A 121896-nucleotide genomic window follows, 5' to 3' on the forward strand; every position below is an offset into this window, starting at 1 on the left:
CTCAAAATTTATTCAAGCAACAACATGTTTCTTAAAACAAAGGTTGACATAATGCCAAAAATACCCAAAAGTAAAAGATCAGAGTTACTACTTGGTTCTGATATATAGGAATCAAAAGTTCTGTCTCTGGAGGCTGAGAAGGAAAGTCCACACGTGCAAATTTTTATGTAGGTGTTTGGTGGGAATTTTTTTAAGGGATGAATGTAGAAGACTAAATGTTGAATAGATTGGGGGATGTATTAATGCTAAAATAATAGATAATTGCAGCAAAAATACTCCCCCTAGCTATGAAAAGTGAAATCAAACCGAATTTGACTTGTTAGCCAGATTATGACTGAGCAAGGTCAGGTAAAAACAAGCTGTGTTGAATGGAATGGTAGATTCACACAGCTCAAGCACAGGTCAGGCAGTTAAACAACTGGAAATTACCAGTGAAATTTTCAAGAGCACTTTTGAAGCAGACACAGGTTCTTCAGTCGTTTGCATGCTCTCATGGTCTGAATATGGTGCAGCAGCTTTAGCTAGAGACAGGAGAAGCACAAGCCAAAGATTATTTGGTCCAATAAAGACAATACAGAAGCCAGCCCACTGGTTCTTTAGAGCAGGCAGGTTTTTGTGAGGTGTGCTTAAGGAATTACTGCGAACCTGAATTAACCTAGTATGGGAGAGTTTTCTATGTACCCTCTCCAAGTATTCCAATGCAAACTGCAGGGACTTTTTTTGATGTGTTCTTCTGACATGGCAAAGGAAAGAAAAACCCCAGAGAACTGAAACTGAGTAAGTTTGAAGCTGCAGAAAATAACAGAATAAATCACAGAATCTCCTCCTACAACCTGGAAAATCTCTATGAAACCAAACTGCCAATGACTGGAAATAAGAGCAGTATATTTATTGTGAGTCTGTAGTGCTGCATTGTTTAGCAAAGACACAGAACCACTGGAAGATGAAGGGAATCCTGACAGCCAGAGGAACACTGCAGCATTGATAGTGTTGGAGCAGCAAGGCCTGCCTTTGGAGCTCAGAGGCAGAGTAACATCTCTGATCAAATTTACCCTTGACTAGCCATAATTAGATTCTCAGTCAGAGAGCTGGCTGAGGACAGAAGATGCTGACAAGGAGAAAAACATTTTGGAAACTTAGACAGAACAGCTATGCACATCCATAATCTGAAGGCTGGATCTGATAAAGGCTTTGAGTGAGCGTGGACTAGAGGTTGCAATCTGCTAGTTCCTGGCTCCCAAGGGGGGAATGACAGCAGGATGCAGTCTGACAATGGGATTTTACGATCTAAAATCACAATTCTACACGTCCTACCCAGTCTCACAAAATAATTAGTGAACCTGTGACTGCAGTCACACAAAAATTAATTCCCACCACCATTTCGTTTGATTTCCAAACAAAACAGGAAGGCAATGCTACTACCCACACATCATTATCACTAATTGCACAGACAGAAAGGAGAAAGCAAAAACCTATCAGGACAGAAGGTCAGGAAGCAGAAAACTTGACCACTCTCTAAGCCAAGGGTGACTCCAGCACAGGAAGAATCATCACCATCCAGGGCCACAGTCCTGTACCACCTGAGGGCAGCAGGCAGCTCCAGTTGTTGAACAGGCTCCACTGGCAGCCCGACATGGTGAGGGAGCAAACCAGATGTGAGGTTCTGTCCAGGGGTACAGCCAGAGGCAAAGGATGAAGCAGAGGCAAATACCCCTCAAGGCAAGAGCAGAAGCCTCAAAGGCAGCTGCCTCCATCCCATGTCTCCTCCTCCTCCTCTTTCTTTGCTGTGTGTGGGCCAAGGGCAGGAACATGCAGCTCCTCAGGACAGCCAGGGCCAGGTCTCAGCACCCCATGGCACAGGCTGCCACCACTCCTCTGCCCACAGAGCTCCCAGGATGCTGGGAATCCCATCATGTCCAGCAAGATGAAGGATCCACAGGGGCTGGAGAAGGGTGGCCAGGCAACCCCAGGTGCAGGGCTCCATGGAGAAAATCTACTCTGCCAAAGCAGCTGGACAGCCTGGAGGGGAAGGAGCCCCAACAGCAGGAGGCAGAGGAGCAGCTTTCCTCCCTGGCATGGTCTTGGTGGCTCAGTGACCCACTCAGGCAGCTGAGTGCCAGGGACAGGATGGCATGGCATGGGACAGGACAGGTTACAGAAGAAAGCATCCAGGTGGATTTGGAATGTCTGCAGAGAGGGAGACTTTACGACCCCCTGAGGCAGTCCTTTCCAGAGCTCTGCCACCCTCAGTGAAAGAAGTTTTTCCTCAAGACCTGAGGAAGAACTCCTACAGAACACCCTCCCTCTCTTTTCTCATCTGCCAGGTGAACTAATTTCTCAGCCTTGGGCAGCCAGAGCTGGCAGGCCTGGAGGGGCTGGAGGCCATCCTGAGCATGCAGAAGGCACTGGAGTGGCTTTAAGCCCACATCCCAGTGAGCCAGGGACCTTGGCCAAGGAGGAGGACTGGAAACACAATATTGACAAAGGCCTGTCCCAAAGCGCTGTCCCAAGGGATGTGGAAAGACAACCTAAAATCTCCAGTGCCCTTGGGGATGTGAGAAGAAAGGCTGGTTTGGATAGAGCTCTAAACAACCTGGTCTGGTGAAAGGTGTCCCTACCCATGCAAGAGGGCTCAGAATTAGATCATCTTTAAAGTCCCTTCCAACCCAATCTCTTCTATGGTTCTATGATCTACAATTACATTTCCATTCCTTTAGTATTTTTCTATTTCAAGGAGATGTCCAGGTTTTATAAAATTACTTATTTTCTAGAAAAAACTAAAGCTTGGGTTGGTTTTATAATGTTTTTATTTTTTATATTTTTCTCCTTGTCTTTTTTCCTTTTGGAATTTTTTTTAGTTTTTTGTTTTGTTTTGGGTTTTTTTTTGTTTGTTGTATTTTTATTTAGTTTTTTGGTTGTTTTCTTAAAAAAAAATCATGCATGTATCAAGGAATCTATTCTTTTCTTTATGTATATGATATATGCAGCTGATTTTTGGAAAGAAAAGTAGCATCCCAAAAGAAAACTGAAGACAAAGGAATTTGATGCCTGGCCTGTATACACATGCTCCAAAACAGAAACACAAAAATTGTAATCAATAAAACATCATCTCTCAAAAACACATCATTTAACTCCTAAGAAAATTCTACTGAGTAAAAAATGGAAAAAAAGTTTTCTTAATGGGCTTTAGTGGAGGGAGATTCATTTAGAAATCACTTTCTGGTTTGTGGATTAAGGTTGGAGCTGTCACATTTCAAAGAGGTTTTATATTTTATCCTTAAAACTTTTCAGCAGTATGACATTTTATGTCAAGTTTCTCCAGGTCTCCTTCCCTCCTTTCTTTTAATGCATTTTAGTGCTTTTCTCTGTTGGTTCTGTTCTCCCGACCTTTCCCATAGCAGCAGTGGTGAGGTTACTTGCTTCCACAACTAATTCCTATATATGAAGAGTATTCAGAGTCACCCTTTCTCTAAACCACACAAGCAGACATTTTTTTGCACAGCTACAAAAAAACCTAGTTAGAGAGTTTAAAAATCAAATTTAAATCCACTGATGTAAATTCCAACATGTTTATTCTTTTAGTGGGGTCTGAAACTATAAAGAAGTCCCTCCTGAAAAACAGTATGTCAGCAAAATGCATGTACATTTTTTCTCTGTTTAATGATCAAAAACTTGACTGAAGGATGGACTTCACAGTATTATTTACTGATGCACTTCAATAAAATAAATTAATCAAGACTGGTTTTCAAGCAGCCAGATGGCATAAATATTGAACATGGGTGTTTAAATCTGGAGAGCAACACCTAGGCCTGGTCAGCAGCATCACACACAAGCATTGGCCATTTCTCCTGAAGAGTTGCAGCCCATGGAAAGACCAGTGTTGGAGCCAGGGACCAGGATGAGGAGGGAGCATCAGACAAAGTGTTATGCATTGGACACAATGCCCTGCCTCTCATGCCCCCTGCACTGTTCAGGGTTGAGTGAGAGGAGTCAGAAATGCATTGTTGAGATTGAGCCTGTGAAAAAAAAGGGAGAAGGTGGGGGTTTTTTGTTTTGGTTTGGTTTTTTTTGTTGTTGTTTGTTTACATTGAGCACAACGTCCTGCCTCTCATGCCCCCTGCACTGTTCAGGGTTGAGTGAGAGGAGTCAGAAATGCATTGTTGAGATTGAGCCTGTGAAAAAAAAAGGGAGAAGGTGGGGGGTTTTTGTTTTTTGTTTTTGTGGGGGGTTTTTTTTGTTTGGTTGGGTTTTATTTTGTTTTTGGGTTTGTTTTTTTGTTGTTGTTGTTGTTTTTCTTTTTTTGTTGTTGCTGTTTTTCATTACTCAATTCTGTTTTAATGGGAATTAATTAAAGTATTTTTCCCCAGCTTGAGTCTGTTTTGCCTCCAACTGTAATTGGTGGGCAGTCTTCCTGTCTTTGGATTGACACATTTACTTTCTCAACCTATTTTTTTCCCCATCCTCACCTGCTGAGATGGGCCAGTGAAAGAGCAGATGGAAGAACATGTGGCTGCCAGCCAATGCTAGCTCACCATAACACCAACATTCAACTGCCTCCTTTTCTCCTAATCCTTTCTGAATTTACCAGACCTCTTCCCCACACACTACAGTTTGTGCAAAGAGCTGAAAGGAGCTATCTTACACAAGTGATGAGCAAAATGATGACTCCCTTGGGAAATGGAAAACTAAGTAAAATAAATTTCAGTTAATTGGAATAAATATATAAAAACATCTAAAGTATTAATTAGAATGAAATTAGGCAACAGGATTAAGAGTTATGAGCAAGCTCTCCTCAATCTCAAGTCCCAAATCCTCTCCTGCAAATGAGGTATAGCTACATGTTGAGAAAAAAAGAAAAGAACATTGAGCAAGGACCTTCTTTAGAGAAGTGAGAAAAAGGTGTCACAGTGGGTTATCTTTAATGATTTCTTTCTTAAAACAGTAAGCCAACAAACAGGAGACCCAAGGTCAATGCTTAACTGAGCCTGATGGGATTCAAATTTATATTTTCTGCCTCCTTAAGACCCACCTTACATGCTTGGCTAAATGGGGGAACCTTTCTGGGTACTCTGGGCCAGAGTGCAGAGGAGAGGGGGTCTTGCTGGTGGTCATGAGTTCTGCTTCCTCCTTTGTAAAGTCACTGAAGCAAACAAAAGCATAACCCAAAGCACAGAGAAGGCCTTAATCACTGCAGTAATGACTTTCCTTGTGCTCTTTCTCTTTTGATCAAAGAAATGTTCAATTTTTATACTAGCCCTGTTTACTGGAAGGCAGCCTGATTCAGGCTAGGAAAACAGTTGCCACTCAGCACTTCCTCTGCTCTTGGAGGTGAGTAACAAAAGATAAAACTCCTTCAGGCTGAGAAATGAATTTATCCTGGTCACACATTCTCTCAGCGTGTGTTCTAGCCAATTAGGCTGTAATACAAAAGATGTGTATCTGGACCATCACATCCCTTTTGCAGCTTTGGAAAGGATCTGTTTCTCATGAAAGATTCTCTCTAAGCAAGCATTAACTGAAATCTATTTGATCTGATTAAACTCCTGAAAGATGAAAGAATGACTGCCTCCTTTCTGAGCCTTTATCAGAGTCAGGGGACTTTGGTGCTAACAGAACTAACTTGGGGAGAGCAAAATTCAAAACCAAATCTTGGTCCCTAAAACTGCCACACCAATAGGGAGCTACGTGTAGGGAAATATCCTTAAACTTCTATCTCTGATGGGATATATTTTGGAAAGTAATTTGCCCTTATGATCTGTGCTTCTCCAGCACTGAGCTGGATGATCCTGCTCAGTTTTCAAGCTGAAAAAGCCCACGGCTTCACCTCCTTGCCTAGTTTTTCAACCGATTTTCTTGCCGTTTTATCCAAGCATAGTGACTACTTATCAGTTTTCTTTTCTGTCATGGACTAACCTTTCTGCCAGGCAGTTTGACTTCCAAAGTTCTTTTAAAAAATGCATAGTTCTCATTCTGAAATTAAATTACACCACAGGAGCATTGATGATAAGCAGTATGCACACCTGCATGCAAAACATCCCAGGGTTAAATGAACAGCTCTTTTATGCAAAGGAAAGAGTGAGCAGTGGAAACTTGGAAGGGCCAAATAATGAATCAGATACTTCACTGGCAGGCCAGGTCCCAGCCTTTCCCTCAACATATGGAAGTTGCTGCTAAGGCCAGAAGGAACAGTTTCTTAAAAGATTTCTCTCCTAATTCTATCCTATTGACCAGGTTTGAAAGAGTCAAACTGCAGGTGGACCTGTCTCTTGACACTGAAAAAGACCAAACTTTTAAAGTATTCTACTACCTATTCCACAGAAGCAATCACAGCTCTGACTCTGAACAAGACCCTTGTCTGCAGGATGTTCTTAATGATGCAGCAGGATCAAGGACTTCACAGTAACACCAGTCTCCACATGTCAGCCTCCACTTCAATTAAAACCCTCTCACTTCAGCTTATCAACCACTGAAATATATTTTTTAGGGACCCAGGCTTTTAGGAATGCAAAATTACTAGGGACTTTAAATGATTGTCTCAAAATTGTAGGAAAGGAGCATTCCTTATGTATTTCCAGCAGGTTTTGGTTTTCAAAGCGGCATTCTCTGCCCATAGGACATCAGGATGAGACCAGGATGCACGTCCTTTCCTCCCACTCCCTGCTATCCCTTGAAAGACCTTGGTGGCATAAGCAAAGGATGTGCCTCCTATACTCCAAGATTTCTCCCTGATCCCACAAAGGATGTCTGGGGATCTGTGTTCAACAGTACTCGTACAGTAGCAGAAAGTCCAGGACAGTACATCTAACATGACTACTGACTTTCAAAGCAACTTCATCCCGCCTCTTTGGCCCCTGGGAGAACAGAGAGCTCTCTACTTAGGTTAGTAATCAAATCCCAGACTTCTACAAACTTCACTTCCTAAATCAAATAAAGTTTTAACAAGAGTTCTCCAAATATTTTGAACTACCAGAATCCTAAGGGACACCTGGCCCGCTCCCACTGCTCCACAAGCTGCTCCTTCACTTAGTTTCATCTGGAAATCACATTTATTCTTGTCCATATTCACCATCAGATCTCAATGCTGAGTTCCTCATCTTTTCCACTTATATTTTGAAGAAATATCACAGCCAAGCCAATGTATGCTGAGGCTCTTTTTGTCAATGTATTTGTCATGATATCACTGTGAATGGCTGCTGTTTTCTGCATAAGAATTTAGTTTCATCTACCCAGCAGGTTCACACGTGTCCATGGTCTAGCAAACTGAGGCCAAGTTGTCTGTGAACTAAACTGCTAATTAATGATCAGAGCTGGGGTGAATGATGATGTTTCCGTTTTACCTCACTTCAATACAGCAAAAATACCTGGAGAGCCTGGGTAATGTGAAACACCAAGAAAAACGTGGCAGGGACACTTACAGCACTGTACACAAAGCCACCTTATGCTCAAGCCAGTTTGAGCTGGGCATTAACCCTCTTAGACCTGGACTAACTCCACAAGCCACAGGGCTGTCTCTGCCCCAGGCTGCTTAGCTTCTCCACATTCTAGCAAGATCCATTAGTCTGTAAATGGCAGTGGATGAGGCCCTTAGCTAACAGGCAAAACAGACAGCCCAGCAGGAAGAAAGATGAGCTCTCTTTTCTGCTACTCTTCAAGTAATTGTGGTAAATAAACAGTTAACCTGGACAGTAACTCACAAAAATTTGGGGTGGCTTCTGACAGCTGAAAAAAATTGCTTTTTCTTTTTTCCACAAGGCTTCCTTTTTTCAATAAATAATTCACTGCTTGGACAGTGTTCAGCTGAAATTAGTCTTTAATTAGTATTTAACAAAATACATTCCTTAAGCTGGCTGGCTGGACTTCCCTCAACAGTCTCATTATCCTTCCTTAATGGAGTAAACAGCACATCTACAATCTTCAGGAGCAATTTAATATTTTTGCTTTTACCACTAAAGGTGCCTTTATGTTCATTTCCTAGCACGGAATCAATGCTTGCACCATGAAGAAAATGCAACTCTCCTGTAATAAGGTTAGCTGTGCCTGTGATTAATTACTTTTGGGTTTTAATGATTCTCAGCATGTGTGTGTGTCTTTTCCTCCTGCTTCACTTCTTGGAACATTTGAGTAATTTTTTTCCCCTTTCAGCTGTTGTCAAATATCACTGGTTTGGATCCTAATTAAAGCACTTAATTGTTGAGCTGACTTTGTTTTGTGCTAAGGTGGGACAAGAGACTGTTTGCCTATATTATCCCTCTATTTCTGTCTTACATATTTAAGGAAGAACTTTCTCATTGCATTCATTTAACAAGGGCTTTTTCCTAGTAGAGGTGAGTTTCTCTTTCTATCACATGCTTTTTTCAGTCATTCCAAATATAATGCCTCTAATCTACTATCTGGCACGTCTCAATGCTCTGCTCAAATCACTTCAAAAAGGATTCCAAGCAGAATATTCAATTAGGAAGACATGACTGAAAAAAACAAAAATGAAAGTTCAATGATTTAGTTAAAGTCCATGGCTACTTCAGCTAGGCTATTTTCAGTTCTGTTTTTATGAGCCCAAACTGTATCCAACCAAAGCTGTTCTGGCTGTCATCTATTCATTAGCAAACACCCCCGCCTCTCCCCACAAAAAAATCCCACAAACAAACAAAACCCAACCAACCAAAACAAAACCAAAAAAAAAAAAAAAAACAAAAAAAAAAACCCACCAAAAATTAAAACAAGAAAGGGGAAAAAAAAACAGAAAAAAAATCCACACAAAAATTAAACAAGAGAAGGGGAAATAAAAAAAATGATGTTTGATCATTTATCTAGAAGAATATCTCCTATAGAAGCAGCAGATCCAGACATAAGAAATGACAATGACGTGGGGAAGGAGACTTCACATTGATTAGTGCTTATGGGACAAATGAGAGTTAATTTCTGACTTTTCACCATAGTGGCTCTTCTAAATCAGCACAAATGAATTGCTCAATAGTCCCTGTCCTAGAACATGAGTCACAGCATGGATTCCAGCTATGCTTAAGAATACAGGGGACAGAAACAGATAACCAAAATTCAAACAGATGGACCCCATCTCACAAATTGTTTATATTTTGTAGAAATACACCCTCAGAAGATGTAGCACACAGATAACCTAACTGGCTCATCATCCAGACTTTCACCTAGCAAGGTGGTTATGATTATCTACTAGATTATACCCTAGCAAGAAATTGGAATGCAGAACCGTACACCTACAGGGCTTCTGGCAACAGTTCTCAATGGGATCATTAGGGAGAATAAAAGCACAAAAAACTGGAAAAAGAGAACTTTCTCTAATGACTAAGTACATATTTTATAAATGCCCCGCTATCATTAGTAGCTATAAATATTACTATCCTAAAAAAAAAGCAGAAAGGTTCAATTCAAATAAGAAAAAAATCTTTTCAATATGTTGGCAATTAGAGGACTGACCGAGTCACAAAAATTTAATATGGGGGTAAGGGAAAATTCATTAAATGCCTGACACAGAAAAAACATCAAGGCTGTGCTATGCTTCTGAGGTTTCAGGAACAAGGTGGAAAAAATCTTAGCTAAAATAAAGTATCACCAGGGCCTCCCGCCAAATATAACAAACAGGGGGAAAATCACTCCTCAACAACAGGATACATGCAAAATGTCCAGGGCATGATACCAAGAAGGCTGCAGGCGATCAGGAAAACCACAGGAAGTAAGACAATCTACCTTGCTAGAAGATGTTAAAATATCAGCCTTGACAGAAACTGAAGGACAACAATTATCATTAAGGCCATGAGAAATTGCCTGACACCGGCTTTCCCACAGTACAAGGAAATTACCTAGCTTACCTTGCTTCTGCATTTTAATCACACTGGTTGTTAAAATGTTATTTAAGGCATTGAAAGGATAAGGATTAGAGGGCACAACATGGGTACATATGCCAAGTCCAAAAAATCCAGTGCATTGCCAGAAGGGTTGTGGGGGCACAGTGGGGAATTATGAAGGTGTAACAGACAGTGAGAAAGCACAAGTGTATGCCATAGGCATCACCAGTCCTCACTGCAGCTCTGGATGATGCAAGTTCACATGAGCTCACAAAGAGGAGATGAACTCAGCACTGAAGGAGGAATTAGACAATTAAGCTACAGCAAGCAAGGATTTCCTGGAAATTTTAGCACTATACTAGCAGATCATAATATATGTGTTATGGCAGGAGCAGTTAATAAGCTTAGGAACTTATGGATATGATGAAAGCAAAAAGAATCTGTGACAATACAAAACAAAAAACCACCTAAACAGACAACAACAAGAAGATAAAACCCCAAAAAAATTAACCAAACCAAACCTATTTAAATGCTGTATGACTTTTCCAGGGGTTTGTGTACATGGATGCAAGACAGCTACATCACTAAATTGTAAGAGAGAAAATAAAAAAGAACTTGAAGGCTCTGGCACTCATCAAAAAATCATTTGGGATCATAAATATTTCTACCGGCATATTACCCATGTTGCAGATAATTTAGTAATTTCTACCCTAAAGTGCAACAGCCAGTCACTGAGTGGGACTATTCCACAGCAGCTTCATGCTGCAGCGTGCAACAGTGTTTAGTATGCATTTGTAATCTTTTGCTATACAGATTTTGCCCACTTGGGCTTTTTAACCCAAAAAGTGTTATTTAGAACAGGAGAGAAAATGGTTTTAAAGTATTCCTTCTGAATGTGGGATACAGGTTTGGCTGGGAGAGGGGAAGAAGTACAGTCTGAGCTCAGTTTCCATAGTGACTTTAAGAAATCACAGCACAGACAAAAACTTGTTCAGAATTATTCTAGCTTTGCCTCCCAGCAAGGTTTTGTGCTTTCCACATTAGTGACACTCTGAAATCAGTCATGCCTGCAGAGATAAGCCTTTATCGTATTAAGATCTAGGGTATTTCTACTTCCATTAAAATGCATAATTTTAAATATTAAGTTGATTTTGCTGGTTGTAAATTCTGGTTTTGGCTTCTTTTTCCATTTTTCTGCAGACCAAGGAAAGAAAAGTCTGAGCTTGGGTGGCAAAATTCTTCTGAACTCTCTACTCCTTGTATTCAGAGGGGAGAGGTCACACTGTAATGATAAAAATGTAGGAAGCCAGCTATACTAGAATTAAATTAGAATTCATGCTCATCCTCTCTGGAACAACCTGACAGCTTCTCTTCTCCTTCATTAGCAGAAGGAGGCTGAGAGGGGAATGCAATGCAATAGTATGACTTAAACAGCAAATCTGAAGAGCAGGGAATGCGATAACCAAAAGTAATCATTACCAAATGTGACTATATGGAAAATACCAGCATACAGTCATTTTGCATTCATGCATTTCCCTTAAGGAAAACAGTATAAAAATTAGATGTTCAAAGATTTTGCAGTCACAGGAAACAAAATGCCTCTTGGAGTAGTCACTCTGAACCAGTATCACATGACAGCAAAAGTATTCCTGCATTAGCTTTCAACCTTTAGTCTGTCTACACCTAAGGAAAACCTGGAAAAATAACAGCAGATTTTCTTCTGTCTAACTCACCTACTTAAGAAACCAAGACATACAGCACCAGATACCTAAGGAACAGAACCACACATCTATCGAATGAAAGCTTATCCAGAAGGAAAACGGCACATTTCTAGATTATATTTTATGGTGAATGTTGGGAATCTCTGATCCATTTCAGTGTATGATACATTGTTTTCTGGGAATACACAAGGTTGCTTTCAAATGGAGAACAATTAGTTTGGGCACAGCTCTTGGCATAAAATGGTGAAGCCCAACGAAGAACATATCTTGAAGAAATACTTGGGAGTCTATTAAGAAGGCAACACACTTAGGCTCTTCTCTTTGTTTTCTGTAGGGAACTCAGATGAGTTGGCAAATGCCTCTGAAGGCCATACAACCTTGTCCTTGTAGGACGTTTCCTACAAGGCCACTGGAATTTGACCCTAAACTTGCTAAGTGCTGCACAAAAGGCCCAGCATACATGCCACAGGGGCTTCTCATTTTGAGAAGAGAAGAATAAAATTGAATTTTAAAATGTGATCTGCCACAAGGCTTTTGAGGAAACAGCTTATCTGATGTGAAAATCAGATCTAAAAGGGCAGCCCTTGTATGTCCTCCTGTTGCATATGTTCGCTGAGAGGGCAGACCTGTAACTTGTGAAAGAAAGAAGAAGAGCTTTCTAAGGTATTATCAGTGTAGTCCCATATGTCATTAGTTTTCAGCTCCAGTGATCTAAGGCTAACCAAAGGGATAAGCCACTTCACCAGGGATATTTTCTTCAGGAGCAATGCCTGTATTTTACAGGCAAGCTAATCATCTGTCCAGTCTGTGACAGGGCTGAGAACTGAACTCTGCAAATAAAAATATCTTTTTTTCCTGTTGAGGAAAAACCCAGAACACTCATTTTTCTAACTCTTAGTGAAGAACAAGTTTCACTGATGTAGTTTTGACGGATCAATCTATGCCATGAATCACATTGAGATTCAGTTCCAGGCCAGGACAAATCATGTCCCCTCTACAACTGCTAGGGTGACAGGAGTCTTAGGCACTTTAGGAGTAGAGGACCTTTGGTAACTCCAAATTCTTCCCTTCACACTGTGATACACTCACTGATCCAGCTCTGAAGACAGTAAGCATGTTCAAATAATGGCAGCACTGTTGGAAAACAATTCACAGACCAAACAGCATAGCTCAAACATCCTGCAAACATCTTGACTGAATCTAAAAGTTATACATGTATATTTGGGCAGAAACACGTGGGAGTGCCTTTCTTGCTAGGAAAGCCTCTGGTCCTTTCCTGTGTATGAAATTACAAGGAAGAATAAGGAAGTTGACAGACAAGTTACAGGACTAGTACCTTCTGCAGTCAAATAAGAGAGCTTTGTTTTGAATGTCATTTGGGGGTGAAGGCAGACACTGATGAAATGGAAAAATTGAAAAAAGGGTCACAGCACCAGGACATCAAGAGTAGCCATCCCTCACAGTAACAAAATCTAGTACCATTACCAAATCTCTCAGCTCTTTGGATGGAAAAACTACAGTCTTGATGTTTTTCAAAGCTTTATTCACCTAAAAGACGTGGGACAATTTACTAGGAAAACAGACACTCGGGTACATGTGAGGACATAATATGGTAGCAGGGACACTTTACTAAGTGGTGACTAAGGGATACACTGTATCCTCAAAGGACCTCCTTGGCCCTGGATCTGGAGTGCAGATACCTAATCCAGGAACTGCCCTGTGGTCCATTTCTCCTCCCATGGGCAGTCACAGCTGCTCAGCAGAATGCAGACCCAAGAGCAACAAGCACAGGGCTGATCTACAGCCTGCTGTTGACCTTGCATCAAGGATGAAACAAGATCAGGGCTGACTGTGGGATGCTGATGCTTGTGCACAGCACCTGGCTAATCCAAACCACAGGGCATGTGAGAGGCCTACACCACAGATAGGACACTTCAGGAAACAGATTTTTATGAATAAGCTGCTGTATCTGATATTCTCTGACATCCATACAGAGTGGCAGGACTGTGAAACGACTGCAGAGTAACAGTGATGTTCAAGGCCTGGTATTCACCAAAAGGAAGTAGTCTCTCTTTTCTTTTTATTTTTAATTAACTGCATTTCTTTCAGCACAGACACAAAATTCATTTCACTTCTATTTGACACTTACTGTCAACATAGGGTCAGTCCTTTGTGTGTTGGGTTTTCACACAGTTCAGGGAAATGCCTGCATTTGTTTATTTTAAAAAGAGAAGATTTTTTTCCCCTATCAGGCATAGTATTTTTAACAGCTTATTTATACAAGATGTTAACGATGGGTGAGATTTAAGCTGACAATGTCTCCTTAAGTTAAGGCTAGTTAATCCTACAGTCTAATAAATTTCAACATTCCTATAAATATATGAACTTCTCCTTCACGCCGGGCCTAGCTTGACTTTGACAGTCTTTGTGAGAAGGTTATCAGGTCCCTTTATAAAGCTGGTAGAAGAATGGAGAGCAACCCTAAAGTTGGAGCACACTTTGAAGGGCATCTTACTGGTATGATGAAAAGGAGGTGCTTTCCACCTAGCATCGGTATGACTGTTTCCTTCTCTCTTGCCAATACATTGGCAGCAATACTAGTAAAATATCATTCTTTAAATGAAGATAGTTCAGGTGGTACACAGGAAAATAATGCTAAAAGAGTAAATTACAAAGTGGCCTAAGAGCAAGTCAAAATATGACTGATCAGGCACACCAAATTACAGAGATAATTATTGTTTAAGTGTGCCTGAAGAAGAGAGAATACCTTTTTGTTGCTTTAATGTTAACAGGCTTTCTTAGTTTTTTGCCATCATCACTAGGAGCTATTGCATTCATCCTTCATCCATGATCCCTCACAGAGGGAGAATCTTGCACAGATAGGTCATGCAAGGCCAGCATCAGCAGCATAAACATCCCAACTCTGTCTCCCTACTCTGTTCTCCATATGCCTGGTACGCTCCATGCCTCAGGTAAGAGCAAAGAGGGGCCTGAATTGGTTACAGGGCAGACTGCCTTTCTTAGCATCCAGTCACGCACAGCAAAAAACTACTACTGCCTGTTATTTCTTGCCAGGTAGATATTGAGATGCTATCCGTGGTTATTTAGGCATAAATTGTTCAGGTGACAGTGCCCTTTGGCTGTGTCCTAATGTTTTTGCATTCAAACCTGTCATTTCAGTCTAAATCTTATGTGCAGCTGCCTACATCATAATGAATGAATTATTTTAACTTTCCAAAAATAAGTATTCACATCCTTTAAAAACATCTAAGCTATTTGCACTGCCAAGGTCTTTCCCTGTCTCCTTGACATCTCTTCCTGCATTGGGATGTAAAATGAAATTCTCTGCTCCTTAGAAAAAACTGGAAAGAGCTAAAATGCAAGAAGAGGAAGGAGAGTTGCTTCTTGCCACTTTAAAGGAGTGTCCCTCAAGTGTCCCTCACGTCTGTCCTTGCCCTCTGCTTCCAGTCCCCTCTGGCTTTAGCCAAGCTCAGCTGGACAGCTTCCAGTCATTTACAGGAATGAAAAGTTTAAAAATAAAATAGGAGCTTTGATCAAGGAAGAATTTCAGTGAGGAAGGAAAAAGGGAAACACAAACACTGACAACTCAGGCGAAAACCAAGGCGAAAGCAGGTTCATTATGAGCTGACAGACATTTCTATGTCTGCTTGCAAAGCCAAAACCTTCCCTGCTGCTCTTTCTTCTTCGAAACAGTCTGCATTAACAATGAAAATAATGTTCTGTTTTCACCTCTGCTTTCCCCCATGTGCCAGCATTCTTTGCTTTTTCAATTGCACAAAGTTATTTTGCAGAAGACATCAACTGTACTGACCTCTGTGCTTGTGCATGCGCACGTACGTGTATCCACAAATGCACCCACAATCATCTGTTCTTGGATTCCTGTTTATTCATAGCCAATTCCCCCTCCCCCGCCTTTATTTATTTATGTCTTAACTTGAAATGCCCATGTCAGCTGCTGTTAACGGAGACATCTCTTCACTACTCTTCTGTTATATAGAAGGCAATAAAGCTGACATGGAAAGTACCAGGCTTCTTCCAGATTTTTCATTGTAGACATAACCTAGCACATTTTATATTATATCATATAGTCCTCCACCCAAATTCTAAATATCCAAAGCAACATCCACACAAACACCTTGCTTGCTTTATTGAAAAAGATTGAAAAAACCTGCTCCATACGTGCAGTCTGCATTGTTTGGGACCTCCAAAAAATGCCACTGCTTGGGGTGTGCCCTAAAATGCATTCAGGATGAAGAACAGAGCAGTTCTGGAGAGTACATTTCCAGTAGTTGGGGTAGTTATACTGCATTCATGACAGTGGGGAGCCAACTGGCTGCTGCCAGAAAAGTGGTAAATGTCTGCAGCACAGGCCCAATGGAGAAACCTCTGGGCAACAGGTGACAGCCCTCTGGTCAGTATATATTGGTAACAACAAAAGCAGAACCAGGTTATTGCAATCCTAATATTCCTAGTTTCTTAGCTCAAACCAAATATCTGCAAATAAACTCTGGGTGCCCCATCTTGATCCTTTACTTTGTTGGTTTTCATAAGATGACAAAATAAAGTAACTGTCACACTAATTAAAAGCACAAGTGAACCAGAGGAAGATTATCCTCAAAGTCATAAAACTACAGGGCTTATTTGACTAATTCTTTTGTTTATTACACTTTCAGATTGTGTTTTGATATTGAAAGGAAAAAAAGCACACATAATCCAAAATGAATACACTCTCTGCCCTTCAGAGTTCATGTTGAGACACTGGAAAAATGTCCTTTCTTCAAACTCAAATACATGTTTTGACTTGTGACTAATTTTTTGCTTGGCTTTGTTTTTTACTTTATCATGAGAAGCCTAATTTATGATAAAGAAAAATTACAGCAAAAACATCAATTAAAGTAACTTCAGGTACTGGAAACCTAGGTATTTTTTTGAGTAATATCACATTTATATTTTGACAATTACCTTTATACCCAAAAGTGATTTTAAAAAATATTATATATGTAAATTAAATCAATAAAAATTGCATGTGTCTGCTCAGTACTATGGAAAAGATGTTAAATATTGTAGAGGTATAATCTACGCATATAGTTCAATATTTATTATTTTAAAATTACTGCATGCATACATATGGATGAAGAACCATGTTATGTGCACAGAATTCTGTGTTTTAAAATCAGAAATGACTACTAGATAATTTCCTTCAATACAATAAAAGCCTGTGAAGCCTGCTGCAACCCAGACATTTATATTTTGCTACAGTATATCTTGCAGCAAGGCATCACATTTTTTGTTGAAAATTTCTCGGGCTTGTTGGTTTATCCCAACAGTTAACCACTCTCCCTGTTAAAATCACGTCTACTGTCTCCCAAACTCAACCGTTTCTCTTTCAAATAGATTTTGTCTGGTTTTATCTCCCAGCCATTGCTTCTTGTTATGCTTCTGTCCACAAGACAAAAGGGTTTTTTAAGAACCCAGCATTTTCTTCTCATAAAAGTACTTGCGAAATTCACTCATCAAGTCACCTTTCTGTGCAACGAAGCTAAACAAATGGAGTTCTGTAAGTCCTTCACTAGAAGATGCATCTTACAGTTTCCCAGTCATGCTTTGCAACCCTATCTCCACTTTTTCAATGTCATTCTCAAAGTGTATGCAGGAGATCCAAGCATGACATAACAATCTTCCGAGTATGAAGCCATTATAATCCTCAACAAGTCAATAAACTCCCACCTATTTTAAAATTAACAAAACCAAGGCAGTGAAAAGGGTTGGCTCAGCTCTTTGAAGAGCAAGTATTAGAATCAGGATAAAAATACAAGAATAATTTGCTCACAGACCTAATTTCTCATGCCTTATATATGACTAAATCTCTTGCCTCTACTACAGCGGCTCCTAGGCAATGTGCTACAGTGACTCTTTCCAGTATGTTTAAAAAGGGTCTGTGTCAGATTCTGGGGAACAAGATGTTGGAAAGAAGCACCACAGAAAGGGACCTGGAGTTCCTGGTCAATGACAAGTTGAACAAGATTCAGCAGTACCCTTGCAGCTAGGAGAGCCAGCCCTGTCCATCAGGGGTGCATCAGACCAGCCGGGCAAGGGAGGGGATTGTCCTGCTCTGCTCTGGGCTGGGGCAGCTTCACCCCAAGTGCTGGGGGCAGTTTTGGGTGCCACAATATAAAAAATATATTAAATTACTAGAGAGCATCCAAAAGAGTGCACAAGGATGATGAAGGGAAGCCTTATGAGGAGTGACTGAGGTAATTTGGCCTGTTTAGTCTGGAGAAGAGGAGATTGAGGGGAGACATCATTGTGGTCTTCACATCCTCATGATGGGGAGTGGAGGGGCAGGACCCAGTCTCTTCACTCTTGTGATCAGGGACAGGACTCCAGGAAATGAAGCTGAGGAAAGGGAGGTTTTGGTTGGATATCAGGAAAAGGTTTTTCACCCAGAGGGTGATTCTTGGGGGATGGCCACGTGCAGGTCTAAGAGTTGCACTTCATCTTTGTGGGTCCCTTCCAGCTCAGGATATTCTATGATTTCATGGTCTGCATCATGGAAATTTTTAGAGAAATAACAAAACTGAAAAGTGAGTTAATTTCTCTCCTCCTTGCTAAGTTGGCCAACAGAAAAGTGAGAAACAAGGTAAAATAGGCTGGAGCTCAGGAACATCTAAGACAGGTGGTTAATAACAGGAGCTCATTCCAGCCTCCAGCATGTGCCAGCCCCCAGCTTTCTTCTTTATGTGCACTGCTGAGATCCTCAGCATCTTCATGCTCCCCAAAGCAGCCCAAGACACACCTATCTGTCCCATTCATCTTCATGCCTAGACCCCACCAGTTTCAGTTATCTTTATCTCATCAAGATACAACCTCAAAATACAGTAAGAACAAGTCATTTTCAAGGAGATATAAATGGAAATTATTCAAATTTCACCCTTGTCTAGATTTACACAGAGTATAGAGGAAGCTTTCCTAATTAAAAAAAAAAAAAGGAAAAAAAAGAAAAAAACCCAAAACCACAGAACTTCTTAAAATTCAAATATCAGAAAAATACCAATTGGAGGGATTAAATTATGAATGGGAAAACTCCAGCTTAACTAATTATCCATTGTGAATAAAAGTGAAGGAGTCGTAAAATGCCTCACAGACTGTCATTAGATACAACTTGGCTGTGTCTAATTAAGGCTAAGGTTTTGAGGAAACTGCACACAAATAAACAACTGCTTGTAATGCTGTTTACTACCTGCAGGTGACTATCCAAGGCCTGGGGACATGCATATTCTTTTTTATATTCAGACTGGACAGATTCCACAGGAGACTGAAGAGCTGCTAGCTAGAGGAAGCTCTCCCACAGCCGAGGGACAGCATCCAACACCTGCACAGAGCTATGGAGAATGGCAGGAGTGCCCTGCACCAGGAATAGCCAGTATCCACACAGAGCACTGCTGCTCTCCAGCTGTCAAAGGGAAATGCTCACACTGAGCAGAAATTAGTTGGCAGCTATGTATGTGTGTGCCAGTTACAATCTATTAATTCCTCAAGATGAACAGTCCGAATACTGTTTGTTCAGTGTTTAGTTAGTTTTTAAAAGAAAACCAAGGCTTAGCCAAGTTTTCATCCCATAAAAAAAAAAAACAAAACAAGAATGTACATTATATTCTCGTTACCTTTCTGTAACAGGCACTCACAGCCTGCATTGGTAGTTGTGGCTGTAGTCCAGAAATTGCTCCTACAGTTTAACAACCACCCAGCTCCATGGAGAACTGATATTCAATTTTGTTTTAGCCCACTCTGTCAGATTCTGAACTTATAGCTAGAGTAATTGCTGTTCCAAATTGAGAATTAATCTTATTTTCCCAAGATATCGACTCTACTCTTTTCTCCCCAGTTCCCACATCTCTCTGGCACACAAGAACTCTGCAATTCAAAAAATTTTATTAAATGGGCTCTAGGGTTTGTTTTGTGGAAGTGGATCTAAAGGGTGGAGTAAAAGATATTTAGAAAATTGTTAGCCTCCACTTCCTTTTAGAAGTCACAGGGCCATAACAAATAATCTTGAGACCTCACTACATAAAACCCAGTGACAGGACCAGTGCTCCAGGACAATGATACACATCTTTGTAAGGCAGGACAAGCCACAGGAAATCAACCTTCTGCCAAAGGATATGTAATAAATATATTTTTACAGGGTTTCAGAGAAGCAAGTAAAGCACAAAGAAAGTGTCAATGCAACATTCTGTTCAGCTCTGGAAAGCAAAAGTTGACCAGTTAAAAATATAATGTTTCCAGAATAATGATGTGTACTGGAGTGCCCCACTTTCAGCTGGAAGAATACCCATTTAAGAGCTCACCCTGGGTGTTGTGCCCTCATCAGTGCTTGTTTACAGAGTTCAGTAGTCATAATAGTTAATGGAAGAAAACAACATTTTTCAGAAATGTTTGAGATTATTTCCCCAAATAACTGCCTCCACTCTGGGGAGGATGCCATGTATTGCTGCCCACTAGAAAGGCCTCTGGCACCTCTGCTCATGGCACCTACAGCAATGGGGTAGTGGGGCTTGCATCTCCCTCTGCAATGGTATCCCACATTTTCCCACTCAGAGAAATGACATGTTGCCAAAGATGCTTCCGGCATATTGGAGACTGAAACAAGACACCAATCTAAAGACTTTTGCCAGGTTATTTTCAGAACAAACAGGCCACACCTACAGACCTGTATATGCTGCAAGTCTGTGTGTAAGCACTGCTCCAGCCACCACTCTACACCTTGCCACAAAGTGAAGCTACTGTTCAAGGCACAGTGCTGGAAAACCTGCTGGCTACCAGAATCCCTAACCTTGGAACCAAACTTTAGTGATTGATATTCTCTACAGGCCCTCACACATGAGAGTGTGAAACCCCAGCCTGTTACCTTAGTTATGTCAGCTTGAGTGATGGAAGCCTGGGACAGCTAGACATGGAACACATCCTGCTTTCTCCTAAAACTGCAGCCTGTGAGTATGAAAGTTGATCCATGTTTGAATAAGGATGACAGAAGTAACCTTTCCTCTTACTTTCCACATTCAAGTATACAACTTCAACATTCTTTGAGAAGTTACTGGCGCTGTCCCAAGAGCACAGCTCATCACCTCAGAGCCAATGGTGTGTGTTTTACCTGCCAGTGAGGGTTAAATTCTATTTCCATTTAGGCCAAGTGGTGGCATGTGGATGCAATATGTTTCTCTGTCTCAAAACTAACTCATCATTGCACTTTGCAGTAGTTAGCACACTGGGTGGAGACCAGACCTACATGGACCATGAAGATTAAACTCATTTCTGTTTCTAAGAAAATTCTTTAAACTTCCACCTCTCACGTATGGGGGCATGCTTGCACATTTATGTATGACAGTCACTTTTTCTAGTTAATATTCTTCTACAGCACTACCAAAAGGACATCTCTCACCAGCACTACATCCACAATGTTAAATAAAAAGGGACAAGTGGTGTGCGAGAGAATTATCATTAGTGCAAGAAGGATATCAGCTTCTGATTTTTAGACCATTTCAGGCACTGAGCTGCACAATAGCTGGCAGCCAAATCAGGAGTGCTACTTGAGGGCTTTCACTTAAATAAAAAGGTCCTCAAGAATTTTGAAGGTCGCCCCCAACAGCATCAGAGAAGTACAGATGAGATCTGAGCAGCCAGAACCAAAAAAGAAAGGCCGTAAGAGGATAAAACAGTACGAAAATACATCCAATAAAGAAATACACTGCAGGTTGCAGGATCACCTTACCTGCAAAATCACTGCAGGCAGTTTTTTTAAAAATCATAGAGCCACCAAACCCATGTCAAGTGCTGTTTCCTCCATAAGATCAATAAAAGACAGGTCACAGCATCGCACATACACTCACTTCCCTTTCCAGAAAGTTAGATTTAATAGAAGAAAACAACAAACAAACAAACAAACAAAACAAAAAAAAAACCCACCTGTAGATTGCAAAGAAAATTTCTAAGAGCTGCCACATTTTATCTGAATTTATTTCTAATTTTTGGTCCTTAACCATGAGTTAGACTATCAGCCAACCCGGCAATGATCTTTATTTAGCCTAAAATATTCCTGGAAGAATGGAATATATGGTGGTGGCTTTGCTTTTAGTTTTTAATCTATCAGTTAAGCTGCAAGATGGCTGTGAAAACTGAGAAGTTACATTTCAGCTTACAGGTACTAATTGCTTAAACATGTCACAACACTTTCAGTACATTCGTAAGGGCTCTCAGGTAGGCATCATTTAGAGATGAAGTTATTCTCTAAATTCCCTTCAACCAAAAGCAAGAATGTGGGGAAAAGTCACATGGCTTCAGGGGTGATTGGTGAGTGGTTATCTAAGGGTTGTTTCAGTTGAATTGCAAAAGCTTAGGCTTGAATTTACACATGATAATTGAGAAAGTAAACAATATTGATTGCAGCTCAGTATCTTCTTTCCATCAAAGGCCAGAGAGAAGCAAGACTTGAAACATTCTAACCAAGTCAATTTCATGTAATCACCCTTAAAATATGACTTTACTATCATGCTTCTGTCACGATAGTGGGAAAATAAGACTGTCAACCAAAGGCATAGTTTAGAAAAGGTAGTCATGCAATACAGATATTTCTATCACCTCTAGTTACAGCACTCATGCACGCAATTTTTAACAGCCACATTATCTCATCAGCCCCCTAATCCTCCCCAGAAATGTCACAAATAATTTTAGAAACAGTAGAAAAATATCCACAGAGATAATTTTCAAAAATTGATGCCTCACTGTCAAATTTGCCAAGCCTCAGAAATATATACTCTTTCATACACCTTAAAATATGTATAATAAGTCAGTAATCTGTGTCCCTCATTCTGACCTTGGGAGGAAGCCAGTAGTGTCACAGAGCATTATTTTTAGGACAATTAAGCCTTACATAAATGTATGTAAGCAACTTTCTTATGGAGCAAGTATTTTTGTCTTTTCTGTTTTTTTCTAAGGAAAAGGAAGCAGAAAATTTAAGCCAAACTTCTCAGAGAAAGTTGAAACAAAGTCTTCCCTGATCATGGCAAATTTCTTGTCTAAATAAAGTACCCTAATCTAAATCCAGCATGAAGAAATAAATAACCAGCTTTTGAGTTATCCACCATGTAAGGAGATATACAAGAGTGAAGGTGAAATTGATACCAATTTATTTAGTGTTCCTGAAACCTTTTGATAATGATCCTCACAGAAGCTTTATTTGGAAAGCTCAGTCCATCAAACCTCCTCTCATTAGCTCACAGTATGGCAAAAAAAGCAGGAGACTAACAGAAACCAAGGAAATAAAACTGAACTTGAGCCAAGTCACAGTAAATCACAACAGGGTGGTTGCAGGCACAAGAAGTAGTTAATATACTTATTAGTGACTCACAAAGAACACCAAAATACATTTTTTGGTGACATTAATGTGTTCTAGTTGTTAAACACTATAAGAAGCTTTGGGGAAAAAAACCTGCAAGTTAAATTAAAGAACTGAGCCCAGAAAAACTTGCTTTTTAATACATTTATAGTAAATAAAGCACTAACAAAGAACATGCATTCTTTCCACATGTGTTAGTACCTACAGTTGGAATCAAATGGCAATATTCAAGAGTTGACTGAGATAGCAGTCGTAGGTCAAGAAGGACATTTCAGTAGGAACCGTGGAAAAATTTGCAGCAGTTGAGCACAAGCTCAGCCTGAAAGCCACTGGGATGCTTGGGTTGGATAAATGCAGCATCAGAAACAGTGATGTGAGCAAGGAAAGGGTTGTCACAAAACATGTTTGGAGGGTTTGTCATAGTGAGCTAATCCTCACTAGGAGGATGAGGTAAAACATGGGAGTAAATGGCAAAGGTGAACAAGTGCTGATTTCAACATTTACGGGCTCACTGAATTAGAACGGGTCCATACCTACCTGGTACACACAGGGGAAGGGGCAATGAACAGTCTGAGGAAGTATGTCAGGGGAAAATGAAGCCTCTGACTGAGCACTGTAAGGTCTGAGCTTCAGGAATGATGCTTGCATTGGGATCTGCTGGTGTGTTCAACACGAGATAAGTATGTGTTGTGAGAAACACATTAGGGCTTTACAAACATTCAAGACAAAACAAGCAAGAGAAAAGCAAGTCACTCACTGTAATCTGGAGTCCCAAGAGCTGCCACAAAGTCAGGTAAATTATAGATTATACTATGTGCAACTTGCAGAGGAAACAGCAGTTATTAAAAAAAAACAAAAAAACAACAAAACAAAAAAAACCCAAACCCAAATAAGAAAACACCCAGACAACTAGAGTGTCCTCTAAAGTTCCCATCAAAAGGGACATGTCCCATCTAAAGGGACATGTGATAACCCAAGATGGAAAATAGAGCACCCTAAGATTCTAATAGGTAAAAAAAAAAAACCAAAAAAAACCCCAAAAAAGTGCAGTATATTAATCTTTTAACTTTGTTATCAAAGAGAAGAAAGGAAAGCCTAAATGTTTCATGAAAAAGCATACAAGCCATGTACAGACTGTCTGTAAGATGACAATTAATTTAATAACTTCTCCCTATAACACTTGACTTTATTAATTTCAATGTTATTAATAATTTCTCATTTTTATCACTTGTAAGCATACTTTCAAGACTTTTTTCTTTTGTTTTCAGTTGATGTTAAAAAAAAAACCAAACAACCACTGTGACATAATAATCACAAGAATGGGTAACAATGCCTGCCATAGGAATGGAAGAACAGTAATTGCTTGAGCTATATTTTCCCTTATTGACTTTTTACTTTTACCTTCTATCTGTTACATTCTACTTCCATGACTGTCTCTATTTCTGTCAACTCTATTACAGGGCTTTTGTACATACCAGGTATTTTTTATTATAAGGTCACAAAATCAATCAGCTTGTGTGACCTCAGAGAACAGATTCACAAACCCTCAAAGGTTTCACTCATCCCAACCAACTGCTGCCTTTGAAAAGGTGTATAAAATGTCATCTCAAAGCATTCCTCAAGGCATCCAAGTCCTGTGTAAAAATGAAAAATGGAGGCACTGACCACTCATGACTGAGGAGACAATCCTGCAGGCAAGGACTAACCCAAACTCATACACAACCTTTCCTTCTCCCTCTTCTGTCAGCATGTTTTGTATATTCCAAGCTGGATTGACTGCTTGCTAATGAATTCACAATACCTTCTCTCCCCTCTTTTTCCCAGCATCAACATAGCTGCATCCAGTCCTCTGTGCCTACTGAAATGCACTTAAGTAGAAGAATTGCAAAAGGCAAGTTCTTTTTATAAATATATTTTCTAGTAATGGTCAGTTATGTTGTTGACAAAGATATGAGGCAGCTGCCTCCCTAATAAGATTGGCATATACCTCTACCCAGACTATTCATGCTTAACTCCTGTTTGAAGGTTGACATTTATTCTTTCCCTCCTTCTTCAAAATATATCAAAGGTAGCTGATTTGAAACACATGATCAGTCTTCCTCTTTTCTCTACCTTCCTCCAGAAATATTCAGGAACCTAAAAGTTGAGAGATTCACCATACTGAAACTTGCTGTATACAAAATCCGGTTTTCACTTTACTCAAAAAACATCTGCATGTCACTTATATATCCTGTAAAAATTATACATTCTGTTCTGAAGGATATAAACTATCCCACAAACTTTGCCTCTGTTTTTCAATTCTAAAGGTAAGTCAAAACTTGTCTGGAATTACAAAATCCATCTCTTTTCCATTTTTCCACCTCTACATTCTTTATTTGTGTCTTGCCCTGTATCTGTTCCCACCTTTCCAGTCTCCACACCTGTTCCATTTCTCCTCATCTGGCTGACATGCTGAAAATAATCACAAAGGGTCCTCTGTGACTGCTGCTACACCACTTAATTCCTTAACTCCATTATCAGAGCTCCTTTACAATATGCTGGGCCTTAGCTAGTCACTCAAAGCTCTCCAGTTACACCAGCAGTGTACCAAAAACCATCTTTCAAAAATCTTTTTACACTCCACTGCATTCAAATTTTACTTACCCCTTTCAGTCACAATTCCCTGGGGTCTTCCCAGCTGCACTGCTGGGCATTGCTGCCACCAAGCTCCAGTTTCCTCAGATCCTACTCACTCAGGCTCTTTTAAGGCATTTTGATCTGAGTGGGGTCTCTCACAGCACCTGGTACATCGGTAGGATTGGAATGGAAAGCAAAGGGGAGGGGTGTGGAATTAAACAAAAGAGCCCATGTTCAGGGAACTGAGTATCAGCAAATGAGTACTGAAAGGGGGTGAACTAAAGGAGTGCTTCCAGTGCAGCTCCATCTCTGCTGTCAGTGACCCTGTCCTCACCCTCCCCAAATGGATCATTGCCTTGTTCCAGCAGCACAGGGAACACTGCACAGGCCTCAGGGGCAGCACTCATATTGCATCTGAAAAATGTCAAGCAGGTCTGGACTGCAGTGGGAGGTGAGAGGGGACAGAAAAAGGACATATTTTTTTTAGGTCTAACTGAAGTATCATAAGATCCAACTAAAATACAGGTCCAAATAAACATGCATGATAACTTGAGAAGTCACTCTTTTTCATAAGAAAAATCTGTCACCAATCACTTGGTGATTGTCTGTTAATCACCAATCCCTTCCTCTCCCTTTGCTAGTACTTCTCAGCACACATTTCAAACATGCTTGCTATCCCAGAATCCTGGCATAAATGCAGCATGCAATGAACCTGACCCCGATGCTTGATGGACAGAATCTGGGCTGCTGAACAAGTTTAAACTTGAGGCCAGGTCTGTCCATAACAATTCCTAATTTTTGCCGCACATCGTCAGAGCAGTGGCAGACTGGACCTTCGGACCTGAAGGTCTGGGGGTGCTGGAAGCAGCTGGCACGGAGCTGCTGCCCCTGGGCACGTTACTCCCCTGCAGAGTAGCACCCTCACAGCCCACTCTCACGGAGGCAGAGCCCTTGTGGAAGGCAGCTTGGGCAGCCCTGAGTTTATTCGGGAGCTGACACGCCCTGCTTGTTCCCCCAGGTGAGCTCAGGGAGCTCACACAGGAACAGCAGCAGCTTTTCTCCTGTCAAGGGCAGAATCACCCTGAGAGCAGCAGGGCTTCCAGGCTCCAGGGGAGGTACCCAAACTCTTCAGATGCGTCAGCACAAAAAGTCAAACACAGCTGATCACAGAGATTGCTGTTTGGCTAAATATTCTCCTTCTTCACATTCACTGCCGTGCAAAATCACTTCCCCTTGCTTTAAGCTCTTTTATCAAGTGTTTCCCTGAGGAAATATTTCTTATAATCCAAATCAATATCCACTGAAGTGGATTTAAGAACCTTAAAGGCCTGGATGCCTGCTATTAACATCAACTTAGATAGCTACTCTGTTAAACACAGGCTTTCAGTGGTGATTCATTTGCTAGAATCTATGTGCCACAGGCAGTGAATTGTTTTTTCACCAGAATATTCTGTGCCAGCTTCTAGAAGGCATCACTGGGTTGTCATTGCTTGTGGCAGTGGTTGTTTTATTATAAACTAAAATATTTTCCTGAAAACACTTCTAGGTTTCTTCCTCCTATCCTATGTCATCACCCTGAGATTCCTAAATACTTGTGAGATGTTGCCATGACTAAAACATTCCCACTGCCTATTGGATGATCATGAAACATTCAGAACAGAAAAGAAAGTCATAAATGCTTTACATAAGGTAAATATCACATTTCAAATGAAGAAACACATCGTAGTTTTATGAAAAATGTGCAGTTATTTTCTTGGGAAGCTCCTGTTCACCTAACAAACTACATTTGTGCCTGCATTTTCTCAAAAAGTAAACAACCATGCATACTTATGTAATAATACCCAATATGACTCATACCTATCTCTTAAATGGTTTTGCATCATGTGCATACTCCTTCAACCCATTCATGTATCTTTCTTCACTACTGAGAAGGGCTCCTCACAGAGAGCTTGACCTCATGAAAGGAAAACACTCCTGGCTGCTACTGATTGCTCACAGTTGCAGGTGCTCAGCATTTCCCAGAACTAAGATCTTAAAGCTGTCAGCTTGAATTGATTCCAAGGAAAATATTATCAAAATCAAATCTTATTTCTACCTTCATATATACCTCCTCCTTCACAATGTGTAGGAAATCAAGGCTGGAAGACACTAATTAACCTCACTTCACCTACTTATTCTGAAAAACTAAGTGATCTGCCAAGTTGAACGTGTTTAAATTGATGGACCCTCTATCTGATTTTAATCTTTTAAAACTTGCTAAGTTGTTCTTAAATTGTAGATGAATTATGTACTTCAATATTTATACAAATTCTTGTCTGACTAGTACACATATAGCAGAAATTGAAACTTCAGAATTGAGGAATCTGATAATCCATCCTACATGAAACATTCCAGATGTGGAATGTGTTCACTGTGTGTCACAGGTGCTGAGGCAACAGAGTCACTAACTTCGTTAAAAGTTATGGAATTTAACATCCTTATGTTTTATAGCAGGGTGGTTGATGGCTTTTTTTTTTTTTGTGGGGGAAGAGAGGTTTAAATATTTTTTACATTATTATTTGTAATAATAATTACAAATAATAATATAAAAAATTACCTAAATCTCTCAAACTTGTATTTAATGTTTCCTTATTTAAATTTTACTGGACATTTAAAAATCAAATATGAAATAGCAATTGCACTGTGTCTAATTAGGGAAAATGCACCAACTCCTTTTACATTGCAAGAAAAAAATATCTTTAAAATAGAAAATCTGGTGTATTTACATAGCCTTAGCCATACTTTGCACCTGCATAAAAAACAACCTCTGAAGAAAGTTTAAATCTTCATGAAAGTCATATTTAACAGTAATGTTTCTTCCACACCAACTTGTAAATCATATGTTCAGTCTATTCACAAAGTGTGACATGGAATGCTTTTAGATACTTTTTGGGGTTTTTTGTTCGGTTTTGGTTTGGGGTTTTTTTGGTTTTTTTTACTACAGTACTGCTTTTGCATAATTTTTCTGAAGACTGAAGAACCTTATGGTTGACATTTCATCAGGCAGCATTTTTTAGATACTTTTTGGGGTTTTTTGTTAGGTTTTGGTTTGGGTTTTTTTTGGTTTTTTTTTACTACAGTACTGCTTTTGCATAATTTTTATGAAGACTGAAGAACCTTATGGTTGACATTTCATCAGGCAGCATGTGACTCTGTTATTTCCACAATAGCAAACTGCATTCTTGTGCTCTAAAAATCTCAGCTCCTCATGACACTAATTCAGAGGGATGGTTACAAATAACCAGTGGGAGGCACTAGCTGTGTTCACTGAAATGGAAAAATTTGCAGATGTTTGATAAACACACAGATGTAATTATCACTTCAGATTTTTCAGCTAAAGCTAAATAAATTCTTTACTGTCTCTGTAATGCAGGCACAAATACACAACAACCATGATTTTTTTTTTTGGTCACAGCCCTCCAGCTGCTTGCTCATCCAATACAAAAAATTACTTTCATTATTTTGGATAAACATCATTCATATTTATAAAATGTTTTTGCATTTATTTCACTGTAAAGAATACAAAACCAATCATCTGATAACTGTTGTACTTAGATCTCTTGCAGTAGGAAAGGCAAGAGGAAGCCAAGACAAATTAACATGTAATTCAATTGCACCCCCCTTTCTCCTGCACCTCAGAACACCGCCTTGCAGAAGGACAGGCTGGATGCCATCTTTTCTGAAGCACTCTTGAGGCCTCAAGATTATCATACACAAAGGATATACGTTATCAGCTCCCAGGCAGATCTCACAGGGCGTACCACGCAGTTTCTAGATAACAGCATCTAGCCCTCATGGGCTACACTGAAGACAGTATTTAAAGAAGTCAGACTTTTGAAACTTTTACACTCTTAAAAAATAACTATTACAAAGTAAATCCAGTGGTTTCTTAACTTTTCCTGTTAAAACAGAAATTAAAATGTCAAATTTTTAGCATAAAACATTTCTATTTCTGTGTTTTACTATGCATGAAAAAAAAATTATTTTTCTCCCTATCTTTTCCAGAGGTGGCACCTTAGGGCTTGAACATGCAACCTGAGTCTTATGAGCACTAAAATAGCTGATGAACATGCTCCAATACCAGGGAAAAGACAAAGGTAAAGCAACTCTGCTGAAACACACTTTATTAAATCAACCTGCCTTGCATTTTCCCTGGGCTAAGAGCACAAACAGAGACAGGCAGAGCTGTTGTAACTCAGTTCTGAGCCTGAATGCTGGCCTTGAAAGTACAACTATAAGAGAGCTCCACGTTAACTGGAGAGAGAGACTGAAGAGAATGGCAAATATCTCTGTCCCTGCACCCTCCACCTCAAACCTCATCATCAGCTGCAGCTAGAGCATTTCTCTGCACCTTAAAGTAATTGTTAGAGACAAAAGCAGAAATCTGTACTCTGTACCTGCAGCAAAGGGCCTCACTACCCACCTGCAGAATTTCTCCCCTACTGCAAAGCTCAAGCCCAGGCCAGGCTCTGCTCAGGGTTGGGAAAAGCAATGGCTGAAGAGCACTGTTGTCTCAAGGGGATATTTCTTCAACAATACATATAAACATGCAGTCAGTGTCGTCTTTTATATTTCCATTTCGTAAATCCAACTGAATCACATTTAGTTGCGTACAATCATGATCTGACTTATTGGCAGTCTCTGGATTCCTCACTTGTCTTGCTCAGGATGCAGCTAAGCTCTCCAAAGGTAACCAGGTACTCAAAATTAGACTTTCCTGAACCATTTCAAAAATAACCACGAGCAGTGTGTGCCTGCTCTCCTTTCTTTTGGCCAAAGACAAGACAGGTGGTATAAAACAAGGGAGAAAAACGTTACAGCAACACCTGAAAATCCAGTGAGAATGTCAAAAGCAAAATACCCTTTCCTTGACAGACTTCAGAATGAAACTGGCAGCAGTGTCATTTTCTATGAAAAATGTATACTTGAGGTAGAATTGTTCAACTGTCAAGGGAATATTTATGAAAAGTTGTATAAGAATTGCCTAAATAGCTGCCAGCTCTATTATGTATGTAAAAGCCATAGCTGAGATGTTTAAAATATTTCAAGACAAGAATTAAAAAAAATATTCAAATGCATGCCAGCATTATATGTTAAATGCTAAAGCTTTTCAGTGACCTTTGCTTTCAGATGTTAATTATGCATCAGACAACACAGCCTTCCAAGTTCCTGCTAAGACAAAGCCAATCAACAGATACTTTCCCCAAGATAAAACTGCCTTACTGTACAACAGTGTAAGTCTCTTGACAACACTGCATACAAAATTCTGAAATAATCCACTGGAAGTAGCAGTTTCTCCAGAACTGCTGGCTTAAGAGTTAGCCAGTAATTGCACCTGATACTAAGCCATTCCTAGGATGAAACTGTTTGCTCACTCTGATGACCATGGGATTATTATTATTTATCAAGTGTCAATGAGATAAAACTGTAATATATGCAAATACCACACATCTCTCCCAAGGTATTTGCAGTACATATTAGAAAGATAATGCAGTTTATCACACCGCAACGAGTAATTAGATAAGTTCCCTGCAAATCAGGATCTCTTCCCTGGGAGTCACTGTTTTAACAATGTAGTTAGACCAGGCTTGCAAACCAGACTTCTTCTGATTCAAAGGAGCTACCTTTATTTTCTAAGGTCAGTGCTGAGTGCCTGCTTTACAAAAGCATTTAGATTATAGAAGTATATTGAGTATATAGGAGACTTGCAAATTTTTAGTTGGTAAACGACTATTACATTCTAAAGCATTTTATTGTCCAAGTAATCTATTGGTAAGCTAAGGATAGGACCACTATTAATGTCTTTATGCAAAAAAACCCTCCTATTTTCAAAGTTTAAAGCCTATTTGTTGCTTTGCTGATTTAATATCTTTTCCATTCCAAGGATGCTGGTCTCCCCAGCAGCATTTTTCTTTTAAAAAGAAAAATATACCACAGCTGCAAACTCAGGAACGATTTGCCAAGTAAGTGATAATATTGAATGGCAGTAAGGTCTGTGCGTGTTAAACACAAGCCTTAAGAGAATTCTTAGGACATCACTCGTATCTGGTTTTATTTACTGAAGTCTGTGCCTGTTTCTCAAATACACATTTCTGTAACCAAACATATTACACTCTTTCCTATCAACCATTGTACACATCACCTGCTGTGCCTATAAATTTACTTAAAAGTAACACATGTAACTATTCATATCTAACTTCTAATTATTGTTTTTAACTGTTCGCCTAAATGTTTATTTAAGCTACTCTTCGAGGTTGGTCTGAAAAGGAAGGTAGTCATGAATGAATATTTGGGTTCACAATAGATAGGTGTTACTTCCTACTGCTCACCACGTTCCAGACCAGCATATTTTAACTCTTTCTTAACTTGACCAGACAGTCTTGTACTTGCGGGGTTCCCAGACGATGAAAGGAATGTTGAATCTGACTCCATGTTCTCAGAAGGCTAATTTATTCTTTTATGATCTATATTATCCCAAACTAAACTATGCTAAAGAATACAGAAAGGATACATACAGAATGCTAGAAGAGTCTAATGAATCTCATGACTCTCTCCAGAGCCCAACACAGCTTGACCCTGATTGGCCAATAAGTAAAAACAATCCACATGAAACCAATGAAACAAGCACCTGTTGGATAAACAATCTCCAAACCACATTCCAAAGCAGCAAAACACAGGAGAAGCAAATGAGATAATGTTGTTTTCCTTCATCTCTGAGGCTTCTCAGCTTCCCAGGGAAAAAATCCTGGCAAAGGGATTTTTTCAGAAAATATAACAGTGACAATACAGTTCAAATCAAATATATCAAGGTGGAGTAAAGGAAGTAAAGGATAGAGACTTGGAACTTCCTTCTTTCTCCAGAGTCTGCTTTAGACTGTCATTAAGCATGAAGCTGCCTGCAGAGCATCTGTCTCTCCCAGGGTCACCAGCCACTGCAACAATGTGCAGCAAAGCCCTGGGCTGGCCTCAGGTTTTCAGGAGCATTTCACTAAGGGATTCATTGTAAGAACAAACAAGGTACCTGAAGATCAACAGACCCAGCATAATCCCTAGAGTGCTCCTTACCAGAAAGAACTTTTCAGAGCAAAATCAATGAGAGTTTTGACTTGTTGCTTCATGAAATGTGAAACAAGAAGCTTACTGAGAAATATTCTTCCACATCTTTTGGCTGTTGTTGAAAATAAGATGAAATTTGTATTTTAATCTGGTGTGTCCCACAACATGCCAGAAGTTATTTTTTCTCTGCTGGACTTCTTTGGCTATTCTCCCATATCCTCTGAACCTGGGACAACCAAAAATTTTCCATAAGTAGTTCACCTCTTAGAAGTTTGTTAGTGGATTTTTTTTCCCTTTCAGGGACATGATTATTCCTAGCAAATATTGCAGTTAATTGGTGAGGAATATTCCAGTGAAGTTTATGGATTCGATGCAAATATTGGTCTGCATTTACCTTGGAAAAAGTAATTTGAAACTTGGTCAATGACAGATGAAAGAAACTCCAAATTTAGTTTTCAGGAAAATCACATTTTAAATTTGCTATTTCAGGTGGTGAATGCTTGTATTTGCATTTTGTGCTATTTTCCCATGGTTTCACTTCCTGTTTTAGTCAAAATTTCATTCAGAAAAATCAAAATTATTTGCAAGATAATAATTGTTCTGAAGAACTGCAGCTCCTAGAAAGAACATGGTCATCAGCACAGCTGCAAAAAGCAATATCAAAACCTGCTAAACATAAAGATCTTGAGAAGTTTCTATAATGTAAGCTGCCAAGTAGTTCTTAAATTTTTAACTGTGCAGTCTCACCCCAATTTAGGATAGTTTACTCCTCCCTGAAAACGGGGTATAGCACACAGCCATGATGCCTTCACTTTTTGACAAAATGCTTTTCCTCTGAAGAGCAGTCTGCATTTCATGGACTTCTAACCCAGTCAGGAACCTACCAAGCAGAGGTTCTGGAAAAGGCAGGTTGAATGGACAAGTCCCACAGAATTCAGAATCATACTCTTGGGTTTTTTCTTTCCCTTCTCCTCCAACATAGACAGCCATACTCTGAGTGCTGCTTACTGGACATTCATGGCCAAGATGTTTTACAGTCATCTCCACTGGTGCCTCTGTTGGATTGATGAGGCAACATTTTTGGCTTAGGACTAAAAGCTTGGAGCTTCCTCCTAAAAGCATGTTTCTGGTGGACAAGAGCAGGGTATAATTATTTTCTTAACAAGCATGAAAACCAAAGGGGATTGCATCCAGCCTGTTTTTTACCCAACTGCTATGTATTTAAGGACCTGCCTGAGAGGGTTCAATACTCTTTTCTGCCTAAAACACCAAGACATTACTCTTCCCTCCTGACTGCTTTCCCCACCTAGAGCTGGGAAGGTGGTTTCTTTGCTCAGTTAAAGCTGTTCTGTTGCCCACTGAATATTTAAAAACCTATTAAAATGGAGTGAGCAGCAGCCTCTAGCCTCTACCCTCTACATATAAAAATTTATTCATCTGCTTCACGTGAAGTTGTTACCGTAGCAGCAGCAAGGAATTAGCATCCCATTCCACAAAGGCTGCTTTCAGGAAGAAGAGCAAGCTAATTTTGCATCCCCAATTAGTGTTTAAACCACCAAGCTTATTTAAAAAATCCCATATATAATGCTTATGTTGGCCCTGCTTTACAATACAGTATCAGTCACTTCTCTGTTGTGCCAAGAGCCCAAATTCCAACATGCAAAATAGGTCAGCTGAGAGCATGTGCAGCTACCAGAAGCAGAGGGACCACGCCTTCTTACAGGTTTGGGAGAGCTCAGGTGTGTGTCTGCTTCTGAACTGCTTAGCTCTGCCAAGATTCATCTAAAAACAGCTTTTAGCTCTGCCAAGATTCATCTAAGAACAGCTTTTGGGGAACACAATAATAAAAACAGTAATCCCACAAACCTCAGTTTCCTCAAGGATTAAAATGAACTCAGTAGTTCATCATAGCAATTGTGATATTGGGCATACAAATCTCAATTCCCTTTCCCCCACTTTGTGTCTCTGGGTGGATGTAGAGCAACACTCAAATAACAGCTTCCCTGTCTTGTCTATATTTTATACTAGTTGGCACAGAAAAGAAATGGGTTGCCTGGAGAGAAAAAGAGGAATGAAACCCAAAAGATAATTAACACTCTCAGTGGTCAGAATGAGAGTCCAAGACTTTAACTGTGACAGAGCCTGAGGAAACCCTGATACAGCAACACTGCCAGAGCCATCAGCAGAACCATGATTGCTTTCTAGCCTTTCAGTGGGGAAAAGGCAGCTGTAAATCCTCAGGAGGGAAAAGGCAGCTGTAAACCCAATCTGCAGTGGGCAGCAAGAAGATTCAATAGTTTACAACTGGTGTGAACTTTAAACAATCCCTCGGAAGTTATAAGGGTGTCCACTGAGTCAAAAGATGGCTTCAGACCAGATCCAGGAAAGGGGGTGCCCACTTCTCACAGGTTGCTCCTGCTTCAAAGAGCAGAATGCCACCAGGAAACAGGCAGCCAGGAGGCAGCCGCATGGACTCACCCCCCAGGCAGCCTCACCCCTCCAGGATTTCTCTTCCTTTGGACCCCACCTGAGGCACTGGCTCTTCTAGTTACACCTAAAGGGCTCTTTCCCCCTGGCAAGCCATCTACCCACATCACTCAGCTTCATCTTTACAAAAACCCATATTGGCTCCTGGTGAGGTAACATCCCAAAACCTGTTTCAGGTAAAGCAACTTTAGTGGTAGCAGACACATGTTGTAGTCTGTATACAGATAGGACACACAGGAAAACAAAATTTTGATCTCTTCTACTGATGTGCCACTGGCCTTCTCCATCTTCAAAGTGAGCTCTGCGGAACTGGATTTTTCAAAATCGCTTAGTACATGGGTTTAACTCTGGTGCCTCTGAAGTATCTGATTTAACTCCTGCTGTTTGTAGTGAAAGCAGTGACATCAATGTTATTTATCCCACCAAGAATTTCCCACTACCTCATTTTATCTGTGAATAATAAACACTTAACAACAGTCTCCTGCTTCTCAGTAAACTGAGATCTGCTGTTAACAAGTTACCCAAATACCCCAATCTGGAAAGAGCTAAAGAAAAAAGAACTGTCTGGCAGTAGGAATATGTATCTTTTTCCACAAAGGACTCCAAGTATCAGCAAAAATGTTCCACAACATTTTTGCTTTGGGTTTTTTTTTTTTGGTTTTTTTGGGGTTTTTTTATTATGATAGGGAAAATGGTTTTAAAGGTAAAACGTAGTTGTGAGCAAACAGTACATGGAAAGGGTCTGTCTCTTTACAAAAATTGCACCACTGCCTCAGTGTCACTTAACTGTGATAAAGAGGCTGCCACCCACAACAGTTTACCCAGTTCATCTTCTGAACTGGATTCATAAGAATTAAAAAACAAAGCCAATGGAATAAACAGTCAGTGCAGTGGGACTTTCCTGTACTTTCCAACTCAGCAAATCTGCAAGGTCATTCCTGTGTACTGTAGAGCACGATGGATTACACTGCTCCTTAACTAAGGAGCAATTAACACTTGGAGGATAAGTAGTAACCATAGGCCATTCCAGAAAACATACTGGCTCTGAGGAAAAGGAAGCAGCACCTGAGCAAACCAGAAAACTTGACAGCATTTTCCAGCGCCTCAAGTAGCAAATGTTGCTGTTAAGTGAGATCAAGGCAAGGCTTCAACTTTTTGAAAACGACAGAAAATACAGAATGTTTTTTCATTCGACATCACAGGTATTTATTTGAAAAACATGAAAGTCAACAAGCTAACATCAAAGTAAAACCATACAGAGCTGAAAAATTTATCTGGCTTCAGCATGACTCATGAAACCATTTCCATTGCTAAATCTCCAGCAAAAATGCCCTTGTGCAGCCACCATTTTTGTGTTATAATAAAAAGATACATTAAAAGACAGGGTTCAGTAGCATGCAAGGAACTCTCCTGAAATTTCAGATGCTGATCTCACAGCTACCAAGGCAGCAGGACTTCTTATCTCTTCAGACAGCTATGAATGCTTTAAATACAAGAGGGGATTTAACTGAATGAAACATTCCCTATTCTAAGTATTCACAGAATTTTGAGATAAATTGATTCTTCTAGGCCTTATTTTCCAGCCTACAAAACAGAGGCCACAGGACTTTGTTAATTCAGAGACTCAGTTGTCCTAGTCAGTGCAATGAATGATTTTAAATCCTCAAGGATTATTAATACCTTCATCAGTGAGCTTTTTCCATTAGTTAATTAGTGTTAAAACATATGCCTTAACTCAAGTCCAAATTTGTTTGGAATCAACTTCCAGCTACCTGATATTGACATTTTTTTCTACTTGAAAGGAAGCCCCTTTGATTTTTCAATTTGCTTTTTCCTAGAATTGGATTAATCCAACATCAATGATCTCTTTCTTGGCTAAACACCAAAATGACGTTATTTTAATCTCACATTTGAAGAAAAAATTGTCAGGACTGTATTGCCTTTTTTTGATTTCAGAACTTTTTTTACAGTCCAACACACTTTCCAGTGCATGAGCCTCAGGACTAGCCTGAATATTTTCTCAGTTCCATTATTGCCATAGTCATACATGGTGCTATCATCTTACATATCCAAGGATTGTATTTCACAGAATCACAGAATCGATTAGGTTGGACAAGACCTCTGAGATGATTGAGTCCAGCCTGTGATCCAATGTCACCATATCCACTAGACCATGGCACTGAGTGCCATGCCCAGTCTTTCTTCAAACTCCTGCAGGGATGGTGACACCACTGCCTCCCTGGGCAGTCCATTCCAATATCTAATTAATTCTTCTGAAGCAATTTTTCCTCATATTTGACTCAAACCTCCCCTGGTGCAGCTTAAGTCTTGGTCCTCTCATCCTGTTCTTTCTTACCAGGGAGAAGAGGCTGATGCCCACCTGGCTGCACCCTCCTTTCAGGTGGTTGTAGAGAGTGATAAATTCTCCTCCAGGCTAAAGAATCTCAGCTCCCTCAGCTGCTCTGGGCCTACCCATCCTAACCCAGCAAAGGTCGCTCCTGTCCAAGCTGTGAGCTGCCAGCTTTTCCAGGAGGGTGCTGTGGGAGATGGTGTTGAAGGCTTTGCTGAAGTCCAGGTAAACCCATGCCAGGCTGTTCCTCATCCACCAGGTGGGTCATCTGGTCATTAAAGGAGATCAGGTTGGTCAGGCAGGACCTGCCTTTCCTGAGCCTGTGCTGGCTGCACCTCATCCCTTGGTTGTGCTGTACATGCTGTGTGATCACACTCAAGGGGATCTGTTCCATAACTTTGCTGGGCACCAAGGTCAGGCAGACAGGCCTGGAGCTCCCTGGATCCTCCCTGAGTCCTTCTCGTGGATGGGTGTCACATTGGCCAGCCTCCAGTCATCTGGGACTCTCCAGTGAGCCAGCACTGATGGAAAATGACAGGGAGCAGCTTGGAGAGTCCTTCCACCTGCACCCTCATCACCCTGGGGTGGATCCCATCTTCTCCATGGACTCCTGAGCATCCAAGTGGCTCAGCAGGTCACTAACTGCTCCCTCCTGGATGACAGGGGTCCTTTCCTCTTCCTGTCCCTGTCCACCAGCTCAGGAGGCCACTGGTCCTGAGGATAACAGGTCTTACTGCTGAGGACTGAGGCAAAGAGGGTGTTAAGTACCTCAGCCTTCTCCTCACCTTTGGTGACTGTATTCCCATCTGACACCCAATAAAGAATGGAGCTTTCCTTTGGCTCTCCTTTTGTTTTTAATGCATTTATAAAACAGCCTGCTCCTGCACCTTCAAGATTTCTTTCTTGAAGTACATCCAGCCTTCCTGAACCCTTTCCTTTTAAGGACTGCTTCCCAAGGGACTTTCCTAATCAGTGTCCTCAACAGGCCAAAGTCATCCTCTAGAAGTCCAGTGGTTTTTGTTTACCCCCATCCTTACTTCTCTAATTATTGAAAATTCCATCATTTCCTGGTTGCTATGCCCTAGGCAGCCTCTGACCATCACATCTCCCACCAACATTTCTCTGCCTGTAAACCACAGACTGGTGGGGCATTGCCCCTGCAGCCTCATTTTTTACCAGCTGTGTGAGAAAGTTCTCTTCCACACACCCCAGGAACCTCCTAGACTGCCTCCTTGCTCTGTGTTGAGCTTACAGGAGACATCCAGCAGATTAAAGTCTCCCACAAGAACAAGGCTGGAGATGGTGAAATATCAGCCAGCCACCTACAGAATGATTTGTTTTAATCATCATCCAACACCACTGATTTTCACCCTGCAAGACATCTAAACTGAACCCTGAATGCTTTAAGGGGGATTAGCTTCCAAAATATAATCCTCATAAAAGATGTGCAATTCTGAATGCATCACCTTGCATCTGGCTCTGTTAATGAGATCAATTTGACAAGTAATCAAGATTTCTCAGAAAGAATTTTTACCTGCCATTGCAAATCCTGAGTTATCGCACTTAACCTTCAAGTAGTTACAATGTTTTCTCCTTCATCCTAGTGTTTTCTAGGAGTATTCCTATTTATTATTTCTACAGTCACTTACTATTTTATAATTAAGTTTTCATCTGTGTTACCAATTTCTTAATCTTGATTATTTTGACATGGTGTTTGTCAGGTCTCACAGAAGTCCATGAGATCAACAAAATTTTTCACAGTCAATCTAAATGGAAGCATTCCCTTGGGCAAGACCTGCCATGTGAATGGCTGCCCAGAAGACAGGAAACCCCTTTATCATTAAAATTTAGCCAAATAATGGTTCTTCAAAATTTATTTAATTTGTATGAACATTCAGATCACTTCTACCTTGAAAGATAGGACTTAGGTGTAGAAAACCAGCTGTTGTATCTAGGGAACAGGACGGTGTCTTTGCTCAATGGCCATGGTGAATTTCTTACAGCTGGAGGAACTAAAACTCATTTTCTTGAAATATTTATTCCTGAGAGATAAAGAAAACAGAAACATTTGAAAATGCACAGGCAAATCAGATGTTCTCATACAGATACTGAGAAAATTCTGTTTAGCTACTTAGTAGCTACCACTGCAAAGTAGTTCATTCCGGCTAGAAAATTAAATATATTGGCATTCATTTGCTCTCATAAAAGAGCACAAGTGCGTTGAAGGCAAGCTTTTAAATGCTTTGAAACCAGTGGTGATGGTAGGCAGAGTTCAAACTAGCTGGCAGATAAACATGGCTAGGAAAACATATTGGATTCTATCAATTCAGATAACTGGCAACACTTCAAAGAGAAAATCAAATTTATTTCCTCTTGAAGGCGAAAAAAAAAATCAGTTTAAATCTTCATGAAGAAATTTGCTTTACAGTGTACAGGCAGCTTATGATTGTCAGGACATACAAAAAAATGGGAGCAGAAAAACCCCCACTGCAATAGTGCAGCAGTGACAGTCTGGCTACACCTACCTACTAACTGTGTTTCATAAAGCAAAGAAATAACTTATTACATGTCAGTTGCAGACCACCAAGAAGCACAAGAAAAGGTTTGGCATTCCCAGTGTGTAAGCTGCTGAACTGCCCTGTCACTGACTCACTTCTTGAAAGCCTCCAGCTAAACCAGCATTTGACAAAAGCCAGTAGCCTTTGCTCTACACAGAACAGAATTCGTTTGAAAAACTCTGTAGAAGATTAACTTTTAAAAAAACCCAAAAAACAAAACTAAAGAAAACCTGACATTGCTGCCTCCTGAAGGGGATATAATCTAGTTTTAGGCTTTCCATCAGACATCTGAAAAGGATGCTGTGACTTTTACTAGGTTGAATTGAAATGAGTAGAATTGAACCGTCTTCACCAAGAAAAAATTCTGGCATATCTCAGGGAAAGATGACCTTTTAGGACCTTTCTTTGACAGGCATCTAAGAAACCATTTGCTTTGATAAAAATAAGATCTAGATTCCCTTTCTGAAATGCACAGACTGGTTCTTTAGGGTTTTTTTTTGGAAATGCATCACATTTAAGCAAAATCTTACACCAGAAGTCCACACCACAAAGTCCTCTTGGACCTCACATTGTTCTTATTCCAAGACTGATATCCCCATTGTCACAAAAAAATCTGCAGCTCCTTTCAACCAGCAAACTTCATAAAATAATGAAGTTATCCTTAACTATCAATCAATATTATTAAATTGTTTTGTTCTATTTTTTGGGGCTTGCAATCTGTACGTGGACACTTACTGAACGTGTGTCATCTTGACGTGTACCACGTAAACCCTCCAAACCACCAGTCCAGTGCCAAAATCCCTGGAATGGTTCTGGCTAGTGGGACTGCCATTTCCCAAGTTTGCCATCGTTAATTTGAGTTATAAGCTAATGAGAGTAGGTCTTGAAAATACCTCTAGTTTGATAAACCTACCTGGATATACTCCCTTGAATAGTCATTATAAACATATTCATCATTACAAGTCACTGACTGCACCACCTTAGAAAAGATTAATTTTTTAAACTGTGACAGGGCTGTTACTTCTGTTGGCAAAATGGATGTAGAAAAGAATTGTATGGAATGCTTCTTTGCCATAGTGCTTACTGTTAATCTGGTGATCATTAACCTGTTTGTACCGTTGGTCACTAATTAATTTCTAACTCTCCATATCAAATGCTTCCAGCTTTTCAATCTGTAATACCAGATGGGGGGCAGCAAATTTAACTCACCAGTTTAAGGGTGAATGTCCCAAGAAACTGCAGGACTGGTGAAGGGTTTGGCAAGGAAGCTGAAAGAGGAGCAGCTGAGGTCACTTGGTCTGTTCAGCCTGGAGGAGACTGAGGGGAGACCTCACTGCAGTGACAAATTCCTCATGAGGGGAAGAGGAGGGGCAGACACCCATGTCTTCTCTGTGGTGACAGTGACAGGACCTGAGGAAATGGCCTGAAGTTGTGTCAGGGGAGGTTTAGATTGGATGTTAGAAAAAGGTTCTTCACTCAAAGGGTGGCTGGGCACTGGAACAGGCTCCACAGGGGAGCAGTCACAGCACCAGCCTGAGAGAGCTTAAGAAGTGTTTGGGCACTGCCCTCAGGCACATGGTGTGACTCTTGGCGTATCCTGTGCAGGGCCAGAAGTTGGGACTCAATCCTGAGTCCCTTCAAACTCAGTATATTATATATTTCTATGGTAAGTTCAAACAAGGACTCAATCCTGATGGGTCCCTTCAAACTCAGTATATTATATATTTCTATGGTAAGTTCAAACAAGCCCAAATTTACCTTTACCAAATTACATTCACGACGCTGAGAATGATTTTTTTTCTTCAGAAAACTGAGAAACACGAGGTGCAAAGCTTTCAACCTGACTTCTCTCCAACAAGCAATCTCTGAGCAATCCAAGTGTGTAGTCAGCAATGCTTTAAACAGGATGTGCTAAGTCATGCAAAGCCTCTAAATTAAATATTTTTCTCTCCCATAAAACAAAAGGAGGGCTTAAGGCAGGCCAGCTAAGATTATGTGTGATTTTCCCTAAAACTTGTCAACTTCAGCTGAAAGATACTTATCAACAAATTATGAAAGCATCAAAAGTTCTCAAAGTTTTATCACAATAGTCTCTCTGCTGTTTGTCTTCTAAAGTAAAGAAAAGCAGGTGTTTGCCAAAGCTAATCTTGGTTTTATTTTTTATTAATAAAAAAGATTAGATTCCGGTAAGAAAGGCAAAACTAAAGCAAAGAGCCTAGTCATCTAAGGCATAAGGATTTGATTCCATCTGTGAATCAAGAATGCAAGTGTGTGCACAGCTGTAAGTCTACAAGGGAAAAAAAAAAGAAAGAAAACCAAATAAACCACTCCACACAGCTGTCAGTGCATACTTTTGAGCTCTGCTTTCACCTGCATGTATTGCAAGTACCCTCAGTGTTTAAACCCAAGTTATGCTGAAGGAACAGGTGGAGATTTTTATAGTTGTTATTACAATACCAAGAATGGCATTACAGCAGTGCAGGAGACTTCTTCCTTTAACTATCCTGCATCTGCCAGCTTTACCAAAACACTTGCAAGGGTGAATGCTCAGCACTTCAGGGAACCAGATCCTCAAAGAAGTTGTCAGGGGCCCATCACAGCAGAGGTAATGGCAGCACTAATAGTCTAATTTCAAAGAGTGCCTCATATACCAAAACAAAAAGAAAGAACTACTTGCAATGATGTGAAATATGAACTTCCTTGAGGAAAAATAGCTTGCTCAGAGTAATTTCTGGTTTGGGAAAGCAGAAGAAAGATATTAATTGTTTGATATAAAGCTAGGCCAACTGATATAAACATCTTTCAGTCAGAAGTATGGAAGCTGAATTCTTGCATTTGATATGATTATACACTATAATTCAGTGGCAGCACGAAATTTTACACACAGCATGAGATACCATCTTGGTGCCTTTTTGAACAGCTTTCAGTTTTCTTTGTTATCATTCACCATGTGTTTGGATGTCAACTAGATGTATTTGAATGTCTAGGGTATATTTTCAAAATGCCAATTGCTGTTTTCTATATGGTAAAGCCAAAAGACTGCAATCTTTTAAATTGTATCTCTGGTCAAACTCAAAAGCACATTTTTTGCTTGTTATCTGCCTAATAACTCCTTCATATTCTTTATCTTCCCACTCCCAAAATGCTAATGAACTATATTGAACATGTAACTCCTGAACTATTTTGAAGAAACAGTCGAGACTAAGCGAACAGGTTGGTGCTACATCACTGTATATTTATCTGAGATGGGTGTTGAACAGAACTCCTTATTTTTTAAATAAAAATACCATTATGTGCAGAATAAAATGACTAAAAAAAACCATACAAGAGCTAAGGAGTTCTCACAGATGTGCTTTGGTTTGCCTGAATACAGATGTGTTAGATCCTTCTAACTTAAAAGGAATTCTGAGAATCTTGGAGAATCTGCCTCAATTAAAAAGAAATAAAAAATTAAAACATAATTATGTTAGTAGTGTCAATTGTTAATCCCCTCTGCTGTAGATGCACTAAACAGGTTTGACTCCTTCAGAGAACTGAGGCACCAGCTAAAACTGACTGGCCTGTAGGAAATACTTCAAGGTGACTGCTTCCAGAACAGTGAGAGGGATGGAAACTGGAACATCAGCCACATCTCATTTTAAAAGGTGAGCAGTCATGCAGGGAGGATCATGCAGGATTTTAGAATGATCTAAAACTCCACTTAGGCACCAAACAACCATTTCCAGTTCAGAGAGCAGGCCATAATGGAAGCAATTTGAATTACCTAGAAGTGCACCGAGCTTTGGTAGGGTCTGGATGTGTGGGTGTGGTACCGCAGGCAGTGCAGCAAACAGCCAGGTGCCAGCAGGAGGCTGTGTCCTTCCCTTTCCCACAGAAAATGTAAGGAAAAGTGAACTATGGCTTCTCTCAGCGACATCAGTTACACACAGGGACTGCAGATCCAGCTTTACCTACCTGTTATTTCACCAGATTACCTCCTGCCTTTGTGGCTGATTCCAAAGAGCCCGTCATTCAAATCAAACTCAGTTCTCTTTATGTTAATGGCATTTTATTTCAAAATATATTAACCATTCTGTGCTTACAAAGGACTGCAGTGTGAATACAATATCAAGTTAAAAGCTTCTTAAACCTGCTACAAAACCCATTTTTATTAGGATGAGAACTGGTGCATACAATCAAAATTATTTAAATACCTTTGCAGTCTACACAAGTAGTTCTCAACCTCAACTTACACATTTTATTGGGCCACAGATGGACATAAGGGTTATATTGTCAGTATTATACATGCAAAACCAGGTACTGTATCAAACCCAGTTACTGATAACATCAGTTTTGAACTGATACAGTTCCATTCTGAAGATGTATCACAGGTACAGACAAAATCTGTGTCAACAGACAATAAAAGTTATTGCTCCAAATCCCCATGGGGCCTGGTAGGAACACACACTTTAGAACAACCTGTGCTCTGTAATGCAAAACATCTGCCGGTAGGTTTGAGTAGGGTGTGGCCAGTCTTAGGATAGGATGTCAAAAGTTTCTTTGGATTTGGTTTGGTGACATTTCCCAAGGAGGAAAAACTCCAACCCTCCCACGTCTTTTGACCAAAACATCAAATGCTAGCTAGCATATATAAATATACATATATATAGGTAAGAACCTAACTACTGACATAAAAAGTTGGTTTTCAACCATCACCGAAGCACAGACAATCTGTTTCTAAAGGCAACAATCTGAACAAATTGAATGCTTGCCGAATATAATCATGACGACAGATGACAAACTGAAAACACTGATCCACACAGACAGTAAGTAGGTCATGAACAACACAAAAGTAGTTTTTATCGATACTTGAGAAAGATTCTGGTTTAGGCTGAAACTAGCAGGAAGAGCAGTAAATACTGGGATTTTGTTTTTCCAACCTTATGGCCTAAATGCTAGTTTTTAAGCCTAAGGAACTACTGTAGCATGACTACTTTTTGGCTTTGTGATGTCTCTCACATTTAATCTACATGAATACCATGAAACATTTCTTTGACTTTAGGTCCTCATTAGATCACTGTCTATGACACTTTAGTGGGTAAAAAGTGAGGCTAGGAGAAAAAAATCAACTTTTTGCTTTAAAAACATCACTCTAAAAATTCTTCATATATATATATACACACATATATAGATGCTAGAGCACTCACTGCTTTATTAGCTTGGAGATTCACCCTGCTGCAAGCAAATCTGCCCTGCATCTAACTCAAACCTGGCTTTGGTGTCACCAAATAGTATTTATATTAAACTATTAACCTTCAATTCAATGCAACATGAATTATATTTGTCCAAGTCCATCCATATGCAGAGCAGATCAAACATGCATTTATTTCCAACTAGCACTTCCTTCCTGAATTGGACATACTATTTCAGTATAGACACTAAAAGTATGCCTTCAGGTCCTGGAATCAATTCCCAAAAGGGGATGGAAGCAATACTCTCATGTACTAAACCATATTCCAAACAAGATACCAGAGGAGGTGTGGATGAGTTTAAGAGTCTGGGGAACTGAAGACATATTTCACTATCTAATTGTTTTAGTTTTTTAGAGGATGTGTGCAAATACTTTCAGGAACAGCAATCTCTCAGCAATGCATTACTAGCATCTTTTCCCTACTTTATATGAACTGCAATAAAACAGTGGTAGCCACACTACCAGGATTTGCTTGGCTCTCCCTCAATCTGTATCAAGTAAACATGAATTGTAGAAAATGTTGCTTGTTTTCATTATATACAGGCACTATTTTGTTCTCAGGTATCTTAAAAACAATTGGACAAAATTTCAGTCAAAGTCTGAATAGGACAGAGACTCCCAATATTTATATAACACTGCATATCAATATATACATTTGCAAACCCAGTGCAGAATCCCTGAATACGTTTATGACTTTTGGCATTGTTTCTTTCAAAACACCAAATTAATTTTCCATATTGTTTTTTTTTTCTTATTTCTGATTTTATGACTTAAAAGCAATTTTGGAAAATTTTACAATATAGCATTTAGGTACCTTAGTAAAACTGAAAGATAGACAGTACCAGGTCAAAGATCAAGTCTCCCTAACGTTTGTTAAGAGTTTTAAGAGATTCTAGTTTTGTACAAATGGGAATAATAAGGAAATTGTCGCAGTTGGCTTCAGCAAAAAGTGTAGGAAATAAGTGTAAGAACTAAGAAGAAACCCTTTGAAATACAAGTCAATACAGAGTTTATAAAGATGATGCATCCATGGATTTAAGAGATGTCAGCTGACACTCAATAAAGATTATCTGGCAAATCAATTTTCTCTTGTAAAATTGCAAACTTCAAGGTAAGCAACTGCATCTCTAGAAGAATGCTACCTGTGCTATTAAACCTAATGAACACTACCTCCAACACCAACACCCTTCAGTACCTTCAAAGGAAATCGTAGCCATTTCCAGAGGTAGCATCCATTAAGGTGGCACTATCTGCAGTGACAAATTAAAGCCAATATAATATAAGCACAATGGTTGAATAAAGGCAGCTGTGGAAACACGCACTACCAACGATGAAAAGTTATGGAATCTCAGTAGAATAATGGTATTTTTCCATCCTCAGTGTATCAGGTCCACAGGAAAGGCTACACTGCAGTATTCCTAGTACAAGGAATCAGCAGCACAGCAATTTACCTGCTGCTTTTACTGGAGAAAAATTTAATCCAGTTTTGTTTTTTCAGACTTTCTGAAAACAATGTTGAACATCGCAGCCATACAACTATTTCAGAAGTTATGCTTATACCCACAATGGATAATACTGGAGACAGCATCCAATTTTCCCTGAACAATGCTTTTTTCTTATTTTAATTGAACAGATTATGGATTTCCTATTCTAATAATCTCTGACAAAATACACATCTAGTATATCCTCCTCCCCTGTATGTATCTTTAAGAGAAGCCCCACAGAGCTTGAAATCAGACAAGCCTAAGTGTACCTGAACACACACAGAGCACTGTACACAGAAAGATCACGTGGGTATCAAGTTAATTTCTGAAAAATGTGCATCATCTGTATTACCATAATGTTAAACTGTTTTCTCTTAAACAGCCTTTCAAAACAAGTCATTTCTGCTCCCAACTGGTCATGGTGCACCTGTGCTGAAAGCCACCATATCGTAGTAAGGCTGGCAAAATGAATGTGTGCCAGGTTCTTGCCCATTGCAGTTTGTTCCTAGATGGATCCAATTAAGCCAACATGGACAGTGACCTGAAGCTGATATGCTGGGCTATGAACTGGCACACAGTCACCTCTGCCAGCTCTGCTACAGCAGTGCTCAGCCAAGAGACAGGAAGGAAAGGCTAACTCAGACTCGAGTGCCAGAAACAGCACCAGCCCTTTGGCACTACACTTGATTGCAATTCCCCAAGGAGAATGATAAAAACCAGCAGAGCTAAATTTCACAATACCTTAAGACCACGTTGCCTTGCATTACTACGAGCACTCCCTTCTGAACTCTAAATTATTGAACACTAAATGTACTAAACACACTTGGTAAGTACATGCTCCTGGAATGACTGTTTACAGTAAAGCTAAAGACCATCAAGTTCTTGCCTACAAGCATTATAGAAAAGATGGCCTCTCCTAAGAAAACCACCCTGCAGAGAGTGGTGGAGCTTTTTTTGTTTTTGTTGTGGGATCTTGGAGCTGAGTGGGCTGAGTTGGTTTCTTTGAAAGCTACAATCCATGTACCGAAAAAAAACTTACACCACCTACCTGCTGACTGTTTTTGCAGATGAGGCAATATAACCATGAACTGGCACTTTTCAAAGACCAGATGTCAAAATGACCAGTTTGATTATTTTCAAGACTGATCTATACTAAACCATTCTTACAAAGGCTGAGTCTGCTCAGAAAATAATATAGATTGCTAAATACCTAATGACAAGGTCTTCTATTTCTGCTGGTAATTAGACACTTGCTAAACAGGAAACCCAGATAATCAACGTATGCTCTTTCACAAGGTGGTATTTTGTGGCTTTGGGGTTTTTTGTGGTTTTTTTTCGAAACATGGTGAAAATTAGTGCATATTTCCTATTCCAAGAAGGTGTTATTGGAAGTTTTGTTCCTTCTTTTTCTTTTTGGCAGTATATGTTACTGCACCATTACTGAACCATGCAGTTGGTTCCTCAATCAGGTACAGCACACAGCATGAGCTCCTGAAGTTACATTTACTGAGTAAGGATGTACTGTGGATGGCTCTTCATGGCAAGTCTGAGCTGAATTCGGAACAGAAAGCATCAAAATGAAGCCTCATTTCAAAGGTGGACAAACTAAACAACATTACATCAGATGAGAATTCTCTATATAAAAGGATTTCACAATGGAAAAGGAACATTTCAAAACAGCAATGTTTCTTCTCAGGTGATTTTACTCATTTGCATTACTGAAGTTAATGATGTATCAATCATGGTTTGAATCTTCACAGCAGAGACCCTTCTTTCATCTAAGGCAATCAGTTGAAGGGGAAGAAGAAAACTTAAAACCAAACAAAATAATGTATTTTAATGACTCCTTAAAATTACTAAGTTGAGTACCACAGGAGTTTGGAAGATTGTCTCAGAAAATGGGATAGTAAATGTGGACAATAAACATGTCTTGACCAGTGAGCAAAGAGGTGCTTTAAATGCTATCTACAAAATCTACAACAAGAACACAACAATTCAGTGCAAAACTGTGAACTAAAAAAAAGTGATACAATAAAGAAGTTGCCTAAATATCATGGTGGTTTCATTCCAGCTGGTTAGAAAGTTGCAGGAGTATTTTAGTAAAGCCTGAGGTTTCCCCATATCCTCCACACTAGCCACCAACAATTACAAAAATGTGTTTCACTTAAGCTTTTTTGTAAGCCACAAAACCAAGGAGATGAAACAGATACTTAATTCAAGCAACACATTCTTCTTATTCAGTTAATGATGTGTAGATCTTTCAGAATTTAAAATATTAAATGGTATGTTTCCATATTTTGATAAACCTGAGTCAATCTACTAAATTAAGCCCAAGTCTGTTCCTCAAGCACATACTTGCAAGTGTGCACAAACAGCATACTTAACCCCTCTCATTTAAAACATACAATTTTATCAGTAAAATTGCAGCAGCTTATTTTGAGAATCTGAGGAGCAGACTGTTTGTGTCGTGTTAGGCAGCCTGTTTATTGCAAATCTATAGCAGGACTTTCTTCTCTACACTGTATCAGATTGCTTTCCAATCACTTTCCATGGCAATGTATTTTTCAAAACTGTGAAAATACATACAATATCACAGAAAGAACCTTCCAAATCTGTCAACACTCCTAGAACTCAAGTAAAACAAACATCTGCAAGCTGTTTGTGCACAAATCTTAGATATCTCTGGATAAGATCCCTTTGTTTCAAGCACTGAATTACTGTCAACAATAAATACAAGGCATGCCTATATTTTGTAAAACCCATTATCAATCAAACTCTGAAATCAATTCAAGTTACTGGAAACTGAATGGTGGTTCTTTGGTTAAGCAAGTGCATCTGCTACTTTGTACCTAGGGCCTCACTGGATTTGTGGAAAAGCTGTGCAAGTATGAAGTATTTACCAAAAACCCCACTTCTCATTTACAAAAGGATCCATTTATAAAGAGCCATTATGTCAAAATGTTTTGACAATCAATACAAAAGGCCTTAAATGTCACCAAAGCTGCATTTTAAGCAAAATTACATATTCAGGATCTTTGTTTATTAATAAGATATACCTTAAGATGCATCCTGTATCACAGTAAGATATGTGGCCAGATGCTTACAGGGTTAAAAAAACCCAAATAAACTAAACCAAAATCCATGCTCTCTCCCCTTTCTTTCTTGTAGTAAAATTTGTTTAAAAAGTAAATGGAACTCAGCCACAGCATTTGAAAACCATCATTAAATAATCCCCATTAAACTCCTTCCAAGTACTGGAAGGAGATGTGACCATCCTACATTACTACTGTCTGAGAAATCTTAAGGCCTTTGATGAAATTTAGTTGACAAAATGAATCCACTGGCAGCATCGATAAACAGCAAAATATTATCAGATTTTGCTGAAAATGGGGGCAAGATTTAAACTCTTTAAGCAAGTCTTCCTATGCCAGCAAGAGGAAAACTCACATTTAACAGTTTGCATTTCTATAAATATCAGGAAGATATTAGAAATACCAGTCTCCAACAACATTAAATTTCAGTGCGTGTAAGTGAATAATATTTAAGTGTTATTATGAGTTACAGATGATGGTTGAAGCTTATAAAGAAATACCTTGAGGAGGAGTAAACTACTATATTGTACTTTCATTTCAAAATCAGTGGTTTGCCCTTCTTTTGCCACCAGACTGCCTAAAAATAAATATTTTGGAATTACAGTTTTCTTTAAAGCTACTACAGTTTAATAAGACAAATAGCCCAATAAATAAAAGCCAAGTTAGTAATTTCAGCAGATAAGATAACGACTCCAGTGGATGTACCTGTCCTCTTAACTATTCTTTTGATAAGACAGAAGGTCTTCAAAGTCTTCAGCAAGGCAGCTGACTGTGTGTTGGTATGCAAAGCCATGGGAAGCAGACATTCTCTCTCGAAGAGGCAAAGTGCACAATAATGTAAGGCCAGCAGATGTTCTAGTGCTTTCTCCTAAATCCCAATCTATGCTTCCCTGTGAGCTGCCCCCAGGCACAGCTGGGAAGGGACAGAAGGCCATGGCTGTTGAGAACCCAAGAAAGAAGACAGCAACTCCCTCATGTTGTAGAGGTACAGCCCAGCACCTCCATCACTCTGCAGACATTTTTATCTCCTCAGGACTCTCTCTAGGTGACCTGGGAGGATGGGGGAGGAAGACAAAAGTGAAAAGTAAGACAAAAAACTGCCCAGTAATTCCAAACAATTGTTTCTTATGAAATAAAGGAGAACCAAACACACATGAAGATTTTTTTTTTGTGTACTTGGAAACTCTATCTGTATCATACATGGCAACTGGAATGCAACTTTTACAAGCCAGAGACTACAGACAGGTCCAATTAGCAGTTTTTCTCCTTAATTACCCAGATGAAAGGAGACAGTACTATTCATGTGAATAAGGCAACAAATTATTTCTGACAAGAAGAGTATTCTCTTGAAGATATAAGTATAATGAACTAACCAATATAGTTTAACAAGACAGAAGAAACATTAAAATAGCTACTGTTGTTAATATTGTCACAATGTGATTTACAATTCTAAGCAGTTATTAAATTACGAGTTTATTCCTAACTGTATTATTATTAGCCCATTCCTAACTGTACAGTTTAAAGATACACTTCTATATTCCATAATTTCATATCTTCAGTAATGACCTTACTAGGGACCATATTTTAATGGAAAAATGGCATATAATGACATCACATTTTTAAAAATCTAGGTATGTTTATATTTTGCAGTATTGTACATTAGGACATAAAAATGAAGTATTTTGGGGCAGGCACCTTTTTAAAGGCAATGAACTTTAAGATACCCATGAATAAGAGCTTAGAAATGATATTCAATCATCTCCTAGCACAACAGCAACATATAAATTATAGGACATAAAGGTATCATCAGCGAATTTTCTAAATGAGCTTTCTGTAAGAGGCTAAGAGACATTAAATAAACACTTCCTATACACATGTTCCAGTGGGTGCTTTACTTAGCCATACTTTTTATTTCTAGACTATGGGGCAGCTGAATCCTCTTCAAATACTACAAGACTCATGCAGATGTGAGTGCACACTACTATATAAAACCCAGGCACACATTCCCTACACCTGTGAATACATACACTGATGTGTGTGAAAACGTAATTCATACAAGTAAGACATTCACTGCTCACCGGCAAATCTGTAATGGCCACGCTGCTTGTGATGGAGTGGGCACAGAATTTGTGGGACTCACCAACATGGCACTATATATATTGGAAGCAACCACAAGTATACAAAGTAGAATTGGTCCTATGATGGCCCCTTCCAGTCCCAGGTAATATGCTCCACCAGCTACTGCAAGGCCGGTCAGGTAAGGGTGACCCCCTCTGCCACAAGAATAATAAAATTAAATTAAGAACAACAAACACAGCATTATCAATTAAGAAATGTGACTTAATACTGAAGTTTTATTAAGCTTAGGAAATGACCCAGCTAGTCACAGGTACCCATATTTACACTGTGAACTGCTGTCTGAATGACTGCACAAAGGTTCCAAGCTGTATTCTGGGCTGTGTTCACACCACAGATCAAACACTGTTGTAGCCTGGAACACTGCTAAGATCCACACTGGAGCAGTTACTTTACAGACATCTGCTGAACAATGTCCAAAGGACTTAATGGCAAACACACGTCCATTCTGAGAATGGAAAGTTGGTTACCCAGACTGTTCATGTTTTATTGTCAAGAACTGTTGAAGTTTAACACAATTTGCAACAGATAATATGAGGAACCCTGAGCAAAGCCATTCAGTTAGCTGATGATAGCAACTTGCAGTGCACCTTTTAAAAAACAGTTAGCATACAGTCTTTAAAGAAATAGCCATCTCTTCTCATTTTGTTATAAAAAAAGCCTCTCAGACTGAGTGTTTGTTATCATTAGCTTTTAACATTTTCAGATGAAAAACAAAACCGTATTTCAATGAAGATATTAATATTTACTGGAAAGTTGGGGCCTGAAGAGCTTTTTGTTAAGAGCTCTTATGGCAGCAAGCAAACCATGTAATTTTCATTTTCTGTATCTCAGATTCACATTTTGCACCTGTATTCAGCTGCAAAATGTGAATCCTTCCAACAGCATTTACACAAAACCTGCTCATCACTCTTCATTCTTTATATCAAAAATAACGATGGCAATATGGAACTGTAGAAGAAAAACTACAGTTGAAATTTAGCATGCAATTCTCAGGAAGTTCCTTTAAATTCTGAGTGTAATAGATAGAAAATACCACCTAGTCAATTCAGAGCTCCAGCAGTTTCTGAGGTTACCATGGTCCTGATTTCTACTCAACTCCCAAATTTTAAGTCTCTACCTTCAACACAATTGTGTGCAAAATGAGGCCATGAAATATGACCTATTAAATCTGACAAACCTCAATCACATCTGACCCAGATCAAACTTAACCTATTGGCAAGACCAGATTTCTTTCCTGAGGAGACAAATGTGGCCTGAAGTTTTATGTTTCTCCAACAATAGACATTATTAATTTCTAAACCTTTAAAAGCTTAATTTTTTTCCCAGCATTTGCATCAGTTTGAACATTCTTCTGCCTAGTTTTCTAAATTAAACAATAGAATGAAATAGGACTACAATACAAAGGTAATCCATTTAGAAAACCCTGTATAAACTAATTATAGCTATTTCAAATAGGTTTAATCTAATCCGCAAGACATCATGATGCTTACTGTTCAATTTATTGGGAAGAATACAATTTTCCTCCACTGTCAGAAAATCTATTCCTCTCCCATGTATTTTCTAGACAGTAAACAGAGTTTGCATCCTCTGCAGTCCAACGAAAATGTATTCTAGGAAGCAGAAGAATTATTGGCTATTTAAATAGCTACTAGCCTTAAATTTATCCATGATGTATTGTTGGGAAAAAAATGTAATTTGATTATACTTCACCTGTTAGGTTTAATTAATGCAAAATAACAATAGTCTATGAAAATTAGTATTAATATTTGGCATATTACCATTAGGTACACTCTGTTCAGTATAACTGTATTTAGTAAACAAACATACTAATTTCTAACAACATGGAACTGAACCACTTAATATCCTTATTCTATATTAACTCTATTTTTTTTTTTTTGGTTCCTAAATAGCTCATGATTTTATCTGCTCTGCAGCATTATCTGGCATTAGGAGATAAAAAGAAAGTGCTACACACCTTTACTCAATAATTAGATAAACAAAAAACATAAAGTAATTCTAACAACCCAGCTGAAACAGTTCATTTTGCTGATGTTGAGTTCAAGACCTTTGAAGTGTCAAAGCTCACAGAAAAATGGCCTGGGAAAATGAAGGCACTTAGGCCAGTAAAACTGCTTACTATGAGGTTATTCCTGAGCTTGAAGATACTGTTTTGCACGCTTCAGAAAAATGAGTTTAATTAAAGCCATCAGTGACTGCCAATCATTTTTACAATGCTAATTTTAAAAAGTGTTTGATGTACTTACCCTGATATATCTGAATAAATTGCTGTATCTACAAAATAGGTTGGCAAGAGGTGAAAAACCAAGAGCAGAAGGGCTTTACATCCCCGTCCTTGCACAAGCCACAAATCTAAGACTGCAGGGACTGCTGCCCAGTACGTCCCCAGAAATGGCACTGCTCCAAGGATTGCTGCTAATGCTAGAGCACACAGAAGCAGAAGTGAAAAAAAGATCACAGAAACATATTTCACAAATATATTTACAGTTACATTCTGACACTTCTGCCACACCAGTAAGTCCCCCTTCCATCAACTGTTATAAATAAAGCATTGAAGAAGTGCCACATGAGGCTCTTGGTGTTTTATAGCTGTGGTTTAGGAACATTCCCCATATAGAAGAGCTTCAGCAACTGACAGTCATAAGGAGTTAAGAGGCATCAGTTTAGAAAAACTTGAAGTTATACCAATCATGTACATTTCGTACTATGTAAAAAAGCAAACAAACCTGTCTCACTCCAACATACTGCATCTCCTGCAGTCACCCATAACAGTGAGAAAGCAGGCAAACAGGAGATTCATGACTTATATATTTCTGTATGCAAACGTGTGCACACAGCTGCACACCCTTCTGCTTATTACAAAGACCTACTGTAATCTAAAGCAATGCAGATCTGCTGCCATTATAATTTAATGCACCTCCTGTATTATAAACATAATACAAAGCACAATTAAGAGGGTTTTTTTTTAAATTTTGGTCTCATTAACCAGAAAGCAAAAACTTTTAAGATTCTGCATATAGTTGAAAAAAATAAGACTGATTATTTTCTAAGTAAGTGTAGTGACAATCAATGCCTTTAAGACAGTTGCACTTTATAATACAGACATTTCCCATTATATTGGGGTTTGTTGCTTCATAGCTTTCCCTTATGCTTCCTTGTACACAAAAATTTTGCAATTACTATTACTATCATTCTTTTTAGAGAAAGAAGAGCAAAGAGGAACAGGAGAGAACGTTTTTCTCTGAGAAACTGTCCAGCCATTTCCAAAACTCGGATTAAATAATAAAAGAAAACCAGAGGCTGATAACACAAGCAAACAATGATACTGAGAATAAGAAGCATTCCTTTATTATGAATTTCCATGATATCCACATCTTCCTGCATTTAGGCACCTTGAAAAATCAGCACTTGTCAACTGTGAAAGAAACAGAAGCCAAGACATAGGTAGAATAAAGTTAAAACCTGAAAATACTTGGACTGAATACAAGGGAGAAGGAATTGGATCTAGCCAACAAAACAGAAAGAAGAGTTAAAATAGCTGGCAGGGAATGTGTTGTGAAAACAGAAGGCGGCAAGGCTCAGGGTAAGACAGCAAACAGGGTCTTCTCTCCACCCTTCGCACAGCCAAATTCTCCAAGATCAGACCTAAGGTTGTCAACAACACTTAATAGTTCTGATTTTGTACAACAAATAATTACATAATGTTATTTAAAAATATAATTGCTCAAATTCTTACCAGATGGTATGAAGACTATGTTAATCCCAAATATAGTGTGAGTCAGCCAAGTGTAGAGTCCATAGAACCCAGCCATTTTGAGGGAAGCATCAAACACACCTCTAAAACGATCAAAGAAACTCTGTTAAGTTTTATTAGCAAGAGAATTCCAATAACTACCAAGATACACACACAGGGTGCTTTGAAAAGCTGAAAAGCTATCAGTGCACAAATAACACATCTCAAAATGTAACACTTAAGCCTTTACACACCTATTCCCTCTGAGAAGAATAAATATTCACCACATGGGTAATTAAAAGCATTTAGACACAAAAACAATGGGTTCCAGGGATAAATTTCTTGAAAGAAACTGCTCAAGTATCAGACCACATTCTCTATCAAGAATAACCTATTTTCTACAAGGAGCAGTACCATTCTACGTACAAAGTACTTGTTCTTTCCTCTTTTCCACTTCTAGGTGTTCATTAATTTTCTTTATCTGCTTACATGTGTCTACCTGCCTTTTTTCACTGGATCCCTCCAGCTATTAGGTTGCATACTAGGCTACATTATTAAAAACCAAATGGTAAATCTGGGAACCTAATTCAATCCTGCTGAAACAGGACTGAATCCAAAGTTTTCCTCTCTTAAGAGTGATCATGTCATGAGACAGCAAACAGGAGCTAAGTGCTGCGACATTTTTACAGCACCAGGGCAGGTACACATGTGGAATATCCCATAACTGAACTGGAAACCCATGCCTTAGATCCACAGTCACAAAAACCATAATCTCAAACTGCTAAATCTCATTATTGTATTATGTTAGTTTCACCAAGTAACCAAGTCCCACAGATCAGAACAGTTCTAACAGTTCCATAATTGCACAAGTGGTGGCACATGCACCCTCTTAGCAAAGATAAACGTGAAGTTTCCTGATGTTAATTTCCCATTCATAACTCACAGTGATTGTGTCTTGGCAGTTCTGGGAACTCTGGCAGCAAGGCAAAGAGGACAGGAAGCCATACAACAGCGATCTTTGAAGGGCACAGAAAAACTGCCCTTTCTGGATATAAAGTCTGTATCAGCACAGTTTCCTTTCTCCATTGAGTCCATAACGCCTTGTAGCAAAGAAACCTATGATTCCGTGATATTAAATTACTAAAAAGAATCTTTTCTGAGCTACCAAGAAGTCCAAGACCCAGTTTTTGCTTCTTTGGCCACTATCCTCATTATTATTTCTGTAGGCAGTGTGCATATTTTTGCCATTGTTTGCTACCTAAGGGCTCACTTTTAGATTTCTACATGACTTCAGAATCAAAATTATCTTATTTAAAATTCATTCACTGGAAGCTATGAGTACATAATAAACCTCACACATCAACACTGCTGCTCAAAATGTGAGATTCTCTTAAGAGACTAACCAGAAAAAACTGCTGTCAGCCATTTCCCCCTCCAAAAGAGGGAAAATAAACAAAAAAAAGCAAGCTTTAAAGAATGACCTGAAATAACAAGTCTATTCTTTGACAGGCAAGAATTACATGGTGCAAAAAGAAAGGTAAAGAATATTTACAAATACGTGGTGGCCTCAGTAAAAAAAAAAGCCTCAATACTTCTCTGTTTAGATGAACTTTTATTACATTAAAACAGAAAGTCAGACCAAAATATATTAAATCTAAAAATTTTGATAAGTGACATAATCACTTGTATTTGAGTTAAAAGAAAAGAAATTTCAGGCATAAAAAAAAAAAGATGGCAAAAAATAAGGAGGCAAGAAAATCCCAAGACCCAAGGCCACAGTAACAATGTTAAATATGAGTTTGCATTAAAAATTCAAGATACTTTTTTACTTTAGCTACTCAAAAGTCTTAATTTTCTGCATTTTTGTGACATTTAGCTCATAGCTACTCTTTCCAAGGATATCACAGGAGCATTATATCTTTATAAGAAGAACTTGTGTAGTAATCTTCAAGCAAATATTTTTCTTATCCAACAGGAACCGTGGCATAAAACTTCACAGCTGTCAAAAATATTTTGTAACAGTCCTTGAGTATCTCCTTACTTTTTTCAAAAAGATATTTTCTGTACTGTAGTAAAATTAACAAGGTCTTAACAACTTCTATATGTATGGACCAAAACTACATTTCAGTGTACAAGAGATGAGATGGGCCTCTAGCTTGAGGAAAGTATGTGAAGTGTTAACTTCAGTTGAAATGAAAATAACCACCTACAAGCAGTCATTTTAGATTTTCCCAGAGAGACTACAGAAGAAGGGAAGACAGTGCTATTATGGTAACCAAAAGAGAGACAGCAACCCAGAAGAAAAAAATGTTGAAGGTGTCTAGAAAATGAGTTGCTTTCTTAGTCTCAGCTCAAGGACTTGGCAGTCAGATGCACTGCTAGAAAACACAAAAACCAGTCCAGGACTAACAGGTAGTCCTGGTCTGATGTCATTCTGCAAGTTGACACGTAGTATGTTTCAAAGGCCAAACAGTGCATACCTCTGACAAACTGTAGAACAGCACCGCACCTCGCTGACTCCCTGCTTCTAACACTCACAACTAATACACTGAGAGAAGCCACCCACAGTGCTGGGAAGTTGGGAAGTGCCAGTGATCAAGCAGGAAGAGAGAGGAAGCTGCACCTAGTCTCATTCTCCTTGTTTCCTTCCCCCTGGTTTGTGTCTGCCTCAACTGAAGTCATAAAACATAACAAAGGCACAAGGGAACACTCCTTTGTGGTAAGCGTGGACCATGAGAACCTTAATCTCTCTGAAAACTAATATTTGTTACTCTCTGGTAACTGTCACAAAAACTAAACATTGTATCTTAAAGTCTGGAAATTTATATCTATTTTGCTTCATGGTTAAGGCAGCAAAAAATAATTCTGAAAACACTAGCTAGAATCTTATCAGCAGTTTGCTTCAGCTACTCTGCACCTGAAATACCAGACCATAAAGACGATGTGGGTGTCCCAGTGCCAGTGCTGCATGAATTTATTACCATCTGTAAAATGAAGACCTTCCTGGTGTAATTACGACAGTAAGTAAGTTTCATCTCTTAATACATTACTGGCACATATACAGCTTTTTTTTTATATACAAGAGTAATTGTATTATTCAGAAATCAGAAAATCCAATTGCTGCTCACGTCTCACTTTGGCACTGTATCTGGATGAACCACTTTACCTGCAAGAGCTGTCATCTGCAAATGTGTAATTTATGAGCACTTCATGCCAATTTGGCACAAGGCATACTCAGACATACATATTCCATTTTAGTCAGCTTTGAAAAGCATGTAAAAATAAATAAAAATCAGAGGACATGGGTCATGCTACATTTTATTCAGATTAAAAATGAAGAAACTTCTGTGAAATGCTTCTGCACAGCTGGCCTACTTTTTTATTTTGGGGTAAAGTTCCTACTACTAGAGTTCTGTCCCTAAGGTAGGGAATTTGCTTGTAGACTCCACAAGGGAAAGGGCCACTTTTTCAGGGTTTAGTGGATTTTTTCCTTCTCTTTTACAGATTTGGCCATAAAAAGTCTAGAGCTTCCTTTTCATTACTTCTGTAGTTTATATCAAATGTATGTCCACCTGAATTCAGGTGCACTTCACATAGCCTGCAGGTAAAGTCTGCTCACTGTTACTGACACAATGAGATTTCAAAAATTTCAACATAATGTTGCAGCAACCCCAGCTGAAAAGAGCCCTTCAGCTCAGATCATGGATTTTTTGACCTTGGAGTTAATTTGATTTTCTAGATCTCTCTGGTCCCAGAGCACTGCAGGAAAGAAGAGCATATGGGCTGAAATAATGAGAATTTGAGTTACCAGAAAGATTAGAGTAAGCATATCATAAATTCAGAAAGGGATTTTCTGGTTATCATACAAAATGTATATGAATAGAAATACGAACCCTAGCTTGTGAATGGGCATGAGAGTCAAAACTAGAAAAAAAATGGTATTCATCTTTGGAAAAGTTTGCAAGAAATAGTGTTTCTCTAAATTCCTTACAAAACCCTTTACAATCCATACAACAGTTTATAATCCAATTAAAATGCAAGCTTGGTAATGGGAACACTCTGAACCAAAGATACTGCTGGAATAAGACAATTATCACTCTTTTATCATCTTCCTCACACCACTGATATTTGGTATTTTCCCATATTCTCTGAGTAGACACTAACAGGATGGTACTACATCTTTGTTGCAAACCTTTCTGTACAGAGAACTGACTAATTTAAAATGATGCTTTAAGAGACCTCAGCTATTCAGTTTCTCTTGGGAATACAACCATCACATTTTAAAGGAGTGTTCAGAGTATAAGAGAAATGCATTCAAAACTACACAGCATGGTTTCACAATTTATCTTCAGATCAGATTTGCTCAGAAGTGTCCCAGGAAAGGAGCCCTTCCATTCCCCTGTCCCAAAGATTCACTTCTGTCCCAGATGACCCTTCCCCTGTCTACCTGCCAGCACCATTTTCATTATGTGCCATGACACCTTCTACAATGAATTCAGCTTTTTCATTTTTGCAGTGAATTCATGACAATGGTTACATGATGGGTTAGTTTTAACAAAGTAGCTCAGGTCTCCACTCCCCAGACAACTCATAAGCAGTGACCTAAATAGTTGCATTCCCACCAGGAAAGAAGCCAGTACACTCATGGTGGAGAGCAAGAACATATCAGTGCTGTCTTACCCCAGCTGAAATGAACACTCACTGTTCACCATAACTTCAAAACCAATTCTCTGTGGTGTGCAAAGAACTTTCTTTCTTCACACACCACCAAAATCTGTTGCAAAAGACAAGTTGCCAGTGACAGCCATTATCTCTGAAAGGAGCAACGTATTCTTCTTCTACAATGATTCCCCCAAATTTCAAGTGATCACCAGGTGAACACTGAAGAATGAAAGGACTTCAAGAAGCCCTTTTGAAAAAAAACCTCTTAAGCTGTTCTCTGACTCACTTTAAGGGTTCTGTTCTTTTAGGGATAAAAAATGACCCTCTTTTATTTCAGTTTCAAATTTAACATGAAAGTAAGCTAAGTGCACTAAGATATATTCCAGCTACGAATAAAGCTGAAGTGGCAGGAAGCGTCTCTTGACAGAGTAAAATCATCTCAGGAGCAATATAAATATGCAAATTACTTTCAGAGATGACTCCATGACAAGATTTCAACAGTTTTGCTGCTGAAATTATTTCCTCCTCATGAATGATACAACTAAACAAAACAGCTCCAACATATGCAGGCTAGTAATGTCAGTAATCAGATAAAGTGATACAGTCTTCTATCAAAGCATGGCTCCTCCAGATGGTATAACTGATGCAAATATTGCCTACACCTCCCAAGGCAGGACAAGGCTCCAATGACTTTATCAAAACATCATTAAAGTGTGGCAACCAGTCTGAAGTACACAGTGGCACAGAGACTTTCTTCCCTAACAGAGAAATGTCTACATCCTGTGAAAAATAACAATTAATCTGTAAGAAATTCTATATCTATTTCTTTAAAATGCCTTTGTATTTGTAGTAAATTTTTTATTACTACTTTGGCCTGTAATTGTAAGCTTACAACTATTCTTCTGAGAAGCCCATTTGAAAGGACCAGTTATTTCTGAATCACCTATTTCCAATATTTCCAGATTTTTATCCTGAGTAGACAATGTTTACTAAGTGCAATACTGCACTAGTTTTAAAATTGGAACATAACGTATAAAAAGGCAAACTTGTTCAGACAAAAGATCTGTCTAGCCAGCATCCCATCTCCAGAAGTCCAGAAGCAGATGCTAAGGGAACAAAAGAAACAGACAAACCTCTTCAACAATCCCCCTGAGCATTCTTCCAATCTCTACTTCCACCTCAGGCTTTCTAATAATTAATCTTCAATTAATACATCTTCTTAGTTCAATCCTGCAAGTTGCTGCATCTCCAGTGTTCTTTTGCAAGATCTTACCTACACCCTTCTGCCTGCTTCATGAACCAATGCAATTTTTGGAAGTGCCTGGTCGCTTTTTGGTGACGCTAAGCTTTTATCCTAGAAGGGACCATAGACAGTCCAACTCAGTCATCCTTTTTATAGTGGTTCTGATTTTACCAACTTCAATTGTGTAACATCCTTTTTTCTAGGCTGAAGACTCCTTCAGTCATTCCTCACAAAAAAACTGATGCATGCCTTCATTTCTCTAACCAGTCTTGTTGCACTCCTAGCTTCTTGAGATGCAGGAACCAGATGGAACAGTAGCTCAGGGTACAGGAAAGTCATAGTTTCCTACAATGGGAGTACTACTCTGTATTTCTGTTTTCTAGGTCTGTGGTAACAAATCTTAACGTTTGATATGCCTGGCACATGTTTTTAAAGTATTACCAAGCACTGAGCTAGCCTGTGTACCAGAAAATATAGCTCCCAAGTGGTAAGAGTCAGCACAGCAGTAATCAGTTTATGTGTGGAGTTAGGACTGGCTCTCCCCCACATGCATCACTTTCATCTACACTACATTTCATCAGTCATTTTATTTCCCAGACAGTGCTGTCTTCTAACTGAGTTTGTCTACAATCCTGCTGCATCCTCGACTTCTCTGGGAAACCTGTTCCAGTGTCTCACCACTCTCACAGTAAAGAATTTCTTCCTTATATCCAATTTAAACCTACCCTCTTCCTGTATAAAGACAATACCCCTTATTCTTGAAAATCTCAGGAAAGGAATACCGTAAAAAGCCTTTATTAAATTTTGGTAGAACACAGCACACAGATGAACTTATTAAAGGTCTTGCTTGCCCACACTTCAAAAAACATGAGGAACGAGGCAGAACTTCCCTTCTGTGAAAACTCCACTGATTCCTTGCAACTAAATCATATTCACCAGGTGCTGGCTCCTACTAAGCCTTACAGTACCAATACCCATCCAGCTTACAAGTTTGTACTTCCTGGGTTTCCTGGAACAATTTTTTTTATTTTGCCCCTGAGATTTCTATAGTGACTTATCATCAGTCATTCCCAACAATTTGCTATTGCTCATTTAATCTGTTTTTTTCTAGAAGATCTTCTACAGTTACTGTAATTTCTGAGAGATTCTGCTTTCCATAAGAAAGCTCATCCATAAGAAAGGTTTTACAATGTGACTCCCTCTACTTACCTTCACAGAAATAAGAAAAAGAGCATCAATTTACCTCCCCCCTGCAACAACCTGAGCCTTGTGGTTGCTGAGTACCCCTTGTCATCCCCTCAGCCCTCTGACTGCTTGTTGCTCCTGTCGCATGTGAAAAATTATACTTTAGTTTAATAGTATTTTATGGAGCTTTGAGTAAATGAACCCAACTCAGCACCTATTTCTAGGCACTTTATGCCTATTTCTATCTGCTGAAGTTTATGATCCTTTCATTTCATAGCAAAAACTTCAGCTTTTAAGAGGACAGTTTCTCATTTCCATGGCCTTTAATATTTTGGCATTCAGATATGCACTCTCTTCCCTTCCACCTTACTCAGTTATTAGCATGCACTGGCAAAAATATTTATTGTTCTCCACACCACTTGTAAGGATGTAAATTCTTTAGGATTGCCATTTTAGCTTGAAAAGTTCATTAATGAAAGCAACAGCTGTCTTGAGTCAATACGGCTTGAGATCCATTGCAGTCTTATATTTACGAACTCCTAGGCTGTTCAGATTATTCCTATTATAAAAATCATGAAACACAAGCATAAAGAAGGGAGTATTTTCATTGCTTATGTTGGATTGACCTTATAACTTGAAAGAGTGAAAAGCTAAAGCTGTAATGTTAAATCTCTGAAATATCAGGAAAACCTGAAGTTGTATATAAGACTTCATGCTGTCTTCTTACACTACAATGGAGCGGTATTTTAGACAGCAGAAATCTAACCAAGATTATAATAACATATACTGCAACATTAAAACACACAAAGAATTATCAGATGTGCAAACATAGAACCCTGCAACATTATACTAAAAATAATTCTAATACTATACTTTTATTCTTAGAAATACCTGATGGAATATTGTTTTCCTATATATTTAATTAAGTCTTTCAGCAACCTTTTTCTTTCCATCCCTTCCAGTTAGCCTGCCTTAGAAGCAAAGAGAAAAAAACTAATGGCTGACCTAAATTCCAGATGTAACTTAAGCATCACTCTCTTTACTGGTACAGTTTATGTCATTACCAATTAATAATTCATCCAAATATTGGGTTTTGAGATATAGGTAACTTTTAAAAAGTTGCTGTAGTAAAGAAAAGTAGTGTGTAAATAAAGCCTAAGTGCAACACATAATTAAGGGACTTGTACCTAAGATGCAGTGTAGTTACATTAAACATTGCAGGGAAATCTGCTTATGAGTTTAAATGTGCTCCCACTCGCACATGCACTAACCCATATCCTCTGCATGTTTACTGATGTTTTCAGTCTTAAAAAAACACTGCACTGGACAGCCAGAGAACTACACACTAGAAATATGCACTAAGACAAAGTACTGTTAGAACATACAAAACATGCCATCTGCAATATGAAAGAAGCCAATGGCAAAACATCAGCACTATCTCTCATAAAGCAAGGAGTCCTCAGTAGCTTCTCAATGTGTTTGATACCAGCCTGCAGGGCACAGAGAACAACAGTCTGCTTCAGCATCAGGTTATGCACAGTGAATTAAGGGTAGTAAACTGTAAAATTCAGATTAAATTTTACAGACTGTGACATGCTTCACCAAAATTATATATGTACAATAATGAACGTTTTTTCATAGTTTCAGGTAAATTTTGTAGTCAAGATTAAGTATGAGCAATGCTGAGCATGGTCCCACAATGAGTATGCTCCTGCTGGCCACACTGCTGCTGATACAAGCCAGGATGCCATTGGCTTCATGATTAAGACAGAATCATTAAGACAATCATTCAATTGTAGTCCCACCTCATAACATACACCTTAAGAAAAGCTTGAAAAATTTCACTAAGGTCCTATTAAATGCATTCCTGTGACATAACATTTCAGCAAGAATTAAGTCCTGCTACTAAAGAACATTCACTGCATGCAAAAATTCTGTCAAAATGCAATCAGTTAACAGTTATCTTTAAAAAATTAATCTGAAAGAAATTATTAATGTTGCAGTAAAATAAACAAGATCACACACATTGTTTTTTCTAGGCATTAGCTTAACATGCTGGAAGATTATTGTTTTCTGTGGGAACTGTATCATTGTTTCATTTTCTCCATAATCACTGCCAGGATGCCAAATCAATTAGATGTTTAAACAGCTGAGATTTTTGTTTGTTTGTTTACATGCTAGCTCTTTACAGATCTCTTTAGATGTTGATAAATAAAAGTTGAAATTTCATTAAGAATCTATTTCATCCATCATGACACTATAGGTTTTTTTTTTCACATCAAATATTTCTTTTGACTTTCCAACCAATTTCAGCTAATGGTAACAATTTCCTCTGTAGAAATATGTAATATTTTAAGTAACTTTTTTATAACCAACGAAACATCTGATCAAATTTCAGATTTGCATGGCAAATGAAGAAAATGAAGCAAATAATGATAACCCTTCTCAAATCGAAAACAAACAGTATTCATCTTCCCGGCATTACTGAACAAACTTCCACTAAGACATGTTTCAAGGCATCACTCAAAACACTGATCTGGGTTTAAGACCATTCCACGATGTAATCAGGCCCCACCAAAACTGAAAGCTGCAGTAACTTTAAGCCACAGCCATACCCGTGTGCATGCACTCATGTGAAAGTATCGCACACACTAAATTGCACTGAGGCCGTGAGAACATGCAACTTAGTAATGTGCAATATCTCCACCAGAGCAAGCAGAATGGGAGCTTCAGGGAAGAAGGGTATGGTGCATTCAGGAAGAGAACGACATGCTGCTCAGGGAAAGGAAAATGGTTCAGGCAAAGGTGTGCATGCTACTACTTGGAAACCTGTGATTTGGAGACTTACTGCTTCATCCATTCAGGACAAAAACAAAACAAAAATAAAAATCCAGACAAGAGCACCCCCTCCCTAGTTCAGGGGTAAAGAATATAATTTTCCTACTTAAGCAGTAAAACAGGTGACTCATGAACCAACTTTATTTTACAGAACCCTTCTGAGCAAAGCAAATCTCACACTGTTATGGTCAGATAATTATTTGACTGAACCTTCAAAATACTGCATTATTAACTATAGCTACAATGAAAAAAATCACTAACTACTATTGAGAATTAAAATTATCTAAATACAGTAAACTCATCCAAGTGGTCCTCATGTTTCTAAAGCAAGTCATCTTCCTAAACCTGACAGAGTGGCACCAAAAGATTTCCTACTCTGGCATAATCCTCCCACAGCCATCAGGCCCCTCCCTGTTTCCCTTTCTCTGTTCCTATGGCTGGCTTTAAGTGGTTTCAGTGTAAGTAAATAATCTATTTACTATATTCACAGGCAACTAATCACAACTGTCAGGTTAAGGGAGACTCTCACACATGATGAAATATTACCTTTGTAATTCATCATTTTTGTCCTGATACCCACTTATGCAATATGGAGAACAGGCAAAAAAAAATAAAAACAAAAAGAAAAGAAGAAAAAGAAGGAGAAAAAAAAAAAAAAAAAAAAAGGAAACAAAAAGGAAAAAAAAAGGAAAATGGGAAAAAAGGACAGAACTGTGGAGGGATCAAATGCAAAGGACAAATGAAGAATATATCAAGAATTAAAAAAAGAGTAATGAAATGTGGCCACACCAATAAAGTTAGAATCAGACTGAGAAAGACCTGAGATTGCAAACCAAAGAAAAAGGAAAACAGACACATCACCTGGGCTTGAAGGACCAAAACTACTAGAGAACAGAAGCTCTTTTACTGCTGAGGCACTAGTAGTACTTGGGATGATTAAAACTTTCCTAAATTTTTATTTCCCACCTAATTTACAGGCAATGGCACATGAAGTTCCAGCATGGAATTTTGAATTAGTTGGTTGATTTGAAAGAGCATCAGTACTTCATACATCAGTCAGAAATCCCTGTGGTCACATATGCCATCGGTAGTAATCTTACTCCCAGATTTTTTACTGTGTTTTTGGGAGTCATCACATAACTACTGACCTTTCCTCTTCCCTGTAGATTAAATGCTGCCTTCCATAGATGCAAACAACGAGGAGACACAAATGCAATATATGACAACAAAGCACACACAAGTGTTTAGTCTAAAATCACTCATGATCAAAGTTACTCAAAATTGGGAAAACTGGTTTATGACCAATTTGAGAATCTGTGTTTGTTCCATAGTGCAAACACTGCCAGTTCCAATCTGGAGGGCTGCTTGGAGGCAGGCAGCACTGCCTGTGAGAACTGGGAAAACTCAAAGTCAAAGCAAGTGGCATATCAGGGGTAAAGGCAAACACCCAGCTTACTGTCACATTCACAACATAGGAAAAGCTAAAACTAAGAGCAGATCATCCCTTAGGTTGCCATTTGCCTTCCAGTCACAAGGGAGACCTAGAAAACAGTTCTTCTGTTGACTGTCAAGGGTTGCATGGCCCCTTCTTTCCCACTGCCCCTCACATAAAAGTGCTATCTCTCAGCACTGAGGCCTGAAGGACTGGAGAGAGAAGGACCTTCCTTCCATCAAGCTGCTGCCTCCTCACCTGGCAGGGGACATTCCCATCAGCTGTCCTGCATTCCCCAGATGGGAAGGCAGAACATAACCCATAACCACGCAGAAGGTGATCTCCTACAATCACCCAAGCCCTCACTCCAGACCATTACCAGCATAAGCCCCATCACACCACCACCAGCAGCATCTCCAGAGTGACCCAAGCCCTCACTCCAGACCACTATCAGCATAAGCCCCATCACTGCCCTGAATCACACCACCACCAGCAGCATCTCCAGAGTTGGAATTTGTCCTGCTGAGCACACAGCAGAGCTCCTACAGCCATCCCCTTCTTCTGCCCATGCTCACCCAGCTGGTTACTGTGGGAGGCTGTCACAAGCCTTGCTGAAGTCAGAGCAAGTGGCAGTCACTGCTGTCCCCTGGTCCTGCTCTGAGGACAGTCAGATCCTCAAAGCAAGGCTCATGTTTTTCCCAGCACAATTTGTCCTTGGGGGAGCTGTTCCGGCTGATGCTTCCAAGTAACCTCCTGTCTTCCAGGGCTCTGCCTTTGTACCACTAGGTTTGCCAAACAAGCTCTTGGCTCAGGTATGATGCTCCTGTCAAATCCCTGCTCAATCCCACCACCTGATACATGCTATTGGCATTTTACTTCTCTGGCATCCTGGATGAAAAAATTTCCTATCAAAGGCCAGCAGGTCAATTCATCCCATGGTTTGTACCAGGCAGTTCTTAGATTACACTCAGCTTCTTCAAAACTCTTGTAGTGTCACCACAGCTGCATCTATTTTTCCCCACTACTCAAGATCAAATTTGTAATCTGTAGTATTTTGACAGAAACAGTGAGATTCAACACTTGGCTCAAAGCAGCCTGGAAAGCTGCTCTTACCCCTATACAGCTCATAAATCTATTTGTGTGAACAGAGAATGGCCACTGTATTTGCAAACTCACCATCAAATGAGTTAGAAAAGTATTTATAAAATTTATAGCTATTTATAGTCCATAAAATAAAATAAATAAACACAGCACAGTTCCAATGAGAGAAAGTGAAATGGGAAAAGGTCTTTGTTTAAGAGCTTGCTGGGTAACATATTTAAATTAAGGGATTTCTTGAGCCACAGAAACAAGTTGCCAATTGCCCTCCTCTTCTTTCCTCCTTGCTCTTTTCCTCTGAAATAAACAGCAAAGCACAAAATGGAACAGACTTCCTTGATTACATCCAAGTTTCCTAGTGCTTTTCACAAACACATTTTAAGTAAAAGAGCACAGAAGTGACTGGCAACAAGGAGGATGTCATTTGGTTATGAGCAACAGAGATATTAGGTTTCTTGCCAGGAGGATCCCTGCCCTTGTGCCAGGACTAGTTAGACACTGTCTTAGCTTTGTGCACATAGTACGTCCTGGTGAAGAGTGGTGGGAGCTGGAACACAGCTGGTGACTTTCTTAACTGAATCTTTTTGGTCAACTTGAAAGCATGGATATTTTGAGGGTGAGTTCATACTGTGTAATGCTGTCATAGTCTAATAATGAAAGCAACTACAAATGTTTCTTATTTGGTTATTCATACCACAAATGGAGCCTCTTCCATCCTACCACCAAGCACTAATATCCATGCCACTTTGCCGTTTCTTTTTTGGTTATTCATACCACAAATGGTTATTCATACCTCTTCCATCCTACCACCAAGCACTAATATCCATGCCACTTTGCATGCCATTTACAGATGAGGTGAAGTAACCATTTTTAGGTTCCTACCTCTGCCGCAACAACTTATCTCCAAAAAGAAAGAATAGTTGCTAGTTTGGGACAAAAGAAAGGGCTTGAAGTAGCAGTTGTTTTTCATATGACAACAGATTGGGCATGCATAACACAAATCCAAATTGTTACTGCACTTGCCATATTTACATACTGAAGATCACAATAACTTTTGAGTGGAATGCAAGCTAACTGAGAATCATTAGGATAAATCCTTAGGTACAACTGAAAAGTGAGGTACTTCCAAAAGTCTCAGAAGAATCATTCCAAAGAATTCAAATAAGGCACCAAGTACAGGCTACTCTAATAAAATATGAGTGACTGATTCAGGCTACCTTAGTGAATACAGAGACCGAGGTCCCTCGCGTATGACAAGCTGCTTCCCATTCCACATTGTCCAGATTCTCCAGACACTGGCTTTTTCTCATCATATTTGCAGTTACTGATGCATGCTGGCTCTTTCCTACTCATTTTCCTGTGGCTTCTCTAAAATTATTTTCTTTCTTTCCTGCACTCCAATTCTGAGAAATACCTTGGGTCACCTGTGTCACATATCTCTAAACTTGTAACTGCATTTAATACCATCCTCCTCACACAGTATCCATGCCCAGACAAACCACATCCTACTTTTCCACAGTGTTCCCCTCTACCCTGGGCTAAAAAGAACAATTTGTGAGACTACTATAAGTCTCTAAATCCACTCACACTATTCAGAAAAGATAGAACTGAGATACTAACCATGTGATCAATGAAAACTCAATAGCAGTCACTCAAGAGAAAGGCTATTAACTTTTTGGCAGAATTCCAAATCTGTTGCTTTTTACCTGAATTGCCCCTGCATTTCAAATGACTAGAGCAGTTAGCATTCTAGTTCAAGATCCTACACAACATAATATAAACTTGCCATTGTTAAAATGGAAAACATTTAGCAATGAGTTCAGAAAGCAGCTTTAATACCTCTCCAGTTTAAAGCCTATTCATGTATTGTATGTACGTACAAGATGACACAGAAAGCAGTAGTGATGCTTTGATACAGAATTCAGCAGAAAGTCTGTTCACTTTGCCCAGACCATCAACTTTTTTGAAAAACTACACTATGACTTAAACACCTTATTTAAAATCCAGTTTATTATATTACCAGCATGATAATGTTTTAAGCTGCTAACAGGTGGAAGCTGATTATTTCAGTCATCACAGATGAATGAACTTTACTCACCACCCCAAGAACAGTTTTACTATGAAATCTCTGTGAACCATATTTGAAAACATTAAAGAATCCTCCTTTAATTACTGAAGCAGTTTAGAGCCAACACACAAAAATCGTGACTCAGCATGAACCACTCTGGATGCACTCTGTAGGTGCAGCACAAGTGTGATGAGGAGAGTGCTCCCCCGGTGTTCCCTTTGATGCAATTTGGTCTATAGAGATCACAAACTAGATTTCTTTCAGGTGAAACTGAACTGGAGAATATTCTCCAGAAGCACATACATTCCAGGTACAAATGGGTATTTATTCTCCAATATTAGACAAAATACTTCTAACTAAATAATCCTGAAATGTGCACAACACTGATGTCAGATCTTCCATTTCTACTGTTTTGCTGCATGCATCTGCTCCTACTGAGCTGCACCAGCTGTTACTGCCAACAGAACTCCCAACGCTGCTTCTTGATGAGTTAGGGATGTCATGGGTGTAGCAGTTTTACAAAACACTACTATTCAGAACAGCACAGAGCTCAGAAAATTTTTATCCATGTCCAATCAAATGAACAATCAAAGGGGAAAAATCATCAATGTCAGATTATTAAAATAATTTTTGCAACTCATCTTTAAAACACAAGCTGTTGCAATTGTTAATTATTTGCAGCTGAAAACCAAATTTAAAGACGAATTTCCAACAAAGAGCAAGAAATCGGCAATTTACCTTATTGCTTCCTCCACAGATTGGCCAACTATATTTGAGGAGGGACCTGGCTGAGACAAAGGTGTCAGGCTTATCACCCATTTTACTGGCTTGTAATATTCATCACTGGAGCTTAACAGGTAAAACAGTGTGGTAAGAAAAATCACCTGCAAAACAAATTGAAGTTTTAAATTACAAGGTAATAAATACTTCACAGAATTAGATATCCAGATATTAAATTTTACTGAAAAGGAACAAGATACTCTTCCACAAGCCTGGATTTAGAAAAACAGAGCTGAAAGAATTATTTTCTCCCCTGCTCCAAAAAGGACTTAACATCTACAGCTAGACATTATAAACTTCTGCCTCTGTTCAGCTCCTTTCCAAAGTCACATCTAGACCAAACAACTAGTATGCTGATAAACATTATAGCTGCGGGGCTCTTTGGATCTTTTTCAGCATGTTTAACAGATCAAAAAATTGCTGAATAGTTACATCTATTCTCAAAATAAGCAAACAAAAGTGCCAAATAAATTTGGGCTGTCTCAAGAGTCATTATGCAGCTGTGTATCAGATATGAATTACAAAAAAATTCACAACCATAAATTTTATGTTAAGCTGCCAATCCTAAGTGAATATTCCCCCTGTGAGTTTGATGATGAGTCTCAGTGGAAGTGATGGCAGTTCCACTGTTTGAGTTAAAAGACAAAAAATTATAATCAGATTGGATTAGCTTCCTCTGTGTTGCAAGTCAACTATGTTTCTCTTATCTTCCTGTTAGTGGGCTCAGCAACTTCCTGGGTAAGAATGAATCACAAAACTGTGTCCGTCTTGAAACAGAATACCTTAAACAAGAAAAATCCATTCTGTATGGTCCAAACGTAAACTATGGCTTATAGTTGTTTTATGTACACAACTCAGATATTTTTTCTTTCCTCCCAAGATTAGAAAGAATTTCACTTTCCTTGTTTCCAACCTACTTGTATTCTACAATAAAACACATCTTAAACTTTTCTTTTATGAGCCAAAGAGCCTGATCTCCATAAGTCTCTTACTTTCAAGCATTTTATCCAGTTTGCAGATACCTCATGCTCTTTTCCTTCACTCCCTCTCAAGATGCTCAGAAAACAAAATGCAAACAGCATTGCAGTATTTCATTACCAATCTCAAAACGACACCTGTCTCTGTTCCTAACTTCTTTATACTCGGTAAAATGCTACTACCATTTTCCTCCTACTCCACCCTCCCAGACTTAAACTTGAAAGTCACATTCAACTATTAACCTCTAATGACCACCATCCAAATTGCCATATATTGGTTTAGGCTATATTCCATCTCCCCAGGTGTTTAACTTCTGCCTTGGGACATAAACCAATCTAGCTAATAAAACAAGTCACTATATTAGCAGATTTTAATAGCATGCTCTTAACATTAATTTTGAGCTTAAAAAAAATAATAACAATAATTAAGCCTTGCTTTAATGCGAGACAGTCTAGCACCAGTAGCAGTATCAACTATGTTTTGCTACAGTTTCAAGTAAGAGAATCTTAAATCACATTTTAACATCCTTTGTAATTCCGAAATTATGGCTATTTTTCTTCCTTGATGGGCTCTGCCATTTCTAAGCTACTATATTTCCTGATTTCAGTAGAAAATTCTGTACTGAAGCAGGCATCCAGATGATGTTGTGTCTTCCTTCCACTGAGCAGATTCTTCTGCACATGCAGTTTTCAACACAGAGAGCAGCATATTGCTCTAAGCACAGTAAGTATAATATCTGCTGGGGACTGTTCTTCCCCAGTGTTTACAGAAGAAACTTGCTTTCTTAAGGACACACAAGATAGACAAACCCACCTGAAGGGTGAAAGCCAAAGCAATGGCTGGGAATGAGCAGTAGTGGAATAAAATAGCATTAAGCTGAACTACAAGAAAGGAAAACTTAAAAACCCTACTCAATTTCTGCTAAAAGAAGATGATGTAACCACAGCACTTTGGTTTGTAACCACACAAAACTAACTTTGGAATTTTGGAGTATCTGCCTTTTAGGAAATTAATGTATTTCCTTTAGCACAATAGGTGTAGAAAAGCAAAAAGAACCTGTAGTCACAGAATATAATAATGTATTCTCAAATGGCTTGCTGACTCTTCCAGCAAGTAGAATAACCTCAATACTACATTCAGCAGCAAAAGATATGTACTGACTTAGAGCAACTGGAGGATAAAAGCTTTCATACCTCTTTTACGGGATATCTGAAATACCTAAATTGTTTCCTAAGCAACAATTCAAGATCCTGATGATAACTATGAGAAAAAGTTTACCAAAGACAAAACAGTATGACCTTTCCATAGTTAAACAATTGATGGATTACTACTTCAGGCTGTAGAATTTGTCCTGTACCTTAAACATTAAACACTCTAAGTTGAGGAGGGATAGACTGAATTCAAGGAGAACACTCTGGGTAAACACTCTCTACCAAACTGATAATTCAGCATTTCCACAAGGTATCAAGAAACACACAACCTAATTGCTTGTGCACCAGGTCCATTGATTCAGTAAATATTTCTGTATCTGCTTTTCATACTCAATTTTCTGCTGAAAAGATTCAGGGTTTTTGTTTGTTGGGAGTTTGTTGCTTGTTTTGGATTTTCTGATTGTTTGTTCAGTTGTGTGTTTAAGAGCATCCAAAATCTGTGCATTCCCTGCAGGACTGTAGCTGCCCATCAGCCAAATGGAGCTTTTTCTCATCCAATCTTTGTAACAGGATATGAGCAGAGTGAGTGAGTGTGTGCACATGTGAGTACACACATGTGCATAATTATACACCCACACAAAGGCATATACATACATCCATGTGCACATGTGTGCAGACAGGAACTTGTATTCAGAAGTGAAATACAGCTGACACTTCTGTAATGATCAGTTTTCAAAAGTCTGTTGAAGATCTGAACACAATCTTTCTGGATCGTGGATGGATGTGCTACACAGATTGATATTCCTACTTAATTTTTTTATGGAAGGCCTATTTTTCAAAATTGAGCTTTTGAACAAAGTGTCCATTATTTCCATGCTTTAAAGAACACATTTTTAAACCTAAAATAAAATTTTGTATTTTAATTTCTATTCAAGATGACTAAAACTGGATTGAAATGTAACCAGTAGAAAAGCTAACAACTTTGAGCATTATCTTGTTGGAAAATTTAAGTTAGCTTGTGCCACTCCAAACTAGTAAAAACTTTTCTGTATCAACTAGGAAACCTGAAAAATGAAAAAATAAAAGTTCAAGCATCTACTCTTTAAAAGAATTCCAACACAGCAAGATCCCAACTACCTCTGCTAAACCAGCTGACTGCACAAGTGCCCCAGCAATAGGCAGGATGCTGCTGGCAGACAAAAAGTCAGGATCATGCATCACAGCAACAGCATGCAATGAACTTGATATAAGCCATTAAGCATCTAAAGACAAATTTTGTTCCCAAGCTTGCAATTTTTGTATGCTAACTTTTTAGAAAGAGTTTTAAATGTGCCATCTTGGGTGAAGTTGGACTAGGGAAGAAATAAAATGCTTTCATGCAATCTTTGTTTACAGAAGACAACTAGAGAACAAAATTGGTGATTTCCCTGCAAAAAATGTTTCCATCTCCTGAAAGCAATGGCTTGTATAGGGATATCCTTACGCAGACATGCTCTGAGATTTCAGCTGTTATATAGGATATTACAAGCTACAGCTTAGTACCTTCAAGGCCTGAAACAAGAATTTTCCACTAACAGAATGACAGGAAGATTTATTACCTCCTAATCTTGTCCTCCATCTAGACTGCCCCCAAATAGATAGCAAATTTGCAAAAGCTTAAAGAATTTTTGTATTAGTTAAGTTTAGAAGATGTTTTCAATGCTTTAGGTTTGAGTTTTCATTGTTACAGTATGTGCAACTAGGTTACTCCATTAAAATGGCACACGTAAATCAATGACAAGACTTACCACTGAAAGCACAAAATTGAGAAGAGCTGTCCCACTGTGGAAGAGGATTGTCACTAATGCTGTAACTGTAGTAAACAAGAGGCTCACATTGCGACTCATCACTATCCACAGAGACTCCAGGATCTGAAAAAGGAGGGAGAAGACAGATTTAGACATTGGATGCTGTTAACAAGGGCAGAGAATTACTTGCTGAGTAATTCATCTCCATCAAGCTGAACAAAGATGACTTAAAAAAAAAAATTACCTTCCCTGACTCCTACACTACAGCAGGTTCTATCAAGTGAAAATGTCCACTTTACCAAAGGTAAGTTTCTATGTAGCAAATTCTGAGGTTTCGTAATTTTTTCTCAGTATTCAAAATTATTTCATTATGCAAAATTGCAAAAAACCTAGATGTGGTGACACTTGTTTATTGCGATTAACACTGCTGTCAAGCAGATCTTGTCTTGGGAGAAAATATTCACCTTTTCAAAAGCAGAAATGTTAAGACACAAAGAACAAGTAGTAACATCACAAGGCAGGTAAAATCTGATGCTCCCAATCAAATAATAAAATTACTACTTCAATAAATTTGTTGTTAAAAGCTTTCATGGTAATGAAATGCACATGCATTTTAGTAATATTTGCAGAGAAATGCAAAAGCTGTGATTTTAGTAAGGCTGCATCAGTTAGTCAATTATTAAAAAATAAATCAAACAATATTAGATAATCTATTAAAATTTGTACTGGCTTGGGGAACAGATTGCTTATGGTTACATATAGTAAAGACTAGTTTTGATGCATCAAAGAAGGCACATAGAGGCATCCTAAATGCAGTGCACACTAATTTCAAACAAATATTTCATCCAGAAGGAATAGAGTAATAACGTACAAGCCAAAGTGTACAGACTTCTTTCAGACTAAGTAATGTAACTGGAAAAAACTGTAAAAGCTCTGACATGAAAGCCCTTCAGGTTCAAAGCCATAAGTGAAGGCTTCGAAACTAGCAACTATTAGTCTTGGTTTAACAAATAGCAATTAGACCAAATTAAAACAAAACCAGTCAACCAACAACCCCCTAAAACCAAAAAAACCCTTCCTCAGTAGTCTGCATTTATAGACCAGACAAAGGAGTGTAAGCCATGTGATCACCTCTCCTTTAGAAGTGAGTGAAGCATATTAAACATAATTTATTAAGCATGAACTTGAGAGGGAATAAGTGCTGGGGGAAACGACAGGGAATTACGACACAGAAAGACCTACTTAGTTCATGCTTCCTACTATTTAATGGGAATTATGAATGTTAAAGCTCATTTTTTGTACAGATTTTATTAGTGTCTCTTGTGAATTCAAGGGAGGTTAGAAGTGAAGAGGACACTGCAGAAAAATGTTCTTCCACTGGTACCTATCCCTTTGTTTCTTCTATGGACTATGAACTCATTCTGGGGGTGGAGCAGTGCTACAAATTCATGCAGCCCCTAGGTAACATTATCATGTGAACATTATGTTAGGAGGACTGTAGAGACAGAGGACAGTGAATTCTGAGTGAATGGTTTGTAGCTAAACAGAGGCCTTCCAGCTGGTATTCTGGAAGGACAGAGCTATCACTGCTAATAGTGGGCCTTAAGTTGCATGCAAGGTTCCCCTCCCAGATATTTAAGCTTGTTACTAGAACTTGGTGTGTGAACTGGAGCTTCTGTGCCACAGTTCCTCTGCTCTAATGTGCAGTTTAATCACAGAACAGCAGCAAAGGCCTTGAAAATAGCGACACAGGTTGAAAACAAAGGTGCCTGAAACAGAAGCAGTGCTTTGAGTAAGAAGGCATTGAAGATGCATAACTTTATGAGCTGTCTGGAATAAGAACCCCTTATGAAAGGGGACAAGCTCCAAGCTCCAGCTTTGCATAACTAAAAGCTCTTCAGTCAGCTCATTTACACTCCTGTGACTCAGACCATTAAGCACAGCCTCTACTGGTGACAACTACACAGCACCACCATGATGGTTTTTTTAGCCTCACAGCTCACGTAGGACATGATTTTTAGGGACTGACCACTTTCAATACATAATGATTAGGAGACTGCAAAGCAAACCAGAGGCATGAAGCATGTTGTTAATGTTTACATTAACAGTCTAGTAAAGTTTTGTTCTAAAGAGTAAAACTACTCTACTTTAACAGCCTTCTAACTAGTAATCATAGGAATTGTTAAAACCCTCACTTGCAACACATAAGCTGAGCTGATACCTGTGAGAGTTTACAAGGAGAAGAGCTTGTTCCATCTTCCAGAGGAGAGCATAGAACTGGTGGGACTGTGAAAGTTTTCAAAATAGGATCTATCTCCAGTATAGGCAGGATTTATTGAACTTTCCCTAGAAGCTTAAGCCTGAGGGCTGATAATCAGGAGTATACAACTGTAGGTAGTTTGAATATAGGTATCAGGTTGTTCCATTAACATCAGGAATGGTTCTCCTATATGAACATCCTTGTTTTGTGGAGTCATTGATTGGAACTGTTGGACCAGTTATCACCAGCATCTACTTTACAGTTAAATGAAGATAATGCCTTTCTACAGCTTTGATAGGTCTTATGAAGCAACTGCATCTTTCAGGACTCGTCTCCAACTACAGAGCAATTCCTCATTACACCCATGTACCATTAAAATTTCAAGATACAAGCTTTTCATAGCTAAGGTGAGAAGACAGACATAGCAGACACTAATCATTACTGAATACAGTATCAGAATGTGCTCAAATAGTTCCCTACCACTCGCAAAATCAAATTACACCCAGCTGCACCTCAGAGTTCATAATGCTGTTTGATTCCCAGAGCTACTGCAGCTGGGTTGATGAGGTCACCTACTACACATAAAGAATTGTTAACACCCCGCTAGCTCAGTTCTCCACAACAGAACAAAGTGTGAATATGTATGCAACAATGTTATATTACTTTTACTTATTTTTTCCCAATTAAACAACAGAAAACCACACCTCTTTCCCCAAACCGCTGCTCTGTAAGGAGCTGTAAGGCATCAGTGCTTAAAAGATCTACAAAGCTGTATAGAATTCAGGACCCTCTTACACATCACACTGTGCCGCCATCAGCAACTGTTATTCTGCCTTTCCAATTTGTAACAGGCAAGAAAGAAAAATTGCACACAATATTCTCAGGCATCTTGGGTGTCCTCTTGGCCACTTTTAAACTGGTGAATACCCGAAAATGTGGGTTAAAAGGCACTTGATCAAAACAGTAATTTACTGAGAACTTCAAGTCAGCAAACTTCTGGAAGTCAGATAAAACTATGCACCTAACTCAATTCTGTATAAAGGGAATAAAACTGGATGCAAAGATGTGGAAAAAAAACCCCAACATGCTAATTGATATATTACTGAAAAAATGACTGAATTAACGATAAACTTATGAGATTATTTGAAGAAATTACTGGAGCTAGAGAAAAAACATTAGGATATGTAATAACACAGTGAAATATTTGAGGAGCTGACTTGATTTAAGATGCACAGATCAGTCATGCTAAAAGCATGGAAAGGGAAACCTAACTAAGCTGAAGCTTGCTGTGTGTATCTCTGTGCAAGGTCTTCAGTCTTCCTGTCTGGGAGATCTCTGAATGAGATACCACCTGCTGGTGAAATGATGAGTATTCTTGTGTAAGGAGCCAAAAGATCAAATTAAGAAGACATTAGCAATGTCTCATACAACATCAAGGGAGCTCTGAGTCATCATTCACAGATTTAGCCAGCAGCAATTCACTTTCTCAATGCTACAGGCATACAAGAAATGGAGAAAAAAGGTTATGAATGGAAAAGCAGATGAGTGAGGAAAGAATGAGTCTTTTATTTCTCAGAAATTAAATCTTAATTGTCCAGCTACATGCTGCCTATTTCATCCATCTGATAAACTACCTTGGACTGGAGTATGGGGTGCAAAATACAAGACAAAGTGAGACTCCACTCTTGCTCTCTCTGCCAAGAATGAGATTAAATAAACCCCAGAATAAACTTCAGAAACACACCACTTATGCTGGTTTTTAACACTACTGCTTCTAATACTGGAAAAAGGCAGCACTGCTACTAACACCAAAGCTTTTAGAGAGAAAAAAAAAAAAGCAAACTGATGACTTGGAAAAGCTTATCTTCATATTAAATCTTCAGGCAATTTACATGTTTGTATAGTAAATTACTTTAAAATAATTATGGTTTGTCGACATCAAACTACAGCTAAGCGTAACTCTCATAATAAACCGCACATTTTGAGGGGGGTACAGAAGTCTTCCAAACTTTACCTGATACTTAAAGTTGCAAAGTTGAACTGATGCATGTTGTTACAAATTAAATGAACACCAGCAATTCCCCAGCACACCTACATCAGAGTAATTTAATTACATGCCTTCAACTCTAAAATGAAAATTTCTTCCATTACGGGAAAAGCCTGAAGTGAAACACTAGCATCTGTCTTCTCTTAGCATTTTTCTTACAGCAAACACTCCTTCTTCTATTAAGGAGGAAGAACACTTCCTTTGACTTCCATCAATGGAAAAGAGCTTATCTGCTTGTGGCTGTAATATGACATTGTCAAATAGCTGTATTTTCAGAGAAAACTGTCATCTGTTCTATTCTGAAATACTTCAGAAAGCCAAGGGGCTAGCAAGACAGTTATTTTTTGGTAAACTCAATCTATGCATAAATATTTGTTACATGCAAGTAGTGTAATCACACACATTTATTATTTTCCAAAACTGGAGGAAATCTCATTAGAGCCTTGTATCCGCTTCTTCACACAGTTCTTTACAGCTATCTCATTGTCTTTAAATTATCTGTATGTTAAAAAAACTGTCAACACAGCTTTGGGACTATGTCTTGCTATATTCTTAAGAACTGCAAACCAGCATTGATTTCAAGCGTGCAACTTCATTTTCCCCACAAACAACACACTCAACCAAAAAATAAAAAGATAGAACAGTTTGGGTTGGAAGGGACCTTAAAGATCATCTGGTCCCAATCCCCTGCCACAGGCAGAGTCACCTTTCCTTAGATCAGGTTGCTCAAAGCCCCATCTAATCTCGTCTAAATCCCACTCAGAGTTCCATAAATATGAAAAAAGCAAACAAACAAAAAACCCAAACTAAAGAATCTAAGCAACAGAAAAATTAAATTCCCAGAACATACACTCCCAAAAGCACTCATCTAATGTAAAATATTAACCCTTCCCAAATCAGTATACCATTTTAATAACCCATTGTTCCATTTCAAAATACCAGGAGAAAGGTTTTCATGCTCTGGTAAGAACATAAACCCTGAATACAGCAAGGCTGCTTTGTATCTTAGGCTAGGTAGGAAACTTGCTTAAACATACCAGACTTAAGCAAAAGCTATTCTCATTTTCATAATCTCCAAGTTTAAATTACCTAAACAAGAACAGAGACTGCATTTTCATCCATTTTAATTAAAAACATTAGCGTGAGTAATATTTATGCAATGCACTGCAGATGAGCAAGCCAGGAAAGAAAATGCTGCCCAGTAAGGATGTGAAATCAGGATTTAGAGCTTTATATTAAGCTGACTGGTTTACAGTCTGCTATTAAGGACATGAGTACATGGAGAAAAAAGACAGGTGTTTCCCCACTGCTGATGAGTAATGAGTTCCTGGAAATAAACAGGAAAGCAAGTCAATCACTGGCACTTTTTTTCTTGAACTTTTAAACCAGGTTTTAGAAGTAAAGCAAGCATGTTAGCTAGATGAAAATTTTTATATTAATGTTTTTCATTCTTAAATATTTATTCTCTTTACACTTTTCTTCACCTCTGTCCTCTAGCCTTAGATTACTGAAGCACACTTTAAATCATGGTTTCTGAGCATTGTGCAGCAATGCTGCAAATGACACACACTTATCAAGTAGTTTCTCCTCCTTCTGTGCCTCTTGCCTAGAAGGAAACTCCACATTGATTTTAAAGCATGATGTGCTGTGCATTTTTAAACCCTTTGCCTCAAGCATGCATGGCCAACTTTGAGAAAGTACCAATCAAATTTCATAATTAACTGAAAAAAGTTTACTGCAATAAAGTTTCTCTCAACTCTTTCCTGTCTCACATCTTCTTCTACGGTAGAACTGTAACAAATTAAGCAGCAAATGGGGGAGGTCAGAAAAGCACACATGCCTATCAGTCTAAACCAAGAACTGCTTGGAGACAAATATTAGCTTTAACTGCATCCACAGATCTGCTATAGTGCCAGTTAGGTATAAATAACAGTCTTCCAAAATTGAAGATAATGTAATGACAACAGCTCAAGTCAAAGATTAACTATATTGGGCATTGACTCTATGTATTAAGCATTTAGGATTTAACATGATATTTTTAGTGAAACACCTTAACTTGGATTGCTTTCAATGCTTCCTCTTTTTCTCCTCATAAGGTTAAATGTTTTTATTCAGGAATTCACAATGTGAAAAATATTAATGTCATTCTCCACAGAACTTTCATAAAAGAATAAAAAAATAAGCTGCTTTCAACCCAACAAATAATAGTAATTTGAGGCAAAAAAAACCAACAACCACCTCCCACTTTTATTGCTTGGCTTTGTTTTCACAACCTCTTAGTCAATAGCTTCTTCAGTTATAACTTAAACCAATTGTCTTCTTCTTTAAAGAGAAAAGACTACATAAAATAATGCACTGAAAATCAGCTTGCAGGTTACACAGGTAACAATATGCCTCAGGAAGACATCTGGGAAGCTGCTATCCATGAAGATGCTGAAAGCACAAGAGCTTCTTTATCACAAACATTTCTGTTTGTTTTACAGTTATATCTTAAATAGGCTTGCAACAATTGCTTAGGTAATTGTAAATAATACTAACAGCATTTCCGTAATTTTCCATTTACTTGATTCCATAACCTTAATGGTACTCCAAGGAGAAACTGCTATCAGTTAAAAATTAGACCAATTTCATAGTAAGTGCAAAGAAAACGTACCGAGAGAAACGTTTCGATGTTATCGTGAACAAACGATGCAACATCTTGCCAGTCCAGAATATCTCCAAGCCAGCTGTTCTGACGGTTTATGTGCCACTTGTGCCCTTTGTGTCTTCCAGAATGTGTTACATTCTTAAAAACAAAGAAAATAGACATCTGAATAAAATTCAGAGATACGAGAAAGACAAAAGCTAATGCTTTAGACTGGTGTTTTCTTAATGAGGAATAGATCCAACATGCATCTAAATACTTAAGAGCTGCTTTAACTGGCATCCCCAAAAATACCTGGAAGTACTCTGTACACTGGAAAAATTTAAATCTGACAGAAAACTGTAGTTAATTATCCCATTTAATTACATGTGTGTATGTTGTATTGATTCACCTCTGCTTGACTGATACAATGGTATCTATTTTGCTCTTAATGAAAGCACACAAGAAAGAAGTCATGATTTCAATTATTGCCTACATAATTTACTGCTTGCAACATGTAAGTTTTCCCAGCACAACCCATAAAGAAAAATACAAGCTGAAGTCTAAGCAACTAGTTTTCTTCACTATTAGTTTCTATCTCTTCACAGAAAATGTTCAATCACACAAAACCTATCAGCTAAACCAGATGCAGGAGGATTTCTTCTGACTACAAACCTTCATAACTGCAACACAACAAGACAACAGGACACGGCCATAAAAACAACAGCTAATTCCTAAAGTGGCTCCTCCCTAATTATGACGTTGCCTATTGCCCAGTGAATAATACCTGATTACCATCTTGAATGCCACAAGCTGGGACTGTGACAAGTGTTTCAGAGAAGTACGCCAAAATTCTCTGAAAGCAAGCTTAAGCAAACCTGCTGACAACAAAATCCTAGTCTTTAATAGAAGGAGACTTCTCAAGTTCTTAATTCTGATTTTTACAATAAGCATTCCACTACTTGTTAAAATTTCCTGCATGCTTTTAGCCTTAGCAACCTGCATGCAAAATGGCAATATCTTTTTTTGCCACACATGGCAAATAACATTCCAAGTACGGTCCCTGCACTGATTTATCTAAGAGCATTACATTTTCTGCTCATTACCAATTCTCTCTAGATGCACTGTTACACTTTGTGATGTACTATTAGCAACCTTCTCTAACAATTTGCTGCCAACACAGAGATCTTTCTTCTGAGCTAGCAATTTATTTAGTGTAAAAACATGAGAAGACAAAAATCCCCCTCAAATAGGCCTTCTGTAATTGTAAACTGTATGTAGACCTATCACCTGTACATCTAGTTCTATACTAAAACTGTTATTTCTTTAATGCAGAGATCTTCTTGGAACTTTAGAGGTACTTGAAGAATAACTGCATAAAGAAAAGGGTTAATATAATCACAATCATTAAAATATACAGAAGTATTTCAGGAATATGACTTCTGGATTTGATATTTCCATTGCACAATTGCTAATGAATTGCTCTTTCTTTTAAACTGCAAGCAGCATTGTCAGCATAACAATGATTTAATAAAAGTTACACAAATCATACAGAATACCAGTTGCCTTTTCCCAAAACCTCAACAAACCGAATAACCAGCAGAAAGTGCTAAACTATGAAATACTAATTATAAAAAGTGAGAAAACTGTAAAACAGCACACACAAAACCACACAACTACTTAAGTGTAGGCCACAGCTCTGGCAATACTAAAACTGTGACTCTAGAATGATCTGTCCTATACACTTGAAATTTTTACCTTCTTGTTACCAACCGGCAGAACACAACACCAACCTTTACTCAACCTTCCAACTTTCTGCTAATTTCTTCCTTAGAAATGCATGATTATGTCAGAGTACTAAGTGATAGTTTACATGAATACCATTTAAATGAGTTACCCACCTTCACAAACCAAGAGTGATAAAGCCTGTCCCAGAGCTCCAACACTTGTTTTTCAATCACAGCAGTGTTATTTACTTTTTCTCCTAAAATCTTATGGAGCTAAAACACATAAAAATCTATTACTGTACAGGATAGAACAAAGCAGACATCCACTGATGAACTTCAAGCTTGATGAATAACGTAAGATTGTCTGTAAAGGCACATTTCAAACCCAAGTTATTAGAAAAATTAGTATCAGCATAAAATACACAATTCAGATAAAATGGTTCACAATTCAAAGACTTTGTTAAAAAACATTCTGCTGCACTAAGGACTTCTTTCTGCACTGCAAAACAAATGCTGTCTCTAAAATCCTTAGTCCAAAGCCCTTGATCATATTTTTAGAGTAAATATTTCAAATAATTTGAGATGTGTGCTAGATATCAAATATATGAGTAAGAATCTTGGCAAATTCTTACCAAGAAGAAGATATATAGAAGAATATAGCTTAACTATACAAATTAGGATTTAAAGAATGGGTGTGTACCACACCCAGCACACACAGAAATTAGGAGAGAGGGAGGGGCAGTGGTTGCAATAGAAGTTTACATTGTCTATAATATGACAACCAGTCAGTTAAAAAAAAATAATTTTATTTGATGCATTTTCACTGGGAATCATTAGAATGATGACAGATTCTTCAGTTCTTAAAAAGAAACTATCCCCTGAACAGAAAAGACTACCGAAATCACTCCCACTATTCCTTCAGAAGTCCCAAAGTGGACTTTCCCACAGTGGAAGGTTAAACAAATGGAAACGAACTACTGACAAATGTATGTTTATTTCTTTTTACTTTTATGAAATACTAGAAATTAAAACAAAACCCAAAGAATTTGCGCTTTTTGACAGCTTCCTCTTACCTTGTGTGTGATCCATTCTCGGCCATACTGGTATACGTTGTTAGCTGCAGAATTGAGCGCCTTCTGAATGACCTGGGCTTCTGGGAGCCAGCTGAGGGGGGTGGGTTTTAAAGAGGGAAAACAAAGTTAACTGTTATACATTATACCCACTTCATTACACCCAAAACATATTGCAAATTAACATTCTGAAACAACAAATCATTATGGTTAAATACATATAAAATTACTACAACTCAAATGATTCCTTCTACATATTAAGGAATAGATTTTCCCATAAGCAAAGCAGAATTAAATCTAGGGCATGTCATCAAAATCCTCCAAGGTTCCTGAAACCTTAATTAATTTGATATCTCAACTTTTTCAGAAGAGATCTGTTCTTCAATCTCCATGGGTGCTATTCACACAACATTTTTTTTTTTGTCCCCAGAGTTTCCTGAAAATATCATATGAAGCAGTCTCATCTAGCTGCAAACACAACCTTTTGAAACTACAAGCTCAATGTAAATTGTTAACATAGTTTCCATGAAAAAGCAACCAGCTGACAAAAGGTCTGGACATCAGACCTTACCATTATTTGTAAGTCCTCACCAAACCACCTGCTTGTGAATTTCTTCAGGGACTCACATCACTTTCAAGCCACGTAACCTACAGCATTTTACCATTTGTGAATACAGGGCACACAATCTCTGTTTTTACTTTCTTTTTACATCTTGATTCAATGGCACTTATTGGACCCCTTTCAAAACAAAATTAAAGCATTCAGGAAACAGAACTGATGTATTTGTTCACCTGACTGAAGACCAACATGGCAGCTCCTCTGTCTGCATAATGCTTCAGTAATATTCCAGACTGGAATTCAAGTATTTCAGTCACTCACCTCTAAACATAATTATGAGCATTGAGCTCTGAAAGCTGGTAAAGCTTCACGGATTTGGCAATAGGTATTCTTACTCTTAATGAACTAAAATATAGTGTTATGGATACTTCAAATTTGAATGCAAACACTCTAAGTAAGAAGTTATACTAGAATTGTGCAAATTATTTAATTACACCAGTAGTTTTGTTATGTAAATCAGCTTTTGACAGTCAAATTTCCACCTCCATTAGTCCCACTTATTTCCATCTTACAGAAAAACAGAAAGGCCAAACAACACAAGAGATGCCAGGAAGGAATAAAACCAAGTGCTTTAAGTGCTTTCTGTTCTCATGATTGTGATTACTTTAGTAGTGCTAAAGCATGTATTACTACACTGGTTATTAACTATATCCTTTTAGTTCTGTTTTTGAAAAATTGCTTTGCTCTTATAAGACAGCATCTGCTTTCTTTCAATCTTCTTAAACCACCATCACTTTTATTTACAATGTGCCCTTGAAAGAGTCAACCATTCTTATTCTGGAGAGATCTTTTTTTCACTGTCATTAAATTGGTATCTCACATTTGCCCAGTGTCTGTTTAGCTGAATCAGAATGAAACCCATCTGGAGCATGCCCTCCTTAAAAATCACACTTTTCAGCCTCACCTATTCCCCCTCTGATGTTCATGCAATGACTCCTTTGCTCACCAGTGTGTCCATGTTTTCCTCTAGATGCAATTCTCTCAACATCGTCTCTCTCCCTTATTACTAGTCTTGGTGCTTACTTTAGTCATTAATAAGTTTAATAAGTCTAAGTGCCAAGTTCTACATTTTGGCCATAAAAATCCCCTACAATGTTACAAGCTGGGGACAGTATGACTGGATAGTGTACAGGCAGAAAGGGACCTTGGGGTGCTGGTCAACAGCTGGTTGAATACGAGCCAGCAGTGTGCCTTAGTGGCCAAGAAGGTCAATGGCATCCTGGTCTGAATTAGGAATTGTGTGGCCAGCAGGAGCAGGGAGGTCATTCTCCCACTGTACTCAGCACTGGTGAGGCCCCACCTTGAGTGCTGTGTCCAGTTCTGGGGCCCTCAGTATAGGAAGGACGTTGAGATGCTTGAGTGCATCCAGAGGAGAGCAACGAGGCTGGTGAGGGGCTGGGAACACAAACGCTGTGAGGAACATTTGAAAGAACTGGGGATGTTTAGCCTGGAGAAGAGGAGGCTTAGAGGCAATCTTACTGTTCTCTAAAACTTCCTCAAGGGAGGCTGTAGACAGGTGGGGTCGGTCTCTTCCACTGGGCAGCAACTGACAGAACCAGAGGACACAGTCTCAAGCTACGTCAGGGAAGGTACAGGTTGGACATTAGGAAAAAAATTTTCACGGAAAAAATAATGAAGTACTGGAATGCTCTTCTCAGGGAGGTGGTGAAATCATCTCTAGATTTAAACCATCTCTGGATGTGTTTAAAAAAACACATCCATGGCACTTGATGCTGTAGTCTAGTTGTCTAGTTGAGGTGTTAGGGCATAGGTTGGACTCGATGATCTTAGAGGTCTCTTCCAACCTCATTATTCTGTGATTCTGTGTCATTCTGTGATTACACAGACCAAACCTTACAAACTCCCCACTGCACACACTACACACATCTACTCGTAACAGGAACCGCCCTGTCCAATTGATTCACACCAAACTCCCCCCATCCACCCCTGAACTCTTCTTCTGTTCACTCCAGGAACATCTTCAATTCCTACTCCTTCAAATGCACTCCACATCTATCTCTCTCCATTTAAAAAATCATTTAGCTCTATCTTGAAACCTTCTAGAGAGAGCATTCTTTGTCAGCATTTTTCTTTCATAGGAAGAAGGGACAGAATACAGATCTCTTCATTCTCTGAACTATACAAGTTTCTTCTCCACAACTGTAGCTAGAAAGGTTCATAGAGTCGTCCTTCACCACCAAAACCCAACTAGTCCTCAAATGAGATACCACACTGACAGTCCTTTGAAGTGATGCACAAACATTCTGCTGTCTGAGAGTTTAGCTTTTACATTGGCCTGTGAGAGATACCCACATTTCTGCTCACCTAGGGGATTTTTTAAAATTAAAAACAATGCATAAGAGCACCTGGAAGCTTGTTCATTCACCCTATACTATTCGTTTAACTTCAGCATTCTTACTTTGCCCATTCTGGGTGACTGGCTACTGTCTCATTGATCAAGCTGCTTGTGACTTGAATCATGTGAACACTCTCTTGATGTACCTAAATTAAAGAGAGAGAGGAGAAATGTTATGCAATGCAAACTACGAATCTTCCTACATTCAGAAAGAATTCTGTTCTTTGGGGGAGGGGAGTGGTATTGGGAGGAGGAGGGTGGGGAAGGCAGGAGGAAGGTGAGAAGGGATGTAGTGACCAGTTTGTACATTTAAAAAATAATTCTTCCAGTGCAAACAACCCACTGTGAAGAAAGAAGTTCCATTAACCCAAGAAACACCTAGTCAATACAATAATAAATTCTGGTCACTAGTAATAGCAAATGGAAATTTAAACCTTATCTCATCAGTGGAAAAAATTTAAACAATATCAGCAGCGCTGTCAAGAAAGCACTAAAATATGAAGCAAAGTTTCAGATGCAACTTTTTAAGCCATGGATCAAAGAAGTATAAAAATAAATGAAGACTTAGCTCTAACATGACAAACCTTGCTACAAAGTGCCTAACTAAATAAATTCTTCAACAAGAATGATAAAATACATCTTTTATAAATATCTTAATACTCCTTCTATGAATGCAAGGGAGCTTTAGGGAGGAATGTTTGCACAACTTCAAAAGTTTTCAATTTTAAGTACTCAACATTACATATGCCTATGTTTTGGAAAAAGGAGATTGACATCAGAACCATTGATCTTTGTTCCATAACTGTATTCAAGTCAAACATTCAATCTCCATTGACTGTTTCACGTATGAACACAACTCCATTATGGAAAAAGGAAAACAGAAGTACATGAGTGACCTCTTCTGGTGAGAAAAAAAAAACCCCACCCAAACTCACCATAATCCAAACATCAATTTCAGAGAATACCTGATCTCAGTATGAATCTCAGTACATTTAACTCAGAAAAAGATACCATGAGCTTGTTACAGGCAATTACACAAAAAAATTCATAAACACACCTTAATTACTTTGCAAATGTTCCTGATGTAAGGTAAATTAAAGAGAAAAAAAAATCTAAGTGGAGCTTCTGTTGACAAAGAAAGTGTCAACAGGATGCAAAACAGATCTGTTCCTGTAATACATAAGCTACTAATTCTTCTACTAGAATAAATTCTGTATTTACAAATGTCTATATATTAGCCTTGTCATATAGGTAAAAACCACAGAAATAGAAACATTGAGTTTTTTATATATTTTTGTGTATTTCCTCTACAAAAATATATAAATATATGTCTTGGAATGGTCATAAGTTCAAACACAGAAATACAGAGAAATAGAAACATTGAGTTTTTTTATATATTTTTGTGTATTTTATATACAAAAATATATAAATATATGTCTTGGAATGGTCATAAGTTCAAGTACAGAACAATTAGTTCCTAAACATTTAGAAAGATTCTTTGAGCTATGTAATCTTGTATAAGTATTAGTAACCTTCATCAGCAACGAAAATGAGCTTTATGATTATATTTGTTAGCACACTGTACCTTTGCAGTAAGGAGAAGAGCCAGCAGAAGGGTTCCTATCACCAGCAAAAATATTATGAAAATGCTGATTATTTTATCTAGCATTTTCTCCAACCACACGATAATCTGTGCAGAAAAAAAAAGAAGAAATTATAGCACATAAATCAATCTTTAATGAAAATGATGCTGTATGTTATGCAACAGTATTGTTATTTTTATTTACAATCACAGTACAAAATCAAGCTCTAATCAAACAGCATTTATGCCCAAGCTTGGAAATGAACAATTAACAAGCAATGTTAGCATGATTAATGTCATGGTATGACATGTGATTTTGCAAAAAACATGTACACATTACCACACAACACAGCAAGCTCTCTGCAAAGCAAGCAATAATACAACATTTACTTACTAGACCTAGAAAAGTACCTAAAGAAGACATTCATGTCAACTAGAACCCAGAAATCTGTCTTTATGTCTTGTCCTTCAGCAACCTGGAAACTTACAGATACTGTCTGCACAGGACTCCAAAGCTATCAAGGTATATCTTAAAGCACAACCATAACTTTCAGATTTGAATGGCTAAGAGTCATCTAAATGACAAATGAAGTATTTTTGCAAATAATGAAGTTTTTTAAGCTGCCTCATCACCTTCTGAAGTGAAATGGGACAGGTGGGGTTCTGCATTATCGAATATCACGCCAATTCTTCAGCACCAACCATTTCTATCCATTTCCAGTCTCAGAAGGATGCTCAGCACTGAGCATGCATCAGCTAAACTGACTGATACAGGAAACAGGCACATTTGTTGTTCTGTCAATTTACAACAGACCCATTCTATACATGTCCATAAGCAAATGGTGATACCACGTTTGAGTAGAGAAATTCTGATAATGTCATTCAAAACAATGAAACTGCTCAGTCACACGACTTTGCAGAGTGCTCTGGAACACAGCAAGCTGAGCTTCATCTCATACATAAACTGACTGTTTACATAAAAAGCTGTGACAGCACATGCAAGCACGACCAAATACATTTTTCTAGCTCCTATGGTTCAAATACCAGGTCTATTTCTATTCAATTTAGCATTACTACAGGAAAAAGCAACAGCACAATTGTAAAATTTGTGATTCATGAGAACTGACGTCAAAGCCAATGTGTAGTAAGCAAAAGTACTTCAAGTCTAAGTTATATATTCAACAATTAAGTTGGTAACTTTTTAGTTAAAGATCTTATAAAACTACTAATATGCATGCTAATGGTTTACATTAGTTCTTTTTTCATTATTTACCCTATCCCTACACCTGAAATTGACCCTGGAACAAACTTCTCAGACTGCTGTGTGATGACTGAATTGGTCAACACTGAAATCGGATCTCCTATTTGGCAAAAGTAAGGAATTTTTTTGTGCGTGTTCATCTGGTAGTATCTGAGCAGTTTACGTACATCAAGTAATTATTTTTAAACTTCAAGTTTTTACAACCAGCTCCTCGTTTTATCTAAAATAACAGAAATTCTTGTAACAAAGTCTGTACTACGTTAAGAACTGCAGAAAGGAACTCAGAAAACACGAGGAAGTCTGAAAAATCTTTTGTCTTACATATTTTTAACCTAAGTTTGGTTTTCAGCATTGCTAATAGATTTCAGCCATCAGAAATGCATTTCCAGTGCTGGAGGGAAGTGACCTGCCTGCAGTAGTACTGCAGCTCTCTGAAAAGCTTTGAGCAGCCTCTACATAGGGCATATATATATGGGTTACCTCTTTGGAAGTAAGACTGAAACAAGATCTTCTGTGTCCTTCCAAGCCTCATGTACATCTAGTGATTATGGCTAGAGAAGCAAGAAATTAAAGTCCTTGTTTCAAAGGACAGAAATAACAAATATCACCAAGAAAACACCACTGGATAGGCAGGGGAAAAAGTTTTATAGCATAGACTTCAAAATGAAGCTATTAAAAATTAAAGCTGCACCTGTCATTTCAGACAAAGTTCAAACTGCTATTTACTTTCTAAGTCAGAGTTTAAAGAAATCCAGTAGTCTTACATATAGCACCTTAATCAGATTTACTGAGTCCATGTAATTGGCAGTACTGTCAGAGATTTCAAAAAATGCTAGGCTCAATGATTGTGTGAGGGGTATTCAATAGGTGAAATCTCTGACAGGTGAGAGGTGAGGCTGAATGCTTTAGATGTTTTGCCATGCAGCAACTAATGAAAGGGCAATCTCAAAAGACCAGGATGAGGACACTCTCTCTGAGATAGCACAAGGGATCTTTCCCAGACACTCATACTGACAGTTCAAATATGTCTGGACTGCCATTAAGGTGCAGCTGCAGCACATGCAAATCCTGGATTAACTTTAATCTAGTTAGTAAAGCCACAGCAGCACTGATGATGTACTGGTACCAGCAGCAGCCTCAGCCATGCCAGCCCACCTTGTCTCTATTTACGTGGGCAGGTAGCCCAAGGAAGCCTGATGAAAGCCAGCTTTGGCAAGCCTACAGGGACTGCAATCACATCTCTCAACACAGACTTAAGGGGATCCAAGTTATATAAGTGGTACAGATACATCACAGTAGAAGACTGAATTGGACTGAGTACTGTACAAGTAAAAGCAGATGGACGATATTCACTTAAGGCTATACTTATTCTTTTTTTTTCTTCTATTAAAACATACTTTCTTCCCCTACATTAACCCACAAGACTGCCTTAGGAATCCCTTGCCTTTTCACACTCATGTTAAATAATGCATAGGCGCAGGTAAGCTACTCACTGCAGGGAAGTTGCACTGTTAAATGCCTGTGTGGTTGTACTTATCACTGAATCAGGTCCAGACTCCACTCTTATCCCAGCCCTGCCAGACCTCCCTTTACATCCTTCCTGTAAACCATGGGCATGCACACAGAGACAAACATGTACTGACTAAACACACTCATTAGCCAGAAGTCATAAGGTTTTACATTTGGTTCCAAGCTTCTAATCCAAAGGTTAGTTAGCAGTGGGAAGCTGAAGCTGCCAGAGCATCTGAGATTATGCAAAAGTAAAGGAAAGCCAAGCTCCTAAGCTACAGAAGGTCAACTTGTAAAACCAAACTAAAATATTACTGATTTGTGATAGACTGTCCACAAAAAAAACTATCTTTAATTGTCACAGTTTTGAAAGGAAAGGTTATCAAGGTTTTTTATTTTCATTTAGCTCACTGTAAAAAGGTTTCTAATGATCGAGTTACATTTTATTAGAAAGCTCCTCAATAATTTGCAAGTAATGCCTCTTTCAACTTTTGGATGATGACACAAAACCTTATTACACTAAGCTGTAACTGAACTACAGTCCAGAAATCCTTAAAAATCATAAATCCTACTATCCAAACAGGTTTTCCACGTTTTGCAGTATGATACATCATCTCTGAATTAATATTTTCAGGTTTCATACTGCATAGCCTTCAGGGCAGTAGTTTTTCTATTATGTTTAATTCACTACATCACCCAAACAGTGAAACACACCTAGGCATCTACTAAATTTTGGATTAAATCTACATAAAATTACCAACATAGACTTTTCTTTTTTTTTTTTTTCTGTAAACAGCTCTGCTATTTATGAAGATTTTTTCCCAAGGCGTTCCTTAGACTTCTCATTTCCCTTTTCTTGGTTAATATTTGATACCATCTCATTAATATCATCTAGAGAAAATAAGGGGAAGTCTGCAACCAGAACACATCCCAAGGTTATGCTGAAATGAGTCAGCTGAGTAGTTAAGCTAGGAAAGGTAGAGAACAGTCTGTGTGAGGTCTCAAGTCTACCTACACCAGTATCCCTCCAAAAGCAGCAGAAGAATTTAGAAATTCCTTCTAAAGACTCCTGACATAGACAATGTTATTAAGAACAAATTACACCATACTGACTGAACTTTTTCTATATTTTGTGCTATATATACCATGAAAGGGAATCAAAAAGCCAAATCACTAGCAGTCATAATCAACCATCACTTCAAACTCTGCCATATCCATATGATTTTTAATTTCCTGCTGGATTATCAGAAATTTATCTTTGTGGTCTCTGAAGTACATCCCTTCAAAGACAGGCAAAAAAGGAAAAAGGCACAAAAATAATCATCTTTTAACTGCAGCCAGTGTTCTGTAGTTAAATCCCCTCCTTCTTCCGTCTCTGTTAAAGTGTGACGCTGTTTTTCAAATTTAAAAAAAATCACCAAAACACTACACACAACCAAATGAACTCACTAGTTGCACATTTTTTTCACTTTAAAAAAAATCTTGATTATAATATTATTACTGTATGTTCATGGACAACAGTCAACACTGTACGTAATACTATAAGACTTTATACTTATGAAACTGTGAAGTAAACCAACAGTTTTCAAAGATAACTCCAAGGAACTAAAAAACCACACTCTGTTAAGAAATTATATCCACAGGGTTTGCCAAATAATGCAGATTTCTAAACTAAAAATAAAATCCAGACATTTCAGCATTTAAAGCAATTACAGTTAAATTGTTTTTGCAACCTACCAGTATTCAGGAAAAAAAACCCATTATCTACTCATGCACATTTTCAACGAAACCACAAATGACAGAAAAAAACCAGTTGAAACTACACTTTCTGTTGTGGGTCACCAAACGCAACTCTTCACCTCAATTCTGCTAACAAACCAGAATATAATAAAAAATAAATTATAACAGGTTACAACTACACTTATTTACTAACCCCAAGTCACTCACACAAGAGAAACATTTTAAAGTTGGGAAATAAAAATGTAATTTTAGAACAAGAGCAATACAGCTAAGGGCAAAACAACATTAAAAATGCCCCTCTTCATGGACGATTATAACTGAATCTTAAAAACATATATCACACTTTTAAAAGCCACACAATAGGAAAAAAAATCTTAGCTATACCAACTACCTGATTTTTTTTTTTACAAGCCTTTTAATTCCCTTCAGACTTGTTAAGATTCAGCAGTTCTGAGGCCATGCAAAGCCTCGTTTTGTATGCATTCTCTCCTGGTGCACTAGGTACTATGCCTGTGTACACAGGCAAGTTGGCATTTCAAAAGTAAGAGACTGACAGCACCCAGTGAAACCAGCCCATGCACTATCTGCAAGCACTTACAGAACTACAACTATGCTTCACACCCTCACTGCTCCCGTGGCAATTCGGTTAGATGATGCTTTCCCCTTTTGTTAGGCGTACAAGTGGGGACCAGGCAGAGATCAACTATTCTTAAATAAAAGTATACAACTGTGCTTCACACCCTCACTGCTCCCGTGCCAATTCGGTTAGCTGATGCTTTCCCTGAGCAGAGAACAGCTCCCCACACTGGGAGAGAACTGGTTTTGTTAGGCGTACAAGTGGGGACCAGGCAGAGATCAACTATTCTTAAATAAAAGTGCCCCTAAATCACTCTACCCCTTGAAATGCTAATGCAATTCTCTGCTGTGCTAAACATTTAACTCTGTGCATTCACTGGAGTAGAAGAGACCAGATGGAATTATATGACCTTCAGTAGCTTATACCAAGAGCTGGAAAAGAGGCATTTGAGAGAGAAATCTACATGAAGCGAGGCATGTTAAGGAGTGTTCATGCTGCAAAATAAAATAAAGAAGAACATAAAAAAAATCAAACTCCCCAAAACCACAGAATCCATTAGCTGGAATCATAATTTTTCTGTTTATTTACCTTCTTATTAAGCCAGTGCCACAGCTTGTCAGTGGCAGGCGGAGATGGAAGAAAAGGGAAAAAAACACAACACAGTGGAAAATTATTGAAAAATGCAGTAATAGGGAAAAAAAGCAATGAGAGGCAGGCAAAGTCATCCACAGAATGAAAATGAAATTGTTCTAGACACAAAGGGAAATTGCAATAGGAAGAAAAGATCATAACAAATTCTAATGCAAGAATCTGGGTTTTACTACTAACATGCACTTTTGAAACAAAGAGGGATATAACAAATATGAACAGTTTTAATGGTATTAACCGCTATCAGCACAATCTGGACAATTCCAGTTTAATTATTCTGAGAGCTGTCATCACATTTCAGAGCAGGACTTGTACTCTAAGGAGGACATTTCAGCAAAACACCAAATCTTAACATGAGGTACTCGTTTATGGCATTAATACTCCCATTCAGGCATTCAAATATTACCATTCTAAGCATTTCAAAACACTCCTATTATGTCAATTACTCTTGGACAGATTTCATATGTTTTTCTGGTACAACATTCATATTCAATGGCACAACATCAAATACATAATTAAATCTGATGTACGTACAACAGTAAACTGTAGACCACATAGATGTACATATTTCATGTAATTCTCCTTGCATTTCTCAACAGTCAATTTCTCCTTTTGCACTAAAGTTATTTTTCTTTACTGATGCTCATCCACATGCTAAAGTATACCCATTTCAAGACGTGGTTTATGTAGGACTACACTCCTAACTCTAAGCATTACTAATCATTAGCAGCATAATCACTGCAGAGAAGAGCTTTAATATTGCTATTCATCTGTGTTAGAGATTAAGATCATATAAGTGAAGTTTGTTTCTCCCTGAAAACAAGACCATTGAATTCTCAGTAAATCTAGCATGTTTACCAGTTGCCAGAAATTACATTAGCTCCCAATGGAAACAAAAGGTATGAATATTTCAAATTTATAAAAATTTCATAATCTTGATTAAGTTACAAGTATATTTACAAATAAGCATGAACATTAGGAAATATGAAAATGAAATATGTCACAAAGCATCCACATTTACTAGCTTTTGCTACTTATGGAAAGTCACAGTCAGAGAAATCAATTACAAGGCTTCAAAAGCCTCAAACTGACACTGTAGAATTTGTTTCTACTTCACCTCTTCACTTATGGAATAATTTATCTGTGACAAAAGGGAAAGTTGTTTTCTGATTAAATGACATACTTTTAACTTTACTTCTGCACTTTAAAACCTACTATCTGTACCTGAGGTTCGTTTTGGAAAAAACACAGATCTCATGGCACTTTGCAATTCCATACAAAATACAACACTTTGCAATTCCATACAAAATACAACACTTTGCAATTCCATACAAAATACAACACTTTGCAATTCCATACAAAATACAACACTTTGCAATTCCATACAAAATACAACACTTTGCAATTCCATACAAAATACAACAAAAGAGCCCTAAGATTTTAGCAGAATATATAAAACTTCTAAAGACGTCCTTTCACAATTTCAGCCGCCAGGAACTGGATGATAAATACAGTAACTAGGATATAACATGATATGTCCAAAATAACAATATTTTTTATCAACATTTAAGACAATACCTGGGAGGCCTCACCTGCCTCTTAGCTTACCAATACTGATGTTTAAGTAGTTCTACAAATGTAATCAACCTACACTGGAAAATAGGCTACAGCTTAATTCTAATCTTCAAGTCATCCAAAATTAGTAAGGCTATAGCCACTTTCCCACTGTTTTACTGGAAAACTATTCATCTAAGTTCTTACACATCCATGAAAGTATTTTCTATAATATAAGTACTGGCAGAGATACTGCTTGTTTTCTGTGCTTGGTTAAACTATGTGCTGAACTTGATACCAGAAGAAACAGAAACTGACTTTATCCAAAATCCAAACAATCTAAAAAATTCACATATAAAATTCTAGTGCACTATACCTACAAAAAGCATATAACAACTACATGATTCACTCACGTACATCAGAAAGCATGCATGTAAGTATCAGTACATTTGAATGAGCAAAGTCCAGTGCATGCAGCTGAGCCACTGCCAATGCTGCTAAACTCCCTCACAAACTCTATAATCAAACTGCAGTCATCATATTGTGAAACAACAGTCTTCTTTAATAATAAAAAATCAGTAAAGAAAATTATTAATTCTCTACTGTTGATAAGAAAACACGTGATACCTCATCTATTACATTAAGGATGGTTCAGCGGCTGACAAGAGAAACCTCTCCTACAGGAAGTCTCTCACATCTGAACTGCTGTCTGTTGACTCTCCATGAGGCAAATGCACAGCCACAGACTAAAGAACACAGTAAAGATATCCTATTTTCATAGTCCATATTTAAAGGAGACATTCCTTTAACAGACATTCCAGAGACTGACCTACTCCTTATAAAAACAATAAAATGCAATGCCCTTTCTTTTCTCTTGACCACAGTTTCTCTTAATTTCAAATTTCTCTGCACTTCCAGGAGAACCAGGGGTAAATGAGAATTGTGAAAGATGAGCAGCACTTCTTTTCTTGATGGGTTTGTTTAGAAAACAGATATAATCAGTAAAGCTCAGATTTGCATGCATGAGCAGTACTCACCCATTTCTCACAATGGGTTATTTTCCAGACTATCTACACTAGCCTCCTAAAATTTGTTTGGGAAAAAGACATGCCATTCTAAGATATTCCCTCATTTTCACTACATTTCATTCAAATCTGGAACTATATCCTAATTGGACATACCATGTTTCCCAGCCCAAGTACTACCACTAAGTATTTGTGTGAAAAAGAGCTTGTCAATGGCTGGCTGTACTTAGCTAAGAGTCTCAATACATCCTGATGCTAAGATTCAGTTTCTAACTAATTCTGCATACCTACAAAAAAATACACCAAACAAAAACCCCTAGCACATCCAGTTCCCATGAAAATAAGCTAAAAACAAAATATTAAAAATTCAACTTCTAACTGCAAAGGAAATGATCCCTCAGTCTTGGTTTCTCATACACCCCCAATAAAAGGTAAACTGTAACAATTTACTCTTTAAATTTCTATTTTGCGTTCATGTATTTTTTATTTTCTCTTCAACAGTGCCTACTGAAGCCAAACCATTCAGTAATACAACTTAAAAAATTTTGCAAGGATGTAATTTGCACTTCTCTTGTTTCCCTGTCCCTACAAAAAATATAACTGCCAATAGCCTGTGGCACTGCTTCCCAAGTTCTGAGATGCCATGCATTCATCATCCTACAACACACAGAATAAGCACAGCCAGTAGAACTTAAAAGATATGGACGTATTAGTGTGATAAGCATTGGAAGACTACATATAATCCCAGCCACTCATGATAAATGCTGGCTGAAACAGAATTAGAATAGGCACAATGAGGACAAGAGAATCATGCAGATTATCAAGTGCTCCTTTTGTAATGTCTGGGAAAGCTTAAACTGCTTTAATGCACAGAGCACACACTCAGGAGGAATATTGCTGTCATCTAAAAAATGGAGGGGTGAAGGGAGATGGGGAAATGAATTGGTCAACACTATTCTCCTGCTTAGACAAAAACAACATGTAAATAAACTGACCTTAAGTACATTTAAGTTGAAGAGCGAGAGGTTCTGCTGCACATTAAAGCCCTACCTTCCTTAAGGAGAAAAGACTTGCTGGAATTAGGAAGGATACTGTATCATATGGTTATACAATACAAGGATGCCAAATTTGACAACTCATGAAACAACAATACATCCAACATTGTGTCTGGAGTGGCTTCTTACTTATAGAATAAAATCTTTTCATAAAAAGCTTTGTATAATGTAAGCTTTTATCCCCATGTTAGTAATTTTCACTACTTTTGGAAAACCACTTTATTGTGTTTATAGCTGTATTTTGAAAAGCTTTTCCTTTTTTGAATTCTTCCTCAATGAACCCTGTGAAATCATTACTTTTTCCTACAGCTATTTTAATACTTTTGTCATCCATTCACCCATTAGATCCAGGCTTAAGCTCCTCCCTCTCTTGTAGGAATTCAGAACCATAAACTACAAGACCAATCTGCCAAGCTGCAGATGCTCTGACAAATGTACTTACAGAGTTCAGCTCTTCAGTTACAGAAGTCCTAAGATAAAGGCTTTTTCCAGAGCAGAGAATACTTCAACAACACAGTTACAGAAAGCACATTTTTATGCAGCTATTGCAAACAAAATAATCCATTTATCAGTTTATGTGAAAACTTAAAATTCTTAATGAAAGAAACTTTATAAATTTTCTGGAGCTTTCCAACTATGCACTTTGCAATGCAAATGTAGGCATATTTTGCATGGAGAAGAAGTGAACACAGAAGCCCTATTCTATGGCGTTTCCCAAATACTTTATCCCACATATTTCTTCACTTACAGAGGAAAGACTAATTTCTGTAGCACCATACTACTGTGTGCAACAACTTGGCTTCCACACAGTACAGACAAATATGTTTGAAATAACTTGGGCCTTAATACCCAAACACAATGGTCTGCTTTTTAATTAAATTTTCACATAAGAAGTAGGAACATCTTATCCTTCAGACTAAAGCTCATTAGGTTTAAATTCAAAATCTTTGTAACCAGGTAAGATTAAGAGAACTCAGATAAGGAACCTTACAAAGGTGATTCAACATTTTAAAAGTGACTTCTGTAAAGGTCTGCATGCAACCATTTAGCAAATTTAAATGTGCACTTAAGTGTGAATAGTGATAGAAGAGACATAATTTAAAATACACCATCAAACAGATACAGTTTTACATGAAAGACATATCCATTAGTGACAGACATTTATTTTAGATTTAAAGCATCTCAGAATATGGTGAAACAGAGAATAAAACAAACTTTCAAGTTGCTTAAGGAAGTAAGTAGAAATACCTTACTGTCAAGCTTTAGCATAACACTTCCAAGTCCTCTGATGGGCCGTGGAGCAAGAGCTTCCTGACGCTCCTTCATAAAATTTTCAACCAGTTGCCACCAACTTCTGCAGTGGCTTGCCATGAAGTTCAAAACTCCAAAATGAACCACGAATTTTTTAAGTGCCCAAACTGTAACCACAAGAAGGAAATTTTGTATCAGAGATTTCAGAGGAACACCACAAGACTACTTATTTATTCTATTCTGGAAGACCAATGAAAAAGAAAGGAAGAGACCCTTGAGTTTTATTTCCCATTAAAAACTTCTGTAATTTGCTAGTTTTATTTCCCATTAAAAACTTCTGGAATTTGCCAGTGTTTTTAGTACTAATCTCCTCACTATCTTTGCAACTGTGCTTATTCACATGAAACTTAGATGACAGCACAAGAAAAGTGACAGCACATGACCCAAAAATGCAGCTCAGACTTGATGAAGGCCTGGGATAAAAAACTGCCACTCCATGATTCCAGTACAATGGATTTCTTCCATATCCACACACACACATACCATGCCAAATGGCTCCATATAAAGTACCACAATCAGAACTTAACAGCACTTTACACATAGAAGAAAATCTTCAGCCTAAATTCTTAAGCTTACGGCCTTCTAAGTTGTTAAAGTGTATATTTTCTTCAAGAACTGACACCACATCATGCAGTAAAGATTACAGTAAAGAAGCTTCCATTTAAATCTTCTTTTGAAATATTATTGGTAAAATTTTGTTTTTAAATGTTAAAAAAAAGCTATTTGTGATTAGCATTTTATCTTGGCAATACAGGATACTGAACTTTCTATCACTACAAGTAACTTTACTTTTAATAAATCTTTTTTTTATTGTGACTATTCTCCAAGCCATACATAAGCTCCACAACAGTTGGCAGTACATCACTTCATCATCAAAAATTCACATCATGTTTCGACTTGGAGACGTGTAAAATGGCATACTCAGCCAAAAAGGTTAACTTTTACTGCCTACAGGGCATTTATCCAAGTTCCACAAGAGCTTATTCTCTGCAAGCCACACGTGTAATAGTTTATGTTCTCCTTTTGGAGAGCCAGCACAATGATTTGCTGACATTTAGTTCACTTACACTCTGGCACCACCATGTGGCAAATCTGAGATTTATTCTCTTGAAGAAACAGAAGAATCCAATAATTTCTCTGATAAAATGAGTAGCAAAGATACAAAAAAGGAGAAAACACAGTGCAAGCGTCAGGACTGAACTTAAAGGCTGAAGTTTTGTATGATGAAATGCAGCTCATGGTCAGAACACAAACTGGTGCTCAGCAAAGCCAGGCAGGCTTGCATTTTACAAGGCAAACAAGATGCTCAAATGGGGTTCTAATGAGTGTTTACACAGTATCTTCTAAAATAAATGACTGTACACTCATGGCAAAGGAAGTGCTACAGACAATCAAACAGCTGTAATCATATTAAGTTAAAAAGAGACAAGAGAGGAAAAGCTAAAGAAACTGTTATTTTTAACTGTTATTAGAAAGCACTGAGCAAAGCAAGAAAAAGTCTGCATAATAACAAGTTCCAAACATCTGGAGGAAGCAGAAAATTACCTGAAAACAATTAAAAAAAAAGATACAGCGGAACAAGCAAGGAAGCAAATGAAAGATCTTAAAAAGAGACAATATCAGGATTTCCAGGCTCACATCCCTCAATAAAATTGTGCAAGTGTTCCACAATGTGGTTCACTACTTAGCTTTTCAATTCATAGCAATTCTTCCACCTTTTCATTTTATGGTGTAATTATGGTAACATTTTCCCACCCTCTACACTAAGCAATTTTAAAAGACCATTTTATTCCTACTGAAGTATAAATGCATTCAAGGAAAAATGTTAATGGCACCGAGATGTTTCTAATAATCTAAATTCTACTTTCTATGAGTCTTCTTTACCAATGTAAGGAACTCGGGTGAAATTAACACCTTCCTATTTAAGGTCTTGGGAAGGTTTCTGGGTTTTTTTACATACTAGAAGCATTCTCTTTAAGGTCTCACAAGTGCCTCAAGTTATTATTAGTCTCTTTAAACTTGAACCATTGCAAGGGAACTTGCTTTATTAGCCTTCCTGTTTTCCTAGTATTTTTACTATTCCCTCTCTTTTAGCCATGCAAATTACCATCACTCACCTTCTGACCTTTAACGTAATCCACTGTTCTAAGTTTGGCTCTGTTCATCATTACACTGCCTATGTGTAATATCTTTCTGATGATTCAGTTATATGCCACGAAAAAGCACGTCATGGCCCAGTGTCACTGCTAAGGCAACAAGTCACACATATTGCCACAAGCAATTTCTCTTTTGGCTTGAGTTTATTGTTTGGGTAGTTATTTTAGACCTAATGAATGTCAGGAGCAGTATTCATCTGCCTCATTTAGATATGTACTTCAATCTAAACTTGTGTGGCTCAAGCTTAAACCATTCACTTCTGTCTAGCTGCAGAACTGCGGCTCCCCTTTTTCCTCAGATGTAGGTGTTTCTGAACAGTGGTTGAGTTATTCCTTGACTTTTCAGTAAACTAGTCAAGTTAACTCTGCTTCTAATAAGTCTAAAGTTTATTTTCTAATTGCTTTTTCACTCATGATTGCCATCTCCCATGACACCCAAACTGAAAAGAGACCAGACCAGACACCAAAACTGGAAAGTTTCTTCTGTAAGTAACTATACTGGAATGAAACAAAGGTCAAACCCCTCTCTGCTCTTACCCTGCATTCAGCTATTTATATGTCTTGCCATCACATTACCCTTTAGCTGCTGCTATAGTGCCACAGCCAAAGGTGCAGCTGTTCCTTTCTCCATGCCTCGGAGTTCATAGCCCTTCAAATCTCTAAGTGTGACCCCAAGTCACAAGTTCCAGGTGGTTCACAGTAGCTTTGGGTACTGTGCACAGATCTCAAGGCTTTGGTATCACGGTGGCCTCTGGGGTGGTCACCTGAGAAAAGACCAGGGGTTGCCTCATCCCAGACACAGTTCCAAGTGGCTCCACAACAGATCCATCACTGGGCAAAGCTGAGCTCATCAGGCTTCAGTGGAAATTTATCTAAGGAAGGGCAGAAACCCTGGGCAGGGAGAAGAGGAAGGAATACAGAAAAAGTGACTAGAGAGGAAAAAGGAACAGAGGGATGAAGAGAGGTGATGAAAAGGCCAGGGAAGCAGAAATGTTCTGCAGAGGAGCAGACACACCACTCAGAGGGTCCATGCTGGAGCAGGTACACCTCTTGAAGGTGGCCTAGGGACAAGGAAAATCCTGAGCCCATACTGCCCTAAAGGGAATGCAGCTCACGGATAAGCCCGCACTAAAACACTGACTGGTTTGGAGGGTATATGGCCACTAGCTGGGGCCAACTCACCACACTTTGTAAAAAAAGAAAACAGCATAACTCAAGTGTTAAATCCATTTTAAAATGCTAAAACCTAGCATTTCAACTGAAGTTTAGAGAAAATCCAAGTTTTCAAACTCGGAAACTCACTTTGTTTACAGTACAGAGATGGGAAAAAATGCCTTCCAATTCACAGCAGCTCACATATACTCCTAGAATTGCCATCTTCCCTTTTCACTCCCCCAAAAGAGGAAAAAGTGGCATCCAGTTCTAAAATACTATCTTTTGATAACTATCATAACTACTCCAATTCTCGCCAGATATATAGGAGAACAGATGCATATAGGTGTGAAGCAACAAAGCTAATTAACCTCAGACCTAAAATTGGAACTAAATTTATCTTGTGACTCGTCCTCAGTGCCTAGCAACCCATTTTTTACAGAAATTAAAAGTTAACATGAGCTCTACTTCACTGCTGAATAACAACTAAAATATTCTTCGTTTATAGGTGCAAAAATATGAAAGAACTGACATCAGGAGAAAGAAAAACTAACTGGTCTAAACCAGAAGTATTCTTACTATGTGAGGTATGACACTACATTACTTAAGGTAACTACAATAGTCAATAGACAAAGCAATTTAACAGAGCTGTCCACTACATGGTAATAGACAGGGTACATCAACCCTCCTTTTTGAAACTACAGTTCATCTTGTCTTAACAAGTAATTAAAAAGCTTTTATTTAAAACTCATACAAGCCTACAAGTCTTTCCTCCTGTTTTATTTAACATGACACCAAACATTTCTAGTAACTGGATTATTACCTGCAAACGGCACTGGCAGTAGCTGCACAATCCAAAAATTTAGCCAGATCTGAACAATGACAATGGCCCACACAAGAGTAACAAAGTAAATATCACTAGTTTTCTTTTTTCTAAGTAAAGATCCAATCTCAGCTCTTTGTCTGTTCCCAGATGATGAAGAGGAGGTGCTGAAAGATGATGAAGCTCGTGGAGGTGGAGGCTGATCACTTTCTGCTGTTGATCCTAAAACAAACACAAGAAAATAAAGAAATGGAAATTATCACATTAATATTCACCACAAAATAGACTATGTTCCCTATTCCCAAATTCTCTCTTTTTTTTAGAAGGTGGGGGTGAAGGAAGGGACAGCAGCAGAAGGCTGTGTTTCTGCTGTTTTGGGTTGGTTTTTTTCTTTTAATTTCTCTAAAAGACTGAGACAGCCTTGGCACTGATCTGCCTTTTGAAAAGCTAGAACAAGGCTGTGTAAACTCTCCCACATCCTGCATCACCATGCCAAGCAGTGCTGAGAGGAGGAGAGATGAAAAGTTGCTACAGCCTCTAAAGAGAGGGCTCCTGTCACTGCAGGTAAATCACAAGCCAAATATATTTTATCAAAGAACCATAAGACCATGAAAAACATAAAATATATTAACTTCTAGGAAAAAATCTGAAGTCTTAATATAAATCTTTCACTTCCCTTTACTTCAAGTACTGAAAATAGAATCTTAGATTTGCTCAAAACTCATTTAAACAGAACAAAAAATATCGAGTATGCATTGAAGAGAAAGCTTTTATTTTACAACTGTCTCGCTACTTCTCCGGATCACTCACAACACAAACATAGGAGCACTCACACTGTCATCCTAAATTCCTTGCTCTGTGTAACAAATATTAGTAACATCAACCACCAATTAGTGGATAACAAATTTTGTCAGTCTCTCACTCATAAGTTAGCAAACAAGAAATTAAATTAAAAAATGTAAACTGATGTGTTAAAGACCCTATACATAAACAATAGTCTTTTCATGCAAAAATATTATGTTCAAATTAAATTTTTTGGATGCAGAACATGCCAATTTATTTATTTATTTGATCTTTCAGTTGCTGGATGACACCAAATCTATCTTCAGCCACTCCATGTAAAATCTCTCCCTGAGAACACCAGTATTAACTTTTACTGAGGCTCTGTGCTGTTGTCCAAATGCACACACCTCCGACAAATCACTACTTGAGGAAAGTTGGCAGCCATAGTGCAGGAATGCACACACAGAAAAACCTGAAAAGTTACTCCGTGCTGAAACATAAAAGGCAATTTAATATGCTGGTACATACCACACAGCTGGTAAAGGATGAACACAACTCTTTCACTGGACTTGTGCCACAGACACATCTTCTCCCATGAAGAAAAACTGCATAAAAACTGTACTACAGCATACTACATGCACAAACAACTCCTGTTCTACACACACGTTTTTAGCTGCAGTGTGTCGTCAAAACCATTCCCAGCCTAAAGCATGGCAGCTAAAATGTTCAAAAAGGCAAGACTCATTAGTCATACAGTAAGAGTAAGTAACAAACTGCATCCTCACACAGCGGATGAACACTTTTGTTGCAGAAATCTGCACTGGTGTTCTACAGACAAGTGGAACTACTTTTACAGCTTATGAACACATTCCCACCACACCAAGACAACAATCCAAATCCATCGATTCACCCAGCTGGGATTGACACTGAGATGATGACAGAAACATCAGAAGGTTGCTGGTCATGTATTTGGTGGAACTTCAAAATATTCATGAAGAAACTAAGGCATGCAACCTGAAAGAAGGAATTCTGCAAGCAGCTAAGCACAACAGAAGCTTCAGGTGGGGAGGTTCTTGGCAAATCAGTGCATATCTCCATGCGATGATGGCCAGCCCTACTATACAACTACCAACAACTTTTCGTAAGGGGAGAGAAAAAGTTACCTGTAAACAGAAATTTTCCTAAAAAGACAAAGTATTTTTGTCATACAGAAGAGGGTCAATGTTTCCCCTGTACTTCTCAGTCTATATGTAATAAAGCAGAAGAGTACAAACAGAAACAAATGGATGCACTAAAGGAACAAAATTTGAAAGAAGTATACCCATAATAAATAATTTTCCCCTTCAATTTATTCAACACTTCTTACTGTTCTGCTCCAAAATTAAATCAACATAAGAAGCAATAATACAACAAGCAGAAACTCAAATATTAATCAAACAAAAGGAAGAACTCAAAGCAAAAACAGAATAATTAGCTGAAGTCTATGCCTAAGATTAAAGGTATACAATATTTTTTGCCCAAAACCTCCTTATTAGAGTCACCTCCTTATTAAATTTCACCTTTAGGAAATAAAAAAGAACATTCATTCTTTTAGTAATGAAAAATTTGACTGATATATTTTTTGCAATGAGGAATTATTTAATTAAAAAACAGCAACAGTAATGTTAAAAGCAGTTACAACTTAACAGCCTTATTTCTGACAGTTTCCCTGTAAGCAGACTATACACAGAACACAGAACAGAGGGGCAAGAGACAAGGGAGTAAAAAAGGAAAAGAAAGATAGAGGGAAAGAAAGATAGAGGGGAAAAAAGGGAAAAACTTCTAGGGGATCCCAAGGCAAGAAAGCTTTTTCAGGATGCAGTTCTCCAGCACTTTTAGCAAAATTAAATTGTCACTCCCAATGACCCAGTATTCTCCTCATGACAAACCCAGGCCTGCATCAGAACTGTCATTTAGATGACTCTCATAAACCAGTTAACAAAGCTGATCCACCCAGAAAAAAATCAAAACTGCAAATGAAAAAAGTCACCTTCTGCTGGCAAGACATGCTCTGCAAACCAAGGTGTGAATGCCTTGTCAACACAAACAGAAAAACAGAACTGTCAGTACAGTGATTTTGAGTAACTTCAGTTTCTGTAAAATCCCATTTAGAGTGCTTCATGATATTTGGAGAGATGAAACCTGAAAAACACCTATCTTCCAACTAATGAGAGCATGACAGTCTAAACAGCTAGCACAATACTCAGGAAAAAATTCTAGCAAAATCAGAATGAATGGTACTTCTTTGAACAAGAAAAAAAAAACCAAAATTTCCAGGCTGTCTTATTAAGACTTGCTCTTTTCATTACACAGTATGTTCTCTGTCACATCAATTTCTTGCTGTCACAGAATTTTGAATTATTCTCCTCCTCAGGGAGAAGACAATGAAACAGTAACATAAACAGAAAGGCAGGTGTCTGTATCTGTACGCAGGGCATAAGTTAGGAAAACAGTGATTTTATTACTATTCAATAAGAAGTCCTGAAACATTAGGATGAAGGTACTCCTTTATGAAGGACCACATCTTTCCGTGATTTCACATGAAAAATATTTCTCATGCTTTTTTTCTAAGAAAACAAAGAAGGGAGGGCAAAAGGGAACCCGAGAATCATTACTTCCTTTAAGGATTTTAGTATCTATCATATTTGAAGCCAACAAGACAATAGAATCTTCCCTACAAAGTACTGTAGTGGCATCTGCTTCAGAAATTGCAGACTTCTTTGCTGTATACACTGGAAACTCTTCTAAGACCAGCAAGCACCACTTAAACCACATAAACTGGTACCATTAAACTCCTTGTCCCCAGTAATAAATACCAGTTTCAGTAATAAAATACAGAAAAACATGAGTGTTTAGAAAAAAATATAAAATCAACAAAGCTTATACCACCCTCACGGTCTTTTAATAAACGATTTTAAGCCTGGTTGTTCTGTAATGGATTTAATAAAGTGTCAGGAAAACCAAAAAAATTAGTAAGTTCTTAAGCTTGTATGTAAAACTTTTCTGTATAAGAAAAATGCTTCATCATCATTCACAAAAGATCCAAACCAAAGATGGCCAAAATTATGATTAAGATATCACAGAACACTAATTTTTACCAGATTGTTGGAAAATTATTTTAACTGCTGTTAGGAGTTAAAAGAAAACTCCATGGATTTTTTTTTTTTTGTTCTGTGAAGGAAAACAAGAGAATTCACAAGACAAAAAACCCTCATCTGGTTAGCTTTTTAAAGAGAAGTCAAAAAAATATAAAAGATAACTACAGCATTTTTTCAAAGGTATCTCTTCTTGAAAACAGAAAGAAAACTGTCTTAAAGAAGTGAAAAATAAGAACTGGTAAATTAAAAAATAGCAATGAAAGAATCACGTACATAGCCCATTTGTGGGCATCTGTTACTTTTCCAGATAGAGCAAATTCAAATGTTTCTTACAGAGTATTCAGTCACCTGAGGGTTGGGAGGAATGTTCATTATTGGACTCATCTTCTGTCATTGAAATTGCCATGGCAATTGTTGAAGCAGCAATGGAAATCATCTGACCAGGAAGCTCTGCCCCTGTAAAATACATACATGCATGTAAGTAACAAAAAGCTTAAGCCTTAAGTTTTATTTTGTGTTAGATATACACTGGAGCTGTCAGGCAGCAGAAAATATATCGACGGATACTGTTAGTGTTTAGTATGTATTATATGTAGTCAATATGATCAAACAGGAATGAGTGCTATTAATTTTAGTATTACAATGCACCTGCAGCCAAAACTCAAAACCAGTTATTAGCTTAGTGCTTTTCTTGATAATGAACTGGTACCAAACAAGACATTCACAGTTGCTGACAGTCTGATTATGAAAAAATTTTTTGTACCAGTTAATCAACTTTACTAACCAACTAAAACAGCCAGACAGGAAAAAGGTTTCCTTCATCAGGAATTTACGATGCCTTTGCTTTTTTCGAAACTGACTTGCAACAGGAAAAAAAACAACTATTCTTCTCAAAATCTAAACACAAAACATATTTAAAAAAAAAATTTTAAAAACAAATGGACTGGACATTGGAAACTTGCTAGATGGAGTTGTCTTGGTTTCTCTCACAGTATTACAGGAGCTACTAAACCCATACTGCTGATTTTTTTCAAAATTGGCCTCTGATTTCAAACATCCTGGGCTACCTTCATGCCTGAAATTACATATTGAAATCCATAAACTCAAGGGATTTGGCCAATAATGAGTCACTACTTTACCATGGAAAAGAAACAGCAGTCCATGACAATCATTTTCTGTAACAAATCCAAGATTCACTTCAGCATGTGTAAACCACTTTGAAACACAATAAACATCCTATAGTAAACTCTTGCAACCCATATGCTATTGAATTTACCAGGATACAGTCCAGATTATTTCATTGGACTGAAGTGAATTTTTGCCTCCAACAGTAAAAGAAACAGTAGACTTTTCCTTACCAGAAGACTCCTTTCCATTCTGCTGTTCATGCAACATGCCTACTGTCATCAGAACAACTATAACCAGAAATACAGGAATTCTCCAGGAACCTGCCACAGAAGCTGAAAGATACAGTGTTGGGATTTTTTTTTTTATGGGAAAAATTACACCATTAATAAAACCTACATTTAGCAAAACCAAGAAAGACAGCAAATCAACCAAAAAACAAAGAAGTCATAAAACAAAAGGCCTTCTGCAATAAAGAAAAGGAAGAATAGAAAACAAACATGAACAAGTTTTTCAATAAACAAACCAAGTTGTTACTGTTCCTAACTTCAGTGATATTATGTTGATATAGAGAACAATTTTGAAAACAACATTCAAAATCACACAAAATTAAAACATTTTCCATAACAGAAAAAAGTCATGTTTCCCCCAGAAATGTGTATTTATGTTAGATCTCCAGAGAATGGGATTTTTCTTGGATTTTGCCTATTCAGCCTGTACTCCCAGTAAATACAAGACTGCCAAAATCTAAGCAAATGCAAAGTCACTACATACAGCTTAAACCTCAGGGAAGCATCCACATATGGTCAGAACAACCCCTGAAACCTGCTGCTAAAGTAAAGTAAATCAAGAGGTACACTGTGAAACCTTCTATCATGGTAGTCTTCTATTAACTGCATGATTCTTCCACCATAAACTCTGATATGAGAACATCTATTATATGAAATGCCTAAGTCTAAAAGATGACTATAATCTTACAGTTGTATTAACAGATTATAGGGATTACTGGCAAATGTATTTTATACTGCTGGTATCATCCTGATATGCTTGTTGACTACCGATAGATTTTGTTTTTTTGCTTCCGTTACTACTATTAAACACATTTTGAGCTTCAGCCTTGGTTAATGGCAGGCTTTCAATAAAATATCACAAATGAATGTCTAAAGCCAGCCTCATATGACCCCAGCCTTTCCTCACTGTCAAGAAGTTCACATTGTCTGTGAACCAAATAAGGGGAAACCACGGGAAGTACAAAGGCATGAGGAGTGGAAGACGTTGCTCAGCATCTTGATGCCTTCCCATTCCCTACTCTAATGCTCCCTTTTGGACACATGCAGCCAGAATTACTGAGCAGACAAAACAGTTTGCATTTCAGCTAAGACTCTATTTACATACTGAGCAGAAGAGTAAGCGAGGAGCTTTGTTTACAGAAACCTCAGTTATCATAATAATTTATTGTTACTCACCTAAGTGAAAGAGCAGCATAATCCAGACAGGAACAGAGACTGCTTTTAAGTAACGTTCAGTGCTTACATTCCACTTGAATGAAACCATCAGCAGGTAACCAACTACCAGTGTCCATATCTTTAAGAAAAAGATACAAATAGGCATGTACACATACATCAAAGAGAGCTCTACTGTACTCATGTATGTGTGTACACACATGCACACACCCATAACTGTCACAGACAGAGAACTGAAGTCAGCTTGTAAGTCTTTAAGAAGTCCACATTTCAATTAATTATATGAGTTCATCAGCAGCACCTATGTGGCCATGGGGAGACAGAGCTGGCCAGCACAGCATGCTGCCCTCATTCCAGCATGGAGTAGTTTTTGCCAGCTTCTGTGTTTTCAGTCCAATGAGACAAAAGGGAGCTTATGCCAAAGAAGCTATTAGGAAGCACAACCAGCCGGTTAACAAAACAGATGCCTTTATAGGACATGTAATTTTTTTGGTTTTTTTTACTAAAGAAAAACCAAGGACAGGAAGACATCAATGACAACTTGGGTTTGCTGCTTCTAACACCTTCTACTATTCTAGTCATGAGACAAATCACAACACAGATTTGGAGTTAAGAATCTTGAGATGATGTACTTGAGCTGAAAAGAAAGAAGAAGGAAGCAGGAAGAGGTAACAGGAGGTGAAAAACTGTTACTCAGGAGAGGATGTGAAATAAAAGAAGTACAAAAACCTGTAAAAATTAAAATCCAATGTTTCATTCTTAAAATAAATAACTAAAGATATTTCTGGCTCAAATTCAACGAACATTCCCTATGCATTACCAGTTAATTACACCTTCAATTTTACACTCATAAACCCATAAATTCCAATGAAGTTTAAACAGAATTTCTATTAAGAGCATTTGCTGAATCAGACATCAATGTAAGAAAGAAGAATGCACAGGCAGAGACACAGAACAAGTAATTAGGAAGAACACACCAGAGAGGTTTTCACCTCTACTCTCCAGTACACAACTCATGCTGAAAACACAATAGTCTTTGTGAAAAGCAGGTTTGTGTGACTACTGCCACATATATAATTGGCGGAGAGGAAATCTCAGCTATACTGAATTGAGCAGACAAGCAGTGAGTGATGTCCCTTCTGATAACTTCAGAGGGAATAATCGCATATACAAGGTAATTTAAAATCATTTAAGATATGTGAAAAAATACCTGCCCTTTGCACACTAATGCTTCTCATCTAGGCAGATCACTCCAACTTTTCACTTATTTCTAGTTTTGCATCAACCGAGTTCCATAATGCTTATGGCCAAATGCAGACTCAAAATAAATATCAAAAACTAATACAATCCATGGACATCAAGACTAAAGTCACAAACAAACAAAAATTCTCATCAGGAATGCACAGTAGCACGCCTTTAATAGGTTGAAATTTAAATTCACTTGTAAGGCCCTTCACAGCACAGCTCTAATTGCAAGAAATAACTCATCACAAAGACATTATCCTACCCCGTAACATCAGCCATACAGCACCTTTGTTCAATGAATGTTCCTGTTCCAAGCAGATTTTCTCTTTAGCTTTTAAATTTAATGATAAATTACAAAGAGGAAACTCGGTACCTTCAGAAATTTAAACTTTCTGTTTAAAAACAAGTAGGAGGCTATCAGGGTATAAGCCTATGTTTAACAGCCAACAAAGCAAAACACACTGCAGTGGTTTTATCCACGCATGTAGCTGAACATTATAGGGCTTAGGTATTTAATTTTTTTTTGTGTGTGTTCGAAGTTAAAATAATTAATCAGTTATCATTTCTAAAAGCTTAGCAAATGATCCAAGTTGAAGTCTTTATTTATACTGAATAGAGAGAAATCGCTTACTTTTAAATAAAGCAGTCACCCTTTTTCAGAGTCAAACAATAACCTTCCTGAAGCTCTGTAAAAAGAACTGTGTAGTCAACTGACTGGGGCAAGAAGTTTAATTTCAGTGACACCATGGAATAATCAGCTCTTTATTGGTAAATGTTATGGCCAAGCACATCCCTAGACTGCAAGAACCAGTGCACAAGAACTAGGGTAGCCTACTTCCAACAGCTCATAGCTGAAAGCAACTGACAAGGCAAATTAACTTAAATTGACATGGACTAGGACTTCATCCCATAATGACTTGGCAACAGCATACTTTTTTTTTTCCTTAACCCTTTAAAAGTGTGTTACATAATCCTTCCCACTGTTTTTCTGGATGGACTCCAAAAGTTTTGGCTGAAAAGCATGGAGAATATTAATAGCCCCTCTGCTATTATATGCCATTCTCAAGAACTGACATAATTGAAACAAAGAATGAAAGACTGCCTACTTTCACTAAAATTAAGCTACTGCAATTATTGCACTGAAACTGTAATTGATAAGGTTCCATGCTAAGACAAAATGCCTATAAATTTAAGTTGTAAGACTATACAGCTAAGCAGGTAACTAATACATACACTTCAGATTTTGCAGAATGTGTTACCTATCATCAACTATTTATCAAGCTGAAATCAGTTGCAGATGCCTAACTTTCACCACGTAGTCTGAGATTTTTAAATCACTCCTCAATCACAATTATTATTAACAGGCATGCACAACTTCCACATATTGCAACTTTGGGATAGTTTAATCCTGCAGGCTGCCCTTCTTCCTTCCCTTGCCTATCTTAACAGACAGCCAAGACCTCATTTTTCACATCTCCTCTGCATTTTGTAGCATCTCTTACAAACTGATGTAAGCATTGCTTTGCCTTTAGACATGTAAAACCACTTTTATTAATAAATAGTGCTAAGACTGTAGAGTAACTTCTTGGATTTTAGCATCCATTTCTGTGTTAAAGTGGTAAATTTAAGAGGCAGATTTAGAGATGTCTAAGCCCTATGAAGGGCTTTAGATCTCCTTAAATTGCCAACTAGAGACAAAATTACACCATAGAAAGATGCAACTTTTATGTTAAATTCAAGCATCTGCTTCAGTGATTTTTCTTTGAAATTTCTGTGGTGGAAAGTCGAAGATTTATCAGCATGAACTATCACCAACATTACTGAAAATTTGTTTCTCCTTCCTGTTGAAGAAATTGAAGGATTTGAAAAACGGAGCCACTCTTTTGGCTTTGACTTCATTTTTCAAGAACAAATCTTACCACTCAACTTTGGGCAAGGTTTACACTGATTTATGTTGGAGAGTAAAACTTCATTTACACAGTTCCCTCCCCTTTTTCCTATCAACAAGGGAAAATTTTGCAGATGAGCGCATAACTCACTGCTACCAAATGTGGCAATTCATTATCTCTTAGTGCCAGCTGGGCAGTCCCACCTCTTCTGCACAACAGCTTCAACAATCATCCAGCCAGCTCAAGATCCCTAACCTCATAAAAAACTACCTGTAATTCAGTTATAGCAAAATAAGCTCACAGAAGCATGGCAGGCACCAACAATAGGGCAACAGAAGCATATGTCAGAAGTGCAATAAGCAAGAAGAGCTTCCCACTGCAAAGCTGTTGGAATAGTTTAGTTCAGTCTTCCTTGGAACGCCGCCCCAACACCTCAACATCCAGCAGCAAATGCATTTCCCTTTCCTTCTCAGGCACATGTGGTTGCAACAGCCTGGTCAGAGAGAGAAAGCCAGATTAATTTTCCCAAGAATTGTTCTGGGAAAAGTTGTGAGAAGCTCAGAAAAAACAATTCTTACTTAAGGCTCTGCAGCTGGTGCTTTGAATAGTTGTTTCTCATTAGATGTTTACCAAAGGGTGGTCTCTAAATCAGCCAATGGTGACAGTGTTTTGATTACATGACCTATCAGGTTCACCTGTTCAGAACCGTGTATAGAAAGAATGAGCTTCCTAATAAAATTTTTATTAGCCTTCTGGAGACCTAGAGTCTATGTGTCACTCATTCATCTGTCCCTGACTCCAGGGTGAGAGGCACATGGTATGACTCTTGGGGTGGTCCTGCGCAGGGCCAGGAGTGGGACTTCAGTGCTCCTTCTGGGTCCCTTCCAACCCAGGATATTCCATGATTCTATGAACCACGCCACAAGTAGACACAACAGTGAAGACTGAGAAGATCAAACAACAGTTAATTCTTCTGATATATGCCCTGCCAGCCTGCCAAAATTTTTCAGTTTTTAACAAATCAGCACCTAGAAAACAGAGTCTGTACTCCTTCCTTCTCTTATTGTAGCTCTACCCTCTCCCCTGGCCATTCCAAAATGATGTTTTTTCCCTGGCTGCTCTTTCCATTTGGAAATTATACAGCAAGGTTTTTAAGAGTTTGGTTTAAGTTTTGGTTTGTTTAGGGGGTTTTAACTGAGCTTTACATTTAAAAATGTTTTATGGACCTACAGATCTAATTCAAATTGCTTTCCATTTTCCAGTCTCAGTTTTCTGGGAAAAAAAAAAAAAAAAAAAGAAAAAGCCAAACTACCGCATCAGGTCCCTTTAATATTTGAAAAGAAAATTTTCATTCAGAAATGGAGTTTTTAATTAGTTTTTCTCAAAATCAAAAATCATTTAAAAGGTTTACCAAGCATTAACACAGCACTTTTGCAAACTTCTAAAACAGTGTTGCAGAGAGAAGATGGTTTAAAGAGGTTATCTTATGACACCAGTTCACTATTTCTACATCTCCCTCCTCAGTGGTGGCACAGGCTGACAAAGGAAAAGGAACCTACCACAAAAGCTGAATAGAAGAGTGTTGGACTTGAAAAATGAAAAGACACAAGGCATTAAATGCATTGCTAAAAGCCAAACTGTGTTTGCCTTAAAAAAAAAGTGTTTTCTTTATCTGCCTGTTCATTTGAAAATGATTTTCTAAACAACATAAAGGATAATAAGGAAGCAGATGACAAATTATGAAGGTGTCATTTTGACTCCAGTTTTCAGAACCAAGTTAATTTACTGTAGCTTTAGCGCAGTTTCATTAGTACACAAGAACAAACATCCCATAATGTGCAGAGTAAGTGTGTAAATGCCTGTCCTTTAGTAAGGAGACAGCCTTTATCAAACAGTAGAAAACACCCAAACTCCAACTAATCACACATGTAAGACTATTTTTCACATCAGAGCAAAGACAAGCACCTCCTGCCTTCACTTAGGAAGCCTTCATTTCCCTAAAGCAGGTTCTAAGTGGACACAAGTAAGTTATTCCTTGTCCCAAGTCCAAAGGAGAACTGTGCGCCCATTTTGTTTCTTCTAAAACCCCCAAACGTGACATATAGGCATGCTGGTATTTCTGGCATTTAAAAAAAACCAGACTATTAAACCACATGAAACAGAAACATGGTGTTTAGTGAGATCATCCTCTTTTGAAGGGATGAAAGTATGAACTTATAACTAGACCCCCAGGGCAGGGGGGAACTGACCATCAAAATCAACTCTGCCACACATAGGCTGAAAATTATTTTCAATGTGTCCTGCAACATTTCCTACACTGAATTTAAGAAAAAAACATAAAATCTAAGATATCCAGAAGACTGAAGCAATGGATATTGAGAATACTTCTCCTTTAGTTCACTTTTCCTGTCTTAATACAAAAGCTACTTATGAGAAACTAGTAACAAAAATGCTATTCAGAAATCAAATGTATTAAGATTCTCTTGCAAAAAGAGGTTTCCCAGAGCACGTCAAATTCTTTCCCTGCAGACAGAGCACCACTCCTCTGACATGCTTCATGGTAACACTTTGCAAGAGATGGCTCCTCAACATATACCATTTCTTAACTTTCTTCTTTTATTATATAGAGTACAGTTAAAATTTTGCTGGACAGTTCCACAATGATCATTCCTTTCAGAGGTGCTGGAAAAAGAAACATCATTGCGTTCAACCAGTACATATAAATACCAGTAAATAGCTAATATTATGTAGCATATATCATTGGGCTTTAGATTACTGCCAGTTTTGAGGCTGTACTTCCTGCATATAAATCGGAACAAGCTCCTTGACTTCTCCAAGAAAGGTGTCTCACTGCAGGCTCTTCCAAAACTGAGGGCGGGTGTGGAAGGGAAAAACAACAGTAGAAAACACTATCAACATCCCAGACTTTCCCTGCCTCTAACCATCTCGTTTTTAAACAGACCACGTGAGGCCTCTACACAGTTTATCTCTACCACACAAAGTTGTGAAAACATACCAAAATCTGTGGTTTTGGTAAGATGTGTTTATAGTCAGTACTTGGCTGTATCATTTACAGGCCAGGATACCATAATAATAAAGTATAATAAACAACAGAAGAATACTTATGAGTTTGTTCAGGTGTTTGTTTTGGGTTTGGGTTTTTAAGGTGGGCAAGTTTTAGAAACCTGCAAGCCTGCTGTAATAAGAAAGGGAAGGGAAAAAAAAGCCCACCTATGCTAAGCCCTCAAAGAAATAGAAATTGTAGGCACATTAAAAATCAGAAGTGTGCCCTTTTCTTTAATAGAAGAGAAACTGGCCCATCAGGTGAACTCAACAAAACACAGATGCTTTTTTGCCCCTACAGGTGATATTCAATAGGACTGTGGAAGGCAAACACCTCAGAGCATGAAGAATGCTTGGAGAATTTCAGTCTGTAAGGACTGCTGTGGGAGTGACCTTTAGTGCAACACAAATGGAAGTTTCCCTGGTGGATGTCTTGCACAGAATCCCTGATGGGGAGCAGACAGTACACCAGCCAAAAGAGGCAGCATGTACCCTGACAATATTCCAATACAGCAGTCACGGCAATGGTGGGCAATCTTGTTTCCAGATCTGCCCAGCAGCATGGCGAGGATAAGACTGATTAAGTGCTCTAACTGCATGTAAACCCCCAGAACAACACAAGTTGTACCTCATACAGTCAGAGATATAAAAATACACTGACACACACGTGTGACTACACTGCTGTGAACCTTCAATAACCTGTGACAAAGCAAGGAAAAAAGAGTGGCCAGAGAGAAAGATTTTGACAGCCCTATAATCAAGTTCACTGCAGAGAATTCTGCTCATTATGATTACATCAAATTTAATTTACCAACATGAACCTCAGAGCCAACATAGAGCAGCTGTACAATTCTTTACATCTGCTGGGATCTTTCCCAACTAAATACACGTAAATTCTTCTAAAAAAAAAAGACGAAAATATAATGAATAGCTGGAATTGGATATATATTAACTTAAGTATAAAACATCAGCCTAAAGTAGTTTAAACTCTTTCCACAAAGCAAGAGAATTTGTGGAAATTCTCCTGCAAAACTAGCGAAATTACTGCAGCCCAAAAGCATGTAGGACTACATTCAGTCCACTATGGGACAAATTCCCATCTTTTCCAAGAAAAAAACTATAGAGAAAAACATTCCCCTTCCCTATTATATGAAACTGCTGTTTGTGCAGGGCCCTCCACATAAAAATTCTGCAAGTAACCAAAAGAAGGCTGGAGTCAGAACAAGGAACTCATCTGGAATTTTTAACCAGCCTCCAATTTAAGGCCCAGCAGCCAACTGCATTTTTTGAGCAAGCTTCTTTGAAGATTATAAATTCTGAAGGGAAAGGAGACCGTGGGAGCACAATGCTTGTAGACTAGCCTAAGATCTTGAACTTGTTCGAATGCAGTGTTTTGCAATCAGCTATCAAACAATCCAGTCATGGAGATACCCAAATTCCTGAACTGCAGGTGTGACTTAAGAGCCATGGATGGGAACACAGGCACTTCTGAATTTTGACTCATCAATGCCATGAATGGCTTTGCCTGTTTTGAGGACAGCAGGACAGGAAGGCTCTTTAACATATTTGGTGCCAAGATACACCTTACCTTGTCACTGTCACATGCAATTACTGCATTTGAAGAACTTTCTTTTTTTCTAAAACTTAAGAGGAGAATTTCTGTTTCAGTATCATGGCCTAGTAGATACCATAAAAATACCTAGAATAACAAAGCAGTATTCCAAATCCCCATAATTCTAATGATAGGTATCCACTCACTTCTCAGGGAATCAGAAAGGGAGAAGACAATTGTGCACACAGAAAGAACCATGGAGGATTCAGAGCCCAGAGAAGAACACTCATAATATCCCAAATTCCCGTGCAGCTAACAAGCAGAACATATGCATGCAAATAGAGTCCTGCAATATAACATGGCAATTAAAGGGCTTTTCAAGTGCTTAACTGAAGTTAAAACTGATACTATTAACTGATCCAGCTCAGGGCTCCTCAGCAGCATGGATAAAATTAAATTATCCTGCTACAGCTCTGAGATAATGCACATCAAGTACTGAAAAATTAAAAAAAAAAAAACGGACTGAGAAAACACTGCAAAGTGTACAGATGATGCCAGATTGAGCTGCAGTTATTTACAAAGGAAAGCCCAAAATTTTTTTCTCCTGTAAGGCCCTAGAAAGAGACACAGACAGCTTGCTTAGAAAGCAACTGGTTTGCTTAAGGAACTCTGTGATCAATTACCTTCACACAAAACCAAAATTTTCCCAAGTAACTCAGGTCTGAAGAGTTCTGGAAGCTTACTATGTTTTGTTAGTTAAAATCCTACTGCAGTTCAATGAACACAAGTGTTAAATCAGAAACACCAGTGCCAACCAGAAGGATCAGAGACTGCTAAACGAGGCAGCACTGAGGAGGCACACACATCCAGCAGTGCATTACAGCCATAGTTAAAAGCTTCAATAAGTGTGGTTTGCTTCAGTACCCTTATATTTACACAGCATTAAGTATGGCTTAATTAAGAAACTTTTAATAAAAGCCTGGACTTAGCCAGGTCAGTTAGTGCAGCAATATTAGAGATTTGTTAAAAATAAGACAAAGAGGTCAGTGCAAAGTTTTTTAAAAAAATCTTAAGCTTACCAAGCAAATTGTGTGGCAACAAGTGAAAGCCTCCCACTAGTACCAGGCCATGCTTTAGTTCTGTTACTACTCAGCTGAAAGTAAACATGGTTGTATCTTGCCTCTTCATAAAGAGAGAATGTATCTCTGTCTACTCAGTCCTAATTATACTTCTGAGGACAAAAACAGACCAGAAACACATGTCCTCTGACATCTTCCAGGACCAAATAAAGTCAAGAAAATCTTTTCCTCCAGTGTTTACTTTCAAGAGGCTAAACAGATTCTCCTGTCCATTCTATGCACATTAGAGGCAGTCTGTCAAAATAGTCTCTTGTCAGTCCATTCAGGAGCACTGTTACCTAGCGAAAGGGCATACTTTGTTTAAAAAATAGAGCAGCTTTTGACAAGTCTGACACAAGGAAATCTGAGCATGCCAGCTGTACATCAGTATTTAACAGAAGAACAACATACTGATCTGATCTTTCACATACCCATTTGCTTCTTATACGTAGTATTTTTTGTATTTTCAGTTATAACTAACGAAGTGTAAAAGTGTTCTGACAGAAGTTCTAACTATGCTACCCACTGAACAGAACCCAGGGAAAAGCAGTCTCCAAGGATTTGTTACCAGCAGTAACATTTGTGAGTTAAACAGCTTTACTTTTTAACGTTCAAACTGCGTTTACACTGTTTGATACGCTACGAAGAAAAAGAAAACCCTACACAGTACACTCAAAACAAGCCTTAAGGTGCCTTCCCCCATCCCGGGTCACTGGTGGGGCTGCGCTGCTATTTCGCAACACTTTTAACACACACCTGAGAACTCAACAAGCCTCGATGTTTACCCAAGAACCCGCCTGAATCACCTCTGACTTAACAGCATCTCCAGAAGCGGGCGCGCCTGACGCACGGCCGCGGAACAGCGACACTCGCTCCCTCACTCACCCACTGGCTGCTGAAGTAGTCGAGCCCCTGGCAGATGATGCGGGCGGCCTGTGCCAGCAGCACCTGCACGCCCAGGGAGCTGCCCAGGCAGTAGAGCCCGTAGAGCAGCGGGCCGCCGGCGCCCAGCAGCAGCAGGAGCCGCCGCCGCCGCAGCACCTGCTCGCCCAGCGCCTCCACGCCGTAGTTGGCGAAGCAGATGGGCAGGAGGAGGGCGGCCAGCAGCACCGGGGTGCGGGAGCGGTGCAGGCGGCCCAGCCAGCGCCGCCCCAGCGCCGTCAGCGAGGTCTTGAAGGGGTGCAGGAAGGTTCCGCAGAGCACGGCCCAGAGCAGCGGCCGCAGGAACGCCTCCAGGATGAAGTACACGAGGACGGCGGCGCCGCAACACAGCCCCGCAAACAGCAGCGCCCCGGTGTTGTAGAAGGCCTGCTTGATCGGCTTCTCCAGCCGCGGCAGCGACATTCCCGCCGCCCCGCCCTGGCCGCCCAGCGGCAGCCGCGGCATGGCCGCGCCCGCGCCGGGGGAGCGCAGCGGGGCCGGGACTGCCCGGGCGGTCGTGCCCGAGGGCGCGCAGGGGCCCTGGGCTGTAGTGCCGCCGCCGCCGCGCGGCTCCGGGCGTGCGCCCAGCCCAGCGGGAAAGGGGCGGTGCCGGCCGGGAAGCGAGCTGGGAAATGTAGTTCTGCTCCGGGAGAGCGGCGGCCGCGCTCCCTCCGCCCGGCAGGACCGGCGGGGCTGTGCCCGGGCCCTGAGCCGCCCCGGTGCCCGGCGCCTTCGTGGCCTCCGCTGAAGAAGGTGGCCACAGGCTGGGGCGTGGAGGAGTCCAGCGGCTTGCGGCACAACCTCATCCCCATCCCAGAAGTGCAGCCCTGTCCTCCTTCGCTGAACACTCTGCTCTCCCTGCTGCTGCTCTAGTCTCCGGGAGCGGAACGAATTGGGAGATCTCGAGTGTCATTGCATGGTGAAGAGCAAGACTGGTTAGACCAGCTGGAGGATTTTGTCTCGTCTGAACATGTTCTTGCAGCAAACTGTTTAACGAGGAAGCATCTGCTCTTTTACTGGCAGCCAGGCCCGCTGAAGAAGCAGTGGTGCTGTGTGGTTTTTTTCGACCTGATGTTTCTGACACTGTACCATCAAATGCTATTTGCAAATAATCTGGAGAAGAGCTAACTTCCTGCAGCTGGCATACACCAAACACCTGAGTGCAGGCATGAGGGCAACTGCCCACATTTTGCAGGTGGTCTAAATGCGTCTGTAATGAATACACATGGTCTAAGCAAGTTTTGCAAAGCAAAAGCCATGGCATTTGAACTAGCTCAGTGCTGGCACTCTGCTACTCAGTTTTCCTTAAGACAAGCCTTCAGAAGGTACTAAAGCTATTGGTGATGCTGCCATAAAACCCTCAGAGGGATCCTCCCCTTTCTTTTCAAGGAGGTAGAGCTTATCATAATAATAATAATAAAAAAGAGATCACATGCCACTGAACATATAAAAAGTACATAAATATATATATAAAAAGAGGAAAATAATCAAATTCCTGTATTTTTTTTTAGATTTTACATGCAAGTTTA

At 38.6% G+C, this 121896-nt stretch overlaps 1 protein-coding gene across 3 annotated transcripts; it reads right to left on the bottom strand.

Moving 5' to 3' along the window:
* Positions 1-44084: 44084 nt before the first annotated feature.
* Positions 44085-120874, bottom strand: TMEM245 (transmembrane protein 245). 3 transcript variants are annotated; one of them, XM_039710996.1, is made up of 18 exons: positions 120332-120874; positions 110583-110700; positions 109350-109451; positions 108340-108447; positions 104072-104293; positions 99878-100047; positions 94936-94959; positions 89264-89368; positions 87742-87824; positions 84707-84797; positions 83808-83906; positions 81937-82068; positions 74977-75099; positions 71019-71164; positions 55758-55858; positions 54268-54442; positions 51943-52137; positions 44085-50914 (listed from the first exon to the last, which is right to left on the bottom strand). In XM_039710996.1, exons 1-18 carry the CDS (start codon positions 120830-120832, stop codon positions 50869-50871), a joined length of 2541 nt encoding a protein of 846 aa, XP_039566930.1. In that variant the 5' UTR covers positions 120833-120874; the 3' UTR covers positions 44085-50868. The 3 variants fall into 3 exon arrangements, with proteins under 3 accessions (XP_039566930.1, XP_039566929.1, XP_039566927.1); XM_039710995.1 differs by lacking the exon at positions 108340-108447 and having other exon boundaries at positions 120332-120849; XM_039710993.1 differs by lacking the exon at positions 94936-94959 and having other exon boundaries at positions 120332-120849.
* Between the last annotated feature and the right edge of the window lie 1022 nt (positions 120875-121896).

Source organism: Passer montanus, unplaced genomic scaffold, assembly GCF_014805655.1.
Source record: "Passer montanus isolate IOZ18808 unplaced genomic scaffold, ASM1480565v1 scaffold24, whole genome shotgun sequence".
Taxonomy (NCBI): domain Eukaryota; kingdom Metazoa; phylum Chordata; class Aves; order Passeriformes; family Passeridae; genus Passer; species Passer montanus.

What these genes read in the sequence shown, in the direction of transcription:
- TMEM245 (XM_039710996.1), bottom strand. Translation starts at nt 120,832, where the DNA reads ATGCCGCGGCTGCCGCTGGGCGGCCAGGGCGGGGCGGCGGGAATGTCG. An exon ending in GAATGGAAAGGAGTCTTCTG is followed by an intron (nt 108,448 to 109,349) that starts GTAAGGAAAAGT and finishes TGTATTTTACAG; the next exon opens with GGGCAGAGCTTCCTGGTCAG. An exon ending in ATTTATTCAGATATATCAGG is followed by an intron (nt 52,138 to 54,267) that starts GTAAGTACATCA and finishes TTCTTGTGGCAG; the next exon opens with AGGGGGTCACCCTTACCTGA.